Source organism: Lytechinus pictus, chromosome 4 (assembly GCF_037042905.1).
Source record: "Lytechinus pictus isolate F3 Inbred chromosome 4, Lp3.0, whole genome shotgun sequence".
Classification (NCBI taxonomy): Eukaryota; Metazoa; Echinodermata; class Echinoidea; order Temnopleuroida; family Toxopneustidae; genus Lytechinus; species Lytechinus pictus.
Genome location: NC_087248.1, coordinates 12,304,073 through 12,425,354, shown reverse-complemented (window position 1 = coordinate 12,425,354; position 121,282 = coordinate 12,304,073). Strand labels below are relative to the sequence as shown.

Genomic DNA, 121,282 nt, shown 5'->3' with positions numbered 1-121,282 from the left:
ATTTTGTAATATGATCCCTGCTGTGCTCAAGGATTTCTTGTATACTGCAGACAATTGTTATAGAAGGAAGGCAATCTAAAATGACATCATTGTTGTCAATTGAAGTTTTCTTCTTCCCCTCCTCTCTTTTTTTATTAACTTCTATGAATAAACAAATCATAGCCCTGCCCTCCCCCCCTCCTTCGTAATGCCACTAATTTACAAATTTTTAACCAGTAAATATTGCAAATGTTCTTTACAAATTAAAAAGAAACTGAATTTCTATTTCACATTGTGAAATATATCAGCCAAAATACGCCTAATTTTTTTATATAAAGGGGTAAATACCAGCATATATATATCTTGATCACATGTGCACAATCCAATATGTACTCACTGTATGACATGAGAATGAAATATGATCTTTGAAATATGAGACAGGTTTTAGTTTCACAAAGAGCATATCACATACAATAAAATATTGGCTCATATACCTGCATTGTTTGCATTGTGTAGTTGGGTAAATGTTAGACATTCTTTTAACAGCCAACGTCTTCAAATAAAAGTTAAAATAGGTTGATTATGATTATTTTAAAGTTCAAATTTAAATGTAGGAGTGCTTGTGACAGTCTTGAAAGGGTTGGTTGAGGGAGGGGAGTCAAATAAACACACCCACAATAATCATATGGTTTTTAGTTGAAGTGTTTAAGTGTAGTTGCCACAAAAATACTTTGTATTGCAGGTTTAAAAACATGCAAATTTTCTCAATTTTAAAGGGGAAGTTCATCCTGACAAAAAGTTTATTGTAAAATTAGCAGTAAAAATAATAATAAAAATATTGGTGAAGGTTTGAGAAAAATCCATCAAAGATTATTGTTATTAGCAGTGTAATTTCATTATTTATGATGTCCCTTTTCCATGTATCATGAATTAAAAATATCAATGAAATGTAATTTTCTCAAAAAATTGTAAATAGTTTTTAATGTACCTCAACAAATCGTTTCACATCCACTCCTGAAAGAAAAAATATCATATGATATACCATAAAAACCATTAAAAATTGAAATTAATGCAATTTTGGCAGCCGCTGGTTAAAGGGATGGTCTGGGCTGAAAGTATTTATAGCTTAATTATAGAGTAGAATTCGCTGCGCAAAATGCCGAAAATTTCATCAAAATCGGATAACAAATAACAAAGTTATTGAATTTTAAAGTTTAGCAATATTCTGTGAAAACAGATGTCATGAATATTCATTAGGTGGGCTGATGTCACATCTCCACTTGTTCTTTTGTATTTTATTATATGAAATTAGGTTTATTCAATTTTTTTCCTCCAAGAACTAGACAAATTGGATTGACAACTGATTTAGTGCATTAGATATTTATTGATGTAACTTACTTCATTATCAGGGAGACATATTATTCACACAAGTATGAAATAATGAAAAAATTATGAATGAATGTAAAAACATAAGAAAACGGAAAGTGGGGATGTGACATCATCAGCCCACTTAATGAATATTCATGACGACTGTTTTCACAAAATATTGCTAAACTTTAATCTTCAATAACTTCATTATTTGTTATCCTATTTTTATGAAATTTTCGGCATTATGCTCAGTGAATTCTGCTCTATGTACATGTATTAAGATATAAATATTTTCAGCCCGGACCATCCCTTTAATGACATCACAGATCAAAAACCTAACATTCTAATAACTTTCTTAATCTTTGATAAAATTCTCTCAAACTTTCACCATTATTTATCATTATATTTATCTGGTATTTTTTACCACAAATTTTTCGTCAGGGTGATCGTCACCTTTACATGTAGTTTGGCCACAGTGGGCATTTGGCAGTTCACATTTACATGCAATTCACACCAATCATCATACATCATTTCATGGGTATATAGTGGAGGTCATTATGTGTGACTGACCAATAAATAATTACCTGACTTTTTCTTTCATTGCTGATGCAGTTCTTTCACTTTTCTTCATCATGTTTTAGGCTGAGGCCTTATATCCTATATCAATCCAATATGCTCAGTAATCTCCAACCGACATGATATCCCACAATTTATTATTGCCTGGTATTATAATATAAAAGAATCAAGCAATGTCAACTACATGTAGCAAGGGGTCAACTTTCATACATGTAGTTCTCATCTCCAACAGATTAAAGCAGGAATGTCAAAGCTCAATGTAGCATGGCACTGCTATAGAAATGTGTAATGCAATTATCACAAGTGCTTGTCAAAAAGTTATTCTATAGCACAGAATAAAGGAATCCAATGGCCAAGTCTGATGAATACCATTGCAAGTAAGTACTGTAGTTCAATTCAGAGAGATACATTATTGCTGGGCAAAAAGACAAACTGGCATAACCCATCCATGGACCTTTGTTGTAGGTCCATGGATAACCTCTGACTGCATCTCCGGAGAGAGCAAGGCGCCCACACAAATACTTTTGCCTGTTTGACAAGATTTGATTCCTCAGCGGAGAAAAGACTTCTTTGGCCTCAGCTGTTTAATAATAGATTTTCTGAAAAATATGTGAGTAGGCTCATATATGCAGAGTTGCAGAAAAGCCACACATGCCTATGAATTTCAAATTCCTGCATGATCATTCATGTGAAGAATTAAAGAAGTATTCATCTCTATTATTGGTTTGCATTCAAGATACACTGATGATGGAGCACTCTTCTGGTGTCACTTCAAAGCAATGTCACCATCCAATCATGAAGAAACTTTTTAATAATTCTTATTCCTCTGCATATCAGAGTGACAATTGTCCCTAAAGTTGCAGATCTAAACTGGTCACCGCTTCAGAAATTAGTATGATTCTTTTGACAGGCTGCATAAATTGTACAGTGCACAGTACATACTGATCAGCTAAACCAAGGCTAAACTCCATGGTTGTGAAATCAATTTCCTCGGAAAACAACAACTAAACAATGCTAAAAAACACCTTCTTCTCCCCTTTAATAAGAAAGTGTCAACTGTCGATTTGCGAAGCTGTATCAAGAACTAGTTTGCAGTTTGTAGTTTCTAATAAGTTGCAGATCTAAACTCGCCACCGCTTCAGAAATTATAATTATGATTCTTTTGACAGGCTGCATAAATTGTACAGTGCACAGTACATACTGATCAGCTAAACTCCATGGTTGTGAAATCAATTTCCTCGGAAAACAACAACTAAACAATGCTAAAAAACATCTTCTCCCCTTTAATAAGAAAGTGTCAACTGTCGATTTGCGAAGCTGTATCAAGAACTAGTTTGCAGTTTGTAGTTTCTAATAAGTTGCAGATCTAAACTGGCCAACGCTTCAGAAATTATGATGATTCTTTTGACAGGCTGCATAAATTGTACAGTGCACAGTACATACTGATCAGCTAAACTCCATGGTTGTGAAATCAATTTCCTCGGAAAACAACAACTAAACAATGCTATAAAAAACCATCTTCTTCTCCCCTTAAAAAAGTGTCAACTGTCGATTTGCGAAGCTGTATCAAGAACTAGTTTGCAGTTTGTAGTTTCTAATGGGGGTGAAATTTTGAACTGAAAAGACCTGTTTTAACAGGCATGCATGAGTGGCTTGGTGCAGGAGGCGTGACATCAATCAATAAAGATCCTCCTGACCCAGTCTCAACTTTGAATAGAATTGTTTGAATTATTGAACTGTCATTGATTCCTGCTTGGCAATTTAATCTACATGGCTCCATTCCAACTCTTTATGCACAATCTTAACAAGATCAGCCAATTAAATTGTATGACTTCAGTAACTTTCAACTAAACTATTGCAAATTTGTTATTGTAACAAGTTTTACAAATTTGGGACCCAGTACTGTAGAGGAGAATGTTATTTGGCTACAAAACAGATTATGTTTAAGAAAAATGGTAAGTTCTATTAAACACTCTTCGCCTAATGATCTTTATCAGGATCGTACTTCTGGCTAGAACAGTTTCCATTATATGTCAAATCGTATGAGACAATTCATTCATAAATTTGAAACATTGTCAACAAGTATGAGAACAGGCACACCCAGTGCATGGATACTTGCCAGAAGAGAATTATCAAAACAATGAATATCACAATTCAGCACATCAAACTATCAGATATTTACACATGCACATATGCATAAAAGGAATTTAAAAACTGCAGTATTATTGGGGTGGTATATAGGGGGTATATAGGCCCTAATATTGTCTGTGAGAAATAGAATCCTATTTAGTAGCGATTCTGATGGATGGTCGGCTGCACATGGCTTCTTTCAAATAATTGTTATGGAGGATACATACAGACATAATCTAATACACTGTACATGTACTGTACACGATGTACAAGTATCTGTTTCAAAAGAATTACACCGAAAAAAAGTTATCATAAAGCAGTTCCTTTTTAAAAACCTGCTAAAAGATTAGTCTAACAATGGTTTCAAGCTTTATTAAAAGCAACCTTGAAGGCCTTTTTAATGTACACTAGCTTGGACAACTCCAAACAATATTAAGCACTGACACTCCTGCACCTGGCTTTAATACTTGAGTAAAGTTCAAGTATTTAAATTGCATGGCAAAGTGTATAGTATAGTTCGACCCCCTTCATATCATTAAACTCAGTGATAAATGTAATTTTAATAGTGTATCAAACATACTTTACTATCATTTGTGAGAAAATTACTGAATTTCATTAAAATAATCATTGAAGTTCGTGCTCGGAAGTTCCACCGATCAGCATCAAGAAGATACCCTATACATGTACGTACATGTACTGTATGTACAATACTGTGTAGAGTTTGTGTGTTATGGTGCACAATCCCTGCATACACATAGTCATTGAAACCAACCCCAATTATTTTCAAACTTCAAAGTTTTGAATCGTTCCTTTAGATATGATACTTGAAACTTATGGGATTGTATTTTTACACTATATAAGCCTAATGTTAAGCCCATTTGAATTCATATTTCATTATACGGAGGAGTAGATCCCCCCCCCCTTTAATTATGAAATTTATTACACAATTGCACTGATATTGAAATATTAATCTCTACATGTATCCTTGTCTCTTACGTATTTTATAGGACTCAATGAAGAATATTCGGAGGCATCTGTTACATGTACATGTATGTACTATTGAAGAACCTATAAATAGAAGTGCCAGCTGTAATGTACATACCAATGTCATGTACATGCTCCCTAGTAATATCTAAAGATCTTTTTTTGGCGGGGGTATAAAATATGCTGTGTTCACAAATATGCTTTTCACACTGCACTTTTTTTCCTTAACCCCGGGAAATTGGTGGGGCTAAGGGGGGGTCTTAGCCCCACCAATTTCCCGGGGTTAAGCTTAGCCCACTTCGTTTTCACACTACGTTTTAGCAAAGTGGGCTAGCACGGTAAATAGTACGGTACTATCTGGCCCTGCAAAAAAGCAGGGTTAGCCGGCTTATTGTGGTGCTAGCACCACAATTGCAGTGCTAAGAGAATGCAGTGTGAAAACGAACAGGGCTAAGGAAAGTGGGGCTAAGCATTTAGCCAATCACGGAAATCGAATTGCACGTTAATCACGCTCTGTATGGTAAAATCATCAATATTCATGAGCTGAGGGATAGTCCGGGGTTAATGCATTATCCCCGGCTGAGCAGATAGTATGGGGTTAAGAAAGACAGTGTGAATCGAAAAAAAGATACATGTAGTATGGGGTTAAGGATAGTCCGGGGTTAAGGATAGTATGGGGTTAAGAAAATGCAGTGTGAAAAGCATAAAAGAGAACAAACTAGTCTATTCCCAGCCAGTTTCCTTTAAAATGTATCTGCAAAACGGACTGGTACAAATAAACAAGTGTTTTTTTATTTTTTATCTATGTGGTCTAAAGCCCAAGGCCATGGATTATGCACATTTTATCTCTTACTTTGCTTTATTCAAAACATATTAAAGTCAGAAATTTGCAAGTGAACCAAGATTTGTTCTGAAAATTCCTTCAAATCTGCATTGTGTTCAGTGATGTGGGTCTGAAAATATCCAAGGTTCTACTTGATGCTACCGTACATGTACAGTACTTCAAGTTTTATCTAGAGATATTCACAGGAAAAGATCACTTTTATTCGACATACATGTAGGCCTACTAATGTGTAGAATTTTTAAGACAGACAGTTCGAATGAACCCGTCTAGTGCATTCCACAAAGGAGCAGACCTGGGAAGAGAGATGTAGGTGCTTTAAATCACAAAAATGTATATTGTCACAGTGTATAATCAATTCAGTTTCTTCTCATAATCTCAACAAAAATACATCATTATTTGCAAATTTATGTAATCAGAATGCAAATGTGCTTACTGTCCATCCAAAAAGATTAGATAAAATGAGGCAAATCAAATATAATGGTGAAAGAATCATAATAAAATACATGTACAAGCGACAGTCTTCAAAGGTAATTTATTTTACTCAAACATCTGACTTTGTCAGCAATGTGCCTGTTTGATTTTCTCAATTTATCCAAATCAACGGACGTTATCAGGAGAAAAAAAAGGAAGAACCATAACAGAAGAAAACTATTTTTATTCTTCATGTGAATAGAAAACCCAGACAAGTCTTGACTTACTCAGAATTCTTCATGACACTCCATTGATGGCCTGGTGAAAACATTTTGATTTCTCTATCACTAGTTCCAACACATCAGAAAATTTAATTCCTCAAACACAACTACACGTAGTTCAGAAAGCTGCTATGCAGACATCCTTATTCCACTTTAATAGAATTTATATATTTCCATGAATACAAAATTAGGGAAACAATGGTTTACTGTACATGCAATGCACTTGTGCGTTATTAGTGGTAATCCATATGAATAATAATCCTCATGTTTGAATAACATTCTGTATGATCCATACTACTAGTCGGTCTTAAATATGCACTCTTGAAGAGATGAGACATGTACACTAGCAGAATCCAAATAATCATAATTTGAAGTTTGAACTGTACACATGAATGTGAAGTGCTCGATGTACATATGTCTTTACAACTTTGTAAAGTTCTATAAACACCTTCCAAGTCTTACAATGAGAAACTCCCCTCCAATAACAGATATTGGTCTATCAACCTCATTATGACTGATAAAAAAGAACCTTATCTTTCCTTAAATACCATCATTATCTACTGTTACGTATGCAAGGCCATGTGATCTCTAATTATATAGCCCTCATTTTGTAAAATCGCAGCTCCTAGAACAAGAAGTTTATCAACAAAATAATTCAATCTGTTTCAGACCATCACAGGTGCATGCTGTGTGGATATTCTACTTAAAAATTTACTGGGTGGGAGCAATTTTTCATCAATGCCAATTCTTCCTCATGAAGTCCAATTACATGTATGCGCAATTGACCAAAGAATCATCAATATTGTATACAATGTCCAAACCAGAACTCGGCCGTAATTACATGTATACGTCAAAATTTAGATTTTCCTTGAATGCAAGCAATTCCAAGTGGCAGTGGGTCAACAGAAAATTGTTTCAGAACACACACTTTTTCTGCCTTTCGTGTTTGTCTTTCAAAATATGATTATTTCTATAGCTCCGATGCATGTAACTATCATGACTATGTTTTAACTAGCAAAATAGAGAAGACAATTTTTTATCAAAATGGTTGATTGCAAGCCTATACATGTAGCTTAATAACTTCTGATTGTCTTGAATGAAAAAGAGAATATAATCCCATTAATGCTACAGTACCTGTATACCACCTCGTGATTACAGTACTTTGATACATCAATAAATGTAGGATGCCATTGTGAGTACTTTTGTCATTGAATAAATACAGTTAGTGTCCTGTACTGTACATGTACCATCATTTCCACGTGTTAAAATGATGCTACATGTATTGTCATTAAATAAACAGTAGCGTACCATCATTTTCACGTGGTACTACTGGGATAAATTTAGATGTGATGACATTCTGCTTTTATAGGCTGAGCACTCAAAACCAAAGGGTGAATCTGCAAACTGCGTGCATGGGGAGAAAAACAGCGAAGTAATGAAATCTAGGCATGCATGTATGACACTGATGATGATTAGAATTTATACAAGTAATCCCATACAAAACTCTATACTATGTATCTACACGAACATGTAGAACAAAATAGTTTTACATGAAGAGACAAGTTGTATGACTGCCTACATGAATGTGGTACATGTACACAGGTTAATTGCCCTTTATAAATGCTTGGAATAAAGTTTGCGTAAATAAAGCCCAGTGCACACTATGCCATCCGATGCGACATAATTTTGTATCGCATTTTGCACTGTTAAAGTAATTTTTTTTTAAGTTCGGCAAAATGTTAGGAATAATAAAATCATAATTTTGCTGAACAGCAAGCCCTGTGACCGAAGTAAAGTCCAAATTAGCTTCAAGTCACAGCAGATTATGACTTCATTACGATTTTGATATGAATTTGCTTTTATTCCTACAGAAAGTAGACTGAATTTTGATTTCAATAGTCCTACTGTACCACTATTCTGAAATCTGATCGCTATTGATTTTATTGTTTAGAATGTCCATATCAAATGTTATTACAATTTCTTTGAAATTCAGATCGCAATGAATTGCATAGAAATTGCAATTTGATATGGACACTGCTTTCACTTCTTTGGAATCTTCTTCTTCTTAACTGGAAACAGTACAGGCCACCGTCTGGTGTATTGTCGTACTGGTGAAGTGCAGTACGCAAGTGCATGTACACTACTTTGTCTTATGTAGCAACAAGAAACATTTCTTGTTGCTACTGTACACTGTACATCCTGCAAGACAAAGTTTTCAAAGTAGTGAAAGTAGTGTACTGTCCAAATTCTCACTCCTACATGTACAGTAAGTCCTAGAAAAAAATACATACAACAGGTATTTCAGCAGCAGGCAAGTTTTTTAAAGTGCAGTGGTGTTTACACTACAGAAGGAGAGTCCCGAGACTGAGGAGCACAGAAATATTTTCTTTTAATTTCTCCATTCAAACATACATGTACAGTTATTAGCACAAAACTTGTGGTCTGAATCTTATAAGCGTACCAGGAGCCGAATGTGTGGATTGGCAAAAGCAATGAAGTATAAATATTTTCTTATAATCACCTTATTTATTAAATGTCCTTCCTGTTTTGTTCTTCTCTTTCTCTATCTGGTTCTTTATCTTTTATCATATCATATTAACATTACTGACATTCTACCAGTTTGTCACCTTATACATTTAATTTCCATGCACAGAACAGTAAAATGATTTGCAATATGGCTTTTGAGCACTAAAAAACAAAACAATTTTCCCCCCCCCCAATTTTCACAATCAGATTTAACGTCATCATCATCATCACTAATACTATCATCGACATACATGTAATACTATCATGATCATCGACATCAACAGAATCCTCCCCAATATCAACAGCATCATTCTGCAAATCCTTCACTCAAGGAAAGTAGTCTATAGATGCAGCCTAGATTCCCTGGCACTTGTTCACAGAAGGCTGCTCTCATCACAAAGTTGTATTTGTGCTAGTCTAATGTCAAGACCTAATTGTTGATCAAGGTATTTAAACCAGTGTATGTGCCTGATTTGCTGTTATTTGGGTTTTAACTTTTTAAAGGCGCATACCATTCAGATCTGAATATCTTTTGTTGTTGATCACATGACTTTAAAGCCGTTCATTCAAATTTTTATAGCCAAATGAACTTTGTTTAAAAATAAATTTGGCACTAATGCAGTTTCTCACTGGCCCCTTTTCCAGCATACCTCACCACCAGTAATTACACAAAATTAACATGATTTCAAGTCATCCAATCACATTTCCAGGTCATTATGCCCACCGCTTTTCTTTTTTTTGTAATTATCGTTCACCACAAAATATTGAATTTCACGAAATCTGCCTTATTCTCTGAGCTGGAATTATCGAGCAAATATCTCTCTTTTTTTTGTATGGTAGCCACGATGGAAACTTGTAAATTTTCCTTTCACTTTGTCTCGTAGTACTTTTTATGCAACAGAGAGGTGCATGCATGTATAAGGAGGGGGGGGGGGCTTTCGGGACAAGAGCCCCCTGGGGTAGATGAAAAGGGGGTGCTAAAGAAAAGGGGAGGAAAGAGAGACAAAGTATATGCACGTGCATAACTTTTCATTTTTCAAATTACAGCTTTATGAAACACTCACCTTCATGTAGTGGTATTTGCAAAGAGTTAAGTGCGACTTAAAACGTAATGCTTATTGCCGACATGCACATTGATTATAGTACGCATATCATGATTTGAGCAATGATGCCTTTTATAACACACACAACTGGGAATTTAATCTAATAAGTCAGACTTACATGTACATATTATAAGTCAGACTTTAATACATATTATAAGTCAGACTTACATATTATGAAACACCCCAGGTTCTCAAAATAAAGAGGGGACCTGTGTCCCTTATAACCGTGTCTAGATCTACCACTGGATATCATAACTTTAGTTTTTCTCTGTACACATTTGATGAAATTTTAGAATTTTCATTGTTGCATTTAAATACAAAAGAATAAGTGGGATATGACATCATCAGCCCACCTAATGAAAAGACATGCCTAGAACTGTTTCACCGGAATAATGCATATCTTTAAAATTCAATAACTTTGTTATTTCTTATCTGATATTGATCAAATTTTCAGCATTTTGCTCTGTGAATTTTACTCTACTTATTGAGATATAAATTATATCTCCAGCCTGGAGCATCCCTTTAAGGACGACAGGTGAAACTTTATTGCGCGCTGAATAATCACCAATGAACATTTAATGATGAATTTTATTTTACAAGAAAGGATCAGCCTGTATTTCTTAAAGTTGCTCTTTTAACTTAATACAAACAGCTTTAAGAAACAAACTGCACCAGTATAGAGAAGAATTATTACCAAGTGTGCAAGCCAAGCAGCCGGTGTGAAACTGCATTAGCACCATAAATTGTTCAGATCTAAGCTCTTTAAAGAAGATCTATAGGCTGCACCACCAGCAGTGAGGTAGTGATTAAAACTTGAATTAAAAGGAAACAGTACAGCACAGCGAAGCTGGTACACATGACATGTTTTGTAATTGTATGATGGGGTGACCATAATTTGCGCACATTTTATAAATAATCATGAAGTTGATTTTCAATCAAAAAATTCTCACAGTTCACACAAAATTAATCAAAATCCTAAATACCAGATGGAAGGCAAGATCCAAAAGTCAAATTCACTTTATATAGACAGAATTGTAAAGCACTACTAGGACAAATGTATTGCTGGTAATGTGGTATCGTGATCTATAAATTCCATGGTGATCAACTAGTGCGCGCTCGGTTGAAAAAGTGTCATAAAAAAGTGTGACCTTAATTGTGCATGATCGATATCCAAAGATTTAGAAATTACGAAATCAAGCAGACAAAGGTAAGATAATTATATCAGATGCCGATGGAGAATAAAATGACATAAATTCGGTTGGTATCACATTTTACTTACTTATTTGGAGACCTCTGCATACAAACTGGCAATTTCTTGATGCTTGTCGAGAAAACAGATTTCTCGGAGCGGACACAAAACTTAAAGGGGAATCCAGCCTTGGCCATAAAATGTTGTGTTGGGAAGGAGAAAAATAAATTAAACAGAATGGTGAAAGTTTGAAAGAAATCGGACAAGCATTAAGAAAGTTATAGCTGCTTTAAAATTGAAGTCACTAATACTATGTAGATTTCAAATTGGCAACTGAGTGAGTAAATTATGACAAGGGGCAAGGACAACTTTCCATAGGCCATGTACTTTATTATCAGGGATTTGTGGTTTTCTCCTAAGTACCCATTCCCCTGGGGCAGTAATCTAAATATAACCCAGGTAGTATATTGTTTTATGTCCTCATGAAAGAAAAATATAATTTGAAATAAAACTTTTGGGGAAAAATGACATTTTAGCCAAAATATGTATTGGAGTTCATGGAAGAGTAGTCCTTGCCTTACATCACTATGACATCCCATATGCGGCCAATTTGAAGTCTCCATGGGTACAGTGATTACCAATATTTACAACTGTAAAAATTCATAACTTTCTTGTTGTTTGTCCAATATTGTTCAAACTTTCACCTATCAACTTGTCTGATTTTTCTTTTCCCTATAAAAACAAGTTTTGGAAAGAGTTCCATATGCACCCCCCACCAAAAATAACAAAAGATTGTTGAGACTTCCGGTTCGTTCACTTCAGATGTTTCTATCATTTTTTACTGTTGCTTACCTTAGTTGGGACTCGAACTCACCTCGGTTGATCTGCAGTCAAGACCTTTCCCGCTATGCCAGCGAGAAGCGCTGATACTAGAAAGGGTATTTTTACGATTATCAGGCAATAGTTCGACTAGTCTTGACTCGCAGACCCTTTACTGACTAAATAAACCGATGTCTATGGACAATTACACGCACAAGATCTCGCTCGAAATTTGACGGAATAAAGCCATATTTTGGTATGTATTTCCACTTCCCCATCATATATGTTCGATATTAGGGCTAGATATATTATTCTGAACCTTCTCCATGTTTTTATTTTCAATTTTAGTGGGGGGTGCATATGGAACTCTTACCCAAGTTTTTTATTTGGGTTGGATTCCCCTTTTTAAAGGCTTTAATTTGGAATTTTGACAAAAGGTAACAAAATTTTATGTTTTTGCCAATATTTTGACAAATTAAGACCTTACCATACCGAGTAATTTTGGGTGGCTTTTTCTGATATCAGTTTTTCAAGTTATTTATTAGATAAAGAGATATTCGACCGTGCAAAAAAAAATTTTGCGAATAAGGTCTTACAAACATACGGCAAGTCGTCCGTCCCTCTTGTCGATTAAGTGTCCCGTGCAAAATAGGAAGTGGTTCCTGATGATAATGCCAGCCAAACATTGCCAACCTTATTTCAGCAAATAGGGGTTCTAAGTTCTTCTAACTGAGGACAGGGTTATATCACACCCTTGTATTGGACGAGTGTTTTGAGTTAAATTGAAGTCAGACTCAGTCAGAGAGATGGTCAATTATAATTTATCGGCCCAACATGCAGCACAAAATCAAGTGTCTGGGACTGAGCTACAGAATTCTGTCTGATATTATCGATACGATGTTTTCATTATTTCACTTCTGCGTCATGGTACAATCTTCATAGTATCAAGTACAAATCTTGGATATTGATTCTTACCTTAAAATCAGGAGTTTCAGTAAAATAAGATGACTATGGATTCAACAACAAGGAAATCCTCCACGATCTTGCTCACAGTTTCAGAGGATGACGTGTGTTCTCGAACAACTCACCTTTGAATAACAAAGCTAGTCTTGAAGTTCAGGCAATAAGTGTCGTATGTGCAAATTAAGATTGCTACTTTTTAATTTTATTTTTAGTCAGAACCGGTACCGCGGTGGCCGGGGTTTGGGGGGGGGGCTTCAGTTCCCCCACTTTTTTCAAAACCCTTTCTTTCATCATCATCAGTGTACGGAAGAAGAAGGCAAGCCTGTCCTGTCGAGACTTCCGGTCGTTCCTTCTGATACATAGTACTTGTTCCAACTTGACAATTATTTTAAATGTCTTTTTATGTTTCCCCTTTCCCTCCATTTTCTTTCTTCCTTCCTTCTTTCTTTCCCTTTCTCTCTTTTCTGCGTTTTATTCAATTTTCCCAGTGAAATCCGCGGGGGGGGGGGGGGGGAGGAGCTTGCCCCTGCCCTCCCCGCCTGTTACGCCACTGTACAAAATCTCATATTATCAGTAATATATGTACTCTTTATTATGTATGTCATTCAAAATAATTTTGAGAAATATCAAAGAGTAATAAGTTACACATGATGCGACGGCGTTACAGATACTTTTCTCTTACATTCTCAGTAAACCAGGGAGTTACGCTGAGATTCGAGTAGCCTTGTAATTATGGTTGGAAGGAATAACTTTTTTTAAATGGGCTCTCTTTTCTCTTTGAAATCAATAAAAACCACGAAAGCATTAATTAAAAGTTAGTTGTATTTTCATTCAAATCAATATATATATTATCATCATCATCATCATGAAGAAGTGGGAAATTTTCCATTTCACATCATTTGGCAATATTTTCTGAGTCAAAGGATACAATAGGCCTATTTTATATATTTCTCAAAATTGTAATATATATTTCAAAAGGGTTATACTCCTGCATGAAAATGCTCTTGAATAGCTGAGTGAAAAAGATGAAGCCCTAAAACTAGTAAAAATTCCAATAAATTCTAATAAGAAAATTAATATGGGATTATGAAATGTTGCATAATTTGGTGAAATAGTTGTATGTCATCATAAATATTCGATAGTGAGCTGATGTCACATCCTCACTTTCCCTTTTCTTATAACATTCCAAGAAATGTCAGTTATTCAATTTTGTCAAACATAATTATGCACAAAAACATATCCCTAATTGTAATAGCATGTTTAATTTGAGCAAAATTGTTATCTCTTAATAAAAAAAATTAAAAAAGTCTAGATGGTGAAAATCAGAATCAGCTCATTCATATCAAATTTATAATATGAATTGCTTCACCAAAATAATGCAAATATAATAGATGTCAGATCAAAGATTTTAAAGCAAATTGGAAAAATAAGAGGCACTCAAGCACAGATGGCAATTTTCTTAGATTTAGCTTCATCAACATGTATGTTCAAAGGGGGATTTTCAAATCTCGTTCTCAAAGTATAGTGGGGGCAAATGTTCCTTACCCCCCCCCCCCCCTCCCTGGATCTAACACTGGATGTAATGACTTGGTTATTTTCATTCCACCTTTGATGTAAGTTTAGAATTTTGATTGTTTGATCTACTTGGATATATTTATTTGAAATTAATAAAAGGTTTTGTCATAAAAACCCATGTCTATGACTATATGAATTAACAAAGGAAGAGACAGGAAGTAAACAAAAGAGAGAACAGAATAGAGTAGAATGGTATTACCAACAGAATGACAAAAGAACAACTTGAAGAAAGAAATAATGAAGAAACATAGCCTGCAATGTTCATTAAAATCTTCAAATGTTTCTTTATTATCATTTTCTTTGACATAATAAAATTCACAAAATAACAAATGAAAATATTGTAGTACCTGATTGTATCATAAAATCGATTTATTTATCAATGTTTTTTTTTAAGCTGCTCAACATTTTGCACTAAAATTCATTGGCTAAAAATTCAATATTACACATAAATTTCAATTTTATGGATCAAACTTCAGCTGGATTGATGCAAATCTTAGCATTGCCTATATGTTGTTAATCAATTAAAGTTAATGTAAATAATCAACAATGTGAATAAGTATAGTCTAATCAATACAAGTATTATAGTTAGTATTATTATATATCTTAATAAATATACTGTTTCACTCAATTACCAAATACCATGATCTTGTAGGAATGCCTGGGTGACATTGGAGTATTTCACTGAAATATGAAATCAATATTAAGCTAAACAGAATTTGATTTGCCATAAAGCATCTTCCAAAGATTAATTTTGTAAAAATAAATCAATTACCTGGTATGCACATCCCCATCCATCCCCCCCCCCAAAAAAAAAATGAAAATGAAAACAAAATACATAAAAACATACAAATTTATAGAAATACAAATTTTAAACAAGTTATTAGCCCACAAAAACTCTTTCTCTGTAATCAAGGCCAGTTGACTATCCCAACATTCAGAACAATTTTGTGATAGATATGCATTTAATTGAAATATACTTTCCCATTCTCTTGTGGGGTGTTGCAAGAAAATATTTACAATCGATCGCAAATTTCTTTTGCAAAATTACATTATTTCTTGTTTTAAAAAAACAGCAATTCAGTGAAAATTTGCAATCAATTTCAAGACCTAAGCTTGATTTTGGGACACAAATTGACTTACAGTTTCTTGCAACACTCCGTGAGAGATTGCAGTTACAATAAATGTACATTTATTATTATAATCGGTGTGATCATTATACCATGATTGTTCTCATTTCTATGATCATCATTACATTTGGGCCCCATCTTACAAAGAGTTGGGATTGATCTAATTGACCACAACTATGGACAGCCAGCAACATCAACATCTAAAATGCAAATTTGTTCAAAATATTTTCTAGATATGATGTACATGTACATGACTATTCATACATTCATCGTTCTCTTGAAGATTCAGTGTGATTCTTTTTGTTTACTTAGGAGATTGTGCACATTTCCTAAAGAAAAAATTATGGATGGATTGAGATTGAGTTGATTGGATCAATCGTAACTCTTTGATATACATGTATGTAGGTTGTGGATTGTCCCATTTGTGATACACACTGTTATAATTCAGGATCATCAGTCCATAGTTCCTTGTGAACTGAACCTTTAGATATTTTATAGTATCGCTGATTTTCTTGGAGTATTACGATGCTGGTCATTGTAGGCCTATACTGTGTATTACCTACACGTAAATATTATGACAATGCTTTGCTTTTTCTGATGTAATAATGAAAGAGGAAACAACTCATTGATTTGATTAAAAGATACATCTTTTTCCACAAACCCATCACCATATTTCACACAAAATATCGATATATAATTTATATTAACACTTGATTTATGTTCTTGGAAAAGTAATGTAGACAAATGATAAAACTTGCGCAATTATGTAATTATATTAATAAAACAATTTCTTTACAAAGAAATACAGAAAATCATGAAACTTGAACTATTATACAATTCTATTTAATAAAATAGACATCTTATAGATTCAATAAATGCAGTATTTGCAACTGTAGTGAAAGAGGCAATTAAATTGACATAGACAAGGTTCAGCCTTCATAAAGGTTATACAGAATACACAATGGCACTGATTAACGTTTATATCTTTGGCAGGATAACAAAATTTGCTAAGTTCCTAAAAATATTATGCTTGAACACAACACTCTATGTCATTAAAAGGGAGTAATTATTAATATCAAATTAACAATTGATAAAATACAATTTTCTCAGCATATTTATCTTACTTTCTCAATGCAACTGACAAATTTCCAATAATTTGCAAGACTAATAATGGATTTTGGGGGATGAAAATTTTCTTACAAATTAATTTTTTTCATTCAACTCTCAATTAGACTGTTTAAAACAGGATCATGCTTCAATTATTATTTTCTTTCTGCAACTAGAGCATTATACATTTATTTGGTTTATGATATAGATGCAAAATGTATGTCATAGACCAGTCTTGTTATCTGAAGTTCCACTTTGGTCAAGTGGTTTAGTGGTTAATTAACAATGGCCAGGGTTCCAATCCCTTGCAGCAACAGTGAATGATTAGCTTGGCAAGATATTTATTAAATCAAACACGTATTAGGATTCAACCCATATATAGGTTTGCTTAAATACACTGTATGTAAAATTGAGTTGAATTACAACATCCGATGTCCATGAATAATGGCATTACATTTTCTACGCAAGCATTTCAAAAAAGGATCATAAAACTTTCGCAAACAGAAAGAATCATTATTCATTAGATCTTTGAAATGGCAAGAACAATTCAAATGTTGATGAATAAAGGGTTATACATATAAAGCTGAGTTTCTTGTCAATTTGGGGAAAAGTCCTTCCATGAATAAGCTCTGACGTTCGTTTTGCATTAATAAAAATGAACACGATGTTGAAGTGAATGGACAGGATGTGCCTATATTAGGGTGGGGGGATTGATGAGCCCTTTGCAGATTTTATTAATCTTGATCCTCTTTTTGTTACATTTACACAATCCTTGGAGGGTACGTGTGCTTCAATCATCTGTCCAACTTTAATCTCTTATTATCAAAAGCAACATTCTATGGTATTGAACATTCACCTACCTCTTTGTACAGTAGGATTATCATCCAACTTATACATTACATGTATTTCAGGGTGAGACTCTCCATTTTCAGACTGGAAGTTTGGAAGTTGGAGCTCAATGGTGGCTTTGAATGAACTAAAATTCATTTCTGACAACTTTTTTTGGTGGATTTTTATGTGCCTGGTCACATATTTAAAAAACATAATCCTTGTATCAGATGTGTGTGAGATGTGAACCATTGTTTTGAAAATAAACCGTCATCATAATACATCTAAATTTATATGATTATAAAGCTAAATAAAATTGTAAATATAAAAACTGCAAACTTCATACACACAGTGCATGATTTCATCAAGTACACTAAAAACACAAATATACAGCCAATATTGATTTTAAAACAAGATGATTTGTCCAATTTAGGGTCTTGAGTTAATAATTATTTTTTTTGTATCTACTCTGATAAACAATTTTATCTATCTTGATCTACTTTTATCTTAATACCTTATCTACTTTTATCCCACCGCTGCCACCAATTTGTAGAGTGGCCAGAGTGGTAGGCATAGGGCGGTTCTTACTTACCGCAGCAATAGTCTGAGAGACAGAGCAGATGATCTTATACAGTTGACAAAGTACTGCAAATAGAAAGCTGTTTGGAGGTATTTTCTATAAACTTCTAAAAAATTACCATAGCATGGCAATATCTACATGTAATATAAAAATACATGGATTCCTTTCTTTATATTTTTCACATTTCAGAAAAGATTAACATGAGTTGTTGTGACACATACATGTATGCACAGTCATTCAAAATTACATTTGAATATATAAAATGAAAACAAAAGAGCTTTCTCTATCAGTCTCAACTTTAAAGATTGCCACCACAGAAGAAGAATTCATTACCCTCTCAAAAACATATGAAAATATAAATTTCTTAGAATACATCAACAAGATATAAAACAAATTGAGTTCCTGTTTCAAATTGCTGTGATCAATTGCACCTGATCTTTTTCACTGCTTTTTTTTTTTATAGAGAATCAGAATCAAGTCAAGATCAATGAAGATTGAGTTGCAGCAGTGTTATCATCCGCACATAGAAAATTGAATGAATTATTTGCACTTTCTGTTATCAAACTCATGTTTTATAGTAAATTTGTACCTCATGTCTTATCCAATTTCACTCTACCTACTTGGACGAAATTATACTTTTGGCAGCAATTTTAGATACGTTACTAATGTATACTCTGAAAAAAGCATAAATCATGTTTACATTATTACTTTTTGTTCTCTATGTTGGTCAGGATAACACAAATAATCAATACCTAGTAAAAACAGTGAATATCAACACAAATAAGAACTTCATAATGTACATCAAACTTAGCAGTCACATAAGTCAAATTTCCTATGGAATGCCAACCTATTTCAAATTTTAAGGCCCTACAATTATCCAGCAATTAAAAAAAATATATTTCTCATAGATCCAATGCAATAATTTGATCACTGAGACACAACCCTTTCTCCTGAGATAATAACTCCTGTTACAATTTCTCAAAAAAAACACAAAAGTTCCATGAACATAGGTTTACTTTGTACCAATATTGCCCACACCATATTCATTTATTCCATACATGATAATAACAGTTCATAAACAAGTTGTAGGATGTCTTGCTTTTAAAAGTGCAAGGTTGGGCAAGGTACATGACTTGCATACTATATGTTTAGTCAGGCACATCTATTTCTGTATGGTTCTTGGAAATCCCCTCCCCTCCCAAATGGTGGTTTCTAGGAGGGAGGGGGGGGGTGGCTTAATCTGTATTGGTCCAGGAATTATATCTGGGGTGGTCCAGCTATGGTCCAAAATAGTTCATGGTTTCATGATAAGGATTGGGTATTGGGTCAGATTTTGTTAAGCTAAACACAAAGTTTTCCACTGAAGCATTTGTCACACAAGTTTGGGGGGGGGGCGACTGTCATGAAGCAATTCATTTCATAAAGAGTTGGTTCTGTAATAACATCATACACATATGCCAATTTTCACAGGAAATTTTCTTGTGATGAAAGTAAGAAATTAAAATCATTTGTAGAATTTGTTCTGCAATTTCTATGAAAATCCATAAATCAAGGATAAACATCACTTGATTGAAGGAATAACCTCTAAATTTGTCCTCTATAAGAATTTATTGGCAGTTTTATCAAATGCCTGTTCTCTTTAAAACCTTAGCAAACATCCCTTGGTGGCAGAGTTTGAAGATACACAAGAGGGCGCCAGATCATTTTGTCTTCTTTTCTGCCAGGGGCATGAAGAACTTCCAGGTTCCCAAGAGGAAATTCAATGGTTACTGCTAAGAGAATCGCAGCAAGGTAGGCCATCGTTACTATGGAGGTGATCTCAAATGCCTGTACAAGTAATTGAAAAACAGCTACAATGTGTAAGGTACATTCATAACAATAATAATAGAATAAGAGTTGAAAGCTAAATTCCACAAAAGAATCAATGCCGGAGATTCTACAATTGTTTAAAAAAACCTGTGTTTCCTAAAAAGTAAACTAAAGATGATTAAAATTCAACTTTCATTATAAAAACAATAGAAATAATGCATGTAAATGTGCTTACGTTAATATCTGGTGGTTGTTTCATAAAGCTGTTCATCAGGGGGGCGTTTCATGAAAGGACTTGGGGGACGTTTTATCCGACAAGTCCCATTTTATCCGACAGTTACCATAGTAACAGTACCTCTCAGCCAATCAACATCAGAGAAAGATGTCAGATCTGACAACTTGTCGGATGAAAATGTTGATGAAACACTCCCCTGGTACACATAAAAGTACACAAGACTGGTGACATTTTCTTGTGCTCAGAGATATATCTCTATGTATTGAATTAGGACTTAAGAACATATTCAAGTCATACACTGTACATTCAATGTGATGAAAATGCAATAAAAACTTGGTACAAAATATATATTGAACCATATATACTCACCAGCATATAGATGGAGTAGAAGTAGTTGTTGCTGAAATTGAAATCGTAAATAGAGATGATGATAGGATGGAGGAGATAGGCAGAATACGTCAAGCGGCTCATCGGAATCCAAAGTTCCCAACTCAAGAAGTCATTGATCCAACCTATGGAAATAAAAAATGTAGAACAAGCTTGGAAATAAGAGACTAACTGGAAAAAAATTATACCATCATTTTGATGGCTTCCAAATCCTGTTACCATGATAATAAGTATTCGGGCAAAGATACAATAATTATAATATTTCTATGCAATGGGACACAGGGCTGGTAGCTCAATACTATTAAACACAGAAAAATAGGCGCTGGGTTTGTTAATGATTACAATGGTTATTACAATGATATTGATTCCAAATTTCAGAAATCAAATGCTCAATAGTATTTTTTCACTTATATTATTTGATAGGGACTAACATTTAAATTTCTCAATTTCAGAAAGGATTGTTGCGTGTACACAGTAACCCTGAGCTAGCTACTACATGTACACCTATCACACATAATTATAAATTGCAATGTGTTTGGGGGGGGGGGTTGGGGGGAGCTATGACAATGCAAACAAAAATGCTACTCAGTGAAAATTTTGGCTTGAAAAATCCTTCGGATGAAGGGAAATGCTGAGTATTTAGTGAATACAACTCCAATTAATTCTAAACTAAATGATCAGGAAAAGTAATCAAAGGACAGAATTCATTACCAATACTACTTTGGAATCATAATCTACATTGTAAATTTCAATTTAAGAGTTGTTCATCAATTTGTAATATTTCAACTTTGTATCATAATTGCTTTTATGTCTGATTTTACTAAGAAAATTGAAAAATATGAATTTGAACAATCGACGATAATTCTTGAACTTGATACCTACCTCCATAACCATAATGACATGCAAACACAACCCAGGAGAGACACACAGCCCAGACGAACCGACACAGAGCCATATACGCAGCACTTTCAGCAGTACTCATCACATGACCATGATAGGATGGGTATAAGCCATATACCAACGTCATGCCAATTGCAGCAGCAACGATCCATCCTATTACGGCCACGATCTGCGACAAAAGAATGAAGAAAAAATTACAAGATTAGACGATGAGACAATCAGTCAAATGTTTCACAGCAAGATACCAGTTGTATCAGAGGCCGGCTCAGCAGAGACCGAGGCCACTGAAAAAATTTACTTTTTTTTTTCACCTCTCAAATTTAATTGACCATTCTGGGATCAATATCCACCCCCCAAAAAAAGATTAGATAAATAAATAAAGATATTGATAATGGACCCCTGTGTACATGCAAATCTTTTCTGTGTTAGATCTTTTTTTCCATTCCATGTGTATGGTAAAACTGCACATTATTACAAAAAAAGACAGAGTAGCTGGATGATGCAGTGCACCCTGAAAAGGACTGCATTTGTCAATGTATCACTCAGGCCTCAAGAATACTAACAAAATTTTTCTCAATACATTCATACTGTTACGGCCCAGAGTTATGTGTTTCATGACTTAGTTATTAAGCAGCTGTTGTTCGCCCCATCTTATTGAAGTGTAAAGTCTGTTTGTTATTCCCAAGGGGTTTTAGTTCATGTAATATTATTAATGTTAGTAATATGGGAATGACCACTGAGTCAATGCTCCCTTCCTGCTTAACAGGTTACTCCAGCATTTGTTTGCATTTCCCATGGACTGTTCAGTTGTCTCCTCTCTTTCATGTATTCTGCTCTTTTGTACACTCCATGTGATTATCCTTTGTTTACTACTTAATTCTTGTTAAGCTTTCTGTTCTCAAGGGATTGAAATTGGGTGTATTGTTCCTTATATAAACTGTTACAATTGTAGTCCATGTGAGATCAGATCTGCTGTTGGGTTCAATACTAGATTATGGTGATTTGGACATATTGAGTCAGTCTTGATTTTGAAGTGAACAGGAGAACATCTTAACTTGTACCACGCTACCCTCGTAAAATAAAGCAGATGAAATCGTGAACTATATTGTGCAGAGTCTTTTGTGCGTCCAAACAAGTTTACCCAAAGAAAACGTAACATTTGGTGAGCAGCGGTGCGATCAGGACTTGCACACGTACATTGATATTTTTATTGTCAGATATTTCTTTGGAAAATTGTGTAACATCATTATGCCGAACACAAGAAGAAAGCGACAAGAGGATGTGCCTGTGGAGGTCACTGATACTTCATCAGAAGTAGAAGCCTTAAGAAATGAGATACGGCAAATCAAAGCAGAGAGGATTCTGAAAACTGTGATACCACTTCCTCGGCAAAACTCATTTGATGGAACATCATCACTACTTGCGTTCAAAAATCAATTTGAGACTCTCGCATTTTCAAGTGGATGGAACTCAGAAGAAAAACGAATAAGGCTTGCGTCAGCTCTACAAGGGGAGGCAGCCGAATATATATTCGAATTGCCAAGCTTTAATGAACTGACTTATGACGAGCTCATGACTAGTCTGCTGCGACGCTTCGGAGACCGTCGTCGTGCTGCGTCATACCTGGCGAAATTGGAGTCAAGAAAATTGGAAAGGACTGAATCCATTGCCGAATATGTAGCCGACATACGCACATTGACAAATAAAGGCTACCCAAGAGCAGACGCTGTGACAAGAGAGTCGATCGCCATTCGGCATTTTGTGAAAGGGTTGAATGATCAACATTTAACAATAACTGTGGGGATGAAAGAGCCTGCATCACTAGAAGAAGCCATGGACATTGTTGAAATGTATAGGAGTTTGAAGGAGGAAGAAATGAGCAGTGCAGGATCAAGAATCCGACAAGTAACTGCATCAACCCCGGTGACGGAGGAGCGTCTCAATGCATTCGGGGAAAAGCTGACGTCAGAATTGTCACAGAAAGTAAGTGAACTTGCTAACGTATTATCAAACATCTGTACAGACATTCAAGGACGCCAGTATGGTGCTCATACTCGTGGTCGTGGAAGAAGTCGCGGACGTGGGCATGGGAGAAATGCGAACTACGGTCGAAATAAAGATCACATTACATGCTACAACTGTGGTGTTCAAGGACATTTCGCGCGGGAATGTAGCCAACCTGAACAACCATTCAAGGTGAGTGGACAACAACAAAGCCAATCTTCGATGTCGGGAAACTAGTGATGACCGGGTCATCCGGCTCGACGCCGGTCACACCAGTTGTAGAGATTGAGGTGAGAAGGAGTGGAGCAGTCGGAATGTCAGCATCTATACGAGGAAAAGTAAATGAAACTGATGCAAATTTGTTGATTGACACTGGTGCTGCTGTAACAATCCTTTCCCAAACTTTGTACAATAAAATGCCCCTTGATTGTCGACCTCCGCTTGTAAAACCCTCAGATAAGACCATACTAAAAACAGCAGATGAAAGCACCATGGATATAAGTGGACAGGCAACATTTCAATTTGACATCAATGGTAGCGTTTTTACATGGAATGCTTTTGTGGCCCCTATACATGACGACGCTTTAATTGGATATGACTTTTTGTATCATTTTGACTGCATAATTGAAGCCAGAAGGGGACTGATGATTGCTGGTTTGTGGGTGGACTGTGACTTAGGAGGAGTTCCAAATATTGCGAGAAGAGTTACACTCAACTCGTCTATTGTGGTTCCCCCACATAGCGAAATACTGACTGTTGGACTTGTCGAGGAAATCGCTGGGAGCAGTTGCAGTGACGTTATTATTGAACCATTGCCCGCTGGACTTAGCAATAAGGATACTGTGTTGGTTGCCGCCACACTTTGTACCGTGGAGCAAGTCAAATCGGGTGCTCCAATACGATTGATGAATACTACTTCTGAGGAAATATCAATGGAGAGGGGGAAGACTATTGCTTACGCAAGTGATATCATCGATCTCCATGAAATTGATAATCAGGAGAACTCTCAGAGTGTGATCATCAATCGTGTAAGCGGCACAAGTGTCACGGGGACTAGCAGACCACAGTCAACCCCAACAATGGAAATAGAAATTGAAAAACAACAACTACATGAGAATTTGTATGAACTTTATGAGAGAAGTTCAGAAGGACTAAATGACACAGAAAAGGGAAAATTGAGTGCATTGCTTCAGAGGCATGCAGATATATTCGCAAAGTCCAAAAGTGACCTAGGGAGGTGTGGTGTTCTTCAGCATGAAATCAATACCGGAGAAGCCAGGCCTATTCGCCAACCTGCTCGTAGACCACCTCGTGCTTTCGAAGGAGAAGAAGAAAAGATAATTCAGGAGCAGCTGGAATCAGGTATCATTCAACCCTCAACCTCCCCATGGGCATCTCCCCTCGTCTACGTGAAGAAGAAAGATGGCACCACACGTCCCTGTGTGGATTATCGTAAACTCAATTCTGTGACTGAATTTGACTGCTTCCCACTCCCCAAAATTGATGAATGTTTGGACAGCCTAAGCGGCAGTAAAGTTTTCTCCACTCTCGATCTCCAATCAGGATATTGGCAGATTGAAGTTAAGGAAGACGACAGGCCCAAAACTGCTTTCCGAACAAAATCTGGTCTGTATGAATATATTGTAATGCCGTTTGGACTATCTAATGCACCAAGCACCTTTGAGAGATGCATGGAACTAGTGATGAAAGGTCTGCAATGGAAAACTCTGCTAGTCTACCTGGATGATCTTATAATCTTCAGTAAGACTTTTGATGAGCACCTGTCCCATCTCGATGAAGTATTGCACCGCTTGAGCAGAGCCGGGCTCAAGTTGAAACCCAGCAAGTGTGCATTATTTCAAGAGGAGGTTCTCTACCTGGGCCATATTGTGACAACAGATGGAGTAAAACCAAACCCTGAGAAAGTTAGTGCTGTGACCGAGTGGAAAACTCCAACCACTGTAGGAGATGTGCGTTCCTTCTTAGGACTTTGCTCTTACTATCGAAAGTTCATTAAGGGTTTTTCAACAATCGCGCGTCCATTAACCCGACTGCTTGAGAAGGGCGTACAATTTGAGTGGAGCGATGACTGTGGGAAAGCTTTTGATGAACTGAAAAAGGCCCTGACTGGTGACAATCTGATGGCGTATCCCAGCAACTCTGGCAGATTCATCTTGGATACCGACGCGTCTGCATTTGGAATTGGTGCAACGCTGTCACAAATCCAATTTAATCATGTGAGTGGGAGGATGGAAGAACGTCCCATTGCTTACGCCAGCAAAACTCTGACAAAAACCCAGCGGCGATATTGTGTGACGCGGAGAGAACTCCTAGCCGTCGTCACATTTGTCCATCATTTTCGTCATTATCTGCTGGGACACAAGTTTACCATCCGCACCGACCATTCGTCACTTAGGTGGATCATGTCTTTCCGAGAGCCGACGGATCAGATGGCCCGTTGGCTCGAGATCCTTGCCCAATTCAATTTTGTCATGGAGCATCGATCAGGAAAGAGTCACGCCAATGCCGATGCACTGTCACGAATCCAATGCAGCCCGGAATCATGCAGCTGTTATGACTTCGAACCTATTTTGGACGCTTTGCCGTGTGGCGGCTGTACAGCTTGCAAGAGGAAGCACCTGGCATGGTCCAGCTTCATTGACTATGAAGATGTTGTGCCACTTATAAATATGCGACGAGTACAAGCAACAAAATCGACCTCAACTGACACTGAAGTCCAATTTCAAGAACCCGATAAAGAGAGTAAGATGTATTGTTCAGAACTAAGACTGATGATCTGGTATGTTTTAATGATTATACATCTTGCTCTCTCTTTCTTTTCTAAGAATATGCGATCCTTCTATCATTCAGTCAAATGTGTTTGTGTAAAAATGTGTAGCAGTACTAGTTGTCAATATGTTAGGCAAGTAACCACAAGAGGAAGGGCAAGAAATACTGCAAGCTCGAATGAATCGAACAAACCAAGTAATGGAAGACCAATTCTAGATAATTTAGGGGTGACTGCATCAAGCCTGTCAACAATTCAAAGGCAAGATAAAGATATTGGTGTTGTTTGGGTTTGGATGAAAGAATCAAATGTGAGACCTAATCGTGAAAAGATACAGGACAAGAGTCCAATAATCAGAAATCTGTGGTTATTGTGGGACCAGCTTGTATTAATTGATGATGTATTATACAAGCGGTATGATGAAGGTCCATCCAAATCACACTTGACACTCGTCACACCTAAATCATTGATAAAGTTGATTTTGGAAAACAACCACGATAATGTGATGTCAGGCCATTTGGGCATGAAGAAATCTTTGAGTCGAATCAGACATCACTATTACTGGTATAAGATGAAAGAAACAGTTAGGAATTACATTCTAGCTTGCAGTGTTTGTGGTGCGAGGAAAAGACCTCACAGGACCCCTCGTGCCCCACTCAAAAACTACCAACAAGGTGCTCCTTTAGACAGAGTTTGTATTGACATCTTAGGACCTTTTCCTGAATCTGAGAGTGGTAACAAATATGTACTGGTAGTGGGTGATACTTTCACCAAATGGATAGAAGCATATCCCATCCCTGATCAGTGTTCAAATACAGTTGCCGATAAGGTAGTTCATGAGTTTATTTCGAGATTTGGAACACCATTCGAAATACACACTGACCAGGGAAGGACATTCGAATCCGCTCTATTTCGTGACATGTGTCATGCACTTAAAATACATAAAACTAGAACGTCAGGTTACCACCCTCAATCGAATGGATTCATAGAGAGATTTAATCAAACTTTAGTCAATATGATTTCGTCATATGTAAGCAAAAATCAAAAAGACTGGGATGGCAACATTAAATTGTTAACAGCTGCTTACCGCAGTACGACTCATGAAACAACAGGGTTCTCTCCCAATTATTTAATGTTGGGAAGAGAAGTGAAAACCCCCCTCGAAGTAGTCCTAGGGTTGCGGCCTGACTCTGTGCCTAATAAGGTTGAAGAGTATGTACTCAAGATGCAAAATGAGTTAGATAGGGCATATGATTTGGCCAGAGATCAAATAGGGAAAACGGCCGAACGACAGAAACAGGATCATGATGTCCGATTGAGCGAAAATGCATTTAATGTTGGTAACCTGGTCTATTGTCTTGATAAGACAAGAAAGAAAGGTTTGAGCCCTAAATTGAATCCAGAAAAGTGGCAAGGGCCATTTGTAGTAGTGAGAAAAATAAATGATTTGTTGTTTGAAATCAAACAAAATAAGTCACAGTCAAAAGTAGTCCACCATGATAGGCTCAAACCGTATGTAAGTAATGACTTGCCTGACTGGGTTTACAAATTGCAAGAACAAGTTTTATCAGGCAAGAACAGGACAACAAAGTCACGTACTGTCCAAACAATGTTTTAGTTGGTATTTATGAGTATATGTTTTGTGTTGAGAAGGGCTTGATCTTTTCTTCATTTTCTTTTTCTCTTCATTTTATTCTTATCCCTTGTTTTCTTCACTGGCTAACTTTCATCGAATATATGAATTATGTTTCCTTCCTGAATCCCCCCCCCCCCCCCACTGCACAACCACCTCTTCCACTGATAATCGTTAAAGATTGTTTCTTATTTTGACTGAAGTGAGAATATACACCAAAATCCTAATTTGGGTTCATATTGCTTATAGTTTAGTAAAGTCTGTTACTTATATTATATAGAGAACAAAGAAGTGTATCGGGGAATCAAGTGATCTCAATCTAATGTTGTGTTAATTACGACACCAAGTAATTTGATGTGTATTGACAAGGTGATGGTTGTTTGTAATTTGGGATACAATAATGATGGAAGTCGCCAATTTGATGATGCCCTGCACCTACACAAAGGTGCCTGAGCTGGTGTTTCCAGGCCGTTTGATTCAAATTGTGCTGATTTATGTATATAACTAGCAACAAAAAGTGTTGACTATTAGGATTGGGTATATCCCTGCATGTTGGTTTCTACTGTTATCTATAATATATTTCCAGTTTATGAGTTGGTTAATCTTATGACTGACCCTAAACCCCCCCCCTTTCTCTCTCCCGTGAAAAAAAAAAAAACACTTTCCTTCCCACATCTTATTTTCATTATTTTTTTTTTTTCACCTTTTCTATCTCTATCCTTCTTACCTCCAGCCTTAATGAATTTATGCATATGTACATGTATATAGTTTTTTTTCTTGCTTTCTTGTTCAAAATATATTTGTTCAGGAATAATGATTTATGTTGTTACTCTGAAGATGATGTAAAAGAAATTGTTCTGAGAATATTGTACATTCATTGACTAATTTGGGTAAATGTTGGTTCATATCTGATTCTGTCAGTTTCCTTCTCAAATTTATGTATCCGCAGTCTATCTCTGCCTTTTTTCTATATTGTAGTCTTTCCTATTAGATCTAGAACTTACTCATGAAATACATATCAATTATATTCACCTTTCTTTGATTTCAGCTTCAAGATAAAATGTTCTATTAGTTAAACAGTTGTTTTTATCAATGATTATAAAAAGTTTTATTTATTCATTTTTTGTTTTTCATTATCTTCTGTTCTGGGTAGAAGTATATTGGTATGCATATTACGTAAACCGTACAAGCACTGATTTCATAATTTACATTATTAATTGCCTTAAGTGTTGTTGTAATCATATTGGGTGTTTGGTTTTGATAGTTATGTAAATGCTTTTGTTGATGTTGTAGTTTTAATTCGGTATAGGTGATTTAATCCTCAGCTATAGACCTACGATACATTCAATGCCTTTTGTTAGGTATTGAAATAGATTCAGCCACCTCTTTTCCACAGTCTTGAGTATTGATATACTCCTTATAACATAAATACTTGTGATATTTGATTTGGTATTTCATTAGTTTATCACTTAAATACTCAATATCCAATGCGATGTATCGACCATCAATCATCAAAAATAAGTTCCTAATTATTTTGTATTGGGTTTTGTCATTACTCACATGTTCCTAAGTACATTATATCTTTGTACATTCACATTTCCCCTTATCTTTTCTTTTTTTTTTCTTTATCACGCTTTCAAACTGCTGTAAAAACTATATTATAAGATGTGTGTATTGTTGTTACTGTTATTGTTTCAAACCTATACTACATAACATGTATATATAGCAATTGTTTTTGGTTTTATTTTTTTTTTATTTATTTTATTTTATTTTTTTTTGGAATGCCACTATGTTTGTATTGAGGGCAATACATTTTTATTGGAGGGGGAGCAGTGTTACGGCCCAGAGTTATGTGTTTCATGACTTAGTTATTAAGCAGCTGTTGTTCGCCCCATCTTATTGAAGTGTAAAGTCTGTTTGTTATTCCCAAGGGGTTTTAGTTCATGTAATATTATTAATGTTAGTAATATGGGAATGACCACTGAGTCAATGCTCCCTTCCTGCTTAACAGGTTACTCCAGCATTTGTTTGCATTTCCCATGGACTGTTCAGTTGTCTCCTCTCTTTCATGTATTCTGCTCTTTTGTACACTCCATGTGATTATCCTTTGTTTACTACTTAATTCTTGTTAAGCTTTCTGTTCTCAAGGGATTGAAATTGGGTGTATTGTTCCTTATATAAACTGTTACAATTGTAGTCCATGTGAGATCAGATCTGCTGTTGGGTTCAATACTAGATTATGGTGATTTGGACATATTGAGTCAGTCTTGATTTTGAAGTGAACAGGAGAACATCTTAACTTGTACCACGCTACCCTCGTAAAATAAAGCAGATGAAATCGTGAACTATATTGTGCAGAGTCTTTTGTGCGTCCAAACAAGTTTACCCAAAGAAAACGTAACAATACCACACTTAACCCTAAAAAGACTGGGGGGGGGGGCTGATTCAGCCCCCCCTCGACATTTTTCGCGATAAATCCGCCATGCGAAATTTTTTGACCGCGTCGCTCGCTGACTTTTTACCTTCAAGTCTCTCGCAACTTTTGAGACCAAAATTGTGACCCCCGGGTACGCGGTTCCGAAATCACGCAACATTTTTTAAGTGCATGCAGACCCAAAATTACTCAAAAACGTGAATTTGTGTACAAATCCAATGCAAATAGTGTTTTTAACCAAAATTCATAAATGTATCATTATTTTTCCTTTTACTGCTTAAAATCAATTTTATCTATTTTATGGTCGAAGTAAAGTCCCCGACAATTTCCATTGAAAAAACATTAAAAAACAAAAAGTCGAAAAACAAAGAAATACATAAGAAATTTAGAAAACAATAGAATACATAAGAAAATAAATGTGATGTTGAAATTTAAAAAAAAAAAGCATTTCAGGGGCATTATTTTATTAATTAGAGCAAACTTATGATTTTACGCATAAATTAGCATAATTAATGAGACATGAGATTTTTTGCAGAATTTGATATAATAGTTTTGTAGATAATGCCATGGGTAACACGTGTGCCAATTTTCGTCGCGATCGCGCGATCGACGGCCGAGATCATAGGGGGGGGGCTGAATCAGCCCCCCCCCAGTCTTCTTAGGCATCGAAATAGCCCAGTCTATTTAGGGTTAAATATTACCAGGAAGCAAAACATGCACTTTCCTCTCAAACACATTTTAGTTTCTCTATATGAATACAATTGTAGGCTCATTCATTCTCTATATCATTGATATTTATCTCAAAAGGTATCTTTTAAGACTAGATATTTATAATGATCAATGAGAGTCCACACAAAGTGTTGATCAATTTCCTCCAATCCCCCTTCAGAACAGAACAATAACTTAAAATACATGTACCGTATTAAATCTTTATGCAGTTGAAATGTATGCCCCGCCAATTTTCAGAACTAGAATATATGACACACATAACATTTGATATGACCTTTGACCTTACGACTCCAAAATCAGCTTCTAGGACTGTCTCATTTGGTAAAATTCACCTACATTGAACAATAACAATAAACACTATTAAGGACGTTCCATAGTTAAGTTTTTGCGCATCATGATCTGCGCATACTTTACGCTATGCGCTTTGACGTCACAAAGGATGAATATGTGATTAATCAGCTATAGGTATAAGTGGATTTTCCCCTTGATCTACATTCTAATGACATATAAGATATGTTATTTTATGAAGCTAATTAGCTGAATTGTCCATGAAACCATTTTTTTAATACCTCTACAATTTCAGAATACTTTACTCTGCATTAATGCAAAGTATGATGAATATGACCTTGAGTTTGAATAAACGGTAGAGCAGTTTGAGATAGTTCCTCACAAAGATACAAAGCATTTGGGACGATTTTGGTGTTTTAAAAAGCTCATTTCCTCCAGCAAAAGTGCTGATAGTTTAAAAACAAGCACATGAACCCCTATTATTTAATGTTTATACCTCTTTAGTATACCTTCCTCTACAATTTTGCAAATTTTAATGGAAAAGACATGGGTCTTGAAAAAAGTGCAGCATTTATTGTACTTCGCAAATTTGTTACAAAAATATCAATTTTTGAGATAGGTTTTTGTGTTCTTTTCGCAACATTTTAAAGAACTGAAGGTGCTGCTAGCCTTAAAAAGGCAATCGAATAGCAATATGAATGGATTATCCATCTAGTTCTGAATTATACTGTGAAATTTACATAGATTTTGACTGAGTAATACATGTTTAAACTCAATGTAGTGATCCCATGTCTAAAAATGTCCAAACCTTGTGAATACACATTTTTAAGAACTTCACATTGGGTAAACTTCAAAGCTCGATAGCAAAATATCAAGCACATGAATCCATGTTACTTTGGAATATTTAGGTGCTGAAGTACCTCTGTGCAAAATTTGGTGAAAATGCAATGGATTTTACTCTAACTGTGGAACAATCTTTAATTGTTTGCATCACACAACATTCTAATAACTTAAACATCTCACTTACAGGGTGCATTTTGAAGGGTTTATTCTTATATAGATGGAGAAAATATCCCATCACCATGCCAACTAGATAAGGGGCAATGCGGCAGTAGGGCTTGTCATAGATCACGTCCATAAAAGAATGGCTTGGATCCTGATTCTGATTCGCTGCATCCCTAGAAAAGATAAATTGCTTCAGTAAAAACAAGTATGTAAAATACAATTTAACCCTATCTAGGCCGGGGTATTTTTTTTTTTGGGGGGGATCTCGGCCGTCGATCGCGCCGAAAATTGGCACGCGGGTTGTCTGGAACATAATCTACAAAATTGTATAGTAATTTATTTCATGCGAATTGCTATTGAGTGATTATGCTAATTTATGCATAATTAGTTATGCGTAATAAGTATGTGAAATCATACTTTTTCCCTTTAACACCCTAAATAAAGCTCCAAATGTTCTAATTTTTGGTATAGAAACTCTTAGTGGTGTTTTTAGCAAGTGTACATGAACAAATTGTGATACCAAATCATTTTCTTAAAATGTATTATATTGTTTTTTGCAATTTCTTTAATATTAACATGTATATTCTGTTTTTTACCTTTGTTTTTCATTGTTTTTTAAATGAAATTTGTGAAGGACTCTTCTGAGATCATAAAAAACATAAAATGAATACATTTAGACCAGCAAAACTAAAAATAATCATAAATTTATGATTTTTGGTTGAAAACACAATTTGCATTGACTTTGTACACAAAATCACGTTTTTCAGCAATTTTTTGTTCTGACATGCACATGCATAATGTTGCGTAATTTCGGAATCACGTACCCGGGTGACGCAAAATTCTACAGATATTTTTTCTTAATGTTGTTGAGAAGAATAAAACAAATTGAAAGAAAATAGGAAATTTCGTAGGATTCTCTGTTCAAAGTCATTTCCTGGACATTGCTATAGCTGATATCAAAATTAATGCAAGATATGTGACTACCTACTCAGGTGCATGTCGGTTACTGATTATCTTTCAAAACTGAAGAGAATAATTTGAACTAAAGTATGCTACTTACATGAGTACAGCAGAGAAGTTGTATTTGGCCATCAGAACACCTGTGGAGATGAAACTTGCAAGGCACATTACTCCAATGCTCAAAATTCCAACTATCGGAACCCTGTCAGGATATAATGTTAATAATTGAATACTTTCTTATGACATAAATTCACCATACAAAATGCTGAAGGTACATATACACAAATAATACCTGGTTCAATGTGTCTATCAATATTTAAGTTCACAATGTCTAATCTCCTGCTTCCCATTTATGATGTTAATGGAAAATGCAGATTTCATAAAATCTTATGCTGTCAAGGTAACCGAAATACAGTTGATGCAAAATGATGCCAAAGACTTGGCATTATCTTCAGTATATCGGACCATGACTCCTACTTTGTAGATCATGGAAAGTCAATTTTAGATCATGATCATGAAAGGCGTAATGTGGGTGACTTGACAGTTGCTCCTGAGACAATTGCTCTGGGCTTTGTCCCGTCTAAGATGTAGGGTTAGAGTTACAATAGGGTTTCATGTTAGTCGTAGGATTAGATTTAGTGTAGGGTCAGAGTTACAATAGGGTTTCATGTTAGTCGTAGGATTAGATTTAGTGTAGGGTCAGAGTTACAATAGGGTTTCATGTTAGTCGTAGGATTAGATTTAGTGTAGGGTTAGAGTTACAATAGGGTTTCATGTTAGTCGTAGGATTAGATTTAGTGTAGGGTCAGAGTTACAATAGGGTTTCATGTTAGTCGTAGGATTAGATTTAGTGTAGGGTTAGAGTTACAATAGGGTTTCATGTTAGTCGTAGGATTAGATTTAGTGTAGGGTTAGAGTTACAATAGGGTTTCATGTTAGTCGTAGGATTAGATTTAGTGTAGGGTCAGAGTTACAATAGGGTTTCATGTTAGTCGTAGGATTAGATTTAGTGTAGGGTTAGAGTTACAATAGGGTTTCATGTTAGTCGTAGGATTAGATTTAGTGTAGGGTCAGAGTTACAATAGGGTTTCATGTTAGTCGTAGGATTAGATTTAGTGTAGGGTTAGAGTTACAATAGGGTTTCATGTTAGTCGTAGGATTAGATTTAGTGTAGGGTTAGAGTTACAATAGGGTTTCATGTTAGTCGTAGGATTAGATTTAGTGTAGGGTCAGAGTTACGTATAGGGTTTCATGTTAGTCGTAGGATTAGATTTAGTGTAGGGTTAGAGTTACAATAGGGTTTCATGTTAGTCGCAGGATTAGATTTCGTGTAGGGTTAGAGTTACAATAGGGTTTCATGTTAGTCGCAGGATTAGATTTAGTGTAGGGTTAGAGTTACAATAGGGTTTCATGTTAGTCGTAGGATTAGATTTAGTGTAGGGTCAGAGTTACAATAGGGTTTCATGTTAGTCGTAGGATTAGATTTAGTGTAGGGTCAGAGTTACAATAGGGTTTCATGTTAGTCGTAGGATTAGATTTAGTGTAGGGTTAGAGTTACAATAGGGTTTCATGTTAGTCGCAGGATTAGATTTAGGGTAGGGTGTAGTGTGTATATCAAGGGTCGAAGTAAGTCTTTTGATTAGTGAGTGGAATCCCTAGCAGAACAATCGCTGCCGGAGCAAATGTCGTGGACCCATAATCTGTGGTACTGACATTCTTTGAATGGAAGATTGTTGGGCAAACCATGACAGTAGAAGAAGCCATATGACACTAAACTGTTTATATAATTTAGAAATGTACCTGTGTATGCACTTACTTGTAAAGCATAATCAGGAGGGGAGGGCTTATCACAAAGAACTGCATGTCGTTAGCAAGATACCACACCCATCCGATACACTGGAATTCGGAATAGAAAACAATACAATATCTTCATTTTAGTATTGAATTTGAGCACAAAATGATAGAAAATACAGTTTTTATATATGAATCATCACTGGTATGGGCATGTGTTGAGGAGGGATAATGATCCCTTTTTAGAAGGGTGCATGAGTTTGAGGTGGCTGGTCAGAGGGGAAGGGGGCGACCAGAGAAGACGTGAAAGAAGCATCTGGAGGAGAGTAGGAGAGTTGGGTTGAGGGAAGAGGATGCAGTGAGTAGGGTATAGTGGATGGAGGTGGTGAGGGGGATCTCTGTGAGTTCTAGGTGAATCCGGCCACCAACGTAGTTGAGGACTAAATGGATATAAAATCTGGATGACTGACTGACATCACAGGAAACGTGCGCTACAGCATATCCATCAATGAGATTATGTGTTAATAAAAATGCGTCCATTGGCCCTAAGAATAACTTTAAGTCACACTTAAAGATAAATTCCAGTTGTGGGAACGATCTCAAAATGACTTTTTACAGAATTTAATATAATGATCACCAAAGTGTCTGTTTGTATGAATAAAAAATATGCGCCAAAGGATTCTGGAAGAAATTGTGTAATTGCTGAGAAATAAGCAAAATAAGCGCAGATTCGGTCACTTCCGTCGGGTCTTTATTCCAGCAATAATAATACACTGTCCCACGTGTGCCTATCTGTGTTGGCGATCTTCAGTGTGATCGTTTTTTAGCTAGATATTATGATTTCACAAAGTTCAGTTTATGTAACTGTACCAGATATAGATCCACAATGATATATCAATACAGGGTACTTTATCCTTGGTTTTGATATACATGTATCAATACAGGGTACTTTACCTTGGTTTTACAGACTTTCTCACGAAATCAGTGTTTTACTGCAACTACGTTCATTTAGCTTTAAATCTTTGTGAAACATCATAATGATTTATACCTTAACCCTAACTAGGCCGGGCTTTTTTGGCTGTTCTGTGGCCGGGGGGGGGTTGATTCAACCCCCCCCTGAGATCTCGGCCGCCGATTGCGCGAGCGCCGCAAAAATTTGCACGCTGGTAGTGTGCGATGTAATCTACAAGGCTGTATGGTAAAATTTTCCAAAATAATGAGATTTTATTTTATATGAATTAATTATGCTAATTTATGCATAAATCATACTTTTTGCTCTAATTCACTAAATAAAGCTCCTAAAATGCTAATTTTTGGTAAAAATATTCTTTGTAGCATTCTTAATAATGGCAATTGAAAAAAACTTCGGTTTGGAAATCAATTTCTTATGTATTTTATTGTTTTATGAATTTCTTATGTATTTCTTTGTTTTTCAACCCTTTGTTTTTCTTTGTTTTTTTCACCAGATTTATTGCACAACCTTTTTGAAGCATAATTATGCTACAATCAATTGCTTTCAGCTGTTTAAAGTAAAAATAATCATATCTTTATGAATAAGATGAGAAAACTCAATTTGCATTGACTTTGTACACAAAATCACGTTTTCGGACAATTTTTGGTCTGACATGCACTTACAAAATGTTGCGTAATTTCGGAACCGCGTACCCGGGCGTCATAAATTTGGTCTCAAAAGATGCGCGAGACTTAAAAGTATAAACTCTGGTTTATAAACCAGGCCATTTTAGGGTTAAAGTGATAAATTGTCCTACAGGTACACTGTACATGTAACACCTAAATGCAGCAGTAATTACTTGCTAGTTTCTTAGCGCTTTTTCTGTGAGATACAAAGCGCTTTGCTTTGAGATGCCGTACCTGGTCAGCATAGGAGATCAAATATTTACGAATTACAAGGCAGTGACAGTATTTTTCTAATAAAGTCCTGTGCATACATGTACATGATCAGGATATCAGACAAGGTGGTACACGAACCAAGAGTCTTGCCTGATATAGCGATCAATAAAATATGCAATGGGATCTTTTGACCTTGTCATCCTCATGGATAAACATGTAGCATTAATGGTTATTTGTACCAAGTTATTTGTACACAATTGATGCAGAAATAAATAAATGAGAGCAATTTGAATAAGAACTTTACCTTTTGACCCCATCACCCTCATAAACACACATGCGGTATTACCCAAGGATGATATGTACCAAGTGTTAATATAATTGATGCAGAAATAAAGAAATGAGAGCAGTTTGAACAAGAACTTGACCCTTTGACCCCCAGATGACCTTTAAAACCTTAGAATTATAAACTGAAGTTATCTATTGAATATCTCTAAAATAACATCATTTTTACACGTTACCTGATACATAAGACCTTTGCTTTTCGAATCACATGACTTGACGCCTGTATTCCAGCTTTTTAGGTTCAAAGGGTTAAAAGAACAATACTGTCACTGCCTGGTAGCTTGTAAATATTTTATCTCATATGCTGACCAGGGACGGCATCTCAAAGGGGCTTTGTATCTCGCACAAAAGGCGCTATATAAATATGAACAATTATTCATTATACTTACCTGTCCAGCATTTCGAACCAAGTTATTGACGTAGAGGAGATTGGCCCACCAGTATTTCTCACAAGCAACGTCTTTCGTCTGGACATACCAAACCGGACTGCTTCCTAAATAAGGCTTTATATAGAGAGAGATCAGCATCGTCATACCCAATGCAGGAGTCAACCTGGTTTAAAAAAACATAGAAGAGAATAATAGGCATTTTGTTTAGTGTCATCTAACGTATTCCAGGCACACTGTTAGCGGGGACATCGTGGTCTATTGGTTCTGACTTGCGTCTTTCAATCAGAGGGTCGTAGGTTCGCATTCCAGCCATGCCGTGAATTCCTCCAGCGAGAAATTTACCTGCGTTGTGCTGCACTCCACCCAGGTGAGGTGAATGGGTACTGGCAGGATTGATTCCTTGAATGCACTAAATACATGTACATGTACTTAAAAGCAGCTCGAGCTAAAGCCCGTGTAACAGAGAAGCGAATCACCAGGGGCCTGTTGCATAAAACTTTTTACCTGAGAAAACTCTGGTAAAAACTGAAAACATAGGTTAGTCTGATTTCTGCCATTGACTTTAACACAGGTAAAAAAACTCTGGTAAAAACAACCTGAGTTTTCTCAGGAAAAAAGTTTTATGCAACGGGCCCCATTTAATAAAAAATAACCAGAGTTTTCTTGATGACATACTTCAAACTTTTAATCATTACCTACGAAAATGAATGCAAACTGCAGAGCAAATATCTGGGTTTTTTTCAAAAATAATCAGTAAGTTAATAATTCTATCTTGAAATGAACGGCAACGAGCTGAAGTGGAAACATTTCTTACAAAGAAGTGTCATGTTGTATGATCTCTCACTTTACGGTCATCACGGCCCTTTCATTGAATATGAACCATAAAAAGATACATTTCATTCATATTTTCAGAAAATGAGCAAAATGCGATTTGTTCCAAAATCGGATCGTGGACTAGTCGTAAGGTGTGCGGTGGTCTTGGACATTCATATTTCTTCATCACTTACCTCCAGTATCTATGGAAATAAAACCAGAGCCACGGAAGCTTTCCATTTGTCTTCACCATCCTCCCAAGGGCCATGTATGCCACCAGCAGTCCACTGTAACATGTAATACAATAATATTTGTTAAATCTATATATTCAATGGGGCTACATGTATTCCATGCTGTGTCGTACAGGACAGTTTTGACAAAATCTTTTTGACATGAAAATAATAAAATATTTTCTTGATTGATGGTGCTCCTCATGCAGTATCAGAAGGGGAGCAAGAACCAATATTTTACTTGGCTTGATTACATATCCTTCTCAGCTGAAATGAAGTATAGTATGTCATACAGGACACAAAAAAGGTGCACATTCCCAGGATTCAAGAGGGAGCTGTTGGATATATTTGGGCCAATATGTTTGGGCCATTGCCAATGTAGCCAAAAGCAGCGCAGCGTACGTGTACTGTGCATGTGTACGTGTGCTGCTCGACTGACTGATAATTGAGAACTTTATGCAAAATTACGTTGATGATCTTCACAATGAATATAATAATAAACATTAATTTGTATAGCGCAGCTTTTATATATACTCTGCTGTGCTTGTTCAGAGCTCTTTTTACTTCAATCTACACAGCAAATTTTCTCAACTCAAGAGATATGTTTTAATTTTGATTTGAAGAGAGTCAATGATGGAGAGCTTCTTATGTCAATTGGCAGGCTATTCAATAGTTTGGGGGCAGCAAGTGCAAATGCACGATCACCACGCGCAACTTTTGTTTTGTGAAAGGGGATCTGGAACAATAATTCATCTGTGGAACTTCGCAGGCTTCGACAATGTGATTTGGTTTTAAGTTTGAGTAATTCTGTATGTGGGCTTGACTGATTAATGATTTATATACAATTAAGAGAAGTTTGAATGAAATTCTTTGATGCACAGGCAACCAGTGGAGTTCTCTCAGAAGAGGTGGCGGCGTGTACAGTGCACCTCTTGAATCCCGGGAACTGAGAAGGCTATTCCATTACTAATCAGCAGGGCTCCACATGCACTAACCCTTTCTTTCTACTGGTCCAACCTGTTCATGGTGGACCAGTAAATATCCAGTATTTCTATTTTTTACTGGTCCGAACCTAAAATTTACTGGTCACTCAAAATAAAGAAAAACATAAAAAAGATGAGTTTATTTTGCTGTCTTTTATTGCTTTTATTGCCCCCCCCCCCAAAAAAAAAAGTAATCAAACAAACAGTACACATTTAATTCATGAAAGCCATTTTTCAATTTTAGAGAGCCATGTTTGTAATTTACAAAAGACAAGAAAATATCTCAGTTTGATTTTTAACTGGTCAAGTCAGACCAGTAAATCTGGCTATTTCTCAAAAGTTACTGGCCTGACAGCAATTTTTACCGGTCTGGGACCGTCGGACCAGTGCCAGTGTCGTGCTCTGCAATTAGGGTGAAAAGGAAAATGCTTTATTACCTGAGGAAGAAGAATGAGTCTACAGAGAAGAATGCATTGGAGATTGCTTGGAAACCAAAATGGCTGATGAATCCAAAGGCAAAAAGAGGGTTAGCTGTATATCAGGGAACAAATCACAAAAAGAATTCAATGAGAAATGATAGCGTCATCTAATAAAGATTTCATGTCTTGCATCCAAATGCATATAATAACATCGTCAAAATATTTAAAAGTCACATTTTACATGACTATACAGCCTGGAGTACTCTACAGTTCAGCCTTGCTATGTACAGCCAAAGTTGGGGTATTCTGTATCTTTATTCTCCAATTAATTTCTTTAAAAAGAGACCTACAATGTGTTGGTACAGTTAAAGAATTGCATCATTGTTTCAGATTTATAACAAATAGCACATCATCAAAATCCTTTGTGGGTGTACAATGTAATTTTGTAAAGATTGTTTTACAAAACAATGCCCCCATGTTTCTCATGTCAAGAATTCATAATCACACTGATAAATTTTGCATTGAAAGAATAACCAAAACATAAGTTTAAATTTCATTTTATATACATATATTATAAATAAGAAATTTGAAACTTTTGCCCCAAATTGCTATGCAATTAATTCTTTTTTTTAATTATTATTTTTCACATTTAATCCTGATGGAAGTAATCTACATTCAGTAATTGAACATTAAAAAAAAAACAGAGACATATATTGGAATTTCATGAAACATACTCTTGTAATTAAATGTTATAGGCCACATGTTTAAAAAGTTGAATTCAAGCAATAATAGCTGAGAACTTGGCAATGAATCAACCCCCCCCCCCCCCGTAATCATAATGTTTATTTTTTTTTAAACAGATAAACTGTGCAACAAAACATAAAAGTGGATCCAATGAGGCATGAGATATCAATGAAATATCAATATATTCCTACCTACTATACCAGTTCCTTGGACAAAGGACAACACATGACCCATAATGACCCAGGTCATACTGATGACTCGAATTCCATTTAGGCATGATATACTGCCCTCTGTTGTCCTAGCACTAAGCAGCTTAGCCAAGTTGCGGTTGACAGCGAACGAAAGCACGAATTGATGCCAGAATTTGGTACAGGCTGATGAAATAGATGGATAAATTTATACATTTATTGAAATAGAGCAATGTCACATGTGGTGTATTCAGCAAGGTTGATTCCATTGTTTTTAGTTGCAAGAATGAGGAATGCATAGAGTTTCTGTACAGTGCAAGACCGTATTAAAGCTTTACAATGAACACAATACTTCAATCTAGTACTCTCTTTTGGCAATTTCCATTGTTTGTAAAATTCTAAACACTTCAACATACATGTATATTGAACATCCTCTTTCTTTGAGCCGTGTGCTTGACAAGGGCATACAATTTCTAGTTGTAGTAGCCTATAATAAAATCGGAGGGTGAAGCTTTTGTCTTTGCCTTTCTTCTACATTGAAGGTTTTCGAAGCAGCCACCATCTTGTCTGATCCGTAGATTATTTGTTGTTTTCCTTTTATCAACAAATGTCCAGTGGTAGCATAATTTTCATTACGAATCCTGGTTGATAAAACAACATGTAACGAAAGACCAGATTGTTAAGGAGGTGGCTGCTTCACAGTCACATTTCGTAGTCTTCCACATCAGACTATTGCTGACATTTTGCGAAATGTCAGCATCATCCTTGTATAATGGCAAAGACAAACGCTGCAGCCTCCGCCTAGATTATACACTGCCCAAATGCCAATGATTTACAGTCAGAATTTATTTCTTTTTCGTAAAACATTGGTGCTCCAGTAGTTTCCTTTTACTTCCTTTAATAACCCCATATATCCCGGGCTATTTTGAAATGAAAGGAAGGAACATAAAAGATCTCACCAGTGGGTAGCTCCTCTGTCTCTTGCTGCTCTGGTTCCACCTGCTGTGTATCGTTACCGATACCTCTCATCCTTTGGTAGGGGTAGGCGTCTACCACTCTGATGTACCTGTTGACAGACGGCTGAGGGGTGGGGGGAAGGTTGGCAGGTGGTGGCTTGTAGTCAATAGAACGCAGTGTCTTATCAAGGAATGCACCAAGCAGCATTAGGGCAACAACAACCGCAAGAAATGACCTAACAAATATCAAAAACAAAAGAAGAGGGAACTTAACATGGGGGAAGAAAATTCAGGTTTGTGACATGTTTTTTTCCTTATTCTTAAAATTCCGAACACCAGTAATTTAATTTATTGCTGCGTTTATGTATCAGCAAAAGAGAATGAGGAAGAATATATTTAGAAGTTTCACATTCATTAATTTCCAAGATATAATATTGATTTAAATGTTTTCACCACACAAAAAATTCAACGATTACTGTGCAATTGTTTCCTTTTAGTATTTCTAGCATTGAACAAGCAACACTGAGTTTGCAATGAGTGTCTGCAGTATCCAAAATAATTTTATATTTTCAATTCATCCTTCCAATATTTAGCATACATACTGCATCAAAAGTTATTGGTCCCGACTCCAAAGTCCATACAACAATTAAAGCCTGGTCATTTTGATTTGAATGAGTACACAAGACTATGGATAGACATATGGATCACATCTCAACACATTTTTAATTTATGCTTTTTTGGGACCTATTTTAAAACATCTGTCGATGGAAAGTTCTGATCTATTAATGTTTATGTGGAGGCGCAATAGCTCAGTCGGTAGAGCGGGGGTTACGGATTCTGGTGACCAGGGTTAGAATCACACTTGGTAAGGCATTTATCCTGGCTCATTACCAGGTCCCTCAGAGAGGAACTTAAGCCAACGGTCCTCTGGTTGCTTGCGTACAAGCATTCATGATTTTTCAGCAATCAGTTTAAAAATCAACACCATTTGCCATATATGTTAATATAACCTCCTAAAATGCAGAAATTTAGTTGGTAGAGAGAGATAATTTGTTATTGATTAATCTTTACACAACACGACCCTGTCCCTCTAATGAAGCTGTTCACCTGTGGTTATATCACACGTTTCATGAATGTTAGACACAACATAATCAGTACATTATGTAATCTACATGTATGTCAACATCAGAAAATACATTGTGAAATGGTGTTAAAATTGGTTATTTACATGTAGAGGTAGATTATAAAATTAATAAAACATGTTGCTACTACGTCATCTTAGCATATATTGGTGGGGAAAACACCTATAGGAGAGTACAGGTGATGAAATAACATGGAAAGAATATTAAACCAGTCAGAACCAGAACAGACCTTGAACTAACCAAAGAAGAAAGGTATCATCTACAATAAAAGACAATAACAAAAACAAAGTTAATGGATAGATGTCCCACGTAAAATGCCATGTTTATCAAAACTAGAAATATTAATAAAGCAAACACCACCAAATATAGACAGAAAATATTGTGCATGGTCTAGACACATCCAGGTGTATGTACATGTAGGTGAAAAGTGTACAGAGTTAAATGCAGCTGAAATTTACTTCTCTCCCATCATGCATCAGCTGTGGACTAAGAACCTTCAGGTGTAATCTGGTGGTCCAGTGGTCATGTTCCCAGACTGTGAATCTCATGGTCCGACATCAAGTTTCGCTGCAGTGGCATTAAAGGCCTATAGCAATACAATTTCTTAGTGCTTTTAACCTAATTTGGTCAACATTGTAAAGCAGCTTTGAGAAAAATTTCTCACAAAAGAGGAACACATTCAGTACAAATCATGCATTTCACATTACTTACAAAGAACTGAACTCTGTTGAATGCCATAATTGCAACCGAAAAGGGCTGAATCGTGAGGAGACTTTAACACAATTTGAAAAAGGTTACGTACTTTACGTATAATAATTTGTCTGTCATGTAATTCAGTCAATTAATGCAATTAGTGTAAATATCGGAAAGTCAAAATTCGACTGAACTCAGGAAAAAATTTTTCAGGTTGCCAAAGTTCTCAATAATCTTCAGACCTAGAATGTGAACAGATGGGTGTTTCATAAAGCTGTTCGTATTAATTTTAAGAGCGGCTTTAACCCTATCTAGGCCGGGGGGGGGGGGGGGGGGCCTCGGAGGCCCCCCCTCAACGTTCCGTGCAATATTTTCGCCGTGCGAAATTTTTTGACCGCGCCGCTCGCTGACTTTTTACTTTTAAGTCTTGCGCAACTTTTGAGACCAATTTTGCATCACCCGGGTACGTGGTTCCGAAATTACGCAACATTATGTAAGTGCATGTCAGACCAAAAATTGCTCAAAAACGTGATTTTGTGTACAAAGTCAATGTAAATTGTGTTTTCAACCAAAAATAATAAAAATGTATGTTTATTTTTAGTTTTGCTGGTCTAAATGTATTTATTTTATGCTTTTTATGATCTCAGAAGAGTACCCAACAAATTTCATTGGAAAAACAATGAAAAACAAAAGGTTAAAAAAACAAAGAAATACATAAGAAATTGCAAAAAACAATATAATACATAAGAAAATGATTTGATATCGCAATTTTGTTCATGTACACTTGCTAAGAACACAACAAAGAGTTTCTATACCAAAAATTAGAACATTTGGAGCTTTATTTAGGGAGTTAGAGGAAAAAGTATGATTTTGCATACTAATTACGCATAAATTAGCATAATCACCTAATGGCAATTCGCATGAAATAAATTACTATACAATTTTGTAGATTATGTCCCAGACAACCCGCGTGCCAATTTTTGGCCCGATCGCGCGGTCAACGGCCGAGATCTCAAGGGGGGGGCCTGGGAGGCCCCCCCCCCCCCCCGGCCATATGAACTCCCAAAATACCCCAGCCTAGATAGGGTTAAGAAAGACTGGTAAACCTTTATATGCGCTAAATCATCACCAATACACATTTGGTGTACCATTAACCAAAATAAGAAAGGGTCACCAGTCATTCATAAAGTCGCTCGTAACTTACGAGTTAAGAGCGACTCAAAGTTAAGAGCGACTTAAAGTTAAGAGCGACTTTAAGAACGACTGGTGAACCTTTCTTACATGTATGTGCTAAATCATCACCAATAAACATTTGGTGTATACCATTTACCACAATAAGAAAGGATCATCACTCGTTCATAAAGTCGCTCGTAACTTAGGAACAGCTTTATGAAACACCCACCGGGTCTCATAATTGTGAAACCAAAATAAACATCCTGTATCATTCGTACATGTGGAAGTTGAAAGTGAAAATTTGGTTCGATTCTGGTTGACCCGGCTGATTGGTGAGCCCATCATCTGATCCCTCTCACAGACCAATCTAGATATACCGGCGCCGATTACAGAACACCCAATTAGGCATTGGCTGGGAGTCTACTTCTCACTGCTCTCCCATAAGTTAGGCTGTTTGATGACTTTTAACAGCGCAAAATTTGAAACATATAGTGTAATAAATCACTTTTAATAGCATAGATTATTTTCGCACCACATCTTATTCAAGCAATGCCTGCATTCCCCCATTCTCACTTTGCGGCCTCTTTAAGTGAAATCCTTGATTCTGATTGGCTGTTGAACATTGCTACAATGGTATTACCTAATGGCTTTCTATTACCCTCGGATTGCACAGTTAATGTAACTTTTATGCAATGGGGCTCAGGTCTTGTTTTAACAAAAGACGTAAAGAATGAACAAAAGAATTTACTTGCGAAGCCCCAAGATTGTGGAATAACTTACCATTTGAAATTAAACTTCTCCATCAGTAAAACATTCAACATTATGCTCTACTAAAGAGTAAGACCTATCATTAGTTAATTTCCAAACATGTTTTTCCTTTTCTTTTTAATTTGTATTCCAAGCTATGATTTCAGGAGTTCTTACAGTGCAGCAAAAATATATGCACATAGTTTTTGCGCTATTAAAATCAGTATATTGTTTAAAATTCAGTATGTTACAAAACAAAAAGAACAGTACAAACAAAAATGAAATCCTGGTTTTAAAGGCCCTATGAGCCTTTTTATAGCGGCTTTCCTGCATTCTCCATAATAATGTCTATGATGAGGTGTGAGAATTGGTAGTGAAAGGCTGCTTGCAGAATTCGCGGGAGAAAGACGCAGCTCTGACTTTTAAATGGTTTCACCACATTGCTATATTTTAGGAATTTTAGTGCTTGTTTTCCTTTAAATTGTTTTGGGTTGAGAAGGGGGAGGTCAACAAAAGATACCGATATACATAAATAAGCAAAGAGTGTATGGGACTTTTTTATTCTATTCTTTTTTTTTTCATACTGGTTAATTTGGATAATTTGATATAAATCTGAATTAAAAAAAAAATAGAAACTTTCTCCTGAATGCTAAAGGGGTACTCTGAGCTGAAAATAATTATTCTAAATAAATAACCTAATATTCACAGAGCAAACCGCTGCAAAAAATAACCGTTAGTTAATTCTAAACTTTAGCGATACAGTTTGAAAGCAGTTATACCATCATGAATAGGCAATAGGTGGGCTGATGCTGTCATGATAATAATATTCAGTTCTTTTATAGTGCATAACACATAGCAACGCATGTCCATTTGCACTTGGATGAAATTAAGGAAATAAATTAGAAAGTATTAAAGTAAAGAGTGTTGGGCACTGAATTCATTACAAGTTAAACAGATACTTTTTTAGGGAAGTCTTGTCCCCACTTCCCTTTTCTTTTGTCGCATTGAAATCAAAACTATTTTATATTTTTATACATATGTGTATGTTATGTCTACCTTGCAACAAAATAAGTTGCCGCAATGAATATCTTTAATATGCATCAGTAGTCAATCTATCTTTTTAAATTAATTCTTGGAGGATATAATTTTAATAAATATAATTTCATACAATAAAATACAAAGAAGAATATCATCATAAGCTTGCATATTGCATGTTCATGAAGAACTGGAAATAATGTATTACTCTATAATGCCATAACTTTGTTATTCCTTGTCCAATTCTGATGAAATTTACAGTGTTCTGTTTGTCTGATTTTATGTTATCTGTTCAATAATATCATTTTCAGCCTGGAATACCCTAGATTTAAAAACCACAATACTGTGGTAGAACTGCAGATGTGGACATTTAACTTACATAACAACTATGAATCCTGTATTGTTGTATGGTATAGGAGGCTCTTGAGCACAGACGACAGATGATGCATTCACAGCAGATATGTTGAAAGGAGCTTCAACCAACTCTGGTTGTAAAAAAAGAAAAGTTCAACATCAAGATACATCTGCACGATTTTTAGATTCAAGCAAATTTTAGGTCGAAAGTGTCATCAATTATGATTCTGCATTACGATTATTAAAGATAATGTTCAATTTAATATTCAACACAATTGTATTGGATGAGTTAAAACAAATATATTACATTTAGAGAAAATTCTCTGTTTCTGTATCAGTGTAAATTAGGGTATCTAAAATATGTAATATTACAAAAATATCCACATTAAACATAATTATAAATTTCATTTGAAAAAAAAAATATATTAATGGGATTAAATACATGTACATGTACCTGGCCATCTGTGAAATACCAGTCACTAGTTTTTTGTGTGGATCTAATGAAAAACAAAATCCAAAAGAATATAGGAATAATCAAGACATAAAATATGGTGCTTATCTCATTCAGATATTAAACCACCATAACACTTTTAGTCCGAATGGCCTTCTGATCATGCGCAGAATGGAACTCCAAACTGGCTTTTTGGCAAGGCATTAAAAATACACTGATATCTCGAAGTAATTTCTGTTGCATCAAATTTTCACTTTCCATTTTATCTTGTTTCTTTTCATGTTAATGCAATTGGATCTCTAGAATTCAATTTAAGCATTTAATACAAAAGTGTGCCATATTTAGAATTTCTTACCTATAAAGTCTTGAAGAGAGAATACTATATCTGAATCCGAGCATGATTCAGGTACACAAAGTCCCCACATTATATTTGATGCCTATATGTAGAAAAGAAAGAAAATACATGTAGGTAAATTCCAATAGCATATCCAGCATCAACTATGACAAAGAACTGTATGGGCCCATGGACAAGCATAATAGAATCACTATTGTCCCCAGACAATCGGGCCCATTATCTGATGCTGGATACATGTACATGGTTGAATTCATATGCAATATTGTCAACACCATCATCTTCACTATTCATCATCATCATCATCATTCATCATCATCATCTTCACCATTATCATCGTCATCATCTTCACCATTATCATCATCATCATCGTCACCACCTAATCATCTTCATCATCATCAATCATCACCATCACCATTATCATCATCATCATCTTCACCATTATCATCATCATCACCACCTAATCATCTTCATCATCATCAATCATCACCATCACCATCATCATCATCATCATATAGACCTTATTTACCCAAGGAAGCCACTTCAGTTCCGAAAACTGTTCTCCCAGTGGGCCCTGTTTTTATTATTACCCCGGCTTTAGCTGGGCTGCCTAGGCGTTCATAGCATTCAAGGAATTTCTTCCTACCGGGTACCCATTCACCTCACCTGGGTTGAGTCAGCACAGTGTGGATATATTTCTTGCTGAAGAAAATTACGCCATGGCTGGGATTCGAACCCACGACCCTCGTTTCAAAGTCAAAAGACTAATCCACTGGGCCACAATGCTCCACGCGTCATCATCATCATAATTATCCTTACCACCACCACCACCATCATCATCCTCATCTTCACCATTCATCATCATCATGTTCATCATCCTCATCATATCGTCATCATCATTCATCGTCCTCATAATCATCATCTTCACCATTATCATTATCATCATCATCATAATTATCCTTACCACCACCATCCTCATATCATCATCGTCATTATCATCATCCTCATAATCATCATCTTCACCATTATCTTCATCATCTTCATCTTCATCATCATCATCATCACCATTATAATCATAATTATCCTTACCACCACCACCACCATCATCTTCATCCTCATCATCATTATCATAATCATCATGATCATCATCACCACCATTACCATCATCATTATCATCATTATCATTATCATCATCACAGTCATCATCATAATCATCATCACAGTCATCATGAATCTCATCTTCATCATCATCGTCAGATGTAAGGAACACATTTAATTTTCTCTATGGTGGCCTAATATGGTGCCTCTGGAGTGTAGAGCTCTGTTCATCTCGCCACTTTTTTCTCTTCAACTTCTTTTTTTTTTTTTTTATTTCCTTTGTTTTTTCACGACGAAAATATTAGACAGTCCCCCATAGCGCCATCTATGCATTACATTGCTGTGTAATTCAAAACATGTTTGGGTGGATGAACTTTGCTATTAATAGAAATTACAAAACTAAGAATATATTCAGAATACTGTAATTTCACTTTGGTGAAATACCAATTCTCACGCATGGAATATGATTATTAACAGTTCAGATATGTTTTTAACTTTCCCATATGCGATCACTTTGAAACTTTAATACAGAGAGGGCACTGAATACATCTAATGTAAAATTCAAATTAAAAAAAAGCATCACATGGATGAAACAAGTTGAGCGCATCTGGCAGTCTAGCCTGAATTACACAATTCAATATTTACAGCAGTGCCGACTTTGAAAATGAAGATAGAATAATTATTCACACACAAAAAAAACATTCATATGATGATAAAATACTATGTTCAATGACCCTGACATTTGACCTTGATCGTGTGACCGAAGACTTGTGCAAGATATCAGTGATACTTGATTACCCTTATGTTCACATTACATGAACTAGATCCATAAAACTTTCAGTTATGATGGCAATTCAACAATATATTCTGTACATACATGTACATGTACATATAAAATACCACTGTGTGTGGGCACCTATGTTGTTTTTTGGCCACATGATGGATCACTTAAAGGACACAAAGTTCATATCATAATATCCATTTTTTTTTAAATCAACATTTTATGAACCCAATAGTTCACAAAGATCAAGCTATTGAGCAACTTTTTTAATGATCCACTTCAAAGCATACAATGGGGTGCTCACGTGATTTATGCGTGAGAGGACATTCAGAGATCAAAGTCCACTTTAATAACAAATTTTCTCAGATCACATGCCAATTGAAAACAGGCTTCATAAAGTCCCAATGCTTCTCATGATTGAATACTTTTATTTCCAAAGTGGCACCATGAGTATGCATTCTGTTATTGATATTTACTTAAAATATGAACAGCATGCGAAGGTTAAATGTACTTAATGTGACAGATACATGTAGCCATGAGATTATGTATACATGTGTGCAGTGTATGATACTGAGAGTATTCTCCTCAGTTTTCTCTGTCCATGATATTCCAAACTGTTATGTTCTGTCAATTATACATTAGACTGCACATGATCTTTGAAATGTTGATGGATTTTTTTTTCAATAATAATAATAATAATTATCATTTTGAGTTAAATGTTAACGATCAAGTCTATGGGCGCTCTCCAATACCACAGCATAATTATCATGGCTTGTTTTTATACCAGAGCAGCTGTTCAGCCCTTCTGCATGCAAGTTCCAAAATATGATTAATGCCAGGTACCCTCACCTGGGTTGAGTGCAGCACATTATGGATAAATTTCTTTGCTGGAATTCAAAACCACAACTGTCTTATTGAAACATGAGGGTCAATTCCTGCCAGGTCCCTATTTACCTCACCTAGGTTCAGTGCCACACAATATAGATAATTTATTGGCAAGGGAATTGGTACAACACTTGAGATTTAAACTCAAATCCGTCTGATTGAAATGTGAGGGTTATTCGCACAACCTCCAAAATAATAATTCTATAAAAAAAAACAATATAAGACTCACCTTTTTAATTCGTATTATTTTTGTCCTTTTTAATTCGTATTAATAGTATAATACTCCTCTTTACCCCTCTTGTTTGTACATGTATATTTGTGTTTATTTTTTGTCATTTAACGTTATTACTACATGTAGTTGTTTTCAATTCTTTGATTATTCATCTCTTTGGTGTATTTCATACAAGCCATACATGTACCTTGGCTTTCTCATACACCATTTTCCAATCAAATACATGTACGCTGCATTTTGTGTGTGTTAAATTGTACTTTTGTTGTGTTTTTGCTGTCCTTTTTAACATATTATCGTACATTTCTATTGATTTGTGATTACATGTTTTTATTGAATACTTTGAATTGATTTGGAAATAAAGTTTATTTTACCAATATCTCCAAGTATGGTTTATCGTTCTTGATTTCTTTTCATTTTTATATTTCTTCATTTTTTCTACTGAGAACTGCATCATCATTTTATTTTAAATACTGCAGATGCTACATGTACACAGTAATTGTACATCTCAACAATCACATGTTGGTCCATTTTAATCATTATTTTGCTACTGGAATACCTGGAACATACTGTAGTACATCTAGTTAGTTTAATTAAAATGAAATTAAATGAATTTAATGAATTACATATATGTACTTACTCCATATGCATTGGGTATATTGGTAGCATTAGAAGGCAGTTGGATCTGTAAGGTTGATAGGCAGTAGTTGAAATCAGGAATACTGTTGCATTCATCAAAATGGCCCAGCCAAGCAAGATTACCATGCATAAGACCTGACTGAGGTTTACCAATGGCATCAACAACTGAAATATAAAAAAAAAAAATATGTATATATTAATATACATTTGATCAGTACCGTATGAGATATACATGTATGTGGGGGGGGGGGTTGAGGGCATTTTTTTTTATATACAGTTTTGTTATGTGCAAGTTGTTTGCAAAACTTTGCAACAATACAAATGAAAGAAAATTTCAATCATTTCTGGAAACCTCTAAACATATTTGAAGCTCTGAGTATTTTTCAAACATGCTAGAATTCTGAAGGAATTTACTGTCAGCTGATTAGGGTACAATCATTTCAATAATTTTGTGACTTAAGATTAAATACAACTGTTCAAGGAACTAAATGATATGTAGAGTAGCCCTATTTATAAAAAAAGCACAATGCCACAATTCATCAACATACCATCTCTTGGATGAAACAAAATCCTCAATCAACAAGGAAATTGCTTTAAAGATTTTATTTTATAAACACTGCAGAGAAATCATTCCAAAATATTCATTAATTGTTTTATTTCAAATATATGTACATATCCAATAGACATGTTTTTATTTAATGCATTCTTTTCATACATATTTTGATCTTGATAATGAGAAAGCTCGTCAGAGGACTACCAGACATACAAGAAGTGAAAGAGAATATGTATTTAAACTGGATACCAAATAGTGTACGTGATTTCAGTATTATTAATGATTTATAAAGGTTCCACACATGTTCCCAGGAAAGACACATCATTTGTATCACTTTGATAGGTAACATTGACTCAATGAGATTAGTGTCCCATAATGTGTGCCAGACTGCCAGGTAGACAAGCCCGTAGCGGATCCAGGTAGGCTCACATCCGGCCTGTGCCTCCCCCCCCCCCCTTCCTCCTTTTGAGAGCCATACAAATGATTTTAATGGACTACATGTATGTCCTGCATATATATATACGCACGTTAAGTCCTTGGGGGGGGGGGCTGTCAATTTTTTAATGAAAAAAACATGCCCCCCCCCCCATTTGGAAAACCTTGGATCCACTCCTATTACTAGCCCACCTGCAATTTATGAGTTGACGATCCTGATCCTTACAATTGGTTGTGCATTATGAGTACTTAAGACATCATTTGGGGGTGTTGTTTATTTCTTCTGGCTCACTGCTGCACTGTGGAACCGGGGAACATTAGATTCGGTGCACTAGATCTGTTGTTCTCTGCTTTTACAGTGCGGCGGTAGGTTGCGGAGGGCTGACTGGTGGTGTACTCATTTGTTTATTTATATGTATTATATTGTTGAATATTATATACGGACATGCTGAAAAACAGCTTGTTAGCTGATCGCATGTGTTTTATCGCTACCGTATTTAAATAAATAAATGAAATTAAAATGAAATGAAACATTTGCTTCCAGTTATGTATGTTTTCTCAATGTTCTTTGCTTCTTCTTTTCAAGTGATTAATTACCTTCTTCCTTGGCTTTGTATTGGCAGATCAAATGAAAGAAAAATCTCACAATAAGAATTTAACAAGAAAATAATTTGCAGAGACACACTATAAATATTCAGTGGCCTTAACATGACATACTCATAACATTATCCCCCCCCCCTCCTTATTATCCTAAATCTTTTTTGAAAGAGAAATTTGGCCTTGTCAGGAGTTTACAGACCTAGTTGAAGTTCATCTGTCTCTGCTAATATAACTGCAGTAAGATCAGCTTTGCATGTTGTGGATACTTCACCCTGGATTTGAGGTTGAAGAGGAGGTAGACCAGCTGTAACCATCCTTCGAATCATACCAGGGGTCATTAACCCAGAGGTCGAAGGAATGCATAATGATGACACAACCAAAAGCGTTTGCAATGCGAGTCTGATGCTCATTTCTCGGGTGCAACGTTGAATCTCCATTGAAAATTTAAATTTGTTCATCCTGAAATCTGAAAAAAAAAAGAATGAAAACTATTATTTGTCAACTGAATTGATGATCACAATTATATTTCCACTTCTAGAGTACTAGTACTACTCAAAACTCTAAGAAAAATAATTTGTTAATGATAAAATCACAATAAAAATTAACTGAACACACAAGATCCCTGGCTGAACTGCTTGATTTGATTTTAAAAATCAAACCAGATACATGCAGATCTAGGCAAAACCACATCAAATGCAAACGACACAGGTCACAGCCCCTTGCCATGGCTTGGATAATTTTTACTCCACTTCCAGAGACCAGACAGACAGGTCAGATTGATAGTTTTTTTTATTTTACAGTAATCCATAATGCCAGGGTGCTACATAAGCACTTGCCCGATTGCCCGGGGCAAGTAAAAGTTAGAGTCGGGCAAGTGTTTTGAAGTAAAGACCAAAACTACTTGCCCGAATTGGGCAAGCAAAATTCTCATGGTAGAATGACCACAATTAGGGTCAATATAATATGGAGATCGTGGCTGGATCGTGGGCGCACGCATGGTACGTTAGGTCGTGACCTCAATAGTGCCGCGACGGACCATGCGTGCGACCACGCCATAAGTATAAAAGCCCCGATCTTCGAGTGATTCGAGAGAGTTTTCCAGAGTTTTCCAGTCAGTTGTTTGTTCCAGTCAGTCATCAGTCAGTAATAGTACAGTCAGTAATGAGCACGTCGAGTCAAAGGACATATCTAGTGGTAGCCATCGCCCGCAGATCGGTCATCATCAGACGCGGATCCTAAGAAGGACTGGTTCAAGGTAAACCCTCGTCTCCACTATGGCGGGCAAGGTTACTACACAATGGCGCTACGTCTAAATTCGAACCTGCGCTGGTTTAATAATTTTATTAAAGTGATTCAGCGCTTAAAATAGCTTTCCTTAACGTAGATTTAAGTATAAAACCTATATCACTTCCAAAAAAGAAAAGGAAAAGGAAGGAAATATCGTAGCTAGTTTATTAGATAATTTTGTAGTTTTACACATAGGTCATTTTGGTTGGGACCCGCCGCCACCGTAACGATATATCTTTTTACACAACTATTCCAAAAAAGATTAGTGTTTTAGGGTTTTAATTGCCGTTTTGTGCACCGTTTTACCCTTAAGTACACAATTCCCTTAAACCAAAATCTGGGTGTGTCGGGACGCCACGTAAGGCACGCGGAGTTTAACAATCCATGCATATTTTCTTTTGTCCGCCGCTCCCCGCGTCTATTGTTCGTTAGTTGAGAGCGCATGCCTTGCCCGATTGTTGCTTAATTGTGGCTGATTGCGGTAGATAAATCTACCCACCCCCATTTTCCCTGACCTTTTTTATTTAAATAATAGTTAGAATTTAATTGAATTAAACTTTGGAACTGTACTAAATAAATCAATAGCTGACTTTTGCTGTTGGTGATTTTATAGACTCTCGGTGAAGGATTATTTGCTTTACCTTGCTTGTATTTTTCTCTTAAACTGGCTGGCAATATAGGATTTTATTGCAAGCTGAATATATCTCGACGTAATAATAAATTCGCGCGCCTTCCAACAGTTAATTGCTTCCTTTAGCTTTTACGATTGGAAATTAGTTCCCGAGCGAAAGCGAGTTTGTATTAGTACATTTAATTTTTGTTTTTGGCGCCGTATACTGTTGCCAATCTGAAGAGTAGGGATTGGGATCTCGGATCTTGGTTATATTATGAAGGATTTGTTTTTGTGCTGCGGCGACCACAAATTAAATAACATTGCCGTGCAAAGACTTAAAATTCCGTAATATTATTTATCGTTTACATTCATCTGTATTCCCGTACGTGTTACTCTTCAGATTTCGGTAACTAATTCGCCCTGAATAAATCAATTTGTTACAGTTTGAAAACCTGGTTGAAAACGGAGTTGCCCTCTTGCAAAAAAATATAAGACGGGTTTCTCGCTCCGGATATAATTTCTTAACTTATTTTTCTTGCAAATCTAAAAGAAGAAAAATAATTATTTGACGAACGCTATTGATCGTGAAATACATATGCGTCGTTGTCTTCTGGATTGTTAGAGGACGGGATTTATTGTAAACTAATTTTACCACCCATGATCACATTCTTGTCAGCAATCCATTGCGGTATCGTTTTTAGTCAGTCCACTATTACAGGCTTAACATTTATAAATCTCAACTATATTTGATAAATGGTTCGTGCGCGTATTTTTCTGGGAATTATAAAGCTTGTTAGTTGTTATTTTTTACATTCAGGCACTCATAATTCTCATATACACGCGCCTCTCTAACATTTCATTTCGATTTAAAAAAAAAAGAAAAGGAGGGGAGTGGAGTGAGTCAGAATTATTTATCATCTCGAAAGTTCATTGACTTGTTCTAATTTAGGTTGTGCATTTGCCCCTGATTTTAAGGTTGGGCTTTTTCACTCTAGTTAGATTTGTTGAATCAGGATTTAGACTTGTCAAAGGCTGGGCTTCTTGTTTAATTCGCAGACTCTCGACCAAATATATTAAATTTTCCCCTAATTAAATTTGTTTAAACATATGTTAGTACATTAGTTAGGGATTTATTTAACATTAAGGATTGCTTCCCTCACTTTAAATTTGTTAGAGAATCCAATGTTTTAAACGTCTTACATGTAGTTGCCTCCCTATAGGGATACCTTTTTTATATTCGTGGGTTCCTGTTATTAGCAAGTTTGAAATAGTAATTAGCAAAAGCAACGTTATTGCCATAATTGAGTAATTGCAAGTTGGATTTTGGGGTTTGTCCACTGAATTATTAGGATATGATAGCGTATTTCTTACTTAATTTTCAGTTTGGACTTAGCTTAAATTCCAACTGCTAATTCCGGCGGCGGTATCGCAAGTCACTCCCTCAATCCAAGCGTCGCTTAAACTTGTCTATTTCATTACAGTTAATCCAGTTATTATCTTGTAAAAATAAGTCAGGATTCATTGAAGTGAATATATTGTTTTGTTTTCTGAATTTCAGGATCGTAACTGTAAATAAATTCTGAAGATTAAGAAATTGAAGTGCGTTACTGCTGCACCGTTTTAAGAATTTGAGCAGCAATTAGATTATTTATTCATTAAAAGTGTTTGTTATATACAGTCAAGTAGACTGAGTAATATTTACCATTCATTTGGCGAGAAGACGCCTGACACAGAGCCAAGTGGGCTTCTTGATTTTGATTTAGCTCATTTATTTATTGTTGTCTTTGACAAGCAAGAGCTCATTGTCTATATCTGTATAACTTGTAAATATATATATCAAAATTCGTACACTTAATGTACGAGGGTGTACGGGCTTTCAATTAGTGGTTATTGTATGTTCATGCCTTCACTTTATATCTGTGCATGAATAAATTATCAATTGTAACTTTGTTTACACATTGATATTTTGGGTTGTGCACTTGTACAAACGGGATTCTGAAATTATTCAGCATCCCGATTGCTAATTATTACATTTAAAATAGTTGTCTTTGTAAATGTTTTCAGATTGTTATCGTATGTATGAGTACACATAGCGTCCAAATTGCGTGCGTTTGCCAAAATTTGATCGCATAAATTTTTGTAAGCCTATTTGAGCGATGCGCGTTGCATAAACTATAAGCATTTCAAGTACTTGTATAAAGTGTACTCAAATTCACAAGTTGGGCATACTATTTATAATTTGTATAGTATTACATTTTGTGACTTGTGAATTCCCTTTCGCGAATTGTATCTATTCAATACCATTCGTAAAACAATTTGCGACTTGTATTTTTGCAATTTGCAGGTTGTTCATTTGGACTCCTCTTGTAACTTATAATATTTTGTAGAGTATAGTAAAGATAACATCGTAGTATAGGTATATCAGTAGTATTGTAGGTGTACTTGTAATCTGTACACATTATCTCCGAGAGACTTAAATTACCTTTTATATGTCCCTCCTATTATTCGTGTAATCATTTTGAATGATAATTGAAATAATATGCCTGGGACACGGGACTATGAATATTATAGTTCAAGTTCCTCCAGCGATGAATCTTCCCATACAATTGACAGGTACCATCGCTGGTGGAGTGAACGTAAAGTCTCTCGTAGATACAATAATCGTTTGGATTCCTCTGAAAGAAGGAATCCTAGGTTGATGGAAGATCGTGATCATTCCCCTCAACGTTCAAGGCATTACCGCAATGCTCGTGGCAATGCGGTAAGTCGTGACGACAGGCAAGGGGAAGAAAATAATCATAACCGAAATAGGGATTATATTGACAGATCCCATTCGCGCCGCAATCGGAGAGATCGCTCTATTTCCCCACGACACGATTATAGGGGAAATAATTGCTATTCTAGCGAGACTCCATTGCGAGGCGAATGCGATCGTCATCGCTATGACTCATCAAGAAGCGATCATCATCATAGGTCTCCCCTCCGTCGCAGTGGTAGGTCACGTCGTGAGTCCCCATCAAAACATCGGGATCATCATTATAACTATTATGATAATCAATACAATTCTCCACCACAAGGCCGAGGTGATTACCATGAGTATGATTACCGAAGACACGATCCATCTCCTCCACGTCGTGGGAGACGTTATGAATCCCCACACTACTATATGGATGATTATTATTATCACGAATGTAACGAATCTCCAATCCGACGTAGGGGAGATGATTGCGAATCCCATTCACATAAATACCGAAATCGATCTCCATCACCTTATGAAGAAAGACGGAGGGGTGAAGGTTATAGGCGGGATCCCCCGAGAGAATCATTTTATGATTCAAGGATGCGAGGATTGGATACTCGCTCCCCTTCACCTATTTGTCGTTCTCGATCACCATATGAAGGACGGAAGGATGACGGTTTTAGTCGGTATCCTCCTCGAGAATCATTTTATGATTCAAGTAGGTGGGATGCTCGCTCTCCTTCATCCGTTCGTTACTCAGAATGGAAGGGGAAAGACCACAGGCAGTCTTCCCCTCGAAGATCTTTTCGTGATCCTCATCGGCGGAATACTCCCTCTCCTTCACCCGTCCATTCTCGAGTAAGCACTGAGTACCCTAGCACATCTTATTCCCGGGTAAGATCGAAAGATGAAGGAAACCATGGTTTACCCCCTCGATCCTCTCATGATCATCGCAGGCGTGAGTCTTGGTCCCCTTCATTTTCTCATCATTCAGACATCGATGGGTACCCAAGTGTTTCTTCATCTTCTGAAGAATGGACAATTGAAGATTATAAACGGCTAACCCCGCAATCATTCCATGAGCGTTCGAGGGATACTCGTTTATCTTCATCTGTCCATCTTCAAGATAATAATGATGGATACCAGAGTGATAGTTGCAGATTAGTGGCATCTTCTCCAACATATGAAAATTGTGAAACCATAGACAATAATATGCCCTCTGCCACTAATACTTTCTCACTGAAGCATATCAGGGTTACCCCAGATTCAGTAGAATATAAGGGACCGAGTGGGTTTAACTTTCCCCCTCCCTTTAAGGCTCAAACCGAAGATACTGAGGAAACTGAAGTAGAAGTTACTACTCAGTCTCTTAAACATAGGTCAATTGAACAACGAATTCATGTTTTGGAAGACAAGATGGACTTCGTGCTTAATCGCCTACAAATCCTTAATACACTGGAGTCCTCTGTCGAAGACCTAGCCACTCAGATTTCCAAACTTGAGCAACTAACACGAACTTCACAAGAATCAAGGGGTTCCCTTAGAACTACTCCTGAGTCTATAGAGAAGCAGACCTCTCTCAGCCAACCTAATTCCTCCCCAGTCTTGACCAAATCCTTAGAGGAGAGTATTTCAGGTAATGGTTGTGAGAGGCTTGATCCTAATGAACTCGGTGACCTATATGCTAATAAATTAGTATCCATCGAAACTGAAGAATATCAGGGAAACGATCTGGGATCGGAGGAATGGGTCCGACCCCGATCCCAATATGTAAGGACCAACACCCACTCTCTCCCCCTGTTTCAAGTTCACATCACATAACACCTGTCCAAAATAATAATTCTTCCCGTTCAGGTAGAAGTTTTGATCTATCATTTCTTTTGGTTGAGTGTGATGAGTCGAAACAGTTGGGCCAGCAGACAACTAGGGATGCACTGGGCAAGCAAAGTAGCCCCCCATCTCACGAGGAAGGGACTCCTCTGCATGTCCATCCATTCTCCTATGGATATAATCCGTCATTTATGTGCACCCCTTGGCTGCTTCCTCCTTGGCCTCCACCTTAAAAAAAAAAGTGGAGATGAGAGGGAGAGGGTGAAGTAGAGTAAAGTAGACAGGGATTTTATTGCAATATTACACAATTATTGTATTATTACAATCATTACATATTAGAAATATGCATAATTATATTGCCAGTTATTTTTGTATTTGTGCTCAAAGTTATATGAATTACATCATTTATATATTTGAAGTCTGTTAAATTCTGGCACATACACATTTCATGAAACTTCCCTCTTGCCACAAATTCCAGAATACAGTTTGAGGGGAAGGTTCTTCTGATTAGAATATAAATTTATGCTACAGATTCATGACTCTATAATTAATGTAATTCATGGTAAACATTTCAAGATTCTTATATACACAGATACCTTTTTGTAATTAATATAATTCATAGGAAATATTTGAAATGTTGCAATGAGATCCCTAACTCACTTTATAAGAAACGTGCAGTAAAATGCTGATTTTGTAAACAAGGACTTGCCGTTTGTTGTGGCAACAATATTGTCAGCAATGTAATCTGTATACTTGGGATTGGACTTTATTTTTATGTAATATACAATATGCACATTCATCTTTTAATCAAACAGTCATACTTTGACCTTCAATACAGTCAATGAAAATTGTTTAAACGATATTATGAACGATGTGCAGGTACCAGAAGTAGATTTTCCCACCTCTTTTAAGAATACTGGAGCTAAAAGTCTGCTGACAATATAAACATTCTAATCATAAACCATGTTGCGAAACCAGTCTGACAGCACGTTTGATTCCAAGAGGTTTTGGGTCGTCTGCTCAAGTGCATCCTCTACTGGTTTCGATCTTTGTAATACAAACCTGCTTGAGAAGAGAACAAGAAAAACAGGGTTTGATTTGCTGAATATGCATGTATATAAAAAGGTCCTTTCTCTGTTTTTACTATTGTCCTTTTTTGCGCAGGTTTACCCTAGGAGGTTCACTATTACGTCATATTGCCATTCTGGGTATTCTCAAACATATATTGCGATAAGTTGGAATCGTATTGGAGAGGTTTACATGAAATCATGTTAATCTGACCTATTTAAATAAAAACCTTCTAAACAAATATCAATACGACAGAATTAGAATAGACCCTAAACAGTGACTTTTGGAAAATATAATTTTCATTTATATGACCGTTGTTGAACCTCATTGGGTAATCCCAGGTAACATTGTAGGCTTTCCTATACTGTCCATCTGCAACTATTATCCACACGATTATGAATGCCCTCCGGTGAGATTATGGAATAAAAACTTGTACAAGGGCATATATATATACTTTACTCATATACTGACAGATACCTAATATGTTTTCGTCAGTCAATAGTTTGTTCAGGGGGACACATTATTTACATGCCAAATGGAATAGAGGTTTTAATGGATGACACCGTGTTTAGTAATGTAATATTTTATACCTTTTTAAATTAAATTTGATGTGTGTTTTGTTGATCGGGGATCTTTATTGGCATCATTAATTTGTAACAGGCCAAGACAAAGGTGATGTTTAATTCCCCTTTTAATCTTTTAATCTCCCCTTGGTTTTTTATGGTTGGGAGGAATATGGAGATCGTGGCTGGATCGTGGGCGCACGCATGGTACGTTAGGTCGTGACCTCAATAGTGCCGCGACGGACCATGCGTGCGACCACGCCATAAGTATAAAAGCCCCGATCTTCGAGTGATTCGAGAGAGTTTTCCAGAGTTTTCCAGTCAGTTGTTTGTTCCAGTCAGTCATCAGTCAGTAATAGTACAGTCAGTAATGAGCACGTCGAGTCAAAGGACATATCTAGTGGTAGCCATCGCCCGCAGATCGGTCATCATCAGACGCGGATCCTAAGAAGGACTGGTTCAAGGTAAACCCTCGTCTCCACTATGGCGGGCAAGGTTACTACAATATGATATTGACCCTAATTTTGTCCATGGCAGGTAGATCAGTTCATGTCAAAAGAGAGAACAAGGTCAATGGTTTATAAAACCGCAAAACTTTCTTTTGAAGAGGTTAAACTTTTTTTTAAGGATTTCTTCTGGCAAGTGAAATAGATTTTGGGGCAAGTATATTCAAACTTTTTGAATAATTTACTTGCCCGACTGGGCAAGTGCTTCTAAAAAGTTATGTAGCACCCTGCATAATGCATAACTATCTTTTTATTTTGGGCATCAAACAAGGGACAGACAAGATCACCCGCTGCATTTATACAATTGGTCCAGCTGTGTACATGTACAATGTATACATCCAGATCCAGACAAGAATGGCAGAGATCTGCCCTGCACAGCTCCGAGTTCAGACCCTCGCGCATGCGATGTTTTGAAATCAGCAGCGAATAATACGTGTGAGGATTTCCATCCATGTTGGCTCTAAATCACCAATTTTGAGGCTAACTCAACTGGAGGATGGATATGGAGCGAAATTAGGGTGGAAATGACAAAATTAAGCTTTTTCTTCTTTTTTGATGCCGTTTCAACACATTTTTTACAATAAATATGAATTTTTTCCCAATTTTGGCACTCGGTGTATCTGAGCTGAGCGAGTTCACCACCTTGAGGTTCGGGTAGGTGGAGCGTAGTGTAGTAGTATGGCAGTGAGTCCAAACTTCGCGCGTGTCCATACTTCGCGGACGGTCATTATCTAAAAAACTAGCCAATATCCTTAAAATCTGACATCATCAACGTGAAAAGCGACCTAAAATTACCCTTTGGTGTAAGTTTCTTTAGGATGAGTTCAGTATTCATGAAAATATTGGCAAAAGATCGGCAAATTTGTCACGTTTAGCGCCCGTTTTGAAGAAATCTGATATTCTCAACAAACATCACGATATCACCATTTTGCAAGCAGAAATCATCAAAAATGTGAGTTAAATGTGGTACTAACCGATTCTATAGCATTTTGCCATCAATCTGATATAAATATTTCACTTTTTGAGCTTGAGTTTTTGTTTAAATGTCCACAAAAACTTTGGTCCGCGAAGTTAGGTCACACTTTTTCCTGAACGGTTTTCCAGCACAGCGCGCATTCGCCGATCGGAATAGAATTTTGAGATCGCGATACTGGCGAGTCCCCTTGACCTACTTTACATTTTCGTCCATGATTTTATAATTTACGATCTTGCCGTCAATGTGGTAACTATTTTTTGAATTGGTTTTGTATAAATTATGAATATTTTGTGAAAAAATTTAAGCCTGATGAATATTTTTGAAAAGTGTGCGAAGTTTGGACACCCCATCATACTAGTAGCGGTACTACGGTAGTGAAGTGGAGTACGACTCTACGAGTGGAGCCTGCAGGCTGCACGCTCACTTGACTCCTAGCTCTTGACTTGAGGTACCGGGCGGTAGGCCTGGCCTAGACCAAAAGCTTCGGTCTCTGTTATGTTGGTTGTTCAGCTGAACTCCGTTGGCTTCACTCACCAAATACAGAGACCGAAGTTCTAGCGCGATCTGTACAGGGGACTCAATGGCCATATCATATGTTTATGTACTTAAGATCGGATAAAACGGGGAAGTGAATTTGCGCGACAGCCGAGGTAAGTCACTGTTTTTGTTCCTTTTAAATTGATTTTTCTCTGTTTTTTTGCAATTAATGCCAAGAGGGAATATTATTATTAATTTGCATTTTGGTCGCGTTAATTTTCAAATTTTTTATTCATTAAAGACAAAAATTGAAGAGCCCCGACGGGGGGATTTTGCATTGCAAGTCCCCTAATGGTGGCTGCACGCTAGCGAGCCGTCTGTGTACGAGGAGAAATAAAAAAAAAAAAAAAAGTTAAAAAACTCCTCGAAACAGACGGCTGCCAGCTGTCTAGGCCTGGCCCTGCCCTGGCGCCTGGGCTGGCCTGGTGAGCTTCGCTGCCACGGAGCTGGTGCACACTGCTCTGCGGCGCAGCGCGGCGGAGCCCCGATTCGTGATCGTGTAACCATAACTTGATACAACTTTTTTACCCCTCAAAAGGTAATAAACTGCATTGGCCGGACATAAAGCAATTCCTTAAAAACTTACAGTCCTAGTACTACTACTAGTAGTACGAATCCGCCATACATGTACATGTATCCTGCCTCCTACTATATTTCAATTGCAGCATCAGCATGCAGCAGCCAGTCGCGAGAAATCCTGCCCATTTAGTCATGCACATGTGACCTTTTATTTGCAATGACGTCATTTTCCTTGAAAACCGAGTTGTGTTAAGTTAGTACCACTGAACTAAAAATACGAATCTCTAGTTCAGTGGTTAGTACTCATAGGCGGATCCAGGGGCGAAGGCCCCTCCCCCTATTGGCGGACAAAAATAAGGGAGAGAAAAAAGAATATAAAGGAAAAGAGAGGAGAACAAAAGAAGAGGGGGAAAAGAGGAGGAAAAACGAGTGAATGAAATAAGGTCAGGGAAGACTTGGAAAATAAAAAAAAGGATCGTTCATGTCATATATTGCATGTTCGAAGAGATACATATCTTGCTCAATAGACTGCATGATATGGAGCATAAAATATATAAAGATTTGAAGTCAATATAATTATGCAAAACATGTTTCAGCTCGGATATCAATCTTTCTGCTTTCATATATTTTGCTTGATTTACAAATTTGATTTTAAATTAAAAAAAGTGCTATGTAATGTCCGTCGGAGTATCAACATTTTCAGCTCGCATTATTGTCAAGCGATTCTCATTATTTCAGTGAAACAGTTCTGTGTGTGTAATCATTAATTTGTTCAATAAGCAAACTAATGATTTCATATCCCCACTTGTTCTTTTGTACTTTATTATATGAAATTATGTGTATTCAACAACAAAAATCCCAAAAACTGATTAAAAGCAGTTATAATGACAATGATTTAATGCATGACTACATTGCTGCAACTTATTTCATCATAATGGAGACACATACATTTATGAAACTATTACTTCATGTAATGATATAAGAAAAAGGAAAGTGGGGATGTGACATCATCATGCAGCTAGCTACCTAATGAATATTTTTAATACATGCCTATAACTATTACACCGGAGCACTCCTTTAAAAACTTCTGCTCACGCTTTGCGCTTGCATGCAGTGATTTACAGACGCATCTTTCTCAGGATCACAATGGCCTAGAATGTTCCATTTTCATAGTATCCCTAAATTAGACCCCAAAAGAGCCAATCTGGAATAAAATTATTGGAAATGGTTTTTTGACTGATTTGAGTAGGTATGGGTATCAACATTTACCAAAAAAAAGTTAGGAGGAATACGGGTTGGGGAAAGTGCTTTTTTTCAAGGTCAAAGGTCAATGACCTTTTCGTATGTACTGTATAATGGTATCTCTGAGATGGAAAGGCGCAGGTTGGTGACAATGGTGTCAAAATGCACAAATTCTTACCAGAATATCAAATAGAATAAAATTAATGACCTAGAATGCCCATTCACCTATAAAATTCAAGGTCAAAGCCTTTCAAAAGGTCAATGACCTTTTTTACATTATATACCACACCGTATAATGGTATCTCTGAGATGATAAGGTACATGCTGGTGATCATGGTGTCAAAATGTACAGATTCTTACAAGAGGATCAAATAAAATAAACTTAAGTACCTAGAATGCACATTCACCCATAAAATTTAAGGTCAAAGCTTTTTAAAGGTCAATGACCTATTTACATTATATACCATACTGTATAATGGTATCCCTGAGATGAAAAAGCACAGGTTGGTGATCATGGTGTCAAAATGCACAGATTCTTACCAGAAGATCAAATAGAATAAAATTAAGTACCTAGAATGCCCATTCACGCATAAAATTTAAGGCCAAAGGTCAATGACCTTTTATACTAAATTTTATATATACCATATTATATAATTGTATCTCCAAGATAAAACGGTGCAGGTTGGTGTTCTTGGTGTCAAAACACGCATATTCTTACAGGAAGATAAAATAAAATTAAGCATCGAGAATGCACAATCACCCATAAAATTCAAGGACAAAGGTCAATGTCCTTTTTAACATTAGATAATAATAATGGTATCTCTGAGATAAAACACCGCAGGTTGGTGATCTTGGTGCCAAAATCCAAAGACTTGTACAAGAAGATTGAACAACACTAAAAGAAGTATAAATAATAAACTTTCACAATTGAAATCCTAGATCAGAGGAAATATATAATCTATATGACATAAAAATAACCAAAAACAATATCTTTTGTGTTCATATTTTATATCTGAATAATGCAAATAACCATGGCTAATTTGTAATGAAAACATAGAGGTTTCATAATTTCGGTTTGAAATAATGAAGGCCATGGAGAATGTATTTAGGGGTCAGAGGTCAATGAGCCCTTTTCAAAATATCAGTGGAAATTAAGTTAAAAAAAATTGATAACCAAATAACACTTTTTCATATCTGCGATGCATTGCCAAAAGCACTGAAAAAATAAATGAAGTCGAGTATATAATTTGAAATGATTTGTATCTTAAGTAGCAGCATTTAATGCATCATTATATCTAAATCAAGGTTGTTGTGTCTTTTCTCTCCAGCGATAGGCCACTCACCTCAATGCTATAATAAATACTATAAACTATTAGCTTAATATTCTGAAAATGGATAGGACAGGTCTAACTCTCATGTCACAGCTAGCATCATCTGAGAGCATTTCTAAACAGCAGAGGGATGATGATGATGATGAAATGAAGGCCATCATTAGAGCTGCAGCTTCTGTCATACATGCAATAAATTACATATATATATCAACTTCAACATAGGTGAATTCCCGTATTATTATTAATTACATTTCATCAGTTCATTGCGAGCTGCCAGAATCTCTTGTGATGCTAATGCTGCAAGACAAAACTTCATATATGCTCTCTGCCGTACGTCACCCATGATGCTATTTCTACTAGGTATCAGTTTGTACAAGGATCATGTTTTGGTCCAGAACAACTGATTGTTATCATGCAAAAATTAGGCATATAACAATGAAATTCAAAAGGAGATAATAGCTTACAAGTACACATCCATCAACCTAACGAAACTCCTACAGCACCACTTCCAGTTCTTGAGAATCAAGCTGTGCAATTATCAGTACTAATATAGATCCTGATCTGATATCCCTTGACAGAACGTAAGGCTTTCATTGAATGGGCCAGATCAAAGTCTTGAAAATGTCAGAAGGTTTTCAGGAGTTCAATTACTATTTGCTGAAGTTGAGACACTTAACTTCATCTACGACAAAAGCTGCAGCTCTAATGATTGCCTTATTTTAATTCTTCGTCATTGTCCCTGGCCATATGAAAATGTTCTGGGATGATGCTTGCCATAAGAGTTAGGCCTATCCTTTCCATTTACAGATTAAGTTACAGTGTTGATTGTAGCATTTGAGGTTAGTGACCTATTGCTACAGAGAAATTAGTACCTTGATTTAGATTTATAAAATGCTGCTACTTTAGGTAACTTCACCATTGTCAACATTTCAAATTATATCACACATGACTTTTTTTTACACTTTTGTCAATGCATTACAGTATATTATAAGAAATAGTGCTATTTGATCCAATTTTACTTCGAACTTGTATTTTGACATCATCATTGGTCAAGGATTCAACTATTAAATTTGTGTTCTTTTTCCACGCAGGTCAGTCTTTTTCCCATCAGAATCACTATACCTACATGCGACAATCACGTTATATCGACCTATTTATTTAAATTCCCTGACGTTATTGACATAGTTGATTGACCTTTAACTCCTAAATATATTTTCCATTGTCATTTTTTATCCTTATTTCAGAGTGAGTTATTAGACTTCCAAGTTTTCATTACAAATAGTTATCTTTCTTTATATTATTCACAAATAAAATGTGAATATAATGGATTAATTTCTTTTTGGGTGGAATCATGCATGGATATATAAGTATGTATCAACTTTTGACCTTTGACTTTGGATATTGGATTATTCTGTATGATTATTTTGAGTCTTTTTTATCTTCTTGCAAAAATTGCTTTTTGACATCAAAATCACCAACATGCAGCGTTTTATCTCAGAGATACCTTTATACGATATATAGCCTATGTAAAAAGGTCACTGACCTTTGACCTTGAACTTTATGGATTAGTATGCATTCTAGGTAATTAACTTTATCTTATTCGACCTTCCTGTAAGAATCTGGGAATTTTGATACAACGATCACCAACCTGTACCGTTTCATCTCAGAGATACTATCATACAGTATGATACCTAATGTAAAAAAGGTCATTGACCTTTGAAAGGCTTTTACCTTGAATTGTACAGTTTAATGTGCATTCTGGGTACTTAATTCTATTTTATTTGATCTTCCTGTAAGAACCTCTGCATTTTGACACCAAGATCACCAACCTGCACCTTTTCATCTCAGAGATACCATTATACCGTATATGCTGGTATAAAATGTAAAAAAAAAAAGGTCATTGAGCTTTGAAAGGCTTTGACCTTGAATTTCATTCATTTGGTGAATGAGCATTGTAGGTACTTGATTTGATTTCATTTGATCTTCTTGTAAGAATCTGTGCATTTTGACACCAAGATCACCAACCTGCGCCTTTTCATCTCAGAGATAGCATTATACCGTATATGGTATATAATGTAGAAAAGGTCATTGAACTTTGGAAGGCTTTGACCTTGAATTTTATTGTTTAATGTGCATTCTGGGTAATCAATTTTATTTTATTTGATCTTCCTGTAAGAACATCTTCATTTTGACACCTAGATCACCAACCTGCACCTTTTCATCTCAGAGATACCATTATACCGTATATGGTATATAATGTAATAAAGGTCATTGAACTTAGAAAGGCTTTGACCTTGAATTTCATGGGTGAATGAGCATTGTAGGTACTTGATTTTATTTTATTTGATCTTCTTGTAAGAATCTGTGCATTTTGACACCATGATCACCAACCTGTAATATTTTATCTGGGAGATACCATGATACAGTATATTTAAAAAGGTCATTGACCTTTGACCTTGAAAAAAAGCATTTTCCCCAACCCGTATTCCTCCTAACTTTTTTTTGGTAAATGTTGACACCCATACCTACTCAAATCAGTCAAAAAACCATTTCCAATAATTTTATTCCAGTTGGTTACTTATTACGGGATACTATCAGGACAAATGAAAAAAATAAAATTTCTTTAAAAATTTAAATAGGGCTTGTGAGATTATTGTTTTATAAGAATATAGCTAAGTGACTATTATAGGAATACTAGCTCCTTCAAAGAAACAATAAAAAATAATCTTTGTGCGGCCGATCGGGTAAAATATGTGTGACTTTTTTTCGCCCTCCCTCCCGGCCGCCCCCATTGGTGAAAGCTAGATCCGCCCCGAGACCCCCCCCCCCTCCCAAACTGTAAATCTCGGTACGCCCGTGGAAAGTGGCTGGAGTCCATGGTTTGAATTATAAAGTTACACTATCTCATTTTTGGCAGCCCCGGTGGTCTGAAAATTATTGAATGGTCAATAATTCCGGATGGGCCTGGGTTATAACTGAGGGCCCTTACCTTTCCCCTCTACATACCCCTCCCTTCAATGGCGTAATGAGCAAAACTAATTTGAGGGGGCTCAATATGGTGTATTGCATAAAATTAATAAGATGTTGCGAGCCAGCGAGCAAAAATATAAATATTTTCATTACAAAAATCTGAGTTTGTGATAGATTTTGACATAATTAATATTATGAAAATGTATTCACCCTTGTCCCTTTCCTCTTTTTCCTTTTCTTTTGTTTTTTCTTGGCCGTGATCAATTGGGGGGGGGGGGGAGAGCCCCCACCTGTACGCCCATGCCTCCCTTTTTCCTATAGTCTAAAAAGAAATCACCGAAACAAATTATTGCCAATTCTGTTCCCCTTCCCCTATTCATCAAATTTTCCTATAGATTATAATTAAGGGAGGCCGTCATTATAGAAATTATATTAAAAGTGTTTTTTTTTTTCATTTAAAAAAAGAAACTGATGAAGATGAATTGGACAAGAAAGAACAATCATTCTAGTTGCTATTTTTCACATATTCAAAATGAGATGACAACACAATGGTACAACAGGAGATATGGCAGGCAGTAAGTGGGCAACTATACCTCCTGGTAAGAAAGATATGGGACAATAATTATATAAACAAATTATGACAATAAAAAAATAATGTGATAAAAGGAATTTAGATGCTGCAAGGACATTACATGGAGCTACTCGTCCGCCCCGGCCCTATATGATTTATTTTTTCCAAGTATAGGCCTAATGAAAAAAAAAACGTATTCAATAGAGATATTAGAGACGAACTCTATAGGTGGAATGTATATTGATCCGACTTGATACTACAGGGGAAGACTTGCCCTTTAGAATTAAGTATCATGGGAAGTTATTTGAAATGAAAATTAAAAAAAAGTGAAGCAAAGAGTAGAAAAATAAATTTTGGACAATTTTTTTTTATTAGCAATTAACTGACAGAAGTAATGCTTTTTCAGTATATTTCTTAATTGTCATGGTTGAGACAACTTGACTTCAGGGGAATTGATGGAAGGGGAAAACGGTGACAAATTTCTACATGTACAAAATATTCCCTACTACTTTTCACAATCTTAATTCTCTCTTGACATTTTGACAGGCCTATGTTGCTATATGTAGGTCCTACTGGTCTCAAATTGAAAAAAATATGTACACTCGGGTATAAGTTTGAGGGCGAAACTTGAATGGCATGGACCGTCACTCAACTTAATTAGTGCCGCCCTCGGGCTGATGAGATGGTTTTACTATTATATTTTCAGATAACTTTCCATGTGTTTATTTGGACCGTCAATCTACCGTTCATGTATGCAGCAATGGTTTGCAGGGAGTCATTTGGGGAAAGGGGGCAAAATATATGAAAACAAAAATGTTTTAAATACTTTCAAATAAATGTAATTATGTACAAGTTTTTAGTGTTTATTGTCTTTGTAGATGTAAGTGGAAATATTTCCCTACGTTAATACGGAGGAGTGGGGGCATTAATCTTCAGGGAAAGGCCAGATTATTTTTAATTTCAATCATTATGAAAAAGGGCCTATATACTATTTCTAAACACCGCCTTTTGTATGAATGAATCTTTCATTAGCCATACCTTTTTCCTTTATCTTATGAAAGATGTATTCTTTAATAATATGATTTATTTATTTATCAATTTTTACTTATTTATTTTATTGTTTTGGATGGAACCATGGATTGATGGAACCATCAACCTGAATGTGGGAGCTGAGCTAGCTAGCTAGATACGTGTTTTTTGAAGAGCGCCAACTACCGATATTCTTGATATAATTGCGGGAGTTTGGAAAACATAATCAGGCTAGTAAACAACATAAACAGCTACAAAATATTCCCTTAAAAGTCTGTGACGTGAGTATCGTAGAGTGTGCAAGGACCGTTTTTGTATTTTGTGTCTTTTATTTCAATAGTAGTAGTGTTGTATAAACTTGTAGCGATCAAAGATAATATTTTATGAACCTTTTTTTTAGAAATTTAATTTGGGTGTCCAGCTCAGCTGCGCCTGCAGCTCGATGACGATGGCAGTCCAGTGGGCTCAGCCTCATCTCAGCCTCGCCCTCGGGCCGCGGGCGAGGCAAAAAACGGGGGCCTTGGAGCGGGCTTATTTTAAAAAGGAGGGTCCTCGGAACGGGCTTCGGAACTACAAATGTTTGTGAAAATGGGGGTCCTCTGAACGGATCTCCGTATCTCTGTGAGTGCGTATGCATCCCTATGGAACGGGCAATCGTGCTTAACGCAGCTAGCGTGGCCTCCGCCGGGTGCGCTCGCGCTTGCCTTAGGCGATGGTCGAAAAGCGCTCTACGGCCGCTTTTCACCAAAATTGTAGCAGATCAATGCGACCGGAACGGCGTGACGAAAAATATGCGAAGCTTTGGAGCGGATTTCTTTCTTCTTTTTTTTCGATAAGAAGGAAATGCTATGCCTTGGAGCTGCTTTCTTTGTTTTTGTTCTCAATAAGACAAAAATGCTATGCCTTGGAACGGAAATTTGAGTGTAAAAATGGGGGTCCCCTCCGCGGCACATACCCACTATGCATTATATACTGAGTGCCCCCCCCCCCCGGGCGTTCGAATAAAAATTCTAGGATTTCAAATTGTCCACCCTAGTCTAAAGTACGATATTTCTGAATTTTAAACATTTTTTCATAAATATAGAGGTGATTTCTTTTTCATAATGTGACATTTTAATTTTTTATGTACAAAAAAATGATCGGAAAATCAGGATTCAGGTTTCCGCCAAATGTTAGAACTTAGAATTAGAATTTAGATCTAACGTTACTCTGCTAATACTATTTTTTTGTACATAAAAAAATTAAAATGTCACATGAAAAAGAAATCACCTCCATATTTATGAAAAAATGTTTAAAATTCAGAAATATCGTACCTTAGAGTAGACTAAGCCAGTCTAGACCGCAGTAACCGCTAATTCCTTTCAAATGATGATCAAAACATCGTCATCTTTGATCCTTTCGTTGGTCAACGTAAGTTGCCATCTTGGACGACGTCATCATCCATGATCCTTACATTTACCAGTCGCTATATATCGCGATTTGTGCCGCTGCTTTGCGCTTCAGGGCCTGACCTTTACTTTTTTTTTAGGGAGCCAGCCGGGCTCCTCAACCACTTTTTTAGGGAGCCCGCAAGGGGTTCAGGGAGCCCAAGTTTATCACATTTTTTTTTGGTCATAACAATGGTCAGTATTAAAACACACCAACAAAATTCCTTGTTTTTATAATCATCAATACCAGGTGTACTATTATTAAGTAAATGTGAGGATTAACTGAACTGAAGAATTAATCTTACAGCAATTGACTTTTGTGAAGCCCTTTTGTTACAGTAACAGTCTAACATTGGACTTCAGGTTTTATCAGAATGAGATATAGCAGTGGATAAGTCACTCTTCCTTGCTTCGTCTGTTCAAATTTATATTCATTCAATCGTCAATATTGCTCAACAGATTGAGCAAGCAATAATTAATATAATTTGCAGAGAGGAAAATAAATGACAAAAACTATTGAAAATGCGTTTTTACCACTAGGAATACACTTTTCTTTCAGAACTTTCCCAAAATATGATATTTTCATCCTTTGCTCAATCTGTTTCATTGCATATTCAATTTCCACTAAAATGGACATTCATCTCATCCATTATTTCAGAACTGACATCTTTGTTTACATTAAACTCAGCCACAGGCACTAGGAATGCCCAAGGGGCTCATACAATGACCCTCCCCCCCATGGACATACCATTGTAACCAAGCAACACAGGCTCAATGTTGACAGTTATGAGGTCACTCACTGTTTTTATGAATGAACTTTATTGGCTGATACTAGAAAAACTTAAGGAGCAAGCCGGGCTTTTTGATTTACTTTCTAAGGAGCCCGCCAAGGTTTTAGGGAGCCAATTGCCACCGGGCTCCTGCTAAAGTCGAGCCCTGAAGGCTTGTAGATGTGCGTGCGTTCGGAACTTGTCGCTCGCATTGATTGGCCAGGATATCGAAAATTTAATCGGAAAGCCTTGATAAAAGCACAATTCGTTTGAACGTAAAGGACAACAACACACGGCACGGCTGCCATTTTTTCCTCTCAGGCAGAAAATTAAAAAAATAAGGAATAACTTATCGGTAACGTATATTTTCGATATTTTCTTAGAACTTACATAGTATCAAAAGAAAGATTAGAGTAACGAAAATAGTGGGCCTTCGTTCAAGATAATATAATTGGATCACTGAGATCTGAAGAACAGAATCGACCAAGAAATACCGCTTTGGAATTGCATAGGCTGCATTAGTCTGCAATTTTATTCAATACTCACTTCTTGGGCGGCATTTCTCGGCAACTAAATTTCATCATAAGATGACTTTCATCTTTCAAACATCCCTTCAGCTTGAACATAACATGGCTTCTGCGAACACGTTTTCTACAGGACAAATTAGCATAAATTCCGAACGACTTCATGGTAGCCGTGAAATTTCCAATGGTGTCTCAAAAAAAAGGAAAAGGAAAAATTGTGAGATTCACAACAAAACATCCTCCCCGCCCATGAGGCTACGCCTCAGCAAATATTCAAAATTATTATTATTTATTTTTTTTACTTTTCAGAAAATACATACAGTATTAGCAATAAATAGATTTGATACCTGTTGAAAAAGATGACATAAAACGATTTCCAAAATTATCATCCTTTCAACAACATTAATTGCATCATTGAAATACTGTTTCAATATAACTGAGTTCAGTCTTTACGAATGTTCATCGTCATCGTCACATGGATAGATTCCGAAGAGAACTTCTTGATATAATGTCAATGTTCAGTCTGTGTAAATGTAAGTTGTATCAACGTAGAGCGGCTTGTCTTGACGAAAATAGTTCGCTAGTGTTCAGATCACCTGTTGACGGCGAAAGAAAACTGGTCGCGAGCGAGGTCCACCACGAAGAAAGCTGATTGCGAATGTTAATAACTATCGTGTATAAAATTGATTATGAAGAAAAATATGGAAGTGAATATCCTCTTTCACTTTGTATAATAAACTATGCTACGTTTCATGCTTAGAAAATGCATAAATATCATTTCAAACATATTTTCATTGATATTCACTTTTAATATATGACAAAATATTTCTTCTTGACACTGAAAAATACACTATTAACACTTGTGTATCACTTGGTGGCAACACATCACTCATCTGTATAACCTTCAGCTGGGCATATAACTGCGATTTTGGTGATTGGACGACGATATTCACCCGATGCAGTTATCACTTTGACATTGCGAACTCTGTCATCTAGACCGGGGTACACTTCAACGACCCGACCTAGCAACCACTTTCTTCAAAATCAAAATCGGATGTAAAATAAGAAAGTTATGACATTTCAAAGTTTTGCTTAATTTCACAAAACAGTTATATGCACATCCTGGCTGGTATGCAAATGAGGAGACTATGACGTCATCCACTCACTATTTCTTTTGTATTTTGTTATATAAACTATAAAATATTCTAATTTTCTCCTCATTGTCAAGTGATACAACGATTAATTCCTCCCTGAACATGTGGAATTAGCATTGTTTAATAATATATGGTTCAGTCAAGTTGGTCCTTATTGTCAAATTTATAAAAAATGAAATATTGTATAATTCAAACAATAAAAAACAAAAGAAATAGTGAGTGATGGACATCATCAACTGACTCACCTCGTTGTGCATATCACTGTTTTGTGAAAAATAAGCGAAACTTTAAAATGTCATAACTTTCTTATTTTACATCCGATTTTGATGAAATTTTAAGCACTATGCTAGTTTGATTTTTCTCTATTTATTCAAGTCAGCATTTTCCTGGGGTGGACTTGACCTTTAATTGATGTTGAGGGCTTGAGGCAAAAAATGGAATGCATTTTTATTACATTTTTGATTTACACAGCCCAAGCCAGATCTCGTACAGTTTAGTGAATACATTACCAATATGTACTGACCAATAAGTAAAAGAGAGGAGGAAACTTATTCAGAATGTTACCTTTAAACATAAACTGGTGTCTGAAATCCTACTCATATTATTACAGAAACAGAAACATGAATCTTACACACATTATTTCATTTTTAGTGACATTTATGTTGTTGACCATATGGACAAAATGTAACGTGAGTAACCACTTTATCTGCACCCCTAGTAAAATACCATGTGTTCTTTATTTTTTGAATTATATACAAAGTTTGTCTCCCTAATATACTTCTTTGAAATGGATTATAATCAACTTTCATAAAAGCCTTGTATGAGGACACTTTTCACTTATGTCGACTTTTCGTTTTATGCATGTCCAGATCATGTAACATGAGTAACCAACACATTTCAAAGATTTGTCAGGAGCATAATAAAATTTCCCAAGTTTTGTTTTTATACAAAGTATAGTCAGACTGCGTACTTTGTTGTGGTAAAGAGATGTTTAGTTTCTATCAATAATAATTGAGTTACAGCTCCTAGTATGAGTCAAGGTGTCTCCAAATGTAACGTGGGTAACCGTGGAATAGCCCCTATCGATTTCATTTTTAAACAAGAATTCATAAAAAAAATTAGAAAAATATTATGAAAAGATGGGGGAGACTTGACCGATGTTTACGCCGCAATCTTGTTTCTCATTGTTCTTCGCCAACGTTACGGATGCATGCGCATGTGCAAGGGTCCTCGCGTATGCGATATTTTGAAATCGGCAGCGAATTATCTATACGTGTGAGGAACTCGATGTTGGCTTTAAATCACCAATTTTGAGGCTAACCGGAGGATGGATATGGAGCGAAATTAGGGTGTAAAGTAAGAAATTAAGCTTTTATTCTTTTTTGATGCTGTTTCGACGTATGATTTTTTACAATAAATATGCATTTTTTCCCACCTTTGCCACTCGGATATCAGAGTGAGTTTTGGACCTTGATGTTCGGGTAGGTGTAGCGGTAGTGAAGTGGAGTGGAGCCTGCACGAACATCACTTGAGGTAGGCCTAACCCTAACGTTCTAATAAAAATGCATGGACTTCGAGTGACACTAGCCAATGCCATGCTAGCCAGAAAATATGGCATTGGTTGGCTTCCCATAAATTGTCACATTCGAGAACTTTTATAAAATGCCTTTCAAACTATATTGAAAATCGGTAAGATTGAACACAGTTCAAGTCTCTTCATTTTTAGGGGAATATATTATTGAATGAATTTTGTTTCATCCTTGGTATGATAGGTGCTACTATACCAGTTGACATCTCGATGGAAAATTCACCAAGCAAGCAATGGACCAAACCCTCCCACGTTATGAAGGTGCGGATGAAGCGAAATCGCCGAAGCACCAGCGATCTGACTTCGAAATCCTTGATGTCCGACCAGTCGCTGGTCAATGCTGGGTCGCATTCGGCCAGACCAGGGGAGGGCCGGAGTGGGAAGAGGCGGAATCCATTCGGTAGCGGGGGTGGCAGCAATATCATGAGAAGGAGAATTCAAAGTGAAGTTATTGGAGGGCAGAAGGAGCTTGATGCAAAGGAACATGGGAGAAATCATCAGAAGCTCTTCACTGCACTTGATTCACAGCAAGATGAGGTATGTTCATTTTTGTTGGGGAAGGGGCGGGGGGGCGGGGGGCGGAGCCATGGAGGGTGGCAATACTTTCTCACATCCATTTCTGCACATGAAGAGGCTAAAATCCATATATAAACTACAGACTATGCATTTCTATATTTTTAGGTAAGGTAACCTTTCTATAGAGGACAATTCTACATACATTTCATCACAAATGAAGAAAAAAAGTCAAAGGGAAAGACACTCTGGGGCCAATTAAAGGGGTATTGAGGTCAATCATGAGGGCATCCACAGCCATTTTCTAAGATGGCCGTAGAATAATTTAAACCCTGGCGAACGGTCAACTCATTATCCTATTACTCAAAAGTATTCTGATTAAAAAACCCTTTCACAACCCTGAACCTTAATGATATATGTATATTTTCCTGATGAAGCCCTATGGGCGAAAATTTGATCAACTTTTCTCTCTACGGTTGTTTTATTCATCTTGTATTTTGCTTTATATATACATGTATATATATATTATATATCTTTAGAACTTTAAGAGAAATTGATTATTTGCATTAAGACTGAACACAACATTATAATAAAAATGAAATTTAAAAGCACTATTGCCATTCAGTCCTATTTCATGTACGTGTACCTTAACTTATGCTGTACATACATCTTTATCTTCACCTTTTAAATAGGTATTTGATGTGGAGGCATGTCAGAGACTGACCAAGGCTATAAAAGCTATACAAGCAGAGGAAGAAAAGAAGCTGCCAAAATCCTCAAAAGAGGTAAACCATGTTCCACTTGATTCACACTGGATTCTTAGAAATGATTGCATAACTACAAACCATGTAGATTGGTCAAAGAACCAGATTCTAAACATTTCCCTTCAATCACTCGGGATGATTTGTTCAGTGAACTTGACTGTGTCATCACTTTAGTATTTTGCTGACCTGAATAGACAGTATCAAGCATAAAGTAAGATTTTTAGGTGAATACAGTGTTTCTCAAAATTCAAACAATTAAAATAAGATTGAATTGAGCTATTATGTATTATGCCATACTACAGGGTAGAGTTGATTCATGTTAATTTTATAGCATAGTTGATGTACATTGTATTCTCTTTAATGAACTTTACTGATCAATGCACATGCAACTTATTCCCACTTATTTCTTTGTTCAAATTATGATTGATTCTGTTATTTATTAACGGTAGAAACTCTATTAAAATACTTTGCTTGTTTACTAAGGGACCATGCAAACTAACAAATACAGTTATCTTTTCCTCTGCTTGACTGATTCCATCCATTTTCTTTTTATTTCAGCCGACTGAGAAAACATTGATTGAATCCCTTGCTAGAGGTAAACCTGACCTATCACCGGACTGGTGTCTCAGAACTCGCGTTCGCTTTACGTCACAAAGCTCGTTCAGCTGGTGCCAACCGATACGAATGAAGGAGGAGGCCAGGGGGCTATGCTCATTTGTACAGGGTGACAATGGTCCTGACACTGAGGTGAGGGTCCCACTGAACTACATTGCATGGATGGGTTGTTGAATGTGCAAATGAGGCGTACCGTGCACCATATTGTTACTTCACTGATGGATGAAAAGTGCAATATTTTGGTGGTTACTTTTCTGAGTGCATGCGTGGAGTCAAGAGGAGGGGGCGACTGGATTCATGAAGATGGGGATGCGTGCATGCAAAGTTCTGCTAAGATTTAGGCTCGAGTCTCTTTCTCTTTGTCTCTCCCTTCATTTTCTCTCCTTCAATATTCTTACTCGAAATTTCTGCAAGAATCGCATTATATTCATATATTAATTGTTTGACAGAAATATTTCTGTACTCATTTTCTACAGAGATCAAGGATGTGACCATATTGACAATTCTGCACAAAAAATATCAACTCACTTTATATTTCAATTTATTGCGAGAACTAACATGTTGATTGTCCTGCATACACAAAGCCTTGAATTAAACAAGGTGTCATGTACAAAAACAGAAGTCCTGTCATGATAGTCAGCATTGGTGTAGTGCATGTTTGATTTTACGAGGCACTTTTATTTTGTGGGAATTACTATACAGATGTACATCTGATTACGGATACTGTTACCATATGTACACCACAATATCATGAATTTATCAAAGAACATTGATGGAATGAAGTAGTTCAGGGGATATCAAAGATATATAGTATATTCATAGCATTAAATGGTCGAAGAAGTTAATTTACAACACTGGCGTGCAAGCTCTACAATTTTAGTGATGGAATTATGTAGCTGCAGAGGAAATGATTATTTATTTTTTATTAAACATCACATCTGAAAGACTTGACCAAGGCTCAAACATCTGCATCAATTTGTAACTCCCCCAACGTAGCTTGGATTACAGGCATATGTCACAACACCCAGTTTACCATCAAAGCTAAATAAATAGTCTTTGGCCAGAAAGCTTATGTTAATTTTATCTCTGTTGATATGCCATTTATGATCACCCATGTGTATGCTTGGAATTAATTTAGGAGGAAAAGCCTGTTGATGAGTCTAGTTGGAGGAGTGACCTACAGCAGGCTACTATGTGTTGGATGCATCCTGATCTACCATGGCTGAGCCTCTTCCCGAGGATTGTACCAGAACCAAAAAAGTTCAAGTAAGTTTCGTTTTCTCCTTGTCCACCTCCTCATATTCAGTAATGATAAATGATTTAAGAGATGTTTATCATCATCGTCATCCTCAGCGTCATCATTACTGCCTCCATCATCGTCGTCATCATTATCATCATCATCATTGTCGTCATATCGTCATTATCATAGTCAACACCATCATCATCATTACCATCATTATCATCATGTCATCATTGTCATAGTCATAATTCATGATGATAATGATGATTACAATGGATTATGATATTGATGATGATGATGATGACCATGAAGAGGATAGTAATGAAACTCAACAAGTTATAATTAAAACAACCATAAGCTTTGAACTTTGAAGAGATACTTGCAGCTCTTTCTAGAATCTAAGATCATAGAAAAGAAACAAAACAAAAACTAATACTTGATATTTGATACAATAATTCATCTTGCAGCTCCAAAAAGCTAAACTGGAATGAACTTTGCAATATGTCGTGAAAGATTGGTGTCATAGTGAAGATCTCTATTTTACAATAAAGGGAGAGTGCGTTGTGCAAGTACCGGTAAAAACCTGGATACATCTTAAAAAACGAGATCCGGTTGGAGGCTGCAGATTTCTAATAATGGGAAGCGCAGACTCTTTAAATGATTAACACATCATACAAGAATTCAAATTATTGCAGACAATAAAAAGCTCTTGTCCTGAGACATTCTTTCCTGGTGAAAATATCCCCAGTGGGTCTTCCAAACATTTCAGTCAGGGGGTACAGGTCAATGTTTGAGCAGTTTGTATTTATTCATTCTGCACAGAGATGTAAGCTCTTTAGTAATCTTTGCATACATCTATTATGCTCCTATGACACAGGAAGATGGAAATGTGCTCCATCTGTTCACACAATGGCAGTGGTATGTTTCAAAGTCATTTTTGGGAGAAAAACAATATCAACATTACCAAGGAAGGAAGAGGATTATGACATACCGTACGCTGTTAATAATAATTGCGTACTCAAGATCTCAACATGTATAGCATCTGGGTAGAATAATTATGTTCACATTTTTTAAGTACATGCATCTTATCTATGAAGTCTTGTAGACAATCTAGCATTCGGGCTCAAATACTCTAAATGGCTAAATAGCTTTTTTTTTCTTCAAAAGCTTCAAAACAACTAATCTTGGAAATTCTTCTTTCCTTTATCTCTTTATTCATTGCAGGCAATCAATCGCCACCAAGGAGCCAGCTATAGCTACTGCCTTGATGACAAATTGGTAAAGTGCAGATATTTAGTCTCTGTGCAGTTGTATCTGGAATATATTGCACAATACAGATTGAAAGAAATTGTTTTTTCTTCCAAAAAAGTTAAATAAAGAATAAAAGGTCAAGTCCACCTCAGAAAAAAGTTGTTTTGAATCAACAGAGAAAAATCAGACAAGCGTAATGCTGAAAATTTCATCAAAATCGGATGTAAAATAAGAAAGTTATGACATTTTGAAATTTCGCTTATTTTTCACAAAATAGTTATATGCACAATTTACCCACATGCATATGAGAGAATCGATGATGTCCCTCACTCACTATTTCTTTTGTTTTTTATTGTTTGAATTACACAATATTTCAATTTTTACAGATTTGACAATTAGGACCAACTCGACTGAACCATATAATGTTAAGCAATGGTAACTCCACATGTTCAGTGAGACATAAAACTTTGTTTCACAGGACAATGAGGAAAAAATAAGAATATTTCATATTTCAAATAATAAAATACAAAAGAAAAAGTGAGTGAGTGATGTCATCAGTTTCCTCATTTGCATACCGACCAGGATGTGCATATAACTATTATGTGAAATTAAGCGAAACTTAAAAATTTCATAACTTTCTCATTTTACATCCGATTTTGATGAAATTTTCAGTGTTATGCTTGTTTGATTTTTCTCTTTATATTCAAATCAACTCTTAGTTGGGGTGGACTTGTCCTTTAATTAAAGGATATTCAAATCTCGATGAACACTGATATTACATGTAAAATCAACAGATGCACAATCAGTACTATAGATAGCCTTTGTTATATGAATGTGCATCTGTTGATAAGGATTCAATTTGCAACCAGATTTTACAAATCTTACGATGATGAGGAGTGGAGTATTCATGAAATTTCCCCCTCCTAATGTAATCCTTTGCATGTTAATATTCTACAAGTTTCTATTCATCATAAGACATTTAAAAAGTAGATTATGGCCATGTACCAGAGGTGATGAAGTGTAAAGAAACTAAGAAAGTTCATTTATTTATCTTCTCTTTCCTCAATAAAGAAGGAGGGAGAATTAGATCCTCCTCTCCTATTCTCATCATTTTATACTTCTCCAAATCCTCCTTCTCTACCTCTTCTTTTTATTCATCCTCCTCCCCTATCTTCCTGTACATCCTCCTCCTTTTTTGTCTCCTTCATGTTTATTACCATTTCAATTATGCGATCAATTGCGTCCTATTGTGTTACAAGATACAAGACACTAGTCGCTCATTGATGTCTTAAGACATTTCGTAAGATATTTATCAATCTATTTCAAATGCTCCATTAACACAGACTATCCTGATTGTCTCTCAATCTAGGTCAGAGAGTTTCCGATCTGTATTCCACCTGCTGCGGTCGGGTCATTGCCCGTATTTCTATCTGTGTACGCATCACTTCACTGTACTGTTCAGAGCAGCTGGTGTCGGTGCCACGCCCACTATGCATGCTCTCATGACCCCAACCACTAGAGGGCTTAGAGAGGCATTAAAAACTGAAGGTAAGTCAATGACTTTTGTATATGAGAAAGAGTGGTCTTTATGTTCAAGTGATCTTTGTGGTTAAGATTATCTGATGCATGCTCAAATGAGAAAACGTGAAATACAAAGAAATTATAGTTGTGTGAGGTCTTTGATGTTGATAATCATGACTGTGATTTGTGAACCAGTTCTCAAAATATATATGGGATATGCAGTATACCCGAGATTGTTGATGTTGCTATAAACAAACAGTCTCAATATTATACAAATAATGCACAGGTGAGAGTGTGTTAGTGGTAATGGTGCACATTATAAAGGCATTCAAATAGTGTGAAAATCTTATTAAGGTGATCGATCACACTGTGCTTTCGCTTTGCAGAAACCAGTGTTTTTTTTTATATGTGTCAACTATGAATATTATAGTAGAGAAATTGTTGTTACTCTGGAGGACAGCAAGGTCACTATTTTCTTTATATTACAACATCATAAATATAGCCATGAAATATGATGTGCACCTAAGGCCGGATAGCATTATTTCTGCCATCGCATTTTCTTTGATAAAATGAACGTTTTACACTGTCTCTCAATTTTTAAGTCCTCAAGTGCAGATATGTATAAAAAACACCCTATAAAGTATAAACACGATGCTGCAACTGAAGTGCACAGCCGGAGGTTTACATATAGCATGAACACAGGATTTTGCATGTAAATTCACAATTTGAATTATATAATCAAGATTAATTTGAACATGTGTGCATTTTATAGAGTAAACTGCATGATATAGTCGTTTTCTTGACAAATTCTTTTGATATATAGGAATCAGTTATTCCATGCCTCTACATCAAGAAGTTCCATCTCCACCGCAGTCAAAGCCAACTACATCCACTGCAGATCAACAAAGCAAACTTGAGGGAGAAAGGTACATCACCCATCAATTTTATTATAACATGAATAATCTTTTATTCAGTAATTTCACAGACTGACATCTAATGAAATAAACTGGTGGTATTTCATTTCATTCCTGGTTTCATGAAGTGATGGACGAGCACACAATTCGATGGATTCACAATACGTTGTGCCTTCTATCGGTTGCAGCGGGCAGGCTGAATTTTGCAATATGCCTCATGGGAAAAAGTTGACATCTGTTGCACGCGCTAGTACTACAGTGCATGCATGCATGCAATTATTAAGCGCTGGCCGACATGGCTTGACCGGATATGCTGTTTACTAGGGTCCGGGAGGTGGGGGAGAAATGTGCCTACATACTTCTTACCGTTTTTGGTGAATTCTTGCTATATGGTTTTCATTTTTGAAGCATCACAGTCTCATTCCAGTACTGTGCGCTGCCTGTGCGCGATGTCGACCCCGAAAATAGAAATGTGGCCTGTTCGCTGCTACCGATAGATGCGCACCATATTGTGAATCCACCAAATTTAAAGAGCTCAAAATTTAGAAAATTGCTTTCAAAGATTGAGGGATCAATATCAACCTCTTTAATCCATAAAGGTTGGATGAAATCAGATATTTCTATGTTTATTTATTTGCATAATTTTCAATTTATTTTTGGTAACGATGACAACTCTCACTTAATGAAAATACAATAGTAATGGTAGCTCTACATTTTTTTACTTCAAAAGAAACTAAAATTTGAAAAAATATGTCCCGGACTTTCTATTTTGATAAGTAAATAAAGTATATAAAATCGTAAATTTCCTTGTATTTCATTACTACCATCAGCTTATAAAAACCAGTGACAATTTATTGTTGATTCATATTTATCTTTCAGCTGTCCTGATGGAGAGACTGATGAGCTCTCTGAGCCCAACCACGAAGAAGGTCAGATAAAAGAAGAGCCAACAGAGGAAGAGGAGGAGGAAGAGGAAGACATCCTTCGAAGCCCTACCAAGGCATCGTCATGGTTACAGAGCATTGGTCTTGATAAGACTAACTTTCCATCACTAGAACCTACCAGAGTCAAATTGTATCCCTTTCAATGTTTGTGCTATGAGACTTGGCGTATATGTTCATCATTTCGTGTCTGTTAACATTTGTCTGTGTTAGATAAATTGGAGACTTTGATTGGCTTTAACCCTATCTTAACTGGGTTATTTCGGATCAATTTGACCTCCCTAAGATCTCGCCGTTGATTGCACGATCGCCGCGAAAATTTGCATGCACTTAGAGCCAATTTTCAAAAAATTGATCGCTTATATTGTTTTATTGATTAATTATGTAAATAAGCGTCTGATATTTGCCTTAAATTTGTTTCTTTGTGTATGTTTTTGCCTTTAACTCACTCCATATAGCTAGAAGAATTCTAATTTTTGGTGAACATATCAATTCTTACATTTCTAACAAAAATCTACAAAAAATTGCCCAAAACCATTAATTTCCTATGTATTTTATTAATGCTTATGTATTTCTTTGTTTTTTCAAACCTTTGTTTTTGCGCTTACAAAATATTGCGTAATTTCGGAACCGTGTACCCGGGCGTCGCAAATTTGGTCTCGAAAGATGCACAAGACTTGAAAGTAAAAAGTCAGTGAGCAGCACGGTCAAAAAAGTTTGTCAGGGGGGGAGGTCAAATTGACCCCCCCAGTTTAATAAGGGTTGATAGAAGCACTGGCCCTGACTGTTTCCATTGCAACTGTCAGAGAATGACTCGCCTAATAGAGTTGACAACTTCCATGAAATTGTGCCCAGGTAAGGTGTTTCATAAAGCTGCTCCTTAGTTACATGTACGATCGACTTTATGAATGACTGGTGATCCTTGGGAGCTAAATCTACACCAATGAAAATTTGGGGCATATGATTTACCTCAAGAAAGGATGGACAGTTTGTAAAGTTGCTCGTAACTTACGAACAGCTTTATGAAACACCCACCAGGTTTCCATCATGTTGCAGGTGCATTTGATGTTCAAGTATTTATGAGGAGCATAGACATGTTATAAACCTACTATTAACACAGACAGGGATGATCTTTTGGGTTAATATTAATGATATGTTGGCATGTGGAAATCTTCAAAACCTACACTTACAGAGTTGCTATAATTGATTTGTTTCTCAAGCCATTTGAGAGTGATTCCTTGACCACGCTGTCCTCAGCCAATCTGACCAGCTGCTTAAGCTGGACAATCGGCCACAATCTCTGGTTCTTGTGGAAGGACTGGACACCCAAGCCTTGTACAACTTCCTCCTGAATAGCCGGACAGTGCTGACCAGTGTAGGTCCGCTAGCCGACATACCCCCAACCATCCTCTCACCTCTACCCTTCAAAGGGGCTACCCTCCACAGCTGTAAGGTAATACTCATTTGTTGATATCTTATGGGGGATTCCCCCAGGGGGTGTTTCGTGAAGTACCTTGTGAATGATGATCCAATTAAACTTGCTCTTAGCCAACCAGGTCAAAGTTTTTCTGTGGTGTTTATCATAATAGGGCTGCCAAGTCTCCCCGATTGTCAGACTCCCTAAAAATTGACTTTTTTTTTTTAGTGGAAAACTGCAGATTTTTAACTTCTCCCTGATACATACATTGATTTCTTTCTCAGTAAATTCTTCCTGCAAGGTAATTAGTAGTTTGCAGCTCTGTCATAGAACAGAGAAAAAGAGCAAGTACTGTAAAACCTATTTTATAAAACAAGTAATGCACTTGCTCTGCCATGTCAACATTTTATTTCCTCTTGTTTAATAAATTCCAGTTGAAATCAGGCACTCTGAAGCAACAAACCAACCAATCACTGGTAGAGCTCAGTAGTCTAGAGGTCACAGGCCCCATCATGCCACACAACATCCACATCCTCTGCAATCTCCTCCGTAGGACGCAAGATGGCGCTTTCCAGATGGCCCTCAGCAATCACGAAGCAACGTCGCCGTTCACGAGCTGTTCACATTCCATGAACGAGAAGGGAGGGACGGACACACGGGACAATGAGAAATTGAATGCATTGAGAATGAACTGTGGACTATCTAAGAGTCAGGCAGAATATTTGACAAGCATGTGTACTGTGAATCTACCAGGCAAGGAAGTATTGTGCAAAGATGGCTTATTCTTATAATTGTGGTCAAGTCTACATATTCGACTTTATATTTATAAAGTCCTTAAATTGCATAACGTCGGTGGGCTGTTGAAACCTATTATTTCAAAATTTAAACATTTTGAGGACATCTGAAAAAATATATATATTTCAGAGTTATGATACAAGTGGCCACCTTCTTTTGCCTAGAGAGAGTTTTCCACAGGATTTAGAGCATTGTTTTTAGACAATGTGAGATTGCTACTCTTGCATTAATTCTGGAATGAAGCTTTTTTTCTGAACTGTCCTAATTTTTAAAAAGCTTTTGAGGTACAAGGTTTTATTAGCCCACGGACGATAAGCCAAAGTAATATTGACCATTATAGTGCAAAACGTGTTTTGTGTACTTGTTGTAACTCAAATTTTACCCAAGTCAAGCAGATTTCTCTGGTCATCACAATTTCATCACTTCTCACTCATTTTCAAGAAAGAATACTCTACCTCACCTACTCATCATTTTTCAACTCTTCAATCCTCCCAATCATTTTTTTAACACTGACCATTACCAATGACCCTTGGAGTCTTCCCATATTACTTTTCACTTTGTTTCAAATATTTTCCATACTGGCATCCATCCTGTATACTGAATTAAAAATTTCAAGTCCTTGAATTTCTTTTAAAGACCCAGACCGGAGCTTAAATCGTAGTGACAGTGATTTTCCGTTTTACCGGTAAATAAAACATAAATACTGTTTGGTTCTTATACTTTTCATGTAAAAATTTATGGAATTCACCTTTGCAAAGATGGAATTCAGGTTTTTGCTGTGTACATTTTCAGTGACAAAATTGAATTTCCATTTTTAGGTCAAGTTGAAACGGAATTACAGATTTTCAGAAACGGAAAAGACCATTTTTTGAAGCAAAAAATCACTGTCTCTAAAATTGCAATTTAAAAATGGGAAATATGTAGCTACATAAATTTAGTATAACAGTGCAAGTTTCATGCATATTCACTGCTTGACAGCTGAGTATTTTGCTTAAGAAAATATAAAATTGGCGGTTTTTGCAGGGAATTGGGACAAAAGGCTTTCCATTGCCTTTCTCCGTCCTCAAGACTGTGACGTCATATTGTGTCAGAGGCGTTATGATTCCATAGCCTTGTAGTACTTTTACACTGAAAAAGGGGGTTATTTTTTGATTTTCGGATTCTGAATTCCATTTTTTCTTTTCAATTTGCAGAAAAAAATGACAATAACAATTTTTCAGTGCTCAAATGGATGGAAACGAACAATTCGTCACTAGATTTGTTTTGTGATTTCTTTTCTTAGCTCTTATTGGCCCTAAATTGCTACATGTATGTCAGGAAATCTTGTTACACATAATCCGAATACAGATATAATTCGAAAGCTGTGCCAAATTAGCAGGAAATAAAATATGGTGAAAACTAGTAAAAAACCATAGATTTCATCAATTCAAGCTTACAGAAAGACATTGATATCTTTGTAATAGAAGTGAAGAAAATAAAATGCGTAATCTGAAAGGGGAAAAAATCACCCACTTTTTCTGTGTACAACTCACTCTATAAAATTACACTGCTTCTAACACAATATGACGTCGTGGTCTTGAGGCCGGCGAGAGCTGAGAGCATTGTACAAGAAAGTCTATTTTGGAAGCCCTATAATTGGAGCTATTCTTAAGCAAAGAACTCAGCCATTAAGCGGTGAAAATGCATAAAGCTTACATTTCTGTATTAAGTAATTTATTAGCTTTCGATTGTTATATGATTGATTAATATCATTTTGGGTCCGGTCTGGGTCTTTAAAGAGTCACCTTGAGAGAGAAAATAATTTGTTTCAGATGTCCCATTCCTTGGAAAAAGTCCTCCTTTTTCTAAAATATCAATTCTGTGTCCGTTGTTATAAATTATAATATCAAATTCTGTTTCCTTCGGCAATATACAAAAGGTTAAAGCATAGTTCGTAAAAGTCAATATCAAATGCTAAGACCATCTTTCCCATTATTCAATTTTTCTTACCTCTGAAATTTTTCTGTTTTTGTATTGCAGAAAATTGGGAACTTTACCATGTGTAATGCAAGAGGTGAATTCCTAAATTCTGAAATGTATTTATTAGTGTTGTACAGATGTAACTATTAATATTATATTTTGTGTATGTATGTGACTTAATGCAAATTTATAATGAATTTTTATAAACTACAATAAAGACAAAGTGAAATGCATATTTTAGTTGCATGGTTTATTTTTTTTGATGTATATACAAACATTATTCAAACTATTTCAAACCTTGAACATAATTTAATGGCAACTTCAGAAAATTCTCAATGTACATTGTTCAGTACGATGTAAAAAAATAAAATGTGTTTAATCTTTATTTTGATATTTGCTTTAATATAGTCTTTAAAAAATTAAAGTTTTAAAACTGCAAGAATCATACTAATCATGGTCTTAGGTCAGAAAAAGTACAATGCATCTGCAACCTTTGCACTTGTAAGTTTATACAATTTCTTATAAAACTTTGATGGGTGATATTAAGCCAAGTTTATTGGTCTTCAAATTTTGTTAATATTAACAACTCATAAAAGCAAAAATTTCTTCAAAGTTTTTCCAATCCCAAAATAGGAAAGAGTTGACTGTAGTTATACATGACGCTTTTTTCTTCTGCTTTTCCTGAAATATCATATTTTCACTTTTCATAAAGCGTTTAATCTTAATGAGAAATCATGATGAAAGACGGATATCAAAAATACCAAAGTAATTTTAGCCTCAGTCAAGTTGATTTCGTGCTGTTCAAAATGTAATTGCATTAACTAGTCAAATATTTGCACACATGATGGGTATACTATAATGTAAAAGTACTTCTGCAAATTCAAAGGGGATTGGGTCAAATTTACCAGACCCCCTGAATTAAAAACAAACTTGGTCTGGAGAAAAATAGAATCCTAAAATATGGCTAAAGTTAGAATAGGGCTCATTCTGTAAAAGATTTTACCTTGGACCGATGTATTAAATTTGACCATTAACTCTCATCAATGGTAATTACAATGGTAACTGCTAGCGATGCCATTGTTGAACACTACACAGCCAATGGTACTCTATAAACAAGCCCATGGAAAAGAGAAAGTACCCATGCCTTTTTGGTGACCTACCCGAATCGTCTTATTTTTTTTGACAGGGGTCGTGGTAGCCCACCCCCCCACACACTTTTCCTCAACTGTACAAAAACGTAAAAATGATTATCTGATTATTTTCAGCATGGTCAGCCCCCACTCAAAGCAGTCAAAGGAAGTTTTTTACACGAAAATCTGGCCCACGATACTTCTTGCTCCCTCCTTCTTTTACTCCCATGGTTACATCCAAACCCTCTCAAAGTTGCTTGTCCAGCAGAAAGATACCACGGCCTTATGCATTTTTGTACTAGCCGACTGCCTCTTCCGGTGTCTAGACGAAGCCGAAGCCACATCGGGGATTCAGTACTAAGTTTTTCTTCACGTGAAACAAAGTTCAGTGATGCCAGCCTGAAGCGAAGCTTAACATGTTCAAAAGCCCCATGCGTGCTGTCCTTTATAAAGTCAGAAAAAGGACGTCATCAGAGCTTGAAATCAGGAAATTGCTTGCAGATTGACATCTCTGAAAGTTCTTTAGGCCTATCCAGCTTGTTTATATATGAAAGAAAAGTCAACTTGAGGTAACTTTTGTGCTTTTAATTCCGTCTTCCATGAATGGTGTGCTTGATTCTTGATCACGACATCAGTAGGCCCATTTTCTGAAGAGCGACCGTGGCTGCCAAAGCCTTTGCGTCTTTCTTATTCGCCGAAGGCACAGTCGAAATGTACTCTTCGTTACGGATACGTACCTGGAACAAGCAAACGAGACAATCACAAAATAAATATAATATTTTTCCATCAATTTATGCAAAATCAATGCAAATAAATTTCAGAATGGTATGACTTCATGATGTATGGTCAAATCTATATAGGCCCAGTGAGCTGAGAATGATAAATAGGCTTTGAATTTGATAAACATAATTGTATTTTTTCAAGTACAAAAATGGCTTTAGTGAATATCTAAAACCAGTTTTTGTGTTAAAGAGCAGGCATACAACAATTTACAGAATACATAGTGAATATGACTTCACATCGCTATAATCACATTCTAATAAGCCTTACATTTCAGAAAGGTATAAACAGCATAAATTATAACAATTAATTTGAACATGTGAGACACATATAGCTACTTAACAAGGTCTACCCATCTTAGTTCATGAATCTAGTATTGTCCACTTCCTTCAAGGTTTTCATTCTTCCTGGTACCATCTACTCTTGTGTGGAGCTTAGCAAGCTTTTGCAAATGTTGAGGGACACTACTGTGTCTCTTCGATGGACATTACTACTGCATATTATTTATATTTTACCTTGAAAACAAAGTTTTTCCTGTGAGCTGGACCATCTTCTCTGACAACCTCAAAGTTTGGTTTGCCCCATCTTTTCTTATTACAGAGTTCATTTAGCGCCATCACGGGGTGTTTGCCAGACAGGTCCTTGCGGATTACCTTGGATACGTCACCTTTCTTCTTAGGCTTTTCTGCCGCAGCTACCAGACCTGGAGTTGGGGTGGATGATAGGGAACAAAAATGAAATCAAAACAAAAGAATCCGGAGAATGATGAAATTGCTGTGTCTAGTCTAAGCTATCGATTATGGACTTCTCCAAGTAAAGATATTGGAGGCAATTTAGCACATTTATCAGCCGATAGTTGTTAAAGCAAGGCCAAGACCTTGGGGCAATTGAAATGTACAAGGTTTTGCTTTGAGACTTATAACAAGGCTTAACCCATTTGAGACTGAGCCTGCATAATAATAATAAATTGGTGCTTATATAGCGCATAATTAAAACTGCTCTATGCACTTTACATATACAAATTACTCTCCAATATTACATATACACTTTAACAAAAATAAGTATGTTTTCAAATGCCTTTTAAATAATTTGACAGAAGTACATAATCAAAGATGAATTGGCAAACTATTTCATAATTTGGGACCACAAAAATAAAAGCTAGCTCCCCCCCCCCTTTTGAAACTACTCTAGTCTAGGAATGTGTAAAAAAAGTCTTCAAGTCTGTAATGTGGCCAGTGTGGTGATCTTAGTAGGCTACAGTTTTGGGTGCCATTTTATGCATACACCTATAAAGTTACAATGCAACTTTGTCAGAAATTTTTTGTCAACTGGTAACCAGTGAAAATGTTTCAACAAGGGAGTGGCTCGATCATACTTCCGCACTTTCAAAATGATGCTATGATGGCTGGAGTCTACTGAAAACATGTAACATAGCAATACCATTCAGTCTCCAAAAGGATAAGTTGAATAAAAGTTGACTTAAAATTATAAAAGACAGGGATTTCCTTGATATACATTCAACTTAAATGTTCCAATTCTGAGAGTGAGATATGAACTCATGCAGGGTCATAATTAATTCCATATACATGTACCGGGTAGACATCAATAATTAATTCCAGTGTCATACAGTGCACCGTGGAGTAGATTGTTTGCAGACATGTGACACTTTATTCACAGATATATTATGCAATCTAAATCATCATCATGAGGTTTTTTAGACCAAACTAAATAAAAATCACGAGGAAATCTTCAGTTACCTTGCCGATCCGTCTTGATTTCCAGCAATAATGGATTGAGTGCGCCCTCTTTGTTCTTGCCAAGACCTTCTCCCTGCTTCCACCCCATCTTATGCATTAGTGAGCGTCCGATGTCCGTGTTGACCGGTGCAGCTGTCAGGAACATGTCCTGTTGGGTCACGTAAGAGCCAGGAACCACAGGGACCGATGATGACCGAAGGTTACCAAAAGTGACCCCAGGTGAAATGGAATGACCCATGGGCAGGATGGGCAATGTCAAAATTCCCCACATCATTAATTTTAATGAGAAATTAATTGGAGGAAATGAAGTAGTGATGGTGGAAGAAATGGAAAAACAAAAGAAAAGTGTTAGAACCTAATGATGAATGCAGTTGGGTTTATCTTTCTTATTTCTCATCACTAAAAATGCACTACTAAATACTACCATAACTGTAATTAATATGAAAAAAATAGAATATCAGATAAAAAGAAAAAAGTCAACTAGTCCAAAGGACATTTCCAAACTTTCTGTTACTATTCAAAATATCAAAACAATCAACTTATAAAATGTTACATGAATCACTTGATCACGCTTTTATAGAGTTTAATACAGAATGACAAATCTATTTTTCCTTTTGATCATATGTATCCTAAGATAAATATACTTACAACACCAGAGACCTTCTTCTGTACGAAGCAGGGAAATATGTAAACATGACACAAAGAAAAACCACACCACAGAAATACCCCAATAAACTTGAAAGGAGGGTTTGAATTTAGCACAAGGAATGGGCCCATATAAATAAGTTTTTGAAAAAAGTGCTAATGCGAAAAAAAAAATCATCCTATTCATGAGACAAGATTTGATTGATTCATTTTTTGCTGCAGAGTTTAAGACACTGAAAATAGAATGAGTAACATTTTTATTGACGATTCCTATTCCAGTGTTTACCATATACAATATCCCACACAGCAAAACATATTATTCAGTAATTATTGTCAATTACATTGCTTGATACCAGATTATTCTCTCAAACTTGCTGAAAACAGAAAAAAAAATCTGATTGACCAATATTTTGTTTATAAAAAAATTGTGTATACCGACATAAAATGTGGCCGGGGTCCCATTTCCTTTATACAGTGCTAAAATGAAACGCTCCTTACCCACCAACTCTACATCACGATGTCCGTTTCTTATTCATTCTAGATTCATCTGCAGCTCCACATTCTTCTCCGCGTGGCTATTGCTGAGCCGTCGTAATGGTTTACAACCTGTAACAAGTTTCCAGCCTAGTCAGAGAGAAATGCATGCTGCCACCCCCCATCTCTAAAATGGGACAGGCCATGGCCACAGAGGAGGCCATGTTGTCCCATTGGAGAGATGACAGGAAGTGGAAGATGGCATTTCTGGAAAAGGGGTGTTTTGACATCTTTAACTGGCATGATGACTACTTGCATGACCATTATCACATAGGAATGAACACTGAAATGGTCCATCAGGCTTCAGATCAGTATTTATAATAGTAACTATTTTTTTTGTGAAAAGCAAGGTTATATAAGGTTTAAGTGCGAACAAACCTTAACATCACCTTCACACCAGACTTTTTCAGCTTAGTAGCCTTTATGATGTGCATTATTTTTATTATTTTTTTGTTATTTTTTAATATGCACTTATTCTCCAGGATTCTACAGCTTTTATGTATTTGAAAAAAAGAAGAAGAGTATTTTAGTTTACTATGCATGGATATTCATTTTCAAATGAATTTTCTTTAAACTTTTTGTTTGTGATACAAAGAAAAAAATCCAATATTTTCTGTAAATGTCTTTCAATTTTGCATTGACTATCACTGGAAACATGTTACAGGTAACATGGATGGATATTCAGGGAAATATTACCAAACTCCAAATAAAAGTGCATTAAGTGGATATTTGGTAATAAATCTCTGTTGCGTCAGTTAACGAATTTATATTACAGTAAATAGTTGCTATTAAAGTATGATGTAATTTAGATGACAGCATGTCACTACATATCGGTTCAACCTTTCACAGATTTGAAAAGGATTCAAAACATATCTAGATTTCTTGGTATTAGCCTTATTCTCTTTATGTGAAGATAATTTTGTCACTTCTTTCTTAAAAAATCCCACCCCAAATACAAAAGTCTTGTCCAAAAATTATTTCAAAAATGAAAAGTTTAGAAAAGAAAACATGAATAAAAAAACATATGACATTAAATAAAAAAGCAGATAAGAGTCACTCAGAAAACGAAAAAAGTGACAAAGAAAATAGATAAAGAGTGACTACGGAAGGGGGGGGGGGGGGTAAAGAAACGCTAAACTCCTGAAAATCCCTCACAAAGTAATAACTATTAAAAAAAAAAAACCAAAGGCTTCAAAATACTTTCTACTTAATCAAACTTAGAGAATTAAGAGTCCAAACCTGGTTTTTTTTTTTTTTTTAATACAAACCTTCTTTATCCATGCTTGATTTTTTCTATTCGGATTACTAAGCTGTTCTGGACGGAGGAAAGTAGCGTCAGTGCTACCTGTGAACAAACCAGGTTTCTTGCTGCTATGCGCCCATGTCCGAATCTAATACACAGTGAATAATTTTGAAGAATCAATGATGGAAATTTGCATTTAGCACACTCATCTTACAAGGAATTATACACCTGAAGGAAGTTTTAAATGTTCCAATTTTCATTTGATAAGATTTTGCCCCTGTTCTAACGAAAGCAGTATTGTTAATTTGTTTTGCCACTTTCAATCTCTTAAAGTAGGATTGTACATGTAAGTTTTCTTATTGCCATTTGGAGAACTATACTGTTTATATTCCCTTTAGATAATTGTCAGCATCAATTACAGACCGGCTAACCTTCTACAAAAAAAAAAGTATTCTTAGAAGGAAAAAAAAGTATTTCTTTACAAAAAAAGAGTATTTTAAAAAATTTGTCTGAACATAATAATCGCCAGCCTGTTGTAGTGAGATTGGTGAAAAAAAAGTGAAATGATTCTACTTGAAAACTTGATAATTCACCATTTTAAACTTGTGCTCGTAGGCAAGAATTTACTTGTTATTTTCATGCAACAAGTTACTGGCCCGAAAGTGATTTTTACCGGTCTGGGACCGTCGGACCGGCACTAGTGTCACGTGCTGTGTATAATACATACTCCATGATTGGAAATTAAAAAAAAAGTAACAAACACGTATTGGCGTATTCATAGCAAAACAGAGGAACAAATACTCTAAAAAGGGAACGGTTGGCATATCTGCAATCATTAAGATACTGGTACAACATGTTAACATGCAAAGATGTAATTCTGCACGTTTATAATCATATATTATTTGCAATGCTTTGTTTAAAAAGTTAATAAGGTCAACCTTTGTCAAGGATGGAAAAAAAAGACACAGATTCCTTTCAACTGACCTGTTTTTGTGAGTGATGAAGAACGGTGAGTGCCTCCACATTATTGGGATTGGATTGTAGAGCTCTGGCGGCCTTCAGTCTTGCAGAAACAATCTGACCAATGTCATAAGACTGTACAAAATGAAATGACACAAGAATTATAAACTTGAGAGCGTTGTTGGCTCGGTCGGTAACGCGTCTGCCATCGAACCAAAGATCGTGGGTTCGAGTCCACCCCAGGCGGATGACTGAAGCCAGTGCATTGTGTGTAAACCTCTCTCCCATGTTCCATAGATGCAGGCTATGTTACAATGGAAAACACTCTGTCCCTCGGATAGGACGTTAAATGGAGGCCCCGTGTATAGGAGAGTCACCACCTTTGCACGTTAAGAACCCACTGCACTATTCATATAAGAGTAGGGGGAAACCCCGGTGTATTGGTCCACCTGCAATCCCCCAATCAGTTATATCGGGAGGACAGACCTGCGGGTCATAGTGATTCAGTTCGCTTTTTGCCTCCCAGGCACATGTGACGCCAAACAAAATAATAACTTCATAACACAGGGAAATTAGAGGAAAATATTTTGTGCAAACAATGACAACAATTAAAAGGTGAATTATTGACTCTTAGCAGCAGAAATAAATGCATCCACCATTGACAGGTGAGTAATATATTTAACGTTAAAATGTGAAATTTTCAAAAAAATGACTTCTGTCACCTATAAATTTTACATTTGGGGTCACTGCAAAAGAAATGCAATCATTGGCAAACAAATTTGGGCCCCTAAAGCAATCATATGTCTGGCAAACTGCAAGTATGCAATTGATTTCTAGTCTGCCACTAGCAAAAAAATGCATGAATTGATTTACCTTCGTTGAAATTCAAAATAAGCGGGTGAAATTTTGAATCAATTGCAAATTAGATTCTTGCATCATCCACTAGGCCTGCTGCATAATTAATACTTACAAATCCTGGTGCATCTTCAAAGACCCTGTCCTCCTCTGCAACCGGCTTTGGTGGCTGGATGTTGGTCACTCCAGGAACGTATGGTCCAGCAGGGGCAGCAGCAGCAGCAGAAGTAACAGAAGCAGGAGGTGTGGCTGTTATTGCTGGGGTGGTCTGAGTTGCCGGTGTAGTTGCGGGTGCGGCTGCTGGCCCAGTTGCCGGAGTTGGTGGCTGTGGTGTAGTAGTAGTACTGGCTTTTGTGGTGGGTGCTGCCGGTGGTTTGGGGTCTGGCTTGGGCTTTGGTTTCTCAACAGCCTGAAAATAAACAAAAATATAATTTCATCTCAATCATCAATTCGCTGTTGAAAATATAATCCATGCATCTTAACTGTATACGACACGCAGATAGATATCACACCTATTTGGTATTAAATACAGGAAATATAGCAACAATAGGACTTCATTTTGTTTCCATGTTTTCACAGAATTTTTTAGCCTGCATGGGGGGGGGGGGGGGTTTCCATGAAATTCTTTGCATTTGACTCATTCTGTTTTGTATTTTGCAGAAAACTAGGAACCAGAGAAGGGTGCATTACCATGGAGGCATCGGGTAGGGATTAGGCCAGGGAGTAAAACTCAAACGATCGATGCATTCGATCAGTTTATCAACGATCGGCAATCAAACAATACTTTTTGCACTAATAGCATTTTCACTAAATGAATACCGACTCGAGACATATCAAAAGTACAAAAATATTTGATATTTGAAAACAAAGTGTAATATAACATAAGAAATTTATGCAAAACTTAAATAACTAATTCTAAACATTGTAACTCTTTCAAGACGCAACAATGATGGCTGCCCCAGTGACCGTGCATCATTGTATTGATGTGTAAGTTATAGGCGCTGTACTGGGACTCTCGACCGAGTCTAACAACCGCTAGGTCATGTTAATAGGTCAACTTTTCTGTGATTTTTGATAATCCAGGAATCTTGCTTAACTTTTGAACTATTTGATTGTTTACCCTTGCAAGCAATTGAATTGCCAAAAGGGTATTCGTCCTAGACCAGGTGGGTGTTTCATAAAGCTGTTCGTAAGAGCAACTTAAAGAATGACTGGTTATCCTTTCGGTGTATATAATTTATGAAAAAGAAAGGATCACCAGTCGTTCTTAAAGTCACTCTTATCTTACGAACAGCTTTATGAAACACCCACCAGGTGTGTGTTTCATAAAGCTGTTTGTTAGTTAAGAGCGACTTTAAGAATGACTGGTGATCCTTTCTTGTGGTAAAAGGTGTACACCATTGGCCTTGGTTTAGCGCGTAAGATAGGTTCACCAGTCGTTCTTAAAGGTCAAGTCCACCCCAGCAAAATGTTGATTTGAATAAATAGAGAAAAATCAAACTAGCATAACACTGAAAACTTCATCAAAATCGGGTGTAAAATAAGAAAGTTATGGCATTTTAAAGTTTCGTTTATTTTTCACAAAACAGTGATATGCACAACTCAGTGAAATGCAAATGAGTCAGTCGATGATGTCCATCACTCGCTATTTCTTTTGTTTTTTATTGTTTGAATCATACAATATTTCATTTTTTACAGATTTGACCATAGGGACCGACTTGACTGAATCATATAGTATTAAACAATGCTAATTCCACATGTTCAGGGAGGAATCAATCCCTGTTTCACTTGACAATGAGGAGAAAATTAGAATATTTCATAGAAAAAAATACAAAAGAAATAGTGAGTGGATGACGTCATCAGTCTCCTCATTTGCATACCAACCAGGATGTGCATATAACTGTTTTGTGAAATTAAGCGAAACTTTAAAATGTCATAACTTTCTTATTTTACATCCGATTTTGATGAAATTTTCAGTGTTATGCTTGTTGGATTTTTCTCCTTTTATTAAAATATTTTTTTTGTTGGGATGGACTTGTCCTTTAAAGTCGCTCTTAACTTACGAACAGCTTTTCGAAACGGCCCCCTGGTAGGGATCACACTCAATTACTACTCACTGTCCATTGGCCATAGGGGTCATTGGCATTGGCAATGATGATCTCCTCCTCTTTCTTACGATGTTGGGAACCACTGGACACTGGGAACTGAACCCTCAGGGTGTCCTTACCGCCCACTGGTATCTGTACAGCATTCTGAAGAAGACAAAAACACCACAAAGGATTTAAAGGTAAATTAAATTATCGGTAGTTGCAGTGTGCACCAATTTCACGAGAAAATCTGTAGCACAGATAAGCACATGTTGGAAAGTGTATTATTATTGCTTGAAAAAATACCTGCCATTTTACTGAAATCCCATGCTTATTTTGCTTATTTCTCAGCAAAGGCACAATTTCTTCTAAATTCCTTTGGCACATATTCTTTATTTACATAAGCACACACTTTATAGGAGTCACATAATTGGATTCTGTGTACACTCAATTTAAACCATTACCACAACTGGCATTTTTCTTAAAACGTAATGATTATCATCATACATATAATTATCCTCATTGTCGATATCATTGAATTCAACTTATTGTGCCCGAGTCACACTGGCTAAACCGACTCCAAATTGACCCAAACTTATTATTTCCAAAGGCATGCCATCATGCCATATAAATCATTATTCAGTCAAGCCCCACACTACATTACACTCATACTTAAAACCCAATCACACAGTCGAAGCCTGCGAAGTTCCACAGATAAATTATTGCTTCAGATCCCATTTCACAAAACAAGTCGCACTTGGTAATCATGCATTTGTACTTGCTGCCCCCAAACTATGGAATAGCCTGCCAATTGATATGAGAAGCTCTCCATCCTTGACTCTCTTCAAATCAAAATTAAAAACATATCTCTTTAGTTAAGAAAATATGCTGCGTAGACATAAGTGAAAAGAGCACTGAACAAGCCCAGCTGAATATATCCATATAGAAGTTGCGCTATTCAAATGAATGTTTATTATCAGTTGGTTTGGAGTCTGTTTGTTTCTTAGGTGTGACTGTAGCATACCGACCGTAACGGTCTATTAACCGCAGCTTTTTTCTCGGCGGGATAGAAGCAAAAGTCGGGGGTGCGGTTTATCCGCGGTGATAGGTCTGACTCTGAGCCAGCCCGTCGTAACCCCTCCCGAACATGTACCGTAGACGTCTGCCAGTTCACAACACATCGAGTGGCCGGGCGTAGCCGCCTAGGGCAATGTCATTTTAATAGAAGGGTGTGAGCCGCGGGTAATGGGAAGCGATTATTTCGATCTTAATCAAATATTGTCAATAAAAGTTTGAAGAACAAATGCACCTACCTCCATGACATTAATTTCGACTTTATTCTTAAGTCATTGATTCAAAGAAGCGAAGTTTACTGGCTAAGTTTAAACAGACGCCAAGCAAACTCGGTAATATTTTGTCGCAGCCGAGCGAGAGTTGAGTGAGCTGAGAGAGCTCTACGTAATATTGTGGTTATAGTGCGACTTAAGCTGGTGCTATTCATTTACCCCCCTCCCCGAAGTCCCGTTACGCACCAGCTTATTTTTTCTTTCCTGTTTGCTTTTCATAAGATACCATGTACATGTACACCACGCACGAGAGAAGGCACGAAGCCGTACAAAACAACTGAAAAAAATGCCAATTTCTTTGTTTCTTGAACCTTCCTGTAATCCTGTATCCAAAATTCATGCTAAGACATCGAATGCTAGACAAATTCTGAAACTGATAGTGAGGTTGTGATGCAAGAAATGTGAATGTTTCTTCCTTTCCTAGACACAGTAGCATAATTTGATGATGTCGTGATATGATGTACCGGTACCGCATCTTACTTTGCAATGTACAAGAACGGCAGTGCTGTGTGTGTGTGTACACTGTGAGGTGAGTGTGTAAGTGGCCAATAATGTCGGAACCTTTTTATTGATCAAGAACAGCATATTTCCGTATACCGGTAATCTCTTTTGATACTTTGAAATCTTTAACTTAGTTTTTGTTTCTTGGTACCTCAAATATGGATATAAATGTGAGGATATAGAAAGAGAGTGTGATAATTTTTTTTTTTAGACCAAAGTTGGGGGTGCGGTTAATCAACGGGTGCGGTCTATAGTCCGTTACTTACGGTAAATAGTTTTACATAAAACTACTTCAAATAAGCTTTTTAACAGAACTGCTTTCCCTATGCTGCAACTTTATTCGCCTATTACAAATGAATGTTTTTGCATATTATGTTTCTTTGGATAATTGTTTTAGTGAAAATCACATGCAAAAGCTAAATAGGGTGGGAGGGGATGAACATTATGCCCCTCCCCACCAAATGGCTATTAGAGTTTAAGTACATTACATGTAGGTTCCACATGTGCATGAACTTTACAACAGCTTTATGAATATATTCTGTTATGCCATTAGTATTTAATATAGAAAGGGAGGGTTATTTGTATAGGTTGCAGACTTGCAACTATAAATGCCAAAATGAAAAATAAATACCTTGATGTTCAATACAATGGGTCCCGCTTCTTTGACCTTGAAAGGATGTCTGACGAATGGTTTCTGAGACTCATCCCCATCTTCCTCATCAGATCCGACCGGTCTGTTCACCGGAGAGTCATCATCAGAACTGCCTCCTTGAAGATTAGCCAAGGCCTTGCATCGCTCAGTGAACTTTTGGATGGATTCATTGACCTCATCTGTAGGAGCAATTGCAACAAATTACAGAAGGGATGAATATCAAACAAGATGCAAGTTTCAACTGTAGTAACAGAGACACTTTCAGAATATTCAAACATAAAACATATGAAATGTCTTAGTCTAGAAACTAAAACTTCAATGCATACATAAATTTTTGACATTCAGAGATTTATAGAATTTTTGAAAATTCATTTAATTCCAAATTATTAAAATTTGATTTGTTGAGACACCGAATTTAATAAAATCCAGCTTCAGATTGCAAATATAGAATTGTATATTGAAGAATTTCAGTACTGATCATACAACAAAAAATGTTACAATCTTAACACAAACTTGAATTAAATTTTTTTTTTTAATTTTAGGTGTTTCATTTGCCTTTTTAAATGGACAAGTTCCTATACTGCATTTGTATGCATTATTATTTCATCAATGGCTTTATCCTTTCTTCACTAAATGACTGGATTGCAATCTAAGAGTAAGAATATGCATGAGATAACACAATGTCATATAGAGTTTGTCCAAAGCAGAATTATAAAAGTTGAAGCAATTGCTGGTAATTATTTTAACAAATATCTAAAGGTATGCAAACAACATTAATTTACCTAATCATTTCATTATTCATTCAGCACAAGAATGCATGTATAAAAAAATCATATCATGAAGTCATTCTAAAATCTAAATGATTCACCATAAAAGTGCATTTTTTGTAGAATCACATTAACTTACATGAGTCAGCTGCTTTCTTAATGGATTCAGGGATGGGCAAATTAGCTGGCAGCTCTCCTGCTCTCATCCTCTGTAAAGCATTGGCCTTGGCAATCTCCAAAAGTTTCTTCTTGTCAATCTTAAACTTGGGGGACCTTGACCGCGACCTAGAACGTGACCTTGAATAGGAACGCCCCCTTCTGCGACTGTAGCCATAGCGTGAATGCCTGTCATATCGGTCATTGAAGTGTCCTCTACGACTGCTGCTCCCACTGCCAAGTCTGTCAAACACGCTCCTTCTGTCATGTGCAGGATGGCGGATGAAGGTGTCGCCAATGTCGTAGGGTTCGTCTCCATCATCAGGGTCAGATGAACTGTCGTCTTCCTTCGGGACCATCCGTGTTACCCAGCAGCCTCTGGACTCGCTGAAATAACTCTTTTCCACCATTTTGGGTTTCCCGATGCTTATGTCACTATCACTACCGTCATCAGAGCGTGATTTTGAACGTGAGCCTTTGTGCCTCTTGTGAGAGCGAGAGTGTGAATGGGATTCTGAGCGTGAATCAGAATACCTACTCCTACGTCTTTCTCTGTGTTCACTTTTGTCTCTATCACTCCTGTCTTTCTCACTTTTATCTTTCTTTTTATCTTTCTTCTTACTTTTCTTGTGCTTTTTAACTATTTCACCTTCTTCAATTTCACTGTCAACTGCTCCTTCCTCTTTATCATCAGCTTTTTCTTTCTTCCTCTTCTTTGATGTCCTGTCAGTATCTTTCTTGACATCCTTCGCATCCATCTCCTTTTCACCAGATTCACTTTTGTTAGATTTTTCTGTTTTTTCTGTGGATGAGGATGTACTGTCAGCTCTTTTTTCTTTCTTCCCAATTTTGGAAGCAACATTTTTTTTATCACCTGAGCCTACATGCTCTGAATTTTCTGAAGTTTTTCCTTCTTTGTTTGATTTATCAACCTCACTGGTCTTTGCTTTTGCAATAGAAGTATTTTCCACCTGACTTCCAGCAATATCTAAATCTTTATCAGGTGTTGGTGAGTCTGCAATGTCTTTCTTTTCTTCAGAAGGTCTTTTGGCAGCATCTTTGGCAAGAGTTAGCCTATCCTGAACCACATCACACTTTTCTGCAAAGGGTGATTTCTTTTCAGAATCACTCACAACTGCCGTATTGTTTTCGGTGGTAACATCTACCTGCTCATTAGTACTGTCCACGGGGCCCTTTCCTTCATTCACCCTTTCTTTGCTGTTGTCTGTATTTTCTGCCTTGACTTCATCCACTTTTAGCAGGACCGCTTCAACAGGCTTTTCAATTCGCGACTTGATTTCAGAGAGTTCAGATTCCCCTGGAGTGGACGTATCACTTTTTACATCATCCTTCTTTTCAGCTGAGTCCATGCTGCCTGAAACATCAGCATATTCTTCAGCAGATGGAAAGTCATGTTCAAGATGATCAATCTTGACTTTGGTTGCTACTTGATTCTTCCTGGAGTGACGCTTTTTATCTTCCTTGTCTTTGTCTTTCCTTTTCTCTTTGTGTCTCTTATCGTCTTTCCTCCTGTCCTCACTGGAACTCTCATCATGTTTTGAGTCCTTTTTACCCTCCTCTGTTTTATGTCTATTCCTACTGTCCTCCCTTTGTCTTGACTCCTCCTTTGATTTACTCTCATGTCTTTGCTTATCAATTTTGTGGCTAGAGTTGCTTTTGCCATCTTTCTGAGTTTTAGGAGTATCCTTTATGCTAGAAAGTGTTATTGAGATGCTTCCACCTGCATGCGAGGGATTTGGCCCTGCCTGTTCAGTCCCAGTTTCTTCATTTGAGTCACTCTTTCGAGAATTTGTCTTGGCATGTGACATTTCTTCTTTGGCTTTTTTGTTACTTCCAGTGACATTTCTACATTCTTCCTCAAGCTCAATTCGCTTTAGTTCAATAACCTTGATGCTTCTTTCAATTTCTTTAGATAAATGCACAGATTTGACATCATCTTCAATTTTCTCTATCTCTTTCAGACTTTCTCTGTTGGTCATTTTTTCATTGCTCTTGGACCCTTTTTCATGCTTGCTATCGGCTTTCTCTTTTTTATCAATGTCGTGCTTTCTTCTGCCTGTCTCCACACTCAAATCAGGTTCTGATTTCTTAAAGACCTCCATCGCATCTTTTGCATGCTTTTCCTTCGAGCTACTTCTACTTCCATGACTTCTAGATTTTTCCTTTCTTTCTGAGGATTTACTTCTTATATCTTTAACATCTTTCAAAGTTTCATCCGGTTTTAATCCCTTTGCTTCCCTTTCTTCACTCGTTCTTCTACTGGAACTTGAACTACTCTTGCCTTTCTTCTCCTTTGAGTCCTGCATTGATTCCTTCTGCTTTTGCTCTTTGCTCCTTTTCTTGCTAGAGCTTGCCTTTTCTCCCTTTTGTTCAACATCAACTTCTTCTACTCCCCCATTCGCCCCATGATCAGCATTCTTTACACAAGAACTTTCCTTTTCCTGTTTGTCCTTGCGTTTGTGCTTACTCTTTTTCTTTTTGCTTTTCTTATGCTTGTGCTTCTTGTGTTTGCTCTTGTGTTTGTGTTTGGAGGATCGCTTATCTTTTCCCTTAATTTCCAACACTTCTTTTTCCTTTTCTTCTATAGTCTTATCCGAATTCCCACTTGTCTCCTTGACATCTTCTTCTCCTCCTCTTTCTTCTTCTTCTCCTTCTTCTTCTGCTTCATCTGATGATGGTGACAACTCACCATCTTCCAGAATGGTTCTCCATGGTAAACCATCGGCAATCTGATTTTCATCGTCACTGTCACTACTATCATCACCATCACTGCTGCTGCGAGAGTCTGAGTCTGACTCCTTTACAATTACTTTCTCTGATTTTTGTGGTAATGCCAACAATTTGGTTTGGATATTTATCTTGATCGTTTTCTTTTCACCCAACATTGGAACGCTCTTCTTCTCCGTGACAACATCACCATCAGATTCCATATTTTTGCCCAATGGTAAAGCCTTAAAATGAGGCTCAGCCTTTGAAGGTTCTTTTTTCAATAACATTGTTGATTTAGAATCCTTCTTGGTCATCTTGACATCAGGTTTTGGGGGTTCTGCTTCAATGTTTGCAAGAACATGTGTTGTCTTTAAAGGTGCAGACCCTTCCAGTTGTGAGGCATTGAAATCCTGTCCTTTCAGAGTCGCTGCATTTGATGCATCTTGCTCATACAGCTTCATGAGTTTCTGTATCTTATTACTGTTCCCGGAACTGGATTCCCCATGATGACGCTTGGTCCTTTCCTTAGATTCAGACTTGAAAGTTTCCAAATCTTCAGTCTTTTTTGATGATCCTGATATCAGTTTGGAAGTATCCCTGTTGATTTTTATCTTTGTTGACTTGGGAGATTTACTAGCCATACTTTCATCTTTCTTGCTCCTGAAAAGATAAGCAGAGGATGGTCAGCTTCATGAATAAAAGATAAGTTTATACAGTTGACCTTATCCATGCTCGAATTCAAGACTTTTTCTGAGGTTTGTTTTATTATTTTCCCCCCTAATTTGAAGATAACATCTAGTGTAGGATAGAATATTAAACTCGGTACAAAACCAAAGATTTCATATGTGCTGGGGAAGGAATTTGGTCAATCAAGCAATAAATGTACCATTTAGTGCTGTTGTCGGGAACAAAAATCCATGTCGACATGTCGCTTAAAAATAAATCCCGACATTGACAATGTTGACATGGAAAGGTACCATAATTTCGCCTCCCTACCTAATTAAGTAACAATCATTCGATCTCGGCTAATAACACTCACTTAATCAAATGTATTCACCTTGACATGAGTGATATCCCCACACTAGATCTATATCTATGCAGGCTCAGTTGAGGAAAACATATTTTGACTAAGCTAGAGTGAATTCACTTCCAAAATCGCAGATTTAATCCACATTTATTCAGGAGAATCAAGTTTTTGTACCAAGATATTATCTTGAAAGCATTGTGCAATCACACTCGGAGCCAATTTGAGAATCACCAATTGCAACAGTAATCATTGCGTATCATACGTTGGTACACATGTGCTGCAAACGTAAGCTCCTCAAATTGACAATAAAAAATAATAAAAATCAATCAATAAATTCAGTACTTCTGCAGCGATCCGTGCAACGATCTCCAAACGAAGGAAAGCAAGTTTTCTGTCGCTTCGTAAAATGAAGTGCTAAATTACAGCGGTCACAACTTTGACAAAAACATTACTACTAATTATTTATTATCACGTATTAAATTTTAGTAAAATAATATTTATCTATAAATTGTTCTTCAGAACGGCACTTTGTAACATCGCTAATCGAAGGTACGTCATAACGAAGCGGTTCAAGGGTCAGACCTATTGTATTTGCTTTGTTGACAACCGGATCGAGGGATCTACACGAGATCGGTCTGGTAAGAAACCTTAAGTTCAATTTTTTGCCTTTTCATTAAACAATTTTGGAAACCTTCATACGCATTAGGCGTATGAAGGTGTAAAAATAAAAAAAAACATTTACGTTATTTTTATCTTGTTTACAAGTGTCTCTTATGTTATTTTTATCTTGTTTACAAATGTCTCTTATGGCAGGCAGTTCTTCAAGGCTCCATGTCATGAAGTACGGTATACATGTATGTTAAAAACTCAAATATTAAAAAATATCAATTATCATCAATGGAGTCCTCAGCCCAGACTCAAGGCTAGGCATGGCATGACTAAACAGCATGCTCTCAACAGTACCAACATTCAGAATTATTCAGAATTACAATGGTCGAGGTCTCATGTGAATTCCGCCATGATATTCAGGCCACTGGCCCAGCCCACTCACTAGGTATGTTGCAAAAGCGCCCTCTAGGTGCATTCTGAATGAGGCATTGAGTGTGCTGGCTATAATTGCAGGGCGACTGTGGGGGCATTGGTTTGTATTGTGTTTGCATGTGCAAGGAAAGGTTATTCTCCACGGCATCATTGTTTTTACGTAGTTGAATGTTTAAATGGCAGCTGTCTAGACTTGAAAAAAAATCTCACTCGTACTCGTTGATCTTGCGGCTCTGTGTGCTACTGGAACTTTGGCCTTGTTTTCAACCTCTTGCTATTCACATTTATAGGTATCATCCCACTCTAAAAGGTATTCATTCCGATAGAGCAACGTTATTGTGGTGAAATTTGAATGAAATCTACTGACGCCAAGTGTGTTATTTATGTCCGTTTCAGCGGCGTCTGTAATTTTTGGGAGTATTGTTGGGCACTTCCATATGCCAATGTATGCGCATTGTTGTTTTCTATTAGTGCACCTTGGTCCCAATTAAGATCACAACTTTTGGCTTAAAAAACAAAGGAATACATTGAATAGGCGATACGACCTTAAAACTACAATAACTTTCTTATTTCTGGGGCTATAGAGATAAATGAGGTGTTAAATTAAAGGTCTTGATGAGCTGCCATGAAGAAACACCTTATTTCTGAGATTTTTTTTTAGCAACATACCTACACTCACACGTATTGCAAGGTTAGTATACTTGGGCCCAGCCGAAGTACACGACCCCCACCTAGCCAGGCGGCTTCTTGAGAGTAAAAATTATTTACTAACGTATGCTTACTCTCAATGAAGCCAGGGATTCCTTCCTATTCATCTGCGTGTACCGGAAAAAAACCTGAAACTTTCGCCCCCAAGATTTCTACTTTCCTTCTAAAACATCTAACGTCCATGCGCAGTGAGTCGCCATCGGCAGTCTTCAACCTTCAATTTTGCAACAACAAAAAAAAATTCTTACCCAAATCTTTGTATGAGATTAGAGTATCCACAAATCCTCTCAAATATATGATAAACTTTTCTCCTGAAATTGCTACAGTTTTTAGTAAGAACATCATGAATTACACTTCCGGAACGGCGACACAATGATGGGTATAGTTTGAGTCGCCGATTCGAAAAATCCAATACATTTACTACACAGACATATCGCGCATGCGCACACACACGCACCGATCGTACACAAAAGTGCATTGACTCAGCTGCGTTGTTGAAACCTCTCCGTGGGTTGAGATATACGTTGAGTCGCCACCCCCTCTTATTTTGATAACAATTGTCACCCCCACCTTCAAAATGATATGATCGTGAGCATTTTTTTATAATCTATATTTTTATACCAAATATTGGTAACTTGAGCAGGCAGTTTTGGAAACATCGATTGCTTAGTGTGGGCATCTCAAATCGTCGCCCGAGAAAAATGGCAGCTTGAATTCACACCGTACGGATCCAAATTTGCAAACTGACTTTGACTGCGCTAAACTCCTTTGTCTTTTGCTGGATCTTTTAACCAAACGTTGCAGCATTTCCACTCACACGTATTGCGAGGTTAGTATTAGTATACTAACCTTGCACCACGAACCGCGTTTTGCAGTGGATTTCTAACTAGTGGGTCGCGCGTGCTGGGATCTAACTTCTTGGGTCCACAACACACGACTTCTATGGCTTGATTTTTCTGTGCGCAGCGGCATGGTTCACTCATGGGATCAATGCATCTCGCGTGCGAAGGATTCATATGCACATGGTGCACGCGAATTTTTCACACCCTTTTTACTAAAATAACTATGCCATTCCTTTTAAAATAATGTTTCTAATTGTGCTATGACACTTACCGAACCATATGGATCGTTTCTTGTCTTCTCTGTGGTGTGTTTTTTAAGAAAAAAAAAGCATTTTCTCGTGATCTTCACGTAGATACCGCAGGGTCATCGTTGTTGTAAACTTTTGCTTAAAGAGGGCGCGCGATATTATTCACAAGATGTTTGTTTACGGTTCTGCAGCTTGTACTGCTAGCTGCATTTTAGACGCTCAGCATTATTTTCCTCTTTCTGTTTTTTTTTTTGCTGTCAAGCGGTATTTTCTATTGTAGCGCCATCAGCGATGATGAAATGTAAAGAGTCGCCTTGAAATGAAGAAAAATTATGTCACATTAATTCGTTAGTTTGTTTCCTATTTTTTTGCACTTTTTTCTTCTTCCTCATCTATGATCAAAGGTGAATACCTTTTTTTTATATCTGTTCTAAAAGCTGGACATTTTAAATATTTTGTTCAAGTAAATAGATCAACAGGATAGTAATCAAAATGCGATAGAGCTGCCCGAGCTGAAAATTCTGATACAAGGACTTGAAAATAAAACATTCTGAGCACTTTTTATAACCATGATGAGGAGACCTATATATATATATATATATATATATATATATATATATATATATATATATATATATATATATATATATATATATATGTATATGAAATAAGCTAACACGAAAAAAAGACGTTTTGGGGACTGTTAAATAAGAATTCATGAGTGGGATAGGTAACTATCTATTCTATTTTTGTTCGTTTTCTATTATTATTTGTGTGTTGTGTTAATTTTTTTGAAGCACCAAAAGGTGGACATGTCCGCTAAGATATATTAACGAAGTCACCATTATTATCACAAGCTAACGGATCAAAATGCGAGCGTGAAACGTGAGCTTCTTTTTTTCTTAATTCAGTCTTAACGATACTTTTTCATCATATTTTAAAGGTGAATCTCATGATTCAAAATGATAAATGCTTGTCGCATGGGCAGAAATAGCGGGACCAATAGTTATTTTCAATATTCCGAACTGCATTCTGGACGTTGTATAAGCGCCTTTGTATAACAATTAAAAGGGTAGGCCTATTTACCTTTCAAATTATGCGAGCGCTGAACTTTTGGACATTTAAACCTCAACAAATGGACATTTTTTAAATATGAACAACATCATAAATGTCACTTACAAAAATGATGCCAGCGCGAAGCTCGCGCTTAGAGTTTTTGATATTGATGACAGGACTGTATCTAAATGAAAAATAATGCGAGGGCATTTGCGCTTAAGATTTAAATTTGGGATTTGAAAAGTCTGACAGATTACCTATACTTTTAAAAGAGGAATGACCTCCAGAATTCAAGCGCGAAGCGCCAGTAGATTTATGTTGAAGTTTAGACCTAGAACAGGGACGTTGAACCTTTATAATCATGAAAAAGATGGTATTTTTATAAATAAAACATGGGAGTCTAATTTTGTTTTAGTGTTAATATTCAGATCTTCAAACTTGACATTTTCCTATCCCCTTCATCATCCCCTCTCCTTCTCCCTTTCCCCATTTTCGTTCTCCCTTCTTTTCTTCTCTCCCTTTCCCTTCCCTTTTTCCTTTCCCTTCTTTTATTTCCTTTCTCCCTCCCCTACTCTTTTCTCGCTCTTTCCATTTTTCTTTCCCTCTCCCTTCCCCTCTTCCTTTCTTTTGTTTTCTTTCTATTTTATGGTCTCCTTTTCCCTCTCTCTCCTTAACCTTTCCCCCTCCCCTGATCTGTCTTTTCTTGTCTCTCCTTCCCTTTCCCGCCCCCTCCATTCCCTTTCTCGCTTTTTCCTTTCTCTTCTTTTCTTTCCTTTCTCCCTCCCCTACTCTTTTCTCGCTCTTTCCATTTTTCTTTCCCTCTCCCTTCCCCTCTTCCTTTCTTTTGTTTTCTTTCTATTTTATGGTCTCCTTTTCCCTCTCTCTCCTTTACCTTCCCCCCTCCCCTGATCTGTCTTTCATTGTCTCTCCTTTCCTTTCCCGCCCCCTCCATTCCCTTTCTCGATTTTTCCTTTCCCTTCTTTTCTTTCCTTTCTCCCTCCCCTACGACTTGAATCGAGAATGTTCGATAGGAAAATTTCGCATTTCGATTGTTGTTTGCGTAATTTCCACCGCAGTATGAGGATGACCAAGGACGGATCGAACGAAGTATCCTGGTTGAGATTTGGAGGTAAGCGATAAAAACACCTTAATAAATAATTTATAATTCCTTTTTCAAATATACTTAAATCATACGATCAAGATTAACATAGTGGACAAATATTGAAAGGCTTGGCGTAGTTTAGTCCCTCACATTCGTGTGATGAATGAAAACGTCAAAATGCACTATGAAATCACATGTGTTGTGCGAGGTTAGTATACTAATACTATTACTAACCTCGCATGTTGTGTGAGTGGTAATGAACCCTTGGGTGCAGCATTTCAGGGAATTACTGAGGATTAATATCAGATGCCACAAGACACTTTTCAACATTGCAAAAGATTTCTAGAACCATTGTAGTCAGGCAGTGACAGGTGAGTGGCGCAACAGTAAAAAATTTGCAAATGGCGACTCACTGCGCATGGATGTTAGCCATAAATCATGTAAGTTAGGCCTACAAAAACATGGGTCATGGCCTAGACCAAAAGCTTCGGTCTCTGTTATGTTGGTTGTTCAGCTGAACTCCGTTGGCTTCACTCACCAAATACAGAGACCGAAGTTCAAGCGATCTGTACAGGGGACTCAATGGCAATATGTTTATGTACTTAAGATCGGATAAAACGGGGAAGTGAATTTGCGCGACAGCCGAGGTAAGTCACTGTTTTTGTTCCTTGTAACTTGATTTTTCTCAGTTTTTTGGCAATTAATGACAAGAGGGAATATCAATTTGCATTTTGGTCGCTTTAATTTTCAAAATTTTTATTCATTAAAGACAAAAATTGAAGAGCCCCGACGGGCAGATTTTGCATTGCAAGTCCCCTAATGGTGGCTGCACGCTAGCGAGCCGTCTGTGTACGAGGAGAAATTAAAAAAAAAAAAGTTAAAAAACTCCTCGGAAACAGACGGCTGCCAGCTGTCTAGTCATGGCCTAGCCCTAGGCCTATACTATAGTCTATACAATTTTAGAAGTAGAAATCTCGCGGGCGAAAGTTTCAGGTTTTTTTGCGGTAGCCTACACGCAGATGAATAGGAAGGAATCCCTGGCTTCATTGAGACTAAGCATACGTTAGTAAATAATTTTTACTCTCAAGAAGCCGCATGGCTACCCCCACCTTAGACCAAAAGCTTCAATCTCTGTTATGTTGGTTGTTCAGCTGAACTCCGTTGGCTTCACTCACCAAATACAGAGACCGAAGTTCTAGCGCGATCTGTACAGGGGACTCAATGGCCATATGTTTATGTACTTAAGATCGGATAAAACGGGGAAGTGAATTTGCGCGACAGCCGAGGTAAGTCACTGTTTTTGTTCCTTTTAACTTGATTTTTCTCCGTTTTTTGGCAATTAATGCCAAGAGGGAATATTAATTTGCATTTTGGTCACGTTCATTTTCAAAATTTTTATTCATTAAAGACAAAAATTGAAGAGCCCCGACGGGGGGATTTTGCATTGCAAGTCCCCTAATGGTGGCTGCACGATAGCGAGCCGTCTGTGTATGAGGAGAAATTAAAAAAATAAAAAAAAAATGTTAAAAAACTCCTCAAAACAGACGGCTGCCAGCTGTCTACCCCCACCTCTGACCTAGCGGGCTGCACCCGGCTGGTCCTCGAACGACCGCGACCGGAGTAGTACCGGTACCGCGAGGACGGTCCGACCGACAGATGTTTTCGAAACATGAAATTATAAATAAATGTTTAACTTAGTAACAGTTAAATTCATATAAACATTCATGATTTTTTTCATACTAAATATAATATTACATGAGATAAAAGAGGGGAAACATTACGTGTTAGATCTCTCTGCTTCAAGATCCCGCATCTTTTTGAGGGCGAAATCGCGAAGGGCATCTCTCAAGTTCTCCGCCATCTTATTCTTCCGAAGTAAAGAACTCCCTCTACCGGTATGTCGTATTCTCACGTACGTGTATGTACATTATGTACATTATAAATGTTATTTAATTATTGATTTATTTATTCATTTATTTATTAATTGGTTAATTCATTTATTTATTCATTTATTTATTCGTTTATCTATTTATCTATCCATCCATCCATCCATCCATCCATCCATCCATCCATCCATCCATCCATCCATCCATCCATCCATCCATCCATCCATCCATCCATCCATCCATCTATCTATCTATCTATCTATCTATCTATCTATCTATCTATCTATCTATCTATCTATCTATCTATCTATCTATCTATCTATCTATCTTTCTATCTATCTATCTATCTATCTATCTATCTATCTATCTATCTATCTATCTATCTATCTATCTATCTATCTATCTATCTATCTATATATCTATTTATCGATTCATTACCGGTATTTATTCATTCATTGATTATTAAAACATCCTTCATAAGGATAAAACATTAATCAGCTGGCAGGCTGTTTCACATAATGCATAAAGAGGTAAATAAAAAAGATTAAAAATATAACGAATATTTGTATAAAAATATAACTCAGGTAGGGCTGATGAAACCTCGTATAGGCCTATCTCAAAATTTGACAGCTCAGAATGATCTTGATCATGTCGATACTGTTATAACATGGGCACTTGTGGATCCAGGGGGGGGGGGGGGGGGCACGGCCGGCCAGTGCCCCCCATTTTAGAGGCACAATCAACATTTGTATAGGCCTATATAAATATGCTTTCAAGTTTCAAGTTTGTCAAGCTTCAAAATTTATTGATCAAAATCCACACATATTGGATTATTCTCGATTTTACAAACAAACACTTAAAGGAGAATGAAACCCTTGAAACCAGCTGAATCCATATCAAAGAGAAAAATCAAAGAAACATATTGTTGAAAGTTTGAGGAAGATTGAATGAATAATAAGAAAGTTATGAGCATTTGAATATTGAGATCACTATAATGCCATGTATATCTTCCTATTGGCAATGCGACCAAGATCTATGATGTCACACACGTACAACTCCCTCATTACTTCAGTACTTATTTCACTTATATTCTCACTTTTATAGAGTCTATATCGATACAAGGTGAGGTGTTCTCTTTATATGAGAGGACAAGTACAGAGGTTTCACAACATTATATCATTGATGAATCGTTTGTCATATGATTAGAATGAGCAAAAAGAGATGTTTTGGGGTATATTTTCAGTGTCCAAAAGGGGAGAGTTGTTCATCTGTGACATCATGGATCTTGGTCGCATTGCCAATGAGAGGATCTCCATATAGCATTAGTGATCTCGACATTCAAATGCTCATAACTCATTTATTGCTAGTCCTATTGTAGTCAAACTTTTGTTGATCTTATTCTTTGATTTTTCTGCTTTCACAAAAGCTAACTTGCTCCAAGAGTTTCATTCTCCTTTAAATTCACTTTATGGCTTATATGACACAAGACAAAGTGTGCCATCCCCCTATTTGAAAGTGATTACTTTTTTTTTGCTTGTCAATTTTTTTTTCGAGGACGAAATGGGCTGAAATTTTGGGATGAATCCTTTTTTTTATTCTTTTTTTTTTGCTTGTCAAATTTTCCTCGGGAAAATGTGCCCCGGCCCTCCTTTGGAAAATCCTAGATCCGTCCCATAGGGTATAATCTTCTTTCCTCGAAAGAGTTCTTCACAGTCTGGATTGTCTAAACCCAGCTAGTCTCGTTTATGGAATACGGGCCCAGGAGACTAGCTGTTTTTAGACAATATGAGACTGTCACCTTTGTTATCATTTGAAATATATACAGCCTTTTCTAATAAGGTGCACCTCAATTCTTTTTAATTTGGGAATATATACGACGAGCTTTCATCAACCAATCGGCTAATGCGACTGAAGTGCATCCCCGGAGTTCATCTTCATTTTGATAAACGAGGAGGGGCAGCGTCCACAAATACATTACATGAGAGATTAGAATAGCCGGAAAACAAAAGTTTGCCAGGAAATTTGATTTATCATGTTTATCGATTTACGTTGCCTCTTGAAATTTGCTAGTGCGTATGAGTCGGGTGTTCATGGTTGGGAGTATGACTGGCACAAATTTTATTCGCTGTGAGAGAATTTTATAGGGGATCAGTATTCAGTACGTGACGACAAGGTTTCTAACAAAAAACCTGCAAACGAGTAGAATAAAAATATAGGCCCTAATTTTGTTATCGATTTTTTTAAATCTAAACAATATATCATTATATTTCTCCCTATTTCTTTTGAGTCCAAGTTCTTTTTTCATCTTTCCCTGTCGTGAAACTTTTGTTCATTTTTTGTTATGGGGCCCGGGGGGGGGGGGGGTGTCCATGGCCCCAAACCACAAATCTGTACAACTGCGGAGGGGGGGGGGGTATAGTCCCTAAGACTGAATTTTTATACAATCAGGAACTATTTACTATATAGGTTCTAAGTTTTTGTACTAGAGCATAGTGCGAGCATCTGAGATGTTTTGAAAAATTGACCTGATAATAAACAATTGTGAGGACTTTTGTCGATTTCCAAGGATTATTTTACTTTTATACACTTTTCTTTTTAATTTTGTGTATTATGTCCTGAAAATTGAAAATTCTGGACATTCTAGATAATTACTGCGAGCACGAAGCGCGAGCAGAAATTTTTAATATCCTTTCTCATTTTCTGGCCTGATCGAAAAGGGACTTGTTAAGGACGTTTTGCAATTTTGTAGTATCCCTTGAAAATATATGTATGCCGCAAGAGCTACGGCGAGTGTAAACACATTGCACGAATATGATAAACCATGTAACTTCGGAGATTTCTAACACGGATTAAACCATCTAAATAACTGGAATGGACAATCTCTAAGTTTGATTTTTATGTGTATATATATAGGCTACACTACAGATACATATTTCAACGATTAAATTATGTGAGCGCTAAGCGAGAGCTGAACATTTTTTTATTCCGACCTTAAGCACCTAATTCATTAACTGGTTTAACATTTCCCTTACTGAAAGGCATGTTCAGGTCACTTTATTTGCAACACTTAATTTGGCCTTTAATGTCAGTTCGAGTCTGGAAGTACGTAGAAAAAGACAAGAGATATAATGAAAATAATTTTCTCTCTTGAATAAAGTTGATTATTCTATACCAATGGAATCATTGACCTCAGAAGTAGTGGTATATGTGCCAAAATCATATATAGGTTACTTAAACTGTTAAAAGCCGAGATATTTGAGCACATAATCAATATGGATTTGGCGCCTTAGAAATACTCTATATTATTATCATTATATTTGTCGAAAACCGTGTTTTGGCTGCCATTTAAAAAAAAATCCAGGATGGCGGCCGTATCCGTTCAAATGAAAACATTGGTAATTTCCCTCATTTTGGTTACGTTTGTAGTTCCGTTGAAACGTTTTGTTTTTTACTGGTGCATGTTAGCTTTTCTATTTTGTTTTATTCTCTCTTTCAATAACATTGTAATTATTCCCTTATGTTTTCTTTATTTTTGTTTTTTTACTCCAGATACCCCACTATTCAAACTCAGCAAACTTTTTTGATTGTTTACATTTAAAATCGTGCACTCGAACAATCAAAGGCAGTACTGTATAGGTTTGAGGTTGTCGTATCGCGACATTAAACATCAGGGAATCAAAAATTATTTTCTCCCACCAGATGTCGATTTCATTGTGATAAATCCAGCTTCGAAAAATCATAAGTGCAATGGAAATTAATTTCAAAGATATTTTTAAAATGTCGGCGCCCTACCTTGAATTAATGAAAATGCTACCATATTGCGTGCGATGATTACATGATCAATGCAAAAAATAAAAATAATATGCAGAATATATACACCAGCTGTCCAAAACAACTTTACAATCATGTCCTGACCATGACCGTTGAGTTTGGGCTAACTGCTCTGAAAAAGTACAGAAACTTATTCCCCAAATTAAAAAAAAAGAGCTGCCCGTATTATTACCAAACAATTTGATTAATCCGTTTGTTAAAATAATTAAAGTGTCAGCCGTCTGAAAAAAAATGTGAAAATATATTAGTGTATCGGTGACACACATTAAACTCTGATGCACTGAACACAGTCTTGCCAATGTCTATTACACATTTATAATCTTTCCTCAAAATATACTGCTGTCAAATTTTTAAAATTCTATGCCTACTACAGTCCAAAACAGAATCCTTCCAATCACGTTGATAAAGGTTTTTTTCTTTTAAAGTTTTTAAAACTAATGTCATTATTATTATTTGTTTGACGTCACCTGCATGTGCCTTGGAGGCGAAAAGCGAACTAAATCACTGTGACCATGGTGACCCGCAGGTCTCTCCTCCCGATATAACTCATTGGGGAAGTGCATTCTTGTTGTGTTATCCTTTATTATCGTTCACTTTATGTCGAGTTTTTATTTTGTTGTAATTTGTTTTCTTGTAATTTCCTATCATGAATTTTCAATTGTCTTTTTGCTATATAAAATAATTGTGTGCAACTTGATGATAGTACAAATGCCATTTTTTATATATGCATTTTGACCTGTTGCATAACGAATATGATAAATAACAGCAGCTTTGATGATCATGTTTTATCCTGTATAAATGCATTCAAATAACTAACAATAAAATAATAAATGAATATAATATATGAGTAAAATGAAATGAATAAGGACATGAGAACCAAGAAAGAGGAGCTGAAACTATTTAAAAAAACTACCCAAACTTTTAAATAATGGAAAAACTATATATTGCATGTGACATTTCTATCATACTGTACAACACAAAATTTTAACAAGTATTTCATTTGCAAAACAGTTACACCAACTGTGAGTAAATGGAGTATTAATTTATTGTACTCTTGGCACAGAGAACAAGGTATCATACCGCCTTTAGGCTTCCCATGACTTCATTTCTGAATAGCCAATCAGCGTGCGACCGCCCATCCAATTAACATACAGATCAGTGATCGCGGACCCGACTCCTTCTTCTTAAAAATGATGTGAAGTGGTCCGTCACCTTACTTTGTAGCTGCGTTTTGAGGACCTAGCGAGGCTACCCTTAAGTTTTTTTCGCAGATAGTTGACTCATACAGCTTGTAAGTATTTCGGGTAAGTATTTTTAGTTCTGCAAATTTATACTGCTTCCTTCAATCTCAAATATTGTAGATAGGATGTCACTGGTGAAATACATCCTACTCTTTGACGAATAATGTATTGTGAGGTGTTTTTTGTTTGGCTTTGTTTTTGCTTAGTTGTTTTTGTGTGTTTGTTGCTCTTTTAGCTCTCTAATTTTTTTTTTAAATACGTGGCCAAAATCAATTTTCATCCTTGCCAATGGAGCGAGTGTTTTCTAACTGGGTCATTTCAACAGACACAGAACTGATTGAAATAATACATCTAAATTGTTGGTTATTAGAAATAAAACTTTAAATCCAATTTAGACCCCTGATTCAAAAGTAATATATAATGATCCACGGTGTCGAAGGCGTCCATTAAAACACAAATTACATGTTCCCTTTTTGCTAACAGAGAAGATATTTTCATCATGAAATCAACAAGAGCTATATCAGCAGATTGATTTTTGCGAAAACCATATTGAGATGGATTATGTAATGACAAAAATGAAGCTTATCTATTGTAAACAAAACGCTATACAGTGCGTATCAAAAAAAAGTTTACACTTTGAACAAATCCTGTAAATTTATACATTTGTAATATCCTGAAGATTTTTCCACATTTTAACATTGGTACAGATAAGCAAATGACGATATAACTGTCGAAAAATATTTCCGCTTGAGTGAGCACCACTTACTTTTGAAAATTTAGTGAAAAATGATTTGCGCAGAACTTTGAAATAGTTATGCAAATAAAAGTAGACCTTAATCATGAAGAAAGCGTGGAATTTAGCTAGTAAAATTGATTTGAAGATATCTTTTACCTTTTTTAACTTGTTTCCTTGCCCAAAACACTTCGAAGAGTGCATTGCACCCCACCCCACTCCTCCACACACCGAGGCCATCGAGACGCTATTTGCTTTACACTGAGCTGTGATTTACATGAAATGGCTTAGTCTTGATTTTAATTTTGTTAATCATTGGCAAGCTTGGGAAAAGTGTGGAGAAACAAGTATTGAATGAAAAATGAAATGTAAACCCACTTTAAATGATAAAAACTCAGTGAAAAAATGCTGGAGATGTCTGATATAAACTTTTGTTCAGATTCAGTTATGTCCTCAGATCCAGCTGGCACAGAAAGGGTTAAGGTTGTGCTTACTAAGTGTTGAAATTTCAATTTGGGTGGCAAAATTGTTACAAAATACAAAAATTACAAAATTGACTAAAAGTGCAAGAGAAATGTATGAGAAATGTTTCGCAGGGTAAGTTTGATTTCGCCCTTTCCCCTTGACACAGCGTGAAAACAAGCATTTCTGCGCAAACAGATTTCTGCGAGCTTTACAAAAATGGACAGTGATCACTCAAGTGTAACATTCTGTCCAAACTTTTACTTTCATTGGATAGATGAGACCCAAACCCAAGATTATATGTGAAAAAATTACCCACATGTTGTATTTTTTTTGAAATCCCAGGGCTTTTTCAAAGTGTAAACTTTTTTTTGATACGCACTGTAGTATTTTTCATAGAGCTATTAACAGAGCTCCATGGTATTTTTGAAAATGACGAAAGAAATAGGTTGAAAATTCTTAATGAGAGTGCGATCGTCCTTTTTATGAATTGAAATGATTTTCGCAACTTTCATATCGGGTGCAACAACTCAAGATGATAATGAAATATTACATTTAATGATCGAAAGGAATTATGATGGGTAGTAGAATACCGAGTGCTCGTTTGGCAGCGACACATTACCGTATTCCGCGCTACATTTTTTTTGTACATGCAGTATAGCACTAATCAAATGTGTATTTACCTATTTTGTCACACTGAACATGAAAATACAATTTATTTAATACAGATTTCATCCCATCATCGTTTGACCCTAATCATTAAACATGGCTTCCAAGATGATGCTGTTAATCTTTACTATTGTCCTGATATCTGCCTTGCATGTAGCAACTGCAGAAAGATTCCATGATCTCGAGGACGTAGTTGATGTTAATGAGGAATCCGGACGTACACACTGGCCAAGTATGTACATGATATTCTTACATGAATATACACCCTTGATATATCGGTTACACTTCGTAATTCCGAAGGTTCTTTATTCCGGAGGTTCGTAATTCCGAAACACGCAAATTGCCTATACCTCGATGTTCGTTAATCCGAAAACGTAAAAGGTTCGTTAATCCGAACATTTCGTTATTCCGAAGGTTCGATAATCCGAAAACGAAATAAGGTTCGATGTTCCGAAGGTTCGTTAATCCGAAAACGAAATAAGGTTCGATGTTCCGAAGGTTCGTTAATCCGAAAACGAAATAAGGTTCGTTGTTCCGAAGGTTCGTTAGTCCGAAAACGAAATAAGGTTAGTTAATCATATAGTTTTCGGACTAACGAACCTTCGGAATTACGAACCTCATTTCTTTTTCGGATTAACAAACCTTCGGAATTACGAACCTCACTTTAATTGACAATGAAGTCTTGTCGCTGGTTAGTGGATTGTAACAGAAATGTCGTCCTTGACTATGGACAAACGACTTATCTTCAATTTTTCGTCATCTACTTAACGTTCACACCGTATCACTGTTACGTTTAAATCACAGTTTTTTTTATTAGGGCAGGTTAAGTACCCGTCTTAAATCTTTAAGGGATGGTCCGGGCTGAAAATATTTATATATTTTGGAGCGTTGTGGCCCAGTTGATAAGTCTTCTGACTTTGAAACAGGGGGTCGTGGGTTCGAATCCCAGCCATGGCGTAATTTCTTCAGCAAGAAATTTATCCACATTGTGCTGCACTCGACCCAGGTGAGGTGAATGGGTACCCGGCAGGATTAATTCCTTGAATGCATGAGCGCGCTGAAAGGCAGCTCGAGCTAAAGCCAGGGTAATAATAGTAATAATAATAACAATGTGCCTCGGAATAGAATATTTCTAGATAGATGGCGCTATATAAATGCCTATTATTATTATTATTATTATTATTTTTTTTTTCTTTCAATCTTTATTGATCAAAAAATAAATCACAGTACTAAATGCCTATTATTATTGTATCTTAATACATAGATTATATTTCACTGGGCAAAATGCCAAAAATTTCATCGAAGTTACATGTGGCAGTAAAATATATTTATAGATTGAGAGTAATGCTTGGGGAGGTAAAAAGTAGTTCACCTTAAACTTTATACCAATACATGGTGATGCAGACGTCAAATTTAGATACATGTATTTAGATACATGATCATCCCATGTTCAAAGCTCATGTTCAATAACACCTATAACACCTAAAAATTTATCATATTTTGTGCAATAGAAATCAGCTGTTGCTATGGAGATATTACAATTAACTAAACATTTTTTTTGGCAAAAAGAAGCTGCTGAAAACTGCTTATCTAATAAAAGAGAGCCAATGGAGTAAATTATAAAGTCAAAAAGGGGCCTAAGCTTTCGATCCTAGCAGAATCTTCGTCGGAGGCAAAATGACA

At 36.4% G+C, this 121,282-nt stretch overlaps 3 protein-coding genes across 5 annotated transcripts; 1 reads left to right on the top strand and 2 right to left on the bottom strand.

Moving 5' to 3' along the window:
* Positions 1 to 15,008: 15,008 nt before the first annotated feature.
* On the bottom strand, positions 15,009 to 64,268 carry LOC129259007 (nose resistant to fluoxetine protein 6-like). The gene is made up of 16 exons (XM_064098399.1): positions 64,142 to 64,268; positions 53,635 to 53,901; positions 51,849 to 52,012; positions 48,219 to 48,300; positions 47,438 to 47,543; positions 42,272 to 42,504; positions 41,316 to 41,498; positions 40,399 to 40,492; positions 38,943 to 39,035; positions 37,936 to 38,098; positions 35,379 to 35,458; positions 33,663 to 33,764; positions 32,625 to 32,775; positions 21,704 to 21,890; positions 20,804 to 20,946; positions 15,009 to 20,217 (listed from the first exon to the last, which is right to left on the bottom strand). The coding sequence occupies exons 2-16, from the start codon at positions 53,891 to 53,893 to the stop codon at positions 20,038 to 20,040; spliced, it is 2,220 nt and encodes a 739-aa protein (XP_063954469.1). The 5' UTR covers positions 53,894 to 53,901; positions 64,142 to 64,268; the 3' UTR covers positions 15,009 to 20,037.
* A 7,133-nt stretch (positions 64,269 to 71,401) lies between these two features.
* Positions 71,402 to 88,843, top strand: LOC129259008 (protein downstream neighbor of son homolog). The gene is made up of 11 exons (XM_064098398.1): positions 71,402 to 71,498; positions 76,865 to 77,217; positions 77,886 to 77,978; positions 78,516 to 78,704; positions 79,711 to 79,838; positions 81,037 to 81,090; positions 82,433 to 82,611; positions 83,408 to 83,510; positions 84,378 to 84,572; positions 85,697 to 85,892; positions 86,291 to 88,843. The coding sequence occupies exons 2-11, from the start codon at positions 76,891 to 76,893 to the stop codon at positions 86,645 to 86,647; spliced, it is 1,821 nt and encodes a 606-aa protein (XP_063954468.1). The 5' UTR covers positions 71,402 to 71,498; positions 76,865 to 76,890; the 3' UTR covers positions 86,648 to 88,843.
* LOC129259534 (ankyrin repeat domain-containing protein 11-like) lies at positions 88,662 to 112,662 on the bottom strand. Of its 3 annotated transcripts, XR_010293362.1 has the most exons (11): positions 112,559 to 112,662; positions 102,007 to 105,413; positions 101,080 to 101,279; positions 98,632 to 98,766; positions 96,630 to 96,923; positions 95,684 to 95,794; positions 94,725 to 94,847; positions 93,425 to 93,528; positions 92,278 to 92,425; positions 91,036 to 91,223; positions 88,849 to 90,477 (listed from the first exon to the last, which is right to left on the bottom strand). XR_010293362.1 is itself a non-coding variant. In XM_064098396.1 (10 exons), the coding sequence occupies exons 1-10, from the start codon at positions 112,636 to 112,638 to the stop codon at positions 90,364 to 90,366; spliced, it is 4,800 nt and encodes a 1,599-aa protein (XP_063954466.1). In that variant the 5' UTR covers positions 112,639 to 112,662; the 3' UTR covers positions 88,662 to 90,363. The 3 variants fall into 3 exon arrangements, 2 of the variants coding, with proteins under 2 accessions (XP_063954466.1, XP_063954467.1); XM_064098396.1 differs by lacking the exon at positions 93,425 to 93,528 and having other exon boundaries at positions 88,662 to 90,477; XM_064098397.1 differs by lacking the exons at positions 88,849 to 90,477; positions 91,036 to 91,223 and having other exon boundaries at positions 92,336 to 92,425; positions 93,421 to 93,528.
* Between the last annotated feature and the right edge of the window lie 8,620 nt (positions 112,663 to 121,282).

Excerpts from the sequence above, each read along its gene's own strand:
- LOC129259007 (XM_064098399.1), bottom strand. The coding sequence starts at position 53,893 with ATGAACAAATTTAAATTTTCAATGGAGATTCAACGTTGCACCCGAGAA. Across the intron at positions 52,013-53,634 it reads GACAGATGAACTTCAACTAG|TTGTTGATGCCATTGGTAAA; the intron begins GTCTGTAAACTC and ends TTTATATTTCAG. Across the intron at positions 20,218-20,803 it reads TCTACTCCATCTATATGCTG|GCATTTGAGATCACCTCCAT; the intron begins GTGAGTATATAT and ends TTACTTGTACAG.
- LOC129259534 (XM_064098396.1), bottom strand. The coding sequence starts at position 112,638 with ATGGCGGAGAACTTGAGAGATGCCCTTCGCGATTTCGCCCTCAAAAAG. Across the intron at positions 98,767-101,079 it reads CCATTGTATTGAACATCAAG|AATGCTGTACAGATACCAGT; the intron begins GTATTTATTTTT and ends TGTCTTCTTCAG. Across the intron at positions 92,426-94,724 it reads ATCAAGCATGGATAAAGAAG|GACATGTTCCTGACAGCTGC; the intron begins GTTTGTATTAAA and ends GTGACCCAACAG.
- LOC129259008 (XM_064098398.1), top strand. The coding sequence starts at position 76,891 with ATGGAAAATTCACCAAGCAAGCAATGGACCAAACCCTCCCACGTTATG. Across the intron at positions 83,511-84,377 it reads AGCAAACTTGAGGGAGAAAG|CTGTCCTGATGGAGAGACTG; the intron begins GTACATCACCCA and ends TTTATCTTTCAG. Across the intron at positions 84,573-85,696 it reads GAACCTACCAGAGTCAAATT|CCAATCTGACCAGCTGCTTA; the intron begins GTATCCCTTTCA and ends CGCTGTCCTCAG.